The following is a 142,808-nucleotide window of genomic DNA, read 5'->3' on the forward strand; positions in this document are numbered from 1 at the left end:
ATCTCCTCCCCCACAGGGGCACCCACCCTTGTGCTGCCGGCGCGATTGAATGAAAGGAGGCGGACCCACGCGCATGAATGAGTGCCTGAGTGAGGGAGTGCGCGGGCGAGCGGGTGAATGGCGACCGCGCTGCAGACTCCTCACAGGGGAGCGGGCGCGGGCTCCACTTCCCTCTCCCGCCAGCTGGTGGCCTCGGGAAGGTGGCGGCGCCGGCAGCGGCCCGAGCTGGGACGGGCCGGGACGCGGGATGGTGGGGGAAGGGGCGTTCCCCGCGGCCGCGCCTTCCGCGGCTATTGGATTAGTGGCCTTCAGGGATGAGCTCAGCCGGATCGGCTTTCAGCTGCAGCCTCCGGGCCGGCCGGGAAGGCGGGGAGCGGGCGGCGGTGGAGAAGGAGGGGGAGGCGGCGGCGGCTGCAGCATCCAGAGCTAGCCGCGGCGGCCGGCGCGCCCCGCGCACAAAGGCGCCCAGCCCCTGGGGAGGGCGATGAACGCACCGCAGCCCCGGCCCGGGCCCTAGCTCCAGCCACTGCTGCTTGCGCCCAGGAAGCGGAGGAAGACTCTGGGCGCTCCAAGGGCCAGCGGCCGAGGCGCGGCCCGTGAGTCCTGAGCTCGGCACTCGCAGCCCTTTGGGTCCCGCGCAGAGCTCCGGCGCGGCTAGAAAGGTGGCTGCCGCGCGCCCCCGGGATCCGCGCAGGAATGCGCTTCCTCACTCTCACCTGACCTCTGGCACCCGAGCGCCAACTTCCCCAAGAACGCTCCAACTCCAGGCCACCCTGCGGGGTAGAGGGGGCGCTGCTGCGGGGCACCAGCCGTGAGGACGCTCCCCTAGACCCAGGGAGCGAGCCTGCATCTTCAGGGTCGCTGGTGCGCCCCTGAGTGGGCGGCGGCCGCAGACGCCTCTCCCGAGAGCTCAGGACCTGCCAGCGCTGGCGATTCCTCACGGGCAGGCGCTTGCCCTCTCTTTTATGGTGAGTATTCTCCAGCTTCTGATAAGGGGCGTCCCGGGGGCGCGCGGGAGCGGGAAGCCGAGATCTGGCCGTGCGGACCGCGTGCCAGCCGGTACTCGCCAGAGCGGGCGCTCCTGGCGCGGGTCCTGTCCGGGTCCCCGGGAATTCCTCTGTGCCGTCTATAGCAGTCGGAGCTGGTTGGTTTGCGCGAGCCGTGGGGCGTTTGGGGCCGGCCCCTGGAGCCGCAGGTTCGAAGCCCGCTGCTTCTCTGCGTAATGGAGACAGTACAAAAAATCTGCCCCCCCCCCGCCCCATCACCCTCCTTCGATTTGGATCCAAGATCCGTTATTCACAGGCTAGGTGACCTTGGGCAAGTCGCCAAACCTCGGTTGCCTTACCCGTAGGATGGGGATGATAATGGTACCCGTTTTTAGGGGTACTGGTAGGATCTATGGGGTGGTGCTTGTAACGTACATAGATCTGCGCCTGCTATATAGGAAGCAGTCAGTCAAATGTTAGCTAACATTATTATCAGCTGTGTGAGCTCAAGCGTGCCATCAACTTTCCCGAGCTGCAGCAGCTCCCTGGTCTATGTAATAAGGACCATAAGTTCGTGGCGCGGGGAGGGGGATGTTCGTGGGGTATGAGGGGATTCGGAGCTGTGGACTTCAAGCGCCGGGCACGCAGTAGGCGCTGGTGAAGTGGTGGCTGTTGTTATCGTTTATTCTTGACGCTGGATAGTGTGGCTGGTCGCTGGGCTCGAGCGCTGCTCGGGGGCGGGGGCAGTTCCTGGCCTTGCTTGGAGACAAACTTGGCGGTGCTCGGGAAGGGAGGGGTCGTGGTCTCCGCGAGTCACTGACAGGGCGTTGGGGGTTGGGGTCTGAGCAGGAGGGAGGAGGCCAGAGCCTGGAGCGCGGCAAATGTGTACGTCCGGGTAGTGCAGGACGCGCCACGGGCTCCGAGCCAGAAGGGAACGCCAAGCCCAGAAGCTCTCCCTGGCTAGAGAAGCCGAGGGGAGAGGGGGGCGAGTGGCTGCCCCTGCCTCCCGGATGGCCCAGCGTGGGCTATCGCAGACTGGAAGGGAGAGGAGGACACTTCTGAACCGCTGTCACCAGGAGGTGGAGGGCTCTTGGCTCTAAAGTCAGGCTTGAGTTCAAATTCCGCCTCCACCATCCGCCCGCGGTGTGACCTTGGACAAGTACTCTGATCTCTCCCAGCTCAGTTTCCTCCTCCTGGGGGAGGTTGGGGTTGAAAGTCGGAGTTCTCTCCTCTCTAGGAATCTGAGCCCCCATCCTCCCACCCGTGTTCTGCCACCCCCCCCTTCCAAGCTCCCCACCCCTTACCCCCCTGCAATCTGATGAGCTTAAATCAGGAAGACGTTATGCCTGAGTCTCAGGTAACTGCTGTTAAAAGGAAAACTCAGGATCTGCCCACCTTCTTCCCTCCAGTCACTGCACCCTGAACCGAAGGAAGAGGAGATCAGTCAGTGCACTCTAATGTCCCACCTTGGGCCTCTACCCTCCAAACAAATCATGCAGCTTCTGTTTCTGGGGCTAAGAGAATCCCTCCTCATCCCCCAAACCCTACATTTATTTTAAGTGCTGCTGATTAATGGAGTTTGTAGAAAGACAATGTGTCAGTAGCATGATATAAACATGCTTTACCCAATGGCATTGTCCTCTGAGACACATACCCTCTGATTAGTTCCATTTTTTTTTAACTTTCTTTAAAAAAAAAAGTAATAAAAGTCATTTAAGCTAGCTTTGGCAAACAACAAACAAAATTCAACTTGCCAGCGATTTCACTCAAATATCTCTCCGGTTTGTATTTCTATTTTATTTCAAAGACTGATAAATTCAATTATATAAAAATAAGTTCTACAGGGAAATGAAATCACCATAAACAGTCAAAAGACAAACTGGGGAGAGAACTGCCACTCCTATCACAAAAGGCTCATCTCTTTAAGGTGTAAAAGGTTCCTCAAGTCAGCAAGCAAAAACCCTAAAACAAAGGCATAAACAGTTACACACAAAATGAAATGGAAATAACACTTAAGCATATGACAAGATGCTCTGCCTCACTCAATAAGAAAAATGCAAGCTAAAACTATAAGATACAATTTTTCAAATATCATATTAGCGAATAGTATCAACCATTTATGAGAAACATCCTTTAAAAATTTAGATAGATCAATAGGGCCCTATCTTAGAACCTTCTCCAGGGTGCCTTGGATTAAATCTAGGTGCCTCCAGAGCCATCCAGGTCTGATTACTGCCCCTTCCACCTCTTTCTTACCATTTTCCTCTCTCCTTACCCCCTGGCTTTTTTTGGGTTTGCTCCAATACTCCAAGGAGTTTTTCATTTCCTGTCCCCTCCCTCCCCCCCAGACTACTTTCCCCCTGGCTTTTAAGACTGGCTCCTTTTCCTCATTTAGGCCGGCTTGCCCTTGGGGGAGCTTCACTTCTATCCTAGGAAGTGGCCAAGGCCTGGGCCACTGCAGATTCTCACCCCATTGGGAAAACCCAGTATAACTCACCATACAAGACAGGACCTACTTAATTTTCCGAGTTGGGTGGCCTGTTGTCACATAGCCAGGCTCTTAAAAGGTCCCTTCTGTGTTGGTACAGGAATGAAGGGTCTTGGACAGCACCCCACCCCCCAGCTAGAACAGACTACTCCATGTGGAAAAGCAGGGTGTAGGGGGGTAGGAGCTGGAGCAAAGTTACCAGAAGTCTCTGCTTCATAGGCATTTCTTAAAAAATGAGTACATAAATGTGTACACTTAACTTATGTGAACATAATCATACATACTTGGTCAAAAAGATCAACAGTGTAAAATAAATAAAACAGCAACATATTTTTAATAAAACATGGTCCCTAAATAAGTCAACTGGTTTATCTGCTGCTGCTCATCTTAAGAAAGAGGGATCTGTTCTGAGGCTGTAGGAAAACCGTTGTCTGCGCTGAACCCTCCGGGAAGAGGATGGCGAACCCACCTCACATATCATGAATCTTACGGACCTTCAGAAGGACATTCCAGGGCAGGATTAATTGCATGTGATTTTCGCTTCACCGTACTGAATTTAGAACTTAATCCCCATTTAAAATGTGCATTTTAATTATGAAAAAAAAAGTCTCTTGTTAAAAATGCAAACCATACAAGAGTTTTAGAGTACGTATTTGTTCTTCAATCCAACAAGTGCTTTCTAATGCAGCCAGAGGTAGCAGATGCTGGCTGGGTGCTGGTAGGAGGTAAAGCCTAAGTGGGGCTATGGCCTCACCAGCAAGAAATGCAACAGGTGGTGCAGAAGACAGCCATCAGAGTCAACCATAAGAATGAGGGCATCGACAACAAGAAAGGGGAGCGTGCAGGAGGGAGGAGGGCAGCCACAGAGTCTGCCCGGCCTTCTTGGCGGTTGGGCAGGGGTGAATGAGTGTCAGCCAGACAAGGGAAGGTGGGAAGCCTCCCAAGACACCGAGGTATGTGGTGCCAGGGGGAGTCTGACAGGACTGGTTTGTGGTGGGCCATGCTGGCAGACTGGGGGTGGAAGAAATAAGCCACAGCAGGTCTTGAAGACGCTTGTGTGCTAAGGGGTGCAACTTCTCCCTGGAAAAGCCACCTGGAGAGTTGAAAGAGAAGATGGGTAGGCAGTTTGGTCAGATTTACCCCTTGGCAGCATGGAAGGTGGGTTGGGGGACACAGACTAGGGTCAGGGAGCCCCATTAGGAGACCGTTGCAGTAATCCAGGCAAGGGAAGTCGAAGACATTGAATGAGGCAGACTGAGAGATGAGAAGTGGGGTGTGCAGAGAGGAACCTGGTATGCCAGAGAGGGAAGAGGCTGAGTTCTGCCCTGGGTGTATGAATTCTGAGGTGCCAGTGGGTCCCTCAATGTCTGACATCTGGAGAAGGTGGGTATGCCCACAGGGAGAGGCTTAGGGTGGAAAGAGGCCAGCTGGCTTACAAGGTCATTTGAAGGAGCCCTAGTGTGGGATGGCCAGAGGCTTCCAGGTAGATGGGTCTGATGCTGAGGAGAGAATGCAGAGCTGGAGATTCAGTTTGGGGGAACCTGCAAAGGCTGGAAATGTCAGTCATAAGAGAAGATACATAGAGAGAAAGAGAGAGACACAGGAGCAGAAGTAGAAGATGTGACCTAAGGGACACCACACTTATGGGGTGGCAAGGTAGACCCTGGAGCCAGGAGGTGGCAGGAAGTTGCTGTGAGCCCTACATGCACTAGTAGGAGCAGAGGGAGAGGCCCAGAGCTGCTCCAAAGTTACCCACTTGGCTTTTAATTCTGTGAAATGTCATTTGTAGTGAACCTGGAGTTCTGCCTTCTTCAGAAAAAATAGTGAGGCCTAATCCAATTAGTTGGGCGACAGAGACATCTCACCTGTCAGCCACACACTATGAGATATGCAAGTCAGATTTCTGGGGCCGAGTGGCTCCCTCCCCCCTGGCACTGCCTCTCTCCTTTCTCTCTGGATCTCCCTGTCTCCCTGCTTCCTCACCATTCCCTCTTCCTTTCTAGTCTCCTTCCACCATCTCCAATATGACCCCAGAAACCCCTCAGGCTTAACAGAGGGACCTTCAGAGAAATCCCAGCAGGTCCCCTCTATGATATCCCAGATCAAGTCTGAGGCATGAATAGGTTCGCTTTCCTTGTAGGCAGACTGATTGTTTAGACAACCGGTTATATACCAACTGGGCAGAATTCAGCTTGGGAGAGAAATGAGGGCCTGGATGTGAAGATTATTGTGTTTTCTTCATAGGAGTCTTCCCAAGAGGGTCCCATTATGCAGCACCCTCCCCTACCCATCTCCAGCTCTGCTCCAGCCTGAGTCATGCTGGGACTCACAGAGGCCAGCTGTCTTGCAGAACAACCCACATGTGCCTGGGGCAGCCCTCTGGGGCAGCTGCAACTTTGACCAGGCCTGCCAGGAAGGTGTGTCTCTTTCAAACGACCTTGCAGAGCATGCTGGCCTGGTCACTGGCCAGCAAACCTCCTTCATCCCATCCCTTGCTTGCTCTTTTTGCTGGCTGACAGCCTGAGCTTCCGCCGTGGGGGCTCCTGGCTCAGTCAGGCATGGGAGGATTCCCATGGAAACCCCGCAAGAAGGAGAGGCTCAGGGAAGCCTCATTGATTCACGCTCCAGGAAGACAGCCTGGAGACGGTTCCACCTGGAAGTGGACAGATGGCTCTCTTTGTGAGCTCTTGGGAAGGCAGGGCTTGCCCAGCCCGTTGTAGCATGAGCTCCATGCATGTGTATAACGGGAAAAGCTAATGGATGGACGCCTGTGAATAAAACCTGGGGGAGGGGGGTTCTTTAGCTCATTCATCATTGGCAGGTTCATTCTCAATGAGCATCTTTTAATACAACAGCCTCTCTACTTAATATTTGTACCAAGAAATTCTTAAAAACTTGCCAGTCGACCCAGGTCCACGTAGGTATCATTGTTTCTGTACAAGTTGTACAGAGATGAAAACTGAGGAATGAGGACCGCGCTCCCAGTGCCTGCCTCAGTGAGGTGATTTCTAAGGCAGCAGGTTGCTGTTATTTGTTTGCTCATCATACGTAGATGTTCACCCATCACTTTCTCTGAACCATAACCGTACGGAGTCCTGGAGACTCCAGTGAGGAGACTCAACCGTGCTCTTTTTTGTCCCCCGTCTGGGGGGAGGGAGACAGCTAAGAAGATGTCATGGCCCCTTGCAATAAGTCCGTGGTGGAGACGGGTGCAGGACCTCTGGAAGCAGGGGGAGGGAGTGGAGCGCCCCCAGAGGCATGGCTACCTGAGGCGAATGAATTCCCCGGATGTGTTCATGGGGAGGCTGTGCAGGGAGACGGAAAGGACCACAGCAGCAGCATGTCAGGACATGGATGTGGGGCCTACGTGTGCCTGTAGGGAAATTCAGGCAGGTTGGTGAAGAGGCAGGGAAGGCGTGCATGGAGGACGATGGGCCAGGGAAGAACGGTGGAGCCTTTTGGGCAGGTTAGGGTTTGGAGTTTGCACTTGATCCTGAAAGCCATGGAGAGACTGGGAAGGATCTTAATCAGAGAGCATGATTAGATCAGATGTGTGTTTTACAAGTGCTGTATGTAGTATGTAGTTGAAAGCAGTATATGGTCTACTAAAGGAATTCAAGTGGCATCAAACTGCACTGCTTTTTACAGTCCTTGTGATTATTCAGACCTGCCACGGGGTCTGACCCCTTTGTGTGAGCTCTCCCTAAGGGGAAGTGATTGGGTCTTAGACTGTCCTGTAGCCTCAGATCCCAGGGAGCTGTCAGTACTGCTGCTTAAATGAAAGAATGAAATCTACATCCACCCACTATCCTGGCAAGTCTGAAGCCGAAGGCCACGCTGGGCAGAGGGCCTTTCACCCCATTGTTACCAATTCCTGCGGCAGTCAGGCCATGGGGCAAACCCGTCCTGCGTAAGTCCAGCCAGCCAGACCTCTGAGAATGGGCTTTCGGGTCCTGGAGACGCACATTTTGCAAACCGCTGAGGCTCCGTAAGCAGTGCGACATCAACACTTCACGTCTCCTCGTTTCCCTGTCGACTGTGATACCTGCCAGGGTCCTAGGAAGGGCAGGTGGCAATTTGAGTGTTCGTTTTCTTGCTCTGCCATCGTTGAGGTCCTGGGGCGGATCCTTCCAGATAATGTCATTAAGCAGCCCCATCCAAGCAAGGCCTGAGACACTGAGTTTAGTTTGGGGCGGGGGGGGGGGGACCCACACTTACGCATTGCTCAGAATGCCTTCTGCTTGCTGGGCTGAGATCTGATGTTATTGCCGGTACTATCAGGAAGTTAGACTCTCTTGTCTCTCTGGTGTCACTGGCCCAGTGCCACAGGCTGTGGTGGAGACAAAGAGAGAAATGTGACAAGCGCCCACTGCCTCTGGCTGGAGGGAGATGACAGGGATTGAGCCTGACTTGGCCACCACTGTGTCCCTAGCTCTTAGCAGCACAGAGCCTGGCACATGGAAGGCATCTACTAATATCTGTTGAACATGTAAATGAGGACTAGAAGCAGGAAGGGTGCACAGCGGTATCTAACAAAGGGGCAGACTGGATACAGACCAGTGGCAGCCGCTCAGAGGTGGTAACCATGTTATGGCAGAACTAGGTCCCGTGTTGCCACTTCCTGATTCCAGCCCTGGCCCTATTCCTGCCATATCCCTTATAGAAAGCCAAAAATGAAATCTTCCTGAAGCCAGCATCTCCTCTCCACACCTTGACGTGTACTCTGCCCTGTCTTCAAAACACTGCGCCTGTGTCTGTGCATGGGGCACTCGAGGAAGCCCAGGTAAAAACTTCCTGTCATCAGAGGAATGACTCTCAAGGGTGAAACAAGCAGATGAGCAGGACCTGAAAGTCCTGGCTGATTCGGATGGACAGAGGTTTGGGGCAGGCACCTAGAGGCTTGGTGGAACAGGGCAGCTTTCCTGGAGGAGGTGGAGCTCTCAGGCAGGATTGGTGAGGTGAGAAAGGACAGATGGGGGCCCCACCCAGCTGGACAAAGACATGAAGTTTGACCTGTGACGCTCGTTTAGGTGTTGGGACTCTGCATTTTTAACTTCCTGTCTGCCAGCTCTGGCCTTGGCCCTGCTTTCAGCTGGTCATTCTGTTTTTCGATTCTGATCTTGGCTGTTGCCCTGGACAAGGTCCATGGGACTAAAACCAAATTACTTAGCCCCGTTTTTATTCATTTGGTAGTTCAGTCACCAGTCGCAGGAGGCTGTAGGAGCTGGAGCTTCTCCAGGGCGAGTAGTACAGAGGCAGTGAGTCCCAGCTGGGTGCAGGGCACGGAAGGGCAGACTGGAGCCCTCCCTTTAGGCCCGGTCTGGGCTAGAAGCAGGAGACCCACTGAATAAGACTCTTCACTCTCCTGTTGAGCATTTACATTGCTCTCCATCCTTTGCTGCTATGAACCACGGTGCCCTTCGCTTCTATAGCTGAATCCTCGGGCACACCCATGGTTGTTTCGTTAGGATGCAGGTGGAGAAATGGCAATGTTGGAGGACATACACAGTTTAAAGGAGCACCTAACTTTCCCCGGGTGCCTACTGGATGCTCTGCCGTTCCAGACTTTACAGATGTCTGCTCCGATCCTCGCCACGGCAGGCAAGTTTAGCTCATAGTTAGCAGTACTTTTCAGAAGAGTCTCAGCGAGGTGAAGTCCTTGCCCAGGGCCCAATGGACCGGCAGGAATTCAAACCCTACCCTTTCCTTATATAGCGCTGTCACTAGTTGTCCTCAGTGGATGGCCGTTAGTGGACATGAGCACTGCACTCGGCCCCAGCTTGTGGGGAAGCAGCAAAGGGGCTGTCTGTTCTATGTCCACCTTGCCCTACCCCCACTGTTTGCGGCCTTCTGGATCCCTGCCAGCCACTGAGACGGGAGAAGCCTTGAGGTCTCAAAACTGTGGCCAAGAGGGAGAGTACCTTGCCCTCAGTGACCCAGCATGAGTCTCCTCCGGGGCTGCTGCTGGGCTGTTGCTTTCAAACACCTTAACGGTGTCTCTTCCACAGTGACAACAATAAAGTTAGCATGGTTGTGGACATGTCCCTTAGAAATGTCCTGAGTGGGCCATACAGGGCTGATTACAGTTAGTGCCATGAAAAGGCTCTGTTCCAAACAGGGTAGAGGAAGCTGGGAGAGCATAGGCTTGTCCTCCTGTGGCCCTGGGGCCCCTCCAGCCCTGCCGCTTACTGGGAACTTCTCCCTGGGAACCTGTTTCCTTTTTTGAATAAAGGGGCACATGCCTCATAGTTCCTGTGAAGCAGTCGTCATGCCACCTGGCACAGAGTGAGTGCAAATATTTAAGGTTGGTTATGGAGAAAGCAGAGGGGAGTGGACGCAATGGGGACTTTGGGTTCAGGTTACTCAGGGTGGGACCAGTCCTGCCATCGTTTAGATATGTGACTTTGGCAGGGCTGCATCCTTTTGGAGCCTCGTTTGTCTAGTTTCCTGGTCTGGGAGCATAAGGTGACTTGAAGTGAATTTAAAAAGTGGCAGATTCCAACACTCCAGGCCTCCGAGTCAGACACCCGTGGACAGTCTGTACAAGCTTCCCGAGAGGGCCCAAGTGGGGGTGTCGGTTCGAACGATTAAATCTGCACTATGTGCCCTGCACCTCTCACCTGTTATCTTGCGTTTCTCATAACCTGGTTGAGGCTCAAGGGCTGGGTGAAACCCTTTGGGTTAAATACTTCACCCCCTTCCTCCCTTCCTTCCCTGCTCCCCTCCCTCTCCTTCCATATTAATGGTAGCATACAATTCATACTACCTTGTTTGTGTGACCTCATCTATCTGTTAGATCTTCTATATTAGTACATTCTTTTCTCCAGCTGCATAACATTCCAGTATATGGATTTACTATCATTTATAGTCTTACTGACAGTCTTCAATGCAATAAAAGCAGAACTTCTAACAAAAAAAAATTTTATTCTGTCTTTAGTTTTGGTGTCTCCCAATATTTTTCTATTACAAACAAAGCTGCATATCTATATATGTAATATATATAATAATTTGCATAGACATGCTTTACATATTATATAATACACACATAATACATATTACAGGTATACATATATACACATATATATGTCGTTTTGCACATTTGAGAGCCTATCTGAATAACTACTGGAAGTGGACTTGCTAGGTCAAAGGGTATATGCTGAGGTTGCACCATTTTACCTTCAGTTCTGCAGTGTATGAGCCTGTCTGCTTTGCCAAGAAGGTGTTATCCAACTTTTTGATCTTCACTAATCTGATACACCACAATGGCAACTCGAACTCGTTTCTCTTTTAGTATGTATTAGGTTGGTGCAAAAGTAATTGCGGTTTAAAACGCTAAAAATGCAAAAACCACAATTACTTTTGCACCAACCTAATATTTGGTAGATAGAGCATCTTTTCAAAAGAGCTGTTTGTTTTTCATTTTGTGTGAACTGTTGTATCCTGTCACATTTTATATTTGGGTTAGTCTTTTCTTACTCATTGGTAGGAGTTTGTCATATTTATTTATGATGTGTGTCGCACATAGCTCCTCATATGAAAACCACTGTTATAACAGGTCTAACTCTTTTGTGTTTTTTGCTATGCCATTTGGTTATTTCCCGTTTTTATTTCTTATTTTACATATTTGTATCTTCTGCCCTTCTCTTTTAAATGATTAGATTAAATGATTTTTATGTCTTATTTTCTATTTAGTCATTGAAGCCATGCATTTAAAGTGTATTTAGTATTATGTGAAAATGTTAATTATTAAATTTTAGGTGAGATAACCTGAATAAAGGCCCATGATGCCAATTTTTAAAAAGAAAATTCACTAATATTTTTTAGACAAATAAAAATACATCCACATGCTAACAATGCTTATATCTGGTTAATGAGATAGAAGGTGATATTTAGCTTTTGTACATTTTTTCTACGTTCTAAAATTTAGAAATTGACTTAATGTTTTTTAATTAATAGACTTTATTTTTTAGAAGAATTTTAGATTTATGGAAAAACTAAGCAGATAGTACAGAGTTCCATATACTCACGCCCAGTTTCCCCTACATGTTATAACATCTTACATTAGTATGGTACATTTATCCCAATTAAAGAACTAATATTGATTATTGTTGTTAACTAAAGACCATACTTCATTCAGATTTTTTTCATTTTTACCTAATGTCCTTATTCTGTTACAGGATCCCATCCAGGTACCACATTACATTTAGTAGTTATGTCTCCTTAGGCTCCTCTTGGCTGTGACAGTTTCTCAAACTTGTCTTTAATGGCGTCAACAGTTTGGAGGAGCACTGGTTAGGAATTTTGTTGGAATTTGTCCTATGTTTTTCTCATGATTAGACTGGTGTTAAGGGTTCAGAGGCAGAAAACCATAGAGGTAATGTGTTATTTCATTACATCATATTAAGAGTACATTCTATCAGCATGATAAATATAATAGATAATAATATAATAACAATATTATATATAATATAGATTAACTGATTGAATTAATGGTTTATATGTTTTATTGGTTTGGTTTTGTTTTTGTGGTATTTTTTCCCCCAAAGAATCAGCTCTCAGATTTTTTGATTAGTTCTATTATTTTTCTATTTTATGCTCAATTTGTGTATCTTCATTCTTTCTTTATTTGCTAGTATAAGTACAACAGTCATGATATCCTCTGAGCACTACTTTAGTGGGACCACAGGTTTACTATATGGAATGGTTTTTGTTATTCTTATTTTTTAGATATCCTTCAATTTTTATATAGATTTCTTTTGTGATCTAAGTTGTTTAAAAGAGAGTTTTCTAAAAAGGTTCAAGTGGTAGGGTTTTGTGATCCATAATTTTGTGATTGATATCTAGTTTTTCTTCTATGTAGCAGATTATTATTCCTGCTTTTTTGGTGAGTTTTTATTGTGGCCTAATGATATATGGGAATTTTTTTTGGAAACATGAATCAATTAAAATTATCTTATTAATTATGCAATTTTGGTTTTTCTATGTCTTTACCTAATTTGGTCCACTGAAGAATCATGAACTGAAAGAAGTGCATTAAAATCACCTTCCTCTTCCTTATGTTTCTTGTAGCTTTTGCTCTCAGTTTTGGTGCTGTCATTGGGTGTGTTAGCTCTTCAACTGTGGATCATTCTTTATTATTGTAAAGTGTTCTTCTTGATCTCATTTAAAATCCGTTGCCTTGAATTCAACTCTACTTGCCTAATATTAAGGTTATGGGGTCTGTTTAGTTTGAGGTAGCATTTACCTAGTATATATTTGCTCTTTCTTTATTTTATAATTGTCTGATTACTTTGTTTTGGGGATTTCTCTTATGGGAAAAAACTGTTGAAGGTTTTGTCTTGTTCTCCAATCTTAGAATTCTTTCTTTTTAGTAGTGTTCTGTGGCCATTCATTGGCATAGCTAGTATTTTGGTCTTAGTTTCCTATCATATTTTGTGTCTTTGTCTTTTTGTTTCTACTGCTTCTTAAAACAAAATCTTTTCATGCTATGGTCAGTTTTCTTTTGTGTTGTATTCCTTCTGACAATTGGAAGGTTTGTATTTTACTTTTAGTTCTTTGGGAGCCTTTATAACTGTGTAAAATGTATTAATCTTTTTTTTTTTTTTTTTTTTAAATCTATACTAAGTCGCCTCCCTTCTGAAATCAGTGATCGCAAAATTAGTTTACAAATTTGGTCACAATTTTTACCTGCTTTGTGACAGTTTTTTTTGTTTTGTTTTGTTTTTTTAGGTGAGTTTTCTTGGTTTACCATATATATTTTTTTCTGTTCCTTTTCTCTTTTATTTCTCCGCTAGCATCTTTGACTATCTTGTGTGCTGGTCCCTCTTTGAAACAGGCGAAACTTCTCAGATCAGCATTTTGCAGGGGGTGCGTGCAGAGGAGGTGCCAGGAAGTATTTTAGGAGAGCAGATGGCTCCCGGGTTCATGGTAACTTTGTTCACAGGACTGTGGCAGTGATTTCTTTTAGCTTCTACCCAGACAGCAGAGATCCACAGCTATAGGCTTTCCCCAATTCAGGCCCTTCGCTGGCTCTGCTTCACCAACACATTGCTCCCTGTGAAGAAGGCAGGCCTGTGGTTTTCTTCATTAGCCCTGCTTCCTCTTTCCTCCTCTAGCCCCCCGACTCCCGCTCACCTTCCCGTGGAGAGCCCACCCCATCCTGATGGTGGCCTTATGTCCATGTCCGTGCCCCGGGGTGACCTGGGGGTCAGAGGCAGCTCCCACTGCCAGACCACATACCCTATTCCCACTGTTGCTGATTAGGAGTCATTGGTTTTTTCCTTCCGGGAGTGCCAGCTAAGAGAAATCTGCCAACTCTATCCCAGATCTGTAGCCACAGGTGTCTTCTGTAGGTGCTTTCTCACACCCCGTTTGATCTTCACTGCTTTTGGCAGTCCTTTACTGTTTTTGGCAGCCTCTCTTTATAAGTCATGGTTCCAGTTACAAATATGTTCTAGTTTTGCCAGAGATAGAATTTGCATTTGTTTCTCTTTCTCCTTTATTTTGGGTGATTTGGGATATGAAAAGGCATAACTTTATTCTTCTATCTTAGAACTGTCTACTGTGGTGAATTTTTATGTGTTCTGGTATTCCTCCAAATTAAACATTTTCCAGAGCTTTCTAGATGGAGTTGGCATGAGCTAAAGGGTCTTTCCTTTCTATGGGTCTGACCATAGAAAGGAAAGAAAATGGGAGGTGAGAATAAAATAGGAGGGTTAAGAAAGAAATCCACAGTATCCTTGCCTGTGCTGTGTGGCTGCAGGGTTCTTTCCCTCTCCACTCGCGCTTTGGCTGGGCGTGTGCCACTGTTTGGGTGGAAGGTCATGGCCAGGCTGAGCAGAGAATGAAAAACACCTACCTCTAGGTCTGTCTCAGGGGACGTTATTCTGAGCCTAGCAGCACTCAGGCCAGGGTGGGGAGGGCACAGGCCTCTGTTCTGGATGGGCTGCAGGGCTCAGCTCTTCATCTCAACCCACAACCAGGGCCCACCCCAGAATGCTGGGTTCTGGTTGGTGAGTCCCCATCCCTGAAAACTAGGATTCTGCCTCAGAGGAGGTTGTCCATAGTTAATGCTGTTTATATGCCCCAAGAAAGAGCTTGCCCCTCCAAAGGGAAATGGTTCATTTGGGATGCCCAGGCTGAATCTTGGCTCAGTCCCTTATTAGCTGTGGGGCTTTGCTTAACTACTTATCCTCTCTCTGCTTTTTAGTTTCCTCATCTATAAAATGGGAATAATAATGTACATGTCTTATAGGGAGGTCGAAAGGATTAAATGTGCTAATAAATCTAAATCGTTTAGAACAGTGTCTGGCATATGGCAAGTACAAGGTAAGTGCCTGATATTATATTAATTAATCATTATTATTAATATATGCAAAGGGCTCAGCCATGGCATGGGCATAAATGGCTGTTGGTGCTGCTGTTATAACCTGTGCCCTTTGCTTCCTTCCAGGAGCTTGGGCCCTTGCCCCAGCCTGGTAGAGGCTGTGGAGGTGTACCGTCGGAAAGCCTGGTTTCCAGGCCCCTGGCCCATCCCTGGCTGCAGGGAGTGGCAGCTCCCACGAGGTAGCGGTGGCCTGCAGCGGTGGCCCCTCTTGGCAGTGAACCATGGGCCAGAAGCTCTCGGGGAGCCTCAAGTCAGTGGAGGTTCGAGAGCCGGCACTGCGGCCGGCCAAGCGGGAGCTGCGGGGAGAGGAGACCGGGAGGCCAGCGCGGCTGGACCAGCTGCTGGACATGCCGGCGGCGGGGCTGGCTGTGCAGCTGCGGCATGCGTGGAACCCCGAGGACCGCTCACTCAATGTCTTCGTCAAGGATGATGACCGGCTCACGTTCCACCGGCATCCAGTGGCTCAGAGCACTGATGGCATCCGCGGCAAGGTGGGCCACACGCGCGGCCTGCATGCCTGGCAGATCCACTGGCCGGCTCGGCAGCGGGGCACCCATGCCGTAGTGGGTGTGGCCACGGCTCGGGCACCCCTGCACTCAGTGGGCTACACGGCGCTGGTGGGCAGTGACGCTGAGTCGTGGGGCTGGGACCTGGGCCGCAGTCGCCTCTACCACGACGGCAAGAATCGGCCCGGAGTGGCCTACCCGGCCTTCCTGGGGCCCGAGGAGGCCTTTGCACTGCCGGACTCGCTGCTCGTAGTGCTGGATATGGACGAGGGCACGCTCAGCTTCGTCGTGGATGGCCAGTACCTGGGCGTGGCCTTCCGTGGTCTCAAGGGCAAGAAACTGTACCCGGTAGTGAGTGCCGTGTGGGGCCACTGTGAAGTCACCATGCGCTACATCAATGGCCTTGACCGTAAGTGCTGCCAGGTGGGGGTGGCAGTGGGGGGGGAGGGGCAGAGAGTTTCAGAGCCCGCCTGTCCCTACAGGAGTTAAGTTGGGGAAGGCGGTGGGAGGCAGGTGAGGCCCTGCCCTCCATCAGCACTTGGGACTATGTTGCCATGTGTAGTGATTAGAACATTAACTCTGCGACCAGGCTCTTGGGTTTGATTCTTAATTCTCCTCTGCGGGCTTACTGATGACCTTGGGCTGTTTCTCAGTTTCCCAATCTGCAAAAGTGGTACAATGTAGTAATCTTGGCCAGGGTTGTTGTGAGGCTCAAATAAGATAATAATGTATGTGAAGTGCTTACAACAGTGAGTGGTACCTAATAAGGCTTTTAGTGTTGACACTAATTATGACTCTTTTAGTCTATATAAAGTTTATGCCAAATGTTGTGTTGTATGTACCCAGCCTCATGCTCATTGCAAGAAGAGAATGGCAGGTAGAAGTTCCCGGCCCTGTACTTGAATTCGTCTGAGTTACGGATAAATCATAAGTAATGGTAATAGCTATCATGTATTGACGACCTTCTGTACCTTCTGTATGCAAGGGCTGAGCACCCGAATTCTAGCTCTTCTTCGTGAACTGTCAAAGGGGGCAGCTGCTTCTTCCCTCTAGCTGCTAACCACCTCATGGGAATGAGAGCTTGCAAGTTGTAGAATCTTCTGATTTTTCCAAGAGGACCCAGAAATCTAGATTTTCTGAACTATCCCAATTTTAAAGTTCGCTGCTGCTGAAAGTACCACGTGGGCCAACAAAACAACCTTGTAGACAAGTCCACAGGCTACTGGGTTTGACCTCTGACAACTGTAAAGCCTTCTCTCATTTAATACATACAATTGTCCTGGGAGGCAGCTTAAAAGTCATAATAACAAAAAACGGTTATTAGTTTTAGGAAGGAGCGACTCGGGAAGGCAGGGTGTCCTCTGGACAGGTGGCCACCTATCCCAAGATGATGAGTGGGAATTTGTAGACTCACACACACTCCTTGTCCAAACAGATGTCCTGACGAAGCTCACAGAGGCGAGCGCTTAAAGCCAGAATTTCAGTTTATTCATTTAAATGAGAGATGTAATTGCCCGTTTCAGAGATGAGAAAACTGAAGAGCGGAGTAAGGAGAGCCAGAACGGGGCCAACCCAGGTCTGTCAGCCTCCGAAAGCCCACTCTTTACTCATGCATCCTCCTTTACTCGGGGTACCGAGAGTAACACTTCAGAAAAGAAGTCAAGAACAAGATTTTACTCAAGTTAGAGTTACACATACGCAAGTACAAGGTGGCTTGACCGTTTCCAAGGTGGCAGGCCAACAGACAGTGGCTGGTATGTTCAGCTCTCGGGTATAATTAGCGACATTCTTGCTCATATCTCATTTGCATGGTTGTTGGACTTTGATCGCCATTGAATGGCACAATGTTGTTCTGTTTTCTCTGATTATCTGGTTGAATCGAGGCACAGATGAGTGTGTCTTGAGAAGGCTAGTTTAGTCATCCCAGTTCCTCGTAGAGAATGTCTGGATCCCTCATAGACATGGTGAGCAGGCAAACTCCAGTGCTGAGAAAACCAACACTAACACCAGTCTTTTAAAATGGAATTGGAAAATTTGCTTGTCAGAATTGATCACGGGACTGGAAGGGTGGATTTGGTGTACCAAGGCTCTGGAGTCTGACGTGACTTGCAAGTATTTCCAACTTCATCCCCAGTGCTCAGTGGTTTTGTGTCATTGGTGAGTCACTCTAATGCTTTACGACTCATCTGTAAAATGAGACATTATCAGGTCCCTTTCATAGCTGCCATGAGATCGTGTGCAGTGGCACCAATAATATGGCAGCTGGGATTAAAGCCTGACGTTCCTATCCAGAGGGAGCTACCTGAGCCAAGAGTTGGGCCCTCAAGGTGGCCTTCCTCTTGGGTGTTGATTTACACTGGGGGATAATCTGTTGCTTGGTTTTCAGGTGCAAAGCTAAGGTGCTAACAAGGTGGCAGCCAGTGGCTCCCCCACACATGGTAGGATTGGGAGCAGTTAAGCCATGGTGTACTCAATGCATTGCTGGGTGGGGAAGGACAGTTGTGTTTGGGGCATTTTGAGCTCTTGGATCCTTTAGGTGGCTGGAGAAAGTTGGGGAGACTGAAATTTGGAGTGTTCCATCTTCCTCCCGAATGCAAGTGATTTTTCAGGTTGGCTGAAGCTGGAATGCCCATCCAGGAGTCAAGGGGAGACCAGGGTGTCATGTGATGTGTGCCTGTGGCATCTCTCACTTGGCAAGAGGATTGGCTTGCCTGCTATGGCGCTGACCTGTTCTCCACATAGGAGTAATGTTCTCTATCTCTGGCAGGTTGTGACTGCAGAAAAGGAGGGGCTGAGGCTCAGTTTCTCTGGGCTTCCAGAGGCCCATGGTTAGTGGAACAAGCCCTGGCTACAGGGTGGACTGTAGGACAGGCTGCAGTCGAGTCTGACAGGCGTTGGTTGCAAAAGGACTGTGTGATGCCTATCCCTGGTGACCTGGGCTGATATTCACCAGTGGGTCCCTGGGCAGGGTTTGACCCTAGGGAGTCTCTGGGCAGGGAATGTGACCCAAATGGGGTTCTATAACTAAGAAGAATTCTGAGCCAACATTGGTTGTAGAATGATAGCAGGTCCCCAAACTCAGACCCTACTGGGATGTGGGGGATAGCAGTTAGAGATGGGCTGGGGGGCAGAAAGATGGGGCTGCTCTCTAGGGTTGGTTCCCCACAAGATCCTGGGGGCAGAACTCTGCCCAAGGCCCCTCCAGAGACCCCAGCACTCACCAGGAGGCCGTGGACAATGATTACCTCCTCTCTGAACCACACTGTTCTCTTCTGTAAAATGGGTGTGATAAAGCTCGCTGTCACAGAGCAGAAACACAGCACTCGGTGCTCACTGCTTTCATTAACTAAGTACGCTGGGCCAGGTCCTAGGGGTCACCTATGTATTAAAACAAAAGTGGCCTTAATAGAGGCTTCTCTTCTAATGTGAAGGAAGCGAATTAATGGCTGCCATTTTCTCAATTTTTGAATTTTTATGACTGTAAAGGCGAGACTTAGAAAGGGCTAACTGCGTTTAACTCTGATGTATGTGTTTGTGGAGGGCAAGAGCTCCTGGAAGTGCATTTTTCTATTGCAAATGGGTTTCTTCAGCTCTGCTGTGGAGTGAAACCGCTCAGCATCTTGGGTTTACTGCAAAGAGTTGCAGGACACCCAGGGGCTCTGCCACCTGAGTAAGCTGACAAGAGAGGAACTGAGGCCTGACAAGTGGGCAAGCTGTCTCCAGATGACGAGGTCCAGGGCCCAAAAAAATGACAACAGTAGTAACAACACCACTAAAAACTAACATTTGTACCGTGCTTTGTCTGTGCTGGCCTCTATTCTAAGCACTTTACAAATTCTAACTCAACCCTTACAACAACTCTTCGAGCTCCTACCTGTATTGTCATCTTATTTTATGATGAAGACATTGAGGCACAGAGAGCTTGATTAAGTTGGTGAAGGTCACAGAGCTAGTAACTGGCGGAACCAGAATTCGCACTGAGCCAGACTGGTCCAGTGGGCCCCTTGTGGAGATGTTTGCAGAATAAGACAGGAGAAGCTACTCCACCGCCAGGTGCAGTCAAGGGTGGGACCCTTTCCTTCAGCCCTGAGTTTGGGTGAGGCCCAGAGGCTTGCTGTCCCTGTAGTTTTCCTCTTCCCAACCAGCTTCATCTCCAGCCCTCAAAGCTCTTGGCTCAGCACAACGCTCTGCAGGGCGTTTGAAAAGCTAGTTGCATAAAGACAGCCCGAGCCGTGGCTGTGAATTAGGCAGGCTTTGGTTGCTAACAGGGATAATGTCACTGAAAATGTCCCAACTGCTGTGAGGTTCAGCCCCTGGGGTAGGCCAGACCTTTGGAATCTGCTCTGAGTTGGTTTCAGGAATGGCTCCTCAGCTCAGGCTCCCAGCTCCTTCTCTATGCGAGCTGCCAGAAAGGCTGACAGATGGGCTTTGTCTCATGTCTTGGAGTTCTTGGGTGGTGAGTGATGCGAGAGTGACACAGGAAGTTGAGAGGAGCTACAGACCTAGACAGGCAGGCTTAGAGTCCCGAGTAGCTTTCATTTGGGGGTCATAATACTTACACTTTTTAAAGATACCGCCCATGTTCTATGCCCTGAGCCAAGTGTTTTACTCATTTTATTTTATCTTTTTGGTCCATGCAATAAACCTGAGGCAATGTGACTGTCATTATTCTCATTTTATAAATGAGGAAACTGAATCTTGGAAAGGTGAAGAGTTTGCCCACACAACTAACAAATAGCGGAGCTTCCTTATCCCAAGATCATAACCACTCCTGTGCCCTGCCCCCTGCTGCCTGGGCCAGCTCTGCCTCCATTCTGCCCGCGGAGCAGGTGTCGGTGTCCTGGGCTGATTTTCTGGGCGGTGGAGAGTGGGAGCCATAGGATCTTGGGCCTAACTGGCAGAGAGGGCTTGTCCACCTGCATCGAGCTGGGGAAATTGTATTTCCAGACGAGTTCCTAGATGGTTTAATTGATCTGCCAACAAGTATTTATTGGCGCAATGGCTCAGCAGAGGAGACTGGCGGCCAGCCAAGGTTTCTGGTATTGATGAAGGCGAGAGAGAGTTTTCTACCCGCATGACAGCAAGGACACCATCCCCTTGCTGGAACCGTCCTCCCAGACTGTGCCGAACTCACGACCTTCCTGCTCCACTCCTGTGCGTCTCCTGGGTGGCACGATGCTCACAGCCTTGCTGACATCTGGACTCAGCTCCTCATCCCGCCTGACTCAGGTCTAGGCCCGGTCTCCCTTTCACCTCCCTGCCCTATCATTCTGCCCTGACGCCGGTTACCTCCAGCCCTCAGCCCAGGGCTCTGTGCCCTGCACCCTCAGTGCAGTGCTGAGTTCTCCCTCCATTCACCCCCATTTAATCACTTCCCACATGGTCTGCCTTCTTTCCCCAGGTAGTTCCTCAGGGCACAGAGGGTGATCCAAGAGGCATGTGTGGGGAAGTGGACAGAGCAGGGACTTAAAAGTATGGATGCATTTATGTTTCAAAGGTAAACTGCACATGGCAGCAAATTTAAACACTACCAAAGGGTATCCAGTAAGATACCACCACCCCAGAGCTCTCCAGCTCCTCCCCCTGCTGGTAGCCACCATTAGCAGTCGTGGGTCCTTCCAGAATGTTATGACATAGAAGTTTTACACAAGTGTAGCTCTGCATCTCGTTTTCCCCCTTGGTACATCTTGGTGATTGTTTATTATGATTAACATAACATAGAGCTGCCTTATTCTTCTTTTTTTTTTAATTTATTGGGGTGACAATTGTTAGCAAAATTACATAGACTTCAGGTGTACAATTCTGTATTACATCATCTATAAATCCCATTGTGTGTTCACCACCCAGAGTCAGTTCTCCTTCCATCACCATATATTTGATCCCCTTTACCCTCATCTCCCACCCCGCACCCCCCTTACCCTCTGGTAACCACTAAACTATTATCTGTGTCTATGAGTTTTTGTTTCTCATTTGTTTGTCTTGTTCTTTTGTTGTTTTTGGTTTATATACCACATATCAGTGAAATCACATGGTTCTCTGCTTTTTCTGTCTGACTTATTTCACTTAGCATTATACTCTCAATATCCATCCATGTTGTCACAAATGTTCCTATATCATCTTTTCTTACCACCGAATAGTATTCCATTGTGTATATATACCACTTTTTTATCCATTCATCTATCGAAGGACATTTTGGTTGTTTCCATGTCTTGGCCACCATAAACAAAGCTGCAATGAACATTGGAGCACACATGTCTTTATGTATAAATGTTTTCAGATTTTTTGGGGTATATACCCAGGAGAGGGATTGCTGGGTCATATGGTAATTCTATTCGTAATTTTTTGAGGAACCTCCACACTGCCTTCCATAATGGCTGCACCAGTCTGCATTCCCATGCCTCATTCTTTATTAACAGCTGCATGGGTTTCCATGGTATGGCGGTATCATAATTTAATTATTTCAACCCCTGTTTTGGGGACATTTAGGCAGTTTCTGATCTTTGAGAATAAACTTTTAATCTTGATTTGAATTTCATTTCTGTCCTCTTCTCGCTAATTAGCATCCTTGAGCCTCAGTTTTCCCCATCTGTGCAGTGGGAATAATTATATGTACCTTGCAGGGTTGTGTGAGTATTAGAACTGATGGAGAAACGAAGCGTGGTCCAGCATGTGCCTAACGGTAGGTACATGGCGGAATGGAGCCGTTGACATCACTGTACTTATCCTGCATTGCCAATTGGAGCATGTCCAGTGCTGAGCTCATCTTGGGCACCCGATGAATGCTTGTGAATGATTCAGTTTCTAGTTAAAATACAGTAAAATAATCGCATTCATTTCCTATTAAGGAGAATTCAAACACATTGTTTGACTAAGATCTTTTGAGCTATATAATCCAGTCAGTGTCACAGTAGGATGTGTGTCAGCATAGTAAGACCCCTGGGCCCCTTACTTGCACAGAGCGGGTCCAATTAAATGTGTTATTATTGCTGCGGCTGCTACTGCTAAAAGTGGTAGTTCTTTGAGGTGGGGACTGTATCTTAGCCTTCTCCCATAGCACCCCTTGGAACAAAGTACATAGTAGGTGCTCAGTAAATGTGTAGTAATGTACCGGCCTCCCACAACCTGCATAGCTTTTCTTTTCTGCACCACAGCAGGGCCTGCGTCACGCTTGGCTGGAGTGGAGGTCGGGGGGACCTGGCTGTCGGCTGCCGCTGCCTTGACAGCCTGACCGCTGAGTGACTCATTCCCACCTCTTGTTGTGTACCATGCACAGCACATCTGTCCCCACACCTGGGCCGAGCAGAGCCTGCATAATGGGGCCAGCAATTCACTTCAGGATCTTGACATTCAGAAACTGGTCCCTACCCTTTGTTTTCTGAAGAAAGGAAGAGACTTTCGGCTGAAAAGAGGTTTCACTGAGACGCTGTGGCCCTGCTTTGAGAGTTTTTTTTTTTCACAATTAACCCAGTTATGAGTAGGTTCAATCCAGGAAGTCCTGCCTGCAGGAAGGGGGCTTTGAGCCCCAAGCCCAGTCAGGATGAGTACGTGGACAGGACATTGGAAATAATATGCTGACGCCATCATTCTCTTGAGAGCCACTGTGTAGTGTCATGGGAAGAGCCAGGGCTCAGGGGTCGCCCAGCCCTGGACTCAGTCCTGACTAGGCTGCTGGTTAGCTGTGATCCCAAGCAGGTCACCTCATCCCTGAGCCTCAGCTTTCTCATTTGTAATAGCAATAGAAATTTACTTTGCCAGGTTTATGGATAATACATAGGATCTCACTGGGCTGGGGCCTGACCCATACTAGGTTCTGAAAAAGGTAGGTTTTAAAATTGCCAATTATGACTTACAGCTCCCATAGATTGCTAAAATTACTTAGCGTTATTCAATGTAGATGTAATTATTGTTATTAAATCTGGGGCCACATTGTGAAATCTGATGGATGTCACACCAGGGAATACATGGGTTTGGGCAGGTTTCTGACTCTTTGCTCTTTAAGATGCACGACAGAAATGCCATCTGAGGTCCAAAGGTCACGGTGAGTTTGTCACAAATGAGCTGGGACTGTTTAGCCTTCCCTCTGGGCGGTTTTAAAGGTTTCCAGTTAAATGTCTGGTTCAAGTATTTTGTAGCTCCCAGGGGGCTTGAGTTCAGCAAGGATGTCCAAACAGGTGGTGTTCGCACCAGCTGTGCCCACATGTGTATAGTGGGGATGAGCTGCTGCCGTGGTGGGGCCGAGGGGCAGCATCTGCCTCTGAACAGGTGTTGCTGGGCCTGGCTGTGAGCTAGCTGCTGCTGGACCTTTGGAGGAGAGGGAGGAGGGAAGAGGGGCCTGGAAAGAGGGCGCAGGCAGGCGCAAAGCATTGGGGCTGGAGTAGATGCCATCCAGCGGCCAATACAAGACCCCCGTTTCACAGGTGGGAGCTGAATGGGCCAGAATGCTGGGAGGACTTGCCCAAAGTCACCTGCGAATTAAACCCCAGGCCTCTCATCGCCCTTGAAAAATGTACTGCACTAGAAACAAGAGAGAATTCAATGCGGTTTATGAGTCTGCCTTGAAGAAACACGGCACAGGTGGTGGAGGACATTGGAGTTTAGGAGGAGAACGATGGTTGGGTGAAGGGGCTTGAGCAGAATTCAGATAGGTGCTCCCCCAGCCCCACATACATACACATGAAGACCCGCCCTGGCTTCTCAATGCCTCCCACATGCCTGAGACCCGGTCCCTACCCCAGCTCAGGCCATAGAATGATGGGGTTCAGCACACCAGAGACCACAGGGAACTGGTCTCTCCACTTACTGCCTGGATGAGCTGGGCATAAGTTTCTGACTTGTCACACCTGTAAAGTGGGTGTGGTGATGGGCCTTGTCCCCTAGACTTGTTGTCAGCAGTGCTTCTTAAACATGAATGCGCCTTCTCGTCATCTGGAGGCCTTGTTCAACGCAGATTCTGACTTAGTAAGGCAGCGTGGGGCCCCAGATGCTCCATGTCTGACAAGCTCCTGGGTGATGACCATGATGCTGCCCACTGAGGGCTGGGCGTAGGGCGAGGCTTCCACACACCTGGTGTGAGCCCTACCTACTCCCCCCATCCACCTGCTCTGATGCTGCATCCAAGCTAGTCTGCTTCTTCCTCCATCCTTGGCGTGCGGACCCTTTGTTGGAAATGGCCCGCATCCCCCGCCCCAGCAAAGCCCAGTTGCTTGACTCTGCCCACCACCCCTCCTTCCTGGCTGATGCAAGGGCACTGCTGGTGCCTTCTGCATCCCCCCCCTTTCCCATCCAGCCCCACATCCCTCTCGTTCTCGTCTCCCCAACTGCCGCGTGACTCAGTGTATGTGTCCTGGAACTCAAATTCTCACAGTTGCCATCAAGGTCAACACAAGTAAATCCACACTACCATCCATGAATTTCCCACGAGAGCCACTTTGTTTGGGAAGGGATTACCACAAATAGAAACAGCTCTTTGTTAAACAGTCATTGATGGAGCGCTTACAAAAGGCGAGACATGCTCAGTTCAGCACGGCTCGTGCATCCTCTTATTTAAACCTTCAGAGCTCCGTACAAACGCAAGTAAGCGGCCCTTGCACATTAGTTCATTTAATCCCCACGGATGAGGAGCAGGTACTGTCCTCCCACTTCACACTCGAAGAGACTGAGGCTGAGGGAGAGGAGGAGCCCGCTTACAGCACTTGCTTGGAAAGCCGCCTTCTGAAGACTTGAATTCAGGCCCCAGACTCCAGGGCTCACGCCTCTAACCTCCATGCCACACCGGTCACAGGGCGTGTTCTGTGGCTTTGTGGGTGGTCTCGGGCCTTAGCTTTCCCGTGTTTAGCAGGAAGGTCTACCAAAGCTGGCAACAGCAGCTCCCCCTGCCACAGCAGTTAAACACCCTTAAATACAGTACCGCCAAGCTGCATGCCTTCTCACCCCCGCTGATAGAATTGCTGCTGAGCAGAGGCGGTGCAGCTTGGGAAAGCCATGAGCAGATTTGTAGGAGGGGGTTTAAATGACTGAGAGAGCAGTGGCCCACCAGGCAGGCCGCGGTTGTTTGCCTGCGGTCAGGAAGCCAGCTGGTTCTCCCAGACTTGTCCCTGGGTTGAGGCGAGGGGCCGGTTAGTGTGAGTTACGGCCTCGCCCAGACACTGATAAGGCCGCTTTTCTGCGGCCTCCCATAATTCAAGTCAAGGCTGTGTCAATTAATGGCCCTTCTTCATCACATCTTCCAGGACTCGGTGGCTTCTTAATGATTTATTTGCTTGGGATGAAATTAAGCTGAGACAGCGTGAGCTTGGAAAATACTGCCGTGCTGGTTCTCCCCACTTCTTTATCCTTCCTGGCGGCTGTGTCTATAAATAGAGCTGTGAGCCTTGCTTTGTGACCCGACTGCTGGGAGCTCCAATGAGCACAGGCGTTCCCATCACGGGCCCCCAAGACCACACTTGCTGGGGCACCTGCTGCCCCTCATCTCTCCCACCTCCAAGGCCAGTGACCCCACTGGGAAGCAGCGAGGGGCCAGAGCTGCCAGCAAAGATAGCGTCGTCCAGGCTCAGAATCATTCAAGTAGAAGCGTTTGAGCTGATCCATTTGGAGCCACAGCCAATTCCAGATCTTGCCCTGTTTGTTGACGTTCCTCCTTCAAAATGCATTTTGCGAGGATGTCCCAGGGTGACAGCAAGAGGGCTTCTGGTGTTTAGTGTTTAGCTCTCTGCCTGATGTCTGGACCGTGCCAGAAGGGGCATGTTCTTCTCCCTAAGGGTGGCCACCTCTGGAGTGAGGGGCCAGAGTCACAGCCAAGAGCCCACCTGGAGCCTGTCCAGAACCCAGAAGACCCAAGTATCCTCAGGACATGGGGTGAGCCTAAGGTTGCATGAGGACTGGGGTGGATCCAGGAATGGGAGCGCTCGGGTACCCCATTGCCTCCTCAGCTGCTCGTCTCCTCCAGGGGTGCCCGGTGCCCTGCCCAACTGTTCTGACCTCGCCTGTATTTTCTGTTCCCTCATAATTTGGGTGCCCCTTGCTGTGAGCTCACCGTGGCCCTGACCCAACTTCTGCACCCTGACAGCTTCCACCTCACTGTTAGCTGGCACGTTATTGTCCCAGGCCTTGGTTTAAAGTCCTGAGAGTCGCTGATAGGCTCAGTGCTTCTGAGGTGCAGGCGGAGGTCCCCTCTGGCCTCTGATTAGGTGGCTGTGGGTTGGGGGTTGGGTCCTACCTGCTGGTTCCCTTCGCTGTAGGGAGCCCTGAGGCTGGTCACGTAGCACACTTGCCTGGTCATCGGCACCTGTCAGAGAGAGTCCAGAAAACATAGATTTCAGATTTCAGTTGTCTCACCTACTGAACCAGGGGCCTTGGAGTCTGTGTGTGTGTGTGTGTGTGTGTGTGTGTGTGTGTACAAGCTTCCTAGTGGATCATGCCATCAACTAGCACTGGCTGGAAGTTGGCTGTTTGGGATGCCTGGCTGGAAGGCTGCTGGGGTGGTTGCGGGCGCAGGGTTATATAGGAAGGGGGTGCAGGTGGGTGAGCAGTGACGTCCCAGATTCACAGGAACTGATTGTTGGGAAGTGCAGTCCAGGCAGAGCAGGGGTTGGGCTGCCAGTCTCGACTGCATCAGGCCTGGGGGACCTGAGGATTGTCCTTATCAGCTCCAGCACCAAGAGGTTTAGTCCGTGTGGCCTCAGTGTTAGTGTTGGGGTCCGAGTTTGGAAAGGCTACTTTATTCCACTCTTTTCCTCCTGGGGCATCCTAGGGCGCCTCAGGATTAGGTGAGTTGTGAGGAAGTACTGTCCAAACTCAGTTCCTCAGCCAGGGTTCTGGGAGCTGTATGTTGTGTGTGCCCTTTCTGCTCCCCCGAGATGGCGTAGGTATAGTCGGGAGTCCTCTTGGGTCCCTGCATTTCTCCCCGCCGGTGGAAGCTCGGCTGTCCCCTTTGTCCTTGTGTCCTAGCACCTGGCACGTGCTGAGTTCTAGCAAGCATCTGTTGAATGAATGGCTGGATAACTCGGAGTCCACACAGCAGGATGAAAAAGCACAGTGCGTTTGGGTGGAGGGTGAGGCCCCGGGAAAGAGCCCCCTCTTTCCATAGCCTCCGCACAAAACAGAAAGAGTTGACAGGCTTTTGAGGGAAAATTTGGGGAAGGGAATCCTGAGAAGTTTCCAGTTACCTAGGAATAGCTCACCCTGCCCTGCCCACAGCCACCAATTTGCTCTGGGCGTAAAGAAGCCATTGTTCTTTCCTCAGCTACACATGGTCCTGCATTGGCCCTTCTGCCCACTGGCAGGGGAGAGACAGTGACACCAGCCATTTATTCTTTCACTTGGCGTTTGTGAAGGGCCTGCCCTCTGCAAACCCGGGCCAGGAGCCAGGCTGCTGTGGTGAGCAAGCAGGCTCTCTTTCCACTCTCTTTGGAGCCCACAGGCTGCCGGGGAGCCACAGTCATGATAAGAGAGGCTTTTTATCAGTCAGCCAATCACTCAATGGCTATTTTTTTAACATCTTCATGTACCAGGCATTGGGGATACTGTGATGACAATTGAGGGGGAGAGACAGAAACAGAAAAAAATCCCAAATAAATGCTCTGGTAAATCTAGATAGAGTTCAATGTGATTAAGAGAACAAAACTGGAGGATAGGATGGGGGAGGGGTGTCTCCAAGCTGCTGCCTTGGCCCCCTTTCTGGGGAGCGGGCATTTGAGCAAGACCTACATGAGGAGGCGAGGCAGCCATAGAAAGATCTGGAGGAAGAGTGAGTCACTGGGGACCAGCGGCTGAGTCTGTGGCCAAGACGGCGGCCAGCAAGGCTGCGCGTGGCACAGGTGAGGCCCGGGGCAGCAGGGGCTGACATTGCCTTCCATTTCTTGGACTCAGCCCTTCCCTTGGTTTAGGAAAAGTCATAAACAACCTTATTTTAAAGAAGCTATGTTTGACGTTTCTTTTCCACTGGGACATGTCTCCTGGTTTTACAAAATGACTTGTTGTTGGAACTTTGGGGAGGGTGGCCTTTGACAGACATGGCTATTGCCATTTCCATTTTGCAGATAAGTTGATTGAGGCCCAGAAAGTTTGGGAGCCTTGCCCAGGTCACACTGTGAGTGGGAGAGCTGATTTGAACCCCATCTTTTGTTTTTACACCTTGTCACTGCTCCAGAATTCTAGAGGGTGTGTGTGTGTGTGTGTGTGTGTGTGTGTGTGTGTGTGTGTGTGTGTGTGTGTTTAAGCGTAGCGTTCCACAGGTCTACCAAGAACCACCTGGCAGTCCAGCCTAGAGAAGGATCCTCTACAGAGCAGGAGCCCTGTGGGGCCTTGGTGAGTCCCTACCCCGTGCTGTTCTTTTGTGTTTTCAGGCTACTGAATGGGTTGAAAGCAGCATGGTAGCTGGGGACTTGTGGTTCACACTCTCTTGTATCTGGGGGGTGGGCAGGTGACCCAGGGCTTGGAGCCCACCCCACACTGTTAGGAGGTCTGGGCCACTCCCTGTCCACTGTGCTATGACTTCACATTCATGGCTGTACCCTGGGAAGGGGACACCAGAGTGTGTTCTGCTCAGGTGGGCTCTGCCTTCTCTTCTGTCCCCTGGCATGGCGGCACCCCAAGGTTCTGGCAGGCCTATGCTGGCCTGGGCACTTGTCACCTCCAGGCTGGACAAGCCACCCATGAGGGACCTGGTGGGTTGAGGACTTTCGTTTCCTTTTGGCTGGCATGGGCAGCCTTCCTGGGCTTTTCAAGATGTTTTGCCCAAATGGATTGTTCATAGGCGTGAAAGTTGAAAAAACATTCTTCACCTGAATTAGGTTGATTTACCCAGAGTCTGACGTTGGGTGGAAAAGAGGGAAGAGGAGGGATAGGTCCTGGAAAGAGCAATGGACTGGGAGTCAGGAAACCTGGTCCAGCTTGGCCACCAGCTATGTGACCTTGGGTAAGTCACCTCCCCTCTCTGTACCTCTGTTTCTCCATCATAAGAAGGAGGGGATTGGACAAGATGACCTCGAAGAGTCTCCATTATTCACTGGTGTCTAATATCGAAAACCTGTCTGCACATCTGAATTTTTTGGATGAGAACTTTGATGCAGCTGTGCTGTCCAATACAGTAGTCGCTAGCCACGTTGGCTGTTTACATTTAAGTTTAAATTCATTAGAATTAGGTTAATTCATTTCTTCAGTTGCACTGGCCATGCTCAAGTGCTCCATCGCCGCAGAAGCCCAGCTCGAGGGAGGTGGGTGTAGGAAGAAAATCCAGCGCAGATCCCCATTCAAGGAGAGTTGGGCAACATGACCAAGAAGCCTTACAGAATGTCCGAGTTCCTGGGTGGGGAGAGCTGGGAGTGGGGCTGGGGTGGGGGCAATGATAGGAGGTATGCCGGGAATGCTGAGGTGGAGGACCTGGGGACAGCGGGGCAGGAGCCCTGCGTGGGGAGGGGCAGCCACGTGCTTGAGGCGACAGTCCAGAGCATGCTGGTTCAGGCCAGGAGCGACAATATCCTTGCTGGGTCCCTGGCCCTCCCTTGGGTGAGGCCCTGAGCCCATTGAATAAGAAAGAGGGCTGTTACGGAGAAGGAATAAAATCAGACCCTCGAAACCCCTTTATAAATGGTATGACCCAGATCGTGTGTGAGACTGCTTCACCGAACACTGGGTTATTCATTTTGACTGGTCATCGTAGGCTGCCCTCCGTTGTGATTTGAAGGTACAGAGGTTCCCGGCCTTCTCTCCCCCTGGGCAGTCGGCTCTTTGGAGAAGGGGGTGAGGGTGTTCTTCCCGTGTCCACAGCCCTGAATACACAGGTGGCTTTCTGTCTGGGCTGTCGCACCACAGTGGAACAGAGCAGCGTTGGTGGCCGCCTGCGGGGCCAGGCTGGCTCTTTCTCGTTCCTTCTGTTCCTTCTGACCTGGTGGCCTTTCAGCAGTACGTCGACATGCTCCGAGAGCTGTTGGACACTGTCCTTGTCCCTGGTACATGTGTGTGTCTGGCTGGGTCTGGTTGTCATTTTCTGAGCTCATGGCCCATCTCCGGTTCTGACCCCGGCCTCGCCATGTGTAAACAAATCAAGAGCAGAGGTCAAAGGCCAGAGCTGGACTTTGCCAGCATCTCACACCGGTGTGCGCTTGACAGGAAATAGCCTGGTGTCTAGTTTCATGACGCGGGTCCCTCCCCAGGCTGAAATCGCTTTTCATCTGCATTCCTAGGTGACATGTCTGGCTGACCTGCTGGTGATGGATCGCCCACTGCATACCAGCCCTGGTTGGGTTCATTGCTCAGGTCTGGCTCTGGTTTTTCATGAAGTCCCCATTACAAACATGCAGAACCCAGAGAGGGGAGTTTGAATACCTCCAGAGCCATCTTTCCCACCACAAAATTGGTGCACTTCCCAACAAAACTGGTGGTGGAAATAAGTCAGAGTAACCATTTGATGAACATTTCCCTGCCCCAAACTGTTTTATGTAAATATGCTATTCCATTAATTCTTTTTGAGTGGATTGTGTTAATATCCCCATTTCATAGATGAGGACATCGAGGCTGTGAGAGGGCCAGAACTGGAATTTGGACCCTAGTCTGTCTGATTCCCAGGTTCAAAGGCTCCCTCTCAGGATGCCCTGAAGGTCTCCTTTCTTGTCCCTGGTATCTTCCCTCTGATTACGATGAGCTGAAGCAGGGTTTTCAAGCACCTGAAATGCCCCGTGGGGTCTCTGCTTTCCTGACTTAGTGTCAGCGTGATGATCTGCACTTCTCTAGATGTGGGATTAAGGCCAGGTTTTGCTGAGCTGTGTGATCTGGCCCAGCCCCGGAACTGCCCCCCGAGACTCAGGTGCCCTCAATAGACAGTGGGGGCACCTGACATATGCAAAGAGCTAGAGGGGCAGAGTGCCAGGTAAATGGCTTCCCCCGGCTTCTTTGGAGGGCCCATGGGAACCATGCTCTGTTTTCTCAAGTGAGACACTGTTGCCCCCATGCTACCGTCTCCCACCACGTCCAGGAGAAGCCTGGTGCTGCCTCTTTGGTCCCAGGACATGTGCAGCAGAAGACACAAGAAAGGCATCAGCCTTTCTGCGCCCTGTGTTCTCAGCCTCCTGCCAGGAAAGAGGCCATCGCTGGCTCTGCCCCAGGGAGGGGGATCTTAGCTGTGCTCCTTTCTCTAGGCAGACCCAGGGATACGTGCCCTGTGTGTGGCCTGCCTCACCAGGGCCAGCTGCTCAGAGCTTCTGCCACCAGAGCACGGCCCCCCAGTCTTCAGGCCAGCAGCCACATCTCAGCAGGCAAATTTCACCTCCACACTTTTGCCTGTGCTGTGTTCCCTGCCTGATGTCAGCCCACCTCTCCATCTGCCTAAAGCTATCCTTTCTGAAGGCTCAGAGAGATGCCGACTTCATTTCTCAAGTCCTCTACAAAAATCTGTTTGTATTGACAGCTCTGTTCTGAGCTGCTGGAGCACATTTGGGTGGATGGAGGGGGTCTGTGGGGCCTTATAACCCAGAAAAGAGGAAGGCACGGCCACCTTCTTAGTGACCAGTCCCCAAACAGCTTTCTCGGTGGCTCCTTCCTCCTCGTGGGACTCTGGCCCCAGCTTACCTCTCCCTCCTCTGAACTCCAGAAGCCTCTGGAGACCCCGAAGAGAGGAAAGGCTCTGAAGTCATGCAGAAAGCTGAGGTTTGAATCCTAGCCTTGCCATTCAAGGCTGTGGGACTCTCTGGGCTTTCGCTTTGGTGTCATCATCTGTAAAATGCAGCTCATAATGGCAGAGAGAGGTCAGGCAGCCTGTCAATATGAAAAGCTGAGCACATGCCCGAGGCAGGGCTTTACTGAATGGAGCTCACGTGGATCTGGATCCCGTCCTCTCCCAGATAACAACAGCCTGTGATACAGCCCCGGGTAGTTACAGCCCCGGGTAGACAGTGTGAAGACTTCTGGGCTTTTTTAATACTTGCTTTTGCGATGCTTCCCTATTAAAAGCAACCTGAGGCACTCGGAGGTGGAGAGCAGAAGCACAGAGCTTGCTCAACCTCTGAGGGGGCCCCTGCCTCAGGGGGCCTGGCCCTGCCTTCCTTTTCCCCCACACCCCTGCCCTGGCCTCTCTGTGCCCTCCTCTCATGCCGCCTGGACAGCTACACCCGCCTATAAATCAAACCTGTCCCTGGAGACCTCTGACCCAAACCAGATGGCTATACAACACCAGCACAGAGTAAGCTCAGCTTCCAACAATGCTTTACCCCTCTCCTGCCTGACCTGGGGCCTTGGAGCTCCTTTAGGCAGCTGCCCTGTCAATCACTCCCAATTGGTGATCCAGACACTGGCAGCAGCTGGGGGCCATGACCTCTCAGAGAGGCTTAGAGACTATCTTAGAGACATTCCATTAAGCCATATAACGATTTCTTGAGTGTTTGCAGTGTCTGCTTTCTGTGCCATAGGCGGTAACCTGGCCCAATAGCCTGCATTAGTATGCTCTGTGCCACTGTCTACCCCTCCTCCTCCAGGAAGCCTTCCCTGGCTGTAGCAGCTGCTGGAGCTTTTATAGCCTAGAATGTCTGATCCCTCCAAGCACTCACTCATATATTGTTCATTCTTTCCATGGACATTCACTGTGCTTTCTCTGCCCAGGCCCATGGGGAATCTTGGACTGCCCTCGCTATTAGGAGCTTCTTGAGACAGCTATGGATGTATTAGGTTGGTGCAAAAGTAATTGCTGCTTAAAATAATTAAACATAATTGCAAAAACCGCAATTACTATTGCACCAACCTAATAGATAATTACAGGACAGGGTGATTGAGGCTACTCCTGAGCCGGAGACCCAGCGTACCGTGAGAATTCAGAAGGTGGATGCACTGTAACCTTGGAATCCTTCCCAGAGAAGAGCAGTTGAGCTGTCTTAAAGAATGAGTTGGTGTTTGACAAGTAGAGGAGGGAGAGTGTGTTTCAGACAGAGGAACAGCATGTCGCAGGTACAGGCTTAGTGTGTGAAGCAGCTTGGTAGATTCAGGGGCCTGCAAATTGGAGAGCATGCTGGACGTATACATGGGGAGTGAATTGGGGTTAGAGTTGTGTCAGTATGAATTGTCTGATTTTGTGTAGCCAAAAGTCCCTAATAATATAAGCCATAAACAAGAATAAAGGTTCATTTCTCTCTCATTTAAGACAAATCTGGAAGCAGGCAGTCCAACGATATTGTGGGACTTCATGAGGTGATTAGTGCCCCAGGCTCCTTGTGCCTGCAGCTCTACCTTCCCAGTTTGTGACTTCCATTCCCAAACGTACCACATGGTCCAGAGTGGCCGCCAGAGCTCCAGCCTTTGCACTCACATTCCAGGTAGTAGGATGGAAGAAGAGCTAAAGGAGGGAACACTGTTTCCCTCTAATAAGATGTCTCAGAAACACCATACTATGCTTCTGCTTATAGCTCAATGGCCAAAATGTTATTATATACCACTCTTAGCTGCAAAGAAGCTGAGAAATGTAGTTTTAATCAATAGGTGCTGCCTAGAACACTGTTCTACAAAGGATCCTAAGGCCTTACCTTGCTTCTGTGGTAAGAAAACACTGCTCAATTAATGATTCCTTCCTTCATTGTGGGCGTGGAGCCAACAGCATGCATTGCGGTGTTTGTCTTGCTGGTCTACTGCCAGAAGGTCCTCTCCCCAGGGATTCCCAAGGTGTTTGGTGCAGTTCCTGCAAACAGAGCCAGACACATGGCCAGCACTCTCCCAAGCCCCACAACTGAGCAGAATTCTAGGCGAGGTTTCTTGATACTCTGCAGCCTGATTTTGTTTCTGATCTGTGGCCTCCTTACAGTATCCGTGGCCCGTCAGCCCGGAGTCTGCAGAACAGTCTGTGTGGTTACCGCATGGACTAGGAAGAGAAGAGAGAAATACGTCACTACGGTAGCTGCAGCCTCATCCCCCAATGAGAGGCTTTTCTAGAAGGTAATAATGCAGAAAGAATTTGAGGAAACTTCTGAGCCATTTTATTTTCACAGCTGGAAATGCATTGTGTCTTGGTTTAATTTCACACCTGCTGTGGGTCAGAACCCAGGTTTCCTTAGCTGTGAAATAGGGCAAATGCTACCTGCATTGAGGGGTTGTTGGGAGGATCACATGAAATAACAGACGGCAAAGCAGGGAAGAGACACAGAGAGGAGCAGTTAGGAACATGGGCTCTGGCCTCAACCTGCTTGGGTTACAATCCTGGCTCTGCTGCTGATTGCTGCGTGACCTTGCATATGTTACTGAACCTCTCTGTTCCTTATCTGTGAAATGGGGATGATAATAATATACCTACCTCGCACGGCTGTTGCCAGGCTCACACATGTGAGAATACGCATACAGGGCTCAGGACCTGGCGTCTGGTATGTGCATGTGAGAGGTATTGGCTCTGAAGAGCCTGGTCTTCGGGATTAGGCGGCACTGGGCTATGATTCTGGGTAAAGTACCCCCCTGGGCCCTACTTTCCTCATTTGTAAAACAAGAATAATTTGACCTGCCTCACAGAGTAAGGATTAGTGACAGACTCACTGTAAAGTGACCAACAGAACACCATAAATCAGAACTATGGTGTCCCAGCCTGTTATTAGCTCCTTTACCTCATAAGAACACTATGGCTGTATGTTGCTATTTACCTTCCTCCTGGGGAAACTGAGGCATGGGGACTTGTTCAAGGTCACACAGCCGGTGAAAAACAAAGTTGAGATTTGATCTCCGGTGTCAGCTGACCCAGAGCCTGTGGTCCTGCCTGGGGATACTGGTTCTGAAATCGAGCAGATCCTGGGTTTAAGAGGAGAAGGGCTGGGGTGGAGGTGACTCAGAGCTTCAAAGACAGCTGCCCCTGAGGTGACACGCAGCGCAGAGGACCAGGGCTTCTGAGCCCTTGTAGTCAGTTTCGCACACAGGACCCTGACCCTCACTCTGCTGAACACGGAGGATGGGCTGTCGGGGCCTGTCTTGAAGGAGGACTGTTCTCTGGGGCTCGTGTGGCAGCATTGTGGACAGCAATGTGACTGTGGCAGGACAACAGGCTGACAGGGCCGGGACAGGCAGCATAGGGCTCACAGCCACAGGGTGTGACTTCAGCCTGGAGGCTGCCGGAGCCCTGGGAGGGGCTGGAGAAGCATGAGGAAAGCTTTGTTTTCAGAAGACTGATGTTAGCAGAGTGGTGGGAGACACTGGACTTTGTGCAGATGAGATTGGAGAAGAGCGGGAAGCAGGCAGGTCACGCAGGGCGGGAACCCGGGAAGAGGGCCACAGCAGGAGGCAAAAAGTCCAAGGCGTGTTGGAGAAGCCCCCAGGTTTGGGGTCCTAACAGTGCCAGGCAGTATGGCAGCTGCATTATATCCATGAGCTTGTTGGATCCTCACTTATCCTGGAAAGTGGGTGTGATGTACCCATTTTCCAGATGAGGAAGCAGAGGCTCCAGAGGTGGGTCCAAAGCTGAGTTCCAAGCCACAGAACCCTGCACTCCCCGTTTGCCTACCAAGGCTGACCTGGGTGGGGTAGGGGGAAGGGGGAAGAGAATGGTGAGTGTCACCAGCCACTACCTGAGGAGTCGCTGCCTTGTCTATGGAGGAGGTGGGGGTGATGGGACACTTCTGTGCTTCCAACCTGAAAGGATAGACTTTTCTTTAAGAAGCAAAAGTTTGGTTGTGCTCAGTGAACAGGAAAATGGAAGTGACCCCGGAGCAGAGATTTAAAGCCCTGGTGACTGTTTAGGCAGCACCGTGTTTAATAGCTGGGAAGCTGCCGTCAGTGATAAATGCACTCTGCACCATGGGGTGGGAGCCAGCCCAGTGGGGCCTTACTGTTCTCCAAGTTCTAGCTGGAGTGATAACGCCTTCCCAAGTCTGTCTGGGAAATGGACTCAGCTGCCCACCCCCTTCCCCTGGACTGCAGAGGCTGTTAGCACCATTTTCAAGGGAAAGCATTGCCAGTGTTATGTGGGGACACACAACAAGGGCACAAGGTTATCTCTGCTACATGAATCTACACTATGAAACAATAATGCCTGAAAGCTCCTCCAAGCAAGTTACCGAAGGTTTACTTCTGGGTGGCAGGAGCAGAGGCGCATCTCAGGCGTTCTGTCGCTTACTGTCCTTTCCAAATCAACTCACACAAAAGGGTTCGATTGTGAAAAGTCTAAGTGTTCTCCAGTCACCCCCAGTTCATCGCAGATTCCTGGGGTGCCCACTCTGCAGCCCCTGGGCCCACCTGGCTTCAGAGCCACCATGGTGGCAGTCACAGCCCTCTTGTTTCAGCACTGCAGTGGCATCTGTCACTCTGCTCTCTCCCAGGCTGCAGGGGGCCACTCAGCCAGATGCAGGTAAAACCTGGACATACCCTGAGGGGTACCCCTCCACCACTGGGGGCACAGGGCTCAGTGGAGACATACACCTGCTTCCCAGCCTCCAGTGGGACAGTTCTGAGGTGCATTCTACCCAGCTGCTCAGAGGGTCCTGCCCAAATGAGCCCCCGTCAGCCCCAGGAGTGCCGGCTCATCAATGCACCCTTTCTTGTCTTTCTCCCTCCCCCGCTTTATTCTCCCACCCCTCTCTCTCCTTTTTATTTCCTAAGATCACCTCACCCCAAAACTCCCTGCACCCAAAGTCTTGTCTCAGGGGAACCCCAACTAAGAGGCTCACCTCACCAGTTACTTGTAGAGCTCCTCAGACACGTTCTAGGCGTACACACATGCATCTTTATCCATCTCTAAATACGCATTACTAGATTCGTATCTTGTTCCCTTTACGCTGTCTGATTCCATCCACTCAATAAATTTACTGAGTAAAAAAGAATCCACAAATGGGACCACACAACACTTACTGTTCTGCAACTTGCATCCTTCATGGCTGAATGAAACACTGCGGGAGGAATTTCGGGTGTTGGTCAGTGCACCCAGGAGCCCTTGTCGGTGGCCTGCATCCTGCTGATGGGGCACCCACATCCCCTAAGGATGGGACCGACCCCAGCTAGAGGTTACTGGTCCTCAGCAAGGTGTGTGAGAATCTTTGCCCTCATCCTTCAGGCCAGTGTTTACTGACCAGTATTCACTGAGCCCTCTCCACCTCCTCAGGCAGGCCGGACTTGGGCTGGGCTTCATGGCTGCAAAGATGGGCTGACGTGGTCCAGTCCGTATGTCCTACAGGAACAGAAGAATCCAGTAAGGGCCCCAGGTTCCCATGGACCTCAGAAAAGGGACAGAGGGCACCCAGGGGACACAGATATCAGATAAAGGAGGGCTCTGCAGAGGAAGGGCACTCTGCCAAGTGGGTAGAGCCTGAAGGAGCAAGGCAGGCCCTGGGGACAGCTTGAGCATGGACGTGTGAAAGAGGGCATGGGGCGGGCGTGGGGGCCGGAGGACATGAGCAGATGTGATGTTTCCACCCACAGCCTATCATTTTCCTCGGCTGCCAGGAATTCTTCTCTCACAGACTTCCCCGAGCCTGTGTCTGCCAGCAGCCTCGGGGTCAGGAACCAGATGAGATGATGGACACATTTGGACAGAAGCCCTAACCTCATTCTTTGGGGAATTTGTCAAAGCCAGTTATCTTTGAAAAACCAGTTTTCAGGGATTTCACAGAAATCTTTCCAGAGTTTGTGTGTGTTGATAGCTCTGTCACTAACAAGCTGGGTGACCTTGGGAAAGTCATTTTAGAGCCTCCTTTGGAATTGTTCTGTTTGCTTCTTTAAAGCCGCTGGACCAATCGAGGTATATCTACTTGTGGTGGGGTGGGAACATTCATGAACACTAATCTTGGATGATGCTCGTCACCCACCCCTTTTCTCTTACTCCAGCCCCCCTTCCAGACTGCTTATAAATTAAGGGAAATACTAAGCAGAACAGTTTTCACTCATGTTCTCCCTCTCTCTGCCTCTCTCCCTCTCTCTTCTGCCTCCCAGATTTGGAATATACAGACAGTACATTTTACAGTAATTTTTTTAAAATGCATTCATTCTGCACACATTAATTGAGCATCTACTGTGTGCCAAGCACTATTGCATACACTGGGGATCCAATACAGCAGTTCCAAAACAGACAAAAATCCCTGTTCTTCTGAAGCTTATATTTTAGTAGGCGGAGACAGATAATTGGTCATTAAACAAGTAGTAAAATGTTAGCTAGTGATAAATGCTATGGAGAAAAATAAAGTAGGTTAGGGGCTAGAGTGAGGTTGAGGAAGCTAGAATTTGCCATCTTAAATGAGGTGGTTGAGGAAGGCCTTGTTGGGAAAGTGACATCTGAGCAAAGAACTTGAAAGAAGAGAGGGAATGAGCCATGTGGGTATATCTGGGAAGGGCTACCCAGGTGGAAATAGCAGCCAGTGCAAAGGCCCTGTGACACATGTGCCAGAACCAAAGGGTGAAGGGAAGAGGAGCAGGGCGTGAGGCCACGAGGCACTGGGTGTGGGGGAGGCAGATGAAGTATGACGTGTGGCTTTCTCTGAGTGACGTGAGCAGTCACTACAGACTTTTGGAAAGAGGAGGGATATGATTTTAGCAGGATCACTTTAACTGTGGTCTTGGAAATCAGTGGTAGGGGCACCAGGGTAGAAGCAGGGAGCCCCGCAAGGAGCCTATTTCAATACAAGTGAGAGATGCGGTTGGCTTGGATCAGGATGGTGGCAGTAGAGCTGATGAGAAATAGCTGGATGCTAGATACATTCCGGAAGTGTGGCCAACGGGATTTTCTGTAGGGCGTGAAAGAAAGAGAAGAGTTGACATGTTAAGGATGACCTCCCGGTTTTGAGCCCCAGCTACTGGAGGAACGGAGGTGCCATCGACAGAGATGGGCAAGACTGCAGGTGGGGGATGGCAATGGGAACTGGACTTTGGACGTCGGAGGGTTGAGATGGCCACCAGCCGTTCAGGAGGAGGTGCTGTGGAGTGCAGGGCAGAGGTCTAGCGTAGAGCATTTTCATAGTCATGACAGTGCGAAATGCCCTGGGGAAGTGAACGCACTTACTAAAGAGAAGAGGTCCCAGGACCAAGCCCTCAAGCACTGTAATGCTTAGAAACCAAGCCTTGCTTTCTCATTCTGTAAAATGGAGATTAAAACCCCTACGTCCTTCCTACGGGCTGTGGTGAAGATTATGTGAGACAGCACGTGGAAAACCTTAGTAAGAAGCAACAAGAGTAAGATACCGTCAACATGCGTTGTTAGTGATGGTAGAAGTTATTGTCTCAAAAGCACAATGCCTCTTACTTACAAGAGCTTTTCAACTTTTAAATCCACTTTCTAATATTTTTTTGACCATCAAAAGTACCCTGGTCATAAGACAGGACACACTGATTCCCATCTGGCAAGTGAGAAACCTATGGTTCAGAGAAGTTAAAGGGCGTGCGGGCTGTGCACCGGAAGCTAGTGACAGAGCCGGGGCTCTCGTGGACACCCCAGACTCCTGCTTCTCTGGTCTTCCTGCCACAGCCTCTTAATGCTGACAGATGATTTAATTAAGTAGAGCAGGAATGTGGAGCTTTGCTCAGGACGAGCCCTGTGGCAGGCCTCTCTGCAGGTGGTACCAGGGGCCCAGGTTCGTGCTAACTGGTCAGGGACACAGGCAGAAACCTACAGAGATGGTGAGAGGGCAGGGTGCCTTCCTTTCGTCAGAAAACTTCCCTTTTTAAGGGCAGATGAGGACGTAGAGCTCTTTCACACACGAGCTCTGTTCAGCAAAACCTGCGTTCACCACTGCTTTTCTTAGCAGTCATCATACCGTCCCACACAGCAGCAAACAAAGCATGGAAAAAGCCGTCACCTAGAGTTAGCAGCATGGGGATGGGAAGCCCTGGGTTGGTTTCGAGTCAAGCTGAGCTGGGTTCAAATTTCAGCTTCCTTTATCTGTAGCTAAGAGACCTAGTGCAAGTTATTTCACCTCTTTGAGCTTCAGCTTTCTCTTCTGCAAGGTGGAAGGGGAACCCTCGCTTTTCAGCATTGTTTATGGACTAGAAATAAAATATGTAGAGTGAGTGGCACAAACAGAACTTGATAAATAGCAGACGATATCATTATTAGCATGATTAGCAAACTCCAGGGTGAATCACTTTATAGTTCAACCAAAGCGCTTTCTCCTTCACTCACCACTCCTACCATTCTTGACACTTGGCAGATGGTCAGTCTTGAAATATTGATTAGAACTTGCCACATTTAAGGCCTTCCTCATTGATACAACTAGCAGCTCTGTGTGTTCTGTGCACTGGGAGTGAGGCTTAAGGCTGGGACGCAGCCAGATTCTGCCCGAGCAACTCAGGGCAGCCGGGCCCGGCTCAGGAACTGCCCCACAAGCTGACTCTCTGGAGGAGTGGCCAGCATAAGGACTAATCTCCTGCTCGGAGGTTTGCAGCATCTCCAATGGCCTCAAAAGCTTGCTGACTGAATCTGAGGCCTCCAGCCCTCAGGAGCCAGGAACAGGGAGGGCAGGAAGAGAAACTGAGGTTTGGTCAGCTGCCTGGCACTGTCCCAAGGCAGGGAGAGCGCGGAGACAATGCCTTCCTCCTGTTTGCCAGTATACACTCTGTCTTATTCACTCCTTCACCCATGCTCCACTGTAGAGCGGGGCTCCTCTCCCCATTTTAAGAGGTCCAGAGAGGGAAAGCAACTTGCCCAAGATCACACAGCTGTTTCCAGGCCAGTTAGATGCTTGGGTTTGTGATCTTTCTCCTCTGCCTCCTTCCCTTGGCCCTGTTCAGAGAGGGCTTGTGAAGTGCACTGTGGCTACCAGCCTGCAAGCCAGGCTTCAGTGATGAGCTCTGGATGGAGTGTGGTTTTGGGGTTGAGCCTGATTTGCCTGGAGGTGAAAAGTACCAGGGTGCCAACTCGAGGGTTGGAGGAAGAGAAGGCAGAAGGTGGGGCAAATGTTCCCAGTGACTTGGAAACATTTGCAGAGGTCATGCTGGGAGATGAAACTCTTCCTTTTCACAATTGTCTGTGGGGAGAAATCAAGGCTTTTGGGAACTTAAGCCTAAAAATGCCAACTGGACATGATGACAACGATAAAATATCTAGTAATGCCATATATTGTGGTAGGCACTTTTCATATTGTAAATATTCCTGACAAATCTGCCGAGTGGACATTACTTTCTTCTCTAATTTATAGATGAGGTAATTGGGGCTCAGAGAGGTCACTTAACTTGCCCAAGGTCACCCAGCTAATAAGTGCCTGAGCCAGGATCCAAACCCGGTTTGTCTCATTCCAAAAAGCTCGCTTGTTCTGCTATGCTAACTGAGGTATAATTTAATTCATCAGAACATTTGATATTAAGTGACAAAGAAGAGGCCCAGAGGTTAAGCTGGGCTCACGGCCCACTGTGGATTAGTCACAGCTGGGGAAGCTTCCGGATCTCCAGAGCTACCTTACCACCGTGCACTGCTGGAGAAGGGCTGTGTGCCAGCTGCCAGGGCCTGGCTGTGCTGTCCCCTACCCCTCCTCCCGTGTGTGTGTGTGTGTGTGTGTGTGTGTGTGTGTGTGTGTGTAGTGAGCATCTGAACCTCTGCAAGAGGCTCACAAGCGTCCTTGCCAGCTGGGTGTAAAGAGCCATGCACCCACTCTCTCAGCCTCCCAGAGCCTGAGCCGTGCTTTGCTGAACTGTGGCTAACCCTCCCTCCCCCCAATACCACTTACACCTCCTGTGTGACCATATCCTGAGCCTCAGTTTCCTCTTCTGAGAAGTGGGGACCCTCTCCGCCCCCCAGAATGACCAGGCTCTAGTGTGGTGATATCTATATAAAAGTCCTCCAGGTGCCCAGTACACAGCCCACGTTTAACAAATGCCACCTTGGCCTGGTTCCCTTTAGTTAGTGGTAGTGAGGCATGCTCACTCTATTTCTAGAATAATATTTGCAGCAGCCTTGCTTCCAGGGGCCCGCTGGAGCACAGCGGTCATCCTCCATCGACACAGCTCATGTCCATCTCCGTCTTACTCCTCGGTCTCACTGGCAGCCCCCGTTCTTCCCCTGCCACAGCCCTCCACGCTGACCGAGCATTGCCTGCCCTACCTCTGTCCACTAGGAGCCTGGCTGGTTCTGCACTGCTGGTCTGCAGCACTGAGCCAGCTCAGAGAGGGTGCTTGGAAACTCGGTGAACTGCTCTGGCTCCATGTGGATCTGTGCTGGCTCCCATGATGCATCCCTCCCCAGGGGGACCTCGTGGGGTCCTCGTCCCTGTGCTCACCTGGGAGGGAGCTGAGCTGGGCAGCTGTTCCTGCCACACACTTCTGTGCCCTGCGCTCATAGAAGGGCAAGTGGAGCTGGCAAGGTCTCTCAGAGGAGGCAGTTTTTGACTCAGAGTCTGAAGAGAACCCAGGATGGATCTTGTTTTTGCTGCTGGCCTTTCTTGTTTTAACCAACCCCAAAAGTCCTGGAACAAAAGGCTTTGAAGTGGAAACCACTTGATTGCACCTGAGGCGGAAGCAGGTCGCTTGCTAGCGCTGAGACTCTTCTAGCCGTGGCTCCATCACTCTTGGGATCGTAGCAGACAGGCCCTGGCATTGAAAGTTTCCTCTTCCCCTAGGAGCTGGCTGTGCCACCCAACTGCCCCTGGGAGCAGCCATCAATCACTGGAGGTATATACACCCTAGTTCCCTCGGCCCTTGGCTGGGGTCCCCCTGGGTTATGCCTCCGTCGTTCGGTGCATAGCTGGCCGGAGATCACACTCATGCCCCTGTCACTTCCAGCCCTCCTGCCTGAGACTCTCTTGTCCGTGACCCTACACGTTTTCTGGGGCTGCACTTTCCATCTCAGAGAACGTGGGGAATTTAGACGTGCCTCACAGGCCACCTGGGAAGGATTTTAGGAGAAAAGGTGTTGAAGTAAGCCTTGATTATCTAATGGTGTATTCTGGTGTATTCTGCTTCCGAACAGGGTGTAACTAACTCCAGGAATGTGCGCGGCCCCTCTCTGGGGCCTGCTTCGAGGCAGCGCTGGGGAAGGGAGGCCAAAGCGGCCAGGCCGGGGGCCTCGGCACAGACGTGTGCCCGGTGCCAGGTGTGAGCGTGATGCCGCCGCCCCCACAGGCCCCTGGAGAGGACGGCTTCTGCGGAGTCTGTGGAGGGCATGTTCAGGAAGGGATTTCCGGGCTACTCTGAGGCGGAAAATTTGAGACCGTAAGCTCCTCAACAGCTGTGTCCTCTGTATTGTTTGGGCCGCTGCCTGGAGTGCCATGGCTACGGGATGAATACAAATGCATCATGGAAGAGGCTGTCCTGGGGCTCGGAACAGACTTAGTCATTCCTCGCTCCCCCACCTGCTCCCTTCCCACTCCCCTGGGACTTTGCTGGGACTTGATGTTGTCAAAACGCATATAAATCCTAATGTCATCTGGTTCTGTTGTCTACAAGGCCCCAGACTTCAGGAGGAAGGAGGGAATTTCCACCGTTCTCTGTAAGTGAGGGGACTGGCTGGGGAGCGCCGTGCCTGCCCAAACTTCCTGGGAAGCAGGTGGGACCTGGAATGCAGGGATGGCTCGGGGCCCTTTGTGCCCTGTCCCCCCATTTTAAGTACTCGGCCCCAGTGCTTTCTGCGTAAGAGGCTATGCCTCTTCTAAACCCCTCATGTCCTCTGAGATGGAAAATAAAGCCACAGAGAAATGTATAGGATTGGGGACAGGAGGCTAACCAGGGTGGAGTTGTCTTTTGGGAGGGTGAAAGGACCCTCCCTAAATGAAAGGACCCTCCCTAAATGAGGGAGCAGATATGGCATTATTTGGGTCCAAACGGGTGGGCAGCCAGGAGACCCCTGTGAGCAAGTCTGTGCTAAGTCGGGCCTGGATTTGAGAAGCCAGAAGAAGAGCATAGAGGGGATAGAAATAACACCCAAGACAGAAGAACTAAAGGTACCTTCTGCCTCAACCAGAAGCTTCTTAGAAGCTTCCCTGTGGAAGAGGAGTCCAACCTGGGATGTGATGACTAATAGCTAAATAGATTAATCAGACAGCAAGTGATTTTAGTGACCAAAAGAGGTAGAATGGATGATGGACAGTCAGGGCCACTCTAACACAGGTTATATTAGGACCTCACCTCCTTCCGTCTGGGCCTCATACTTCTTTTGATGCTAGTTTCTGTTAGTCTTAGCTAACTGAGCAGCCAACCGACAGAGTCCAGTCTCAGGAAGTTTGTTACGCTCTTTCACGGAATATACTGCCAGACCAGCTCTCCCGGTCCTGCCAGCTGGATTTATTTCCAGGGCCTTAAAGGAGGACTTCATAGGAACTCCATCTTTTTTGCACGATGCCAAATTTCCTAGAGTAGAGGGAACATTTGGGTCTCTAATTCCGTGCTCTGTATTCTCTAACTTTTCTAGCTTGTGCTCCTTACACCTGTGGTAACGTTGTAACAAATGCTGAAATATACAGCATCCTACATTAAATATAATGAAGGTGTAACTGTTAGGTGAGTTGTGTTGAGTTGCACTTGACTTCTTGAGATAATGCCCTTTATTTTCGATAGCTATTTAATTAAAAATGTATTAATATTTATTTTGCAACTTTCAGTCGTTTTTGAATTAATAAATTCACCCCAGGTCTCTAATATTTTTTAAGGTCCTGGAAACATTTGTAGTCCAGAGCCTTGTGCCTGGAATGCCCCAGGGTTGAAATAGATGCGTCATCTTCTCCCCTCTCTGCTGGTCAGCTGCCTCCGTGTCCTAGCCGACCTTCCTGTCTCTGGGTCCCCCATCCTCAACCTGATGTCTTCGGTTCATGGCTTCCAGATTCATCCCCCTGAAACACCATTTCTTTTTGTTCCATCCTTTCTTGATACTCTGTGATAGTGGCTGGAACCAGGCTAGGCCACGTGGCCTGCACAGGAGGCTCTCGGTCACCGGCTGCCAACCCCCCTGTTGCTGAATGTCCCTCTGTCCTAACATAGGCCTTCCCTGGACCCACCATGCTGCTTCCTCCATCTCTCCATTGCCCCTGCTTTATCCACACTGAGAATGGGAAGAGCTTCAATAATTCTGTCCCGGGCTTTTGAACAAGAGAGACCATTTTTCTGAGGCTGCCCACATTTCTTTCCAAAGACACACATTTCCCTCCGTCTTGATCCGTTCTTGGGAATAGCTCTTTAGGGCTCTTTACTTTGACTTTCTGTTTGTCTCCCATGGAAGAGGGGTGGCCTCGGGGATCAGCAGGTAGTTATATTTGGGAGGGAGGACCACATGGAGAGCTGGGAGGTGGCTACTGCCACAGGACAGAAGACCAGGGGGCTGCAGGTTGGGTGGCCATGGGGTAATATTCAATAGTTAAAATCACTTTAAAATTAAATAAATCCATGATTGATAATAATAGTGACCTTCCAATGACTATCCATTATACTTGAGACTCTGTGCTGAGCACGTGACGTGCATTACCTTATTTAATGCTGACAAGAGTCACAGGAAACAAAAACAGGCTCAGAGCAGATGCCACAGATGCTGAAGCCCACACAGGTCCGTCTGGTTCTCAGATCCATGCCCTTTCTTCTCCACCAGACCATCTTCTTATCAAGTACGTAGCAGGTATGTGTCCATTCTTGGAGAAGCGCAGTATTCCTTTGATCCATCTGTTTAAAGCTTCACCAGTACAAAATGGTTTTAATTACTGTGATGCTGTGATAAAAAAATCTGTGTTAATAGCCAGTAGGACTGCTCCCACCTCATCACTCTTTATTTTCAGTATTTTTCTATTTCTTCTTTTGTGTTTGCTTTTCCAGGTAAACTTTAGTTAATTATTTGGGTAAGGTCTCCCAAAATCCTGTTGGCACTTTCGTTGAGATCACACTGCATTTATCGATTATTTCAGGGGATAATTGACATGTTTGATTTATTCAGGACTCCAGTCCAAGCCTCAACTATGTCTTTCCGTTATTCAAGTTTTTTTGTTATATCCGTTAGTATGATTGAAATTTTTACTCTTACACGTCTTACACATCTCTTGTTGTGTTTATCCGTACGTCTTTCATCTTTTCTGTTGTTATTATGGGAGGAATTCTAGCTTCCATTGTGTTTCCTAACCGGTTATATGTCTAGAGGGAAGCTGTTGATTTTTGATTACCACTAATTTTCTGCCTCACTGCATTCTTATTTCTCTGATAGTTTCTCTTTTGATTCTCTTGGGTGTCCTAGGTATACAATCATATCGTCTGCACATCATGACAATTTTGCCTTCTTTCTTTTATCTAATTGTTTGGCCAGTCCTTCCAGAACAGTGATAAGTAGTGGTGCTATTGGTGGGATAACATAATTTTTAATGACTAAATAATATGTCACCATTTGGTTATATCATAATCTAAATAACCATCCTCTATTTTGTTCATTTAGGTTGTTTCCAGTTTGTCCCTTTTATAAATAACATTGCAGTGAATGCCTTTGCTTATTCCTTTGCATTTACATCAGCATGGTAGATTGTTAAGAGTAAAATAACAGGTCAGGGAATATGAACTATAAGTAACACGTATATTTTAAAGCTTCAAACATTGGTTAGTGCCTTGCAGAATCACAGGATTGGGAGACCCTTCCTTAGAGAGGATTTATATTGAGTGAGCTTGGTTCTTAGTCTTGTTGGGAAGGTATTTCATCATGAACTCAAATTTAATTAAGAAAAAGAGACGGGGTATCAGCATGGGCTGGTGCTAAGGCTGAGTTTGGCCTCTTGAGGACCCCTGCTCTGATGTCTAGCATAGCTATGTTTACCTTCTTCTGAGAATCCTCCTCTGTTGGGGACCACTATAAACTACACAACCATCAGACATGTTTCCTGTATTATCTTGACGGGTCTTGCCCAGGCCCGAGAAGCCACACGTCTGTGGCAATGGTTGTTGTCAGCCACCCTGCAGCCATGAGAACTCCTCTGTCCCCCATGGCTCCGCCCCTCTGTGCTGCCTTTTGCACCTAAGTCTCACTCTTTCTTTCATGGTTCTCCGGAGGTGTCTTTGGGGGTCCTGTCAACCAAGCTACATTATAGTCAGCTGCTGGGCTGCGTCTTGTTCTCCCTAGCAGCCCTCGTCTTCCCTTGCGTAAAGTAAACAAGGTATTATGGGTTGGATTGTGTCCCCCGAAAGTTTACATGTTGACATCCTAACCTCTAGCACCTCAGAAAATGACCTTATTTGGAAATAAGATGCAATAAGATGTAAACAGATAAGGTCATTAGAGTGGGCCTTCATTTACTCTTATATTATTGGCGTCCTTATAAAAAGGGGAAATTGGGACTCGGGGACAGGGACACTGGGAGAAAGCCATGTGAAAGCAGAGATCAGGGTGATGTGTCCACAAGGTAAGGACCACCAGAGATTGCCAGCAAACCACCAGAAGTGAGGGGAGGGATTCTCTTCTCACAGCCCTCAGAAGGAACCCACCCTGCTGACACCTTGATCTCAGACTTCCAGCCTCCGGGACTGTGAGACAATACATTTCTGTCGCTTAAGCTACCTAGTCTGTGGCACTTTGAAAGGGCAGCCCTAGCAGACGAATGCCCAGGGTAAAGGCTTATCTGCTCAGCAGTGGCCTCCATGTGCTCCGAATGGCACACTGAGATGGCTTACACAGGTGACGTCAGTGTGAGGTGGGGCCTGAGAGGAGCAGACCCTGTAGAGTAGGCACCTGGGTCTCAGGACTTGGCAGCCCTGGGCGGGGGCCTAGAGTCTAGAGAGAAAAGGTGGGGGTGCTCCTGCTGCCCAGAGAGCTGGCCTCAAAGTGGCTCTCTGGGGGGCGCATGTTGCACAAACCCAACAAGGAGTCCCTCGAAGGGGTCTGAGGCACCCTTTCCAGGGCCCAGTTCAAGTAGCTGCTCCTGTAGTGGTAGAGATCCTTGGGGATCACGCAGGAAATGTAACTTTAAGGAGGCAGAAGACTTGCTTCTCAGGAGATCTTCAACTCTGCAAGTACAGAGGGACAGGTGCAAGTTGTCCTGGGTGAATGGCTTTGGCCCTAAAACATGTCGTCCAAACCTTCCAAGCTGGCTGGCAACGGAGGAGTTCCCTGGGGAGAAAGGCGAGGGACCTTACAGCCCAATTCCTGTCCCCTTGGAGACTGCCACACCCCCAGCAGGCTGATCCCGCATGCTCTAGTGGCCTGGCCTGAGTGGCCTGAGGGCCTGGACTGTAGACACCCAGGCTGAGAGCCTGGGGAAGGCCTGACTGAAGACTCCAGGCCTGGCAGGACCAGAGCCTGGAAACCTTGTTTCCATGGCAGCACTTCATCTTGAGTTTGGGGGACCTCTGCCCAGCACCTCACTCGCAGCTGGAGCAGACTTTGAAGTCCAGCTGCCAGGGGTAAAGCTCCGCCACAGCTACTTCTGTAACCTTGGCCGAGGTACTCAACCTCCCTGAGCCTCCATCTTCTCATCTGTAAAATGGAGATAACTCCCACCAGTCAAAATTCTCCTGAGGATTAAATAATATGATGGATATAAACTGCCCAGCATAGTGCTGTCCCAAAGAAGTGATTGCTGCCCGGAAGCTCTTATTACCTGCATGACATTCCCGAAATGATGGACACCTCGGTTCTTTTCATCTAATGAATATTTTTCCCTTCCCTTAAGTTGAACAACAGCCCAGTAAACATGAGGTGCTTCAAGGATGCATGCCCGTCTTAAATTAATCGTCATCGGTTCTGCACTATTCATTTCCACTCACCAGCTCTCGCTCACCGGAGACTTTTTAGAATTTCCCGGAAGCATTTTAGAGGGATGCTTGTAAATCTCATTGAGCTTTGTTGCAGGTTACTCCCACTCAAGGCCTTTTCCTCTGTGAATGCTTCTCCAGCCGCATGTTTAGTGCCTTCCTGGTTGTGCAATGCGGGGCCTCCTGACTCATATAAATTATCTGAAGTTCTAATGCTTTGTTTGTTCATGCTGTCATTGATTCATTCCTTCCTCATCAAAGCACAGGAAATACTTAGGCAAGAAACGTGTACCCAGGCAGAAAGAGCAAGAAATCAGAGTGATGAGGACTTGGGGTCTGGGGGCAGCTTGACATGGCCAGAGTCGCAGCAGAGGGTATAGTGATTGATTGAGTAAATATTTACTGCCCATGTGCCATGTGCCAGGCCCAGTGTAGGTGCTGAAGGGAAGGCAGTGAATAAGGCAGCCAGTGAACGAGGCAACCAGGACCCCACCCCACGGAATTCATCATTCATCCAGGAGACCTGTTACGACCAGTTACAGAAATTATCCTGTGATTATTATGGTGCTGGCTGGCACTTCGGGGGTGCAGAGGGTGCTGGGAGAGTGCGTGGGATGGGGGGAGGGGAGTCTGGGCTTCTTGGGAGTTAGAGAAGGCAAATTTAGGGACCCTCTAAACTTAGAGTAGGAATTAACTAGCAAGTTGTCTGTTGTGGGGTAGGAGTGGAGGAAACAGTATTCCAGGCAGAAGCAGCAGCACATACAAAGGCCCTGAGGTAAGTCGGGGCCTGGTACAATTTAGGAGCTGAGATAGCAGGTGGCACATATGGAGCATGGCAGGAAACAAAGCTGGGGATGGGGAAGCAGACAAGGTCTCACAAAGGTTAAAGGAAGCCCGCAGAAAGTAAATATAAGAACATGTGAGAATTTTGAGGGAGGGTAATTTTGGCGTGTGGGCAAGATTAGAAGCTCATTAACCTGCCCAAGGCCAGGTGCCAAGTGGCAACTTTGAGATACCTGCTGGTCAAAGTGGTTGTCTGAGGAAAGCATTGCCAGGGAGGAGAACACTGCTTGGCAGGACTCGTCAAGCCTCAGGGCAACCAGGCTACCCCTCCTGTGGGTAAGAGGCCACACCTCTGCCTCCACCTCCAGGAACCTCCTGGGCCTTTTCTTCCCACTGTCCCTGGATCCGGACTAGCTGTGTAGTCACCATGTCCAACCCACTCTTCGTCCAGCCCCTCTGTTCCCAGACCTTACGAGAGTATTTACTGCAGCCCAAACCAGCGGTGGTAAGTTAATGTGTCCTGAGTGGCCATGCCGATTCTATATGCTGCATAAAGTTGTTAGACATCTCTTGTTTCCGAAGAACCAGAGATCAGACACAACAACTGTTTGCAGCAAGGCTTAGAAATCCCCACCCGTCCCCAAGGCGCATCCTCTGGAGACAGCAGTCGCCAGTGACCTGGAGCCGCAGTCCCTCTGAGCCGGTGATGAGGCTGAGCCAGATCCATTTGCAGGCCCCGCAGGCCCTTTCACGACACAATTAATTCTAAAGCAAGAGCTGGTTACAGTGCTCGGGGGTGAGCCACATCTCGGTCACACATTGCCCAAAGCAAGTCATCTGGATCTTATTACAGAGCCGGGCTGGGTCAGGCAGTGTGGGCACTGCAGAGCCAACTCACTCTCACCCCAAGGACACGCCAACATAGGAACAGCACACTGATCGGGCACCCTCAGTGCCACACAGCCCCGGCCCTGAGAATGAATGACAAGACTCACCCAGGGCCTCGAAGGGAACCCAGTTTCTGTTGTGAAGTTCAGAAACGATCTCCTCAGATGCGATTTGCTGTTCACCTACACCCTGCTTGCATTTACCCCACCTTGCTCATCTGCCTCCCAGTCCTTTCTCTGCATAGAGACAGCAAAGGAGAGTGGGGGTGGGTGTAGGGAGGCCGGCACACCCACTCGGACCACTCACCCACACAGAGGGACACAGAACACTGACAGCCAGCAAGAGGTCTCGAGGCACAGCCATTGGGGACCATTCAGCAAAGGGGCACGCAGCCCCACTGCAGGGGCCGGGGAGAACCAAGTCACAGAACCAAAAGTGGCATTTTCTTTTCTAATTCTGAATCTTCAGAAATGGATCCCAGTATATTTAGGGGGGGTTGGTTTAAGATGAGGGCACACTATCATTTCACAGTAGATGCGTCTATCAAATTACTGTGGTCCACCTTAAACTTACTTTGTCAATGATCTAGCAATAAAACTGTAAAAAATTAAATTAAATTTAAAAAGATGAAGGTATAATACGTTTTAGAAAAATTCCTACCCAAAGAGATCAAACTACAAAGATGCTGATACTTAAAAGGATGATTTATCGGAAAAATTCACGGATGTTGAAAAAACTCTTTCCCGAAGTTTCACATAAATGAAGTGTCTGTGAAGTAAATAATCCCAGCATTAACTAATAAAGGCACCCCAAGAAGGGAGTGTGATTAATTATCTAATGAACGGCACAGGCAGTGAATGCTGTCAGCTCGTGGGAAGGTGTGGTCCCTGTGGGAGCAGAATTATGGAAGGCTTGCACCGGGGAGGACCTCGTACAGGGCTGGGAAGGGGTCGGAACAGGCCCGATGGAGAGGACGGGGAGCAGTGTTCCAGGCAGGGGGAATAGCAGAAGCCAGGGCAGGGAGACCGGAAAGCACGTGAGTCTGGCAAGAAGGAAGTTGGTGGGTGGATTCCTTGAGGGGAACCTGCTGGGGCCAGACTGGGACCCACACACACTGCAGACATGTCCTGGGTGGCTGCAGCTGACCAGGCCACAGAAGCTTCTTTGAGGGCCTTCCAGGCATGCCCCCGAGGGTACCCTCTGCAGGGCCAATGGTCGGGGTTGTTTTTGGCAGCTCAGGTTCTGGAAGTGTGTGGGACAAGATGGCCTGCTAGCTCTGAGAGGCTTCCCGGCCTCGTGGCCTGCACACAGCTGGCCGGTGTCAGGCGGGCAGTGGTGTCTGTGGACCTCGCTGCCCAGATGTGGGCAGGGCCGCCCATCACAAATGAGCCTTTGTGGCCCCGGTATACGAAACCAGCCAAATATTTTCCCTGTCACTTTATGAGGTGCTAGCTCTGCCCATTCAAGCTGGGAAAAATAAAGCATCACATAATTTGTTCCGTTAGAGTTGAGGAGGTTTGAAGTTAAGGGAATTCTGTGCCCCTGGGAAGGCCTGTCAGCCCGAGGGGGAGGGGTGTTCCCAGGATCCCACCTCTGGAGGGGATGTGGGCACCATCCAAGCCAGGGCCAGCTTTCACAGATGTAAAGAATGAGGCCCTGAACCCTGGAATGTCAGCCCAGGAGATGGTGTGAAATGAGGAGACCCAGTTCCTTGAGAATCTTCTTTAGTCCCATGCTTTCTGAGCCCCTCGTGCACAGGTGAGGCCAGGGAGCTCACAGAGAAAGGTGAAGGGGAATTCTCCTGCAGAACTTACACGGTAGAGATGATTCTAGAAGGGTTTCGGAGTGCGTGGTGGGGAGAGGATATTGTATACTGAGGTCGAAAAGCATCAGCCTTATGCAGTCAGCAAAGTCACGTCTGCAGTGATTTCTGGCCTTCCAGTGAGTTCCCACGTCCCCTACAAAGCCCCCTTTCTTACTGCCCATGGCCTGTCATTTCAGTGGTAGACCTGCGTCACTTTTGCCTCTAGGAACAAGTGTCATTTATTGAGTACTTGCTATACTATGGCAAGCATTTCACTAGGTAGCACATTCATTTCTTCAGCTGAGATGCATTGAGCACCTACTATACGAGCTAACCTCCTGAGGAGGCAACAGTGAAATTCTCCTTCACGACAGCCCTATAGAGAGTAACAGTTCTGAACTCATTGTCCTGAACTCATTGTTCAGGAAGATAAGTTGAGTTTATAGAGAAATGACTTGCCAAAGACATACAGCTAATACATGGCAGAGCTGCGTTTCAAAGCCAGGCCAGCCTGACTTTTAAAGCCTGGTTTCTCTCCAGTCCCTCATAGGCAGGGTTAGGAGGAAGCAAGTAATTAGAAGAGACAGTGTATGTAACCCCTTTGGTTTACCTTCCAAGTTATATTCAAATTAATCATAGTTTTATATGCTAATTTTTTTTGAGATGAATAAAGGTAACATTTTCTTAAAAGTGAATCCACGATGGCTATACGCAAACCTCAATTCCACACTGCATGCAGTGACTCCCCAGCGCCACCTGGTGACAGAGCTTATGCATAGCAAGTGATAGAGATTTAAGAGAAAAGCGAAGACAGCCACGCAACAGCTGTGGGCCCCTCAAAAAACTCCATGTTAGAAGGGAAAAGCCAGGTGGGGGCTAGTCTGTGCTCTGCCCTAGACTGGCCACATTGGCACTGAGGCAGCCACTTCAGCTCTCTGAATGGCAGATCTTTGCTTGTGCAGTGCCTACATGGACTGGTATTCCTGGAGATCCCTTCTAACCTGGACATTCTCTGACTCTTTGTTGTCACTCTTATGTTGCATTGAACTTCCACACACTAGGGTGTCTCCATCAGGAATTACCTCTGACCGTACTTCAAGAACTCAAATTCAGGGTCTACAGATGGCCTAGCACAGTGCAGGTGGTTTGTTAGTTGTATTCTCTTGTAAGGAATCGGAAATCTGACCCAAACTGCCTAAATTAATAAAGGGAATATATGGGCTTTTATTACTGACTAGTCCTGGGGTAAATCTGGCTTCAGCCTCACCTATATCCAGAATTCAAACACTATTGCCAGGATCTGGTTTCTCTCTCTCCATTTCTCAGCTTTTCTTCCTTTGTGTCTACTTGTACCTGCAGGGTATTTTATAGGATTTTAGATCCCATGCTCTCAACTTACATGAAATGACACAATCTAAGTAACGACTGGATTCAAACTGATCCCTAGATCTCCCATCCTACAAAGCACCAACCTAAGCCCCTCCTACACACACATTCTGGATGGAGACCCCTGGGGTCTTCTTTGTCAGGTCCCAAAATGACTGTGAAGAGCCCTGGAGTTACCCTTTGTCTCCTTGTCCAGCAGGAGCCAGCACGCTTGTACCAGCCTCATCTAACACAAGTCCTAGGATGCGTTCTGATTGGTCCCACGTGGGTAACATACCCACCCCTGAGCCAATCACTGTGTGGCCACTGAATTGGAATGTGCTGATTGGCTTAGCCCCAGTCACAGGCTCCACCCCTGGAGCTGAAATGGGGCAGTCTCAGGAATAAACATGCTTTCCAAGGAAATCCAAAAATGTTCAGAGACCTGGAAAAAGGGAGGTACCGGTATTTCCTTAGGTCTCTGAGTTTACCCACGGGAATGTGTCTTTCGTGTGAATAGCATCCTGTAATTACTCAGACATCCCTCCTCTGTCTCTGACCTTCACTTGGGAAGCCCAGTCTCTAAAGTGGGCTTCTCTCACTGTTCTGGCCTGCTTGGGCTCATGTTTAAAATTCCAGAGAGATTGTCCAAATAGGCAGTGTCTTAGGGATACTGGTCCAAGCCCCTTATGCTGTGGATGGGGACCAGCGCAGGTAAGGGTCTTGCCAAGTTCACACAGCCAGGTAAATTGCAGAGCAGAGACCCTCCACCTGGCAGCTTCTTCCTGTCGGTGCCTCGTTACCGTGGGATTCCTGAGAAGGCAGGCAGGAAAGCAGCGGAAGTGAAGGCCCAGATGACACCTTTGTGGTGAATAATCCACAGAAGCAATTATCCACCGTCAGGCAGAGCAGTGGGACAGGAAGAGGGTGCAGCCCTTCCTAATTATGTTTTGCTCAGGCTAAAGTTAAAAATTAACCTTTCCAGTATATTCAAATGAGGTCAAGGGAGCAGGTGGTGTGAGAGCAGAGACTTGATTTTCAGTGGCTAAACCACAAAGAGGTCATTTGAAATGGATGCTCGGTGTGTGTGGTCCCTCAGGGACGCAAAGCATTGTACTGAGCAGTGCTGTGTGCGAGGGCCTGCGGGACACCCTAGAATCAGCCCTGGGGCCTACCTCAAATTCCTGGCTCACTGGGGCCGCCACACCAAATAATGATCGTTCGGTGAGATAAGCATTAGTGAAGGTCTAGAAGTGCTGTCGGAGTGCCGTGGAGAGAATAACAGGTGTTGGAGGCAGCTGTGGCATCTGGGCTAGTGCTCCTAGAAGGAGGGATATTGGAGTTGAGATTTAAAGATGGAAAAGGCTGAGGAAGGCATTTCAGGGATGGGTACCGCCCGTGCAAAGGCACAGAGGCTTTAAAATGCACGGCCAAGTCCAGGAGTCTGCACGAAAGTTCAAGGAGCACATGAGGCAGAGTCATCAGCGAAGGCCGGTTCCTGGAGGGTGACCCCGCCGGTCTAGTAGGTCATTTATTCATTCATTAGAACCTGGGCCTTTTGAAGTCCAGTATTTTTTTTTAATTTAGATTTCATTTATATTAAATACCTTCATAAGGTTTAATCGAAACATGACAATGATCAGTCTCCTGCCCGTCCCTGATCCCAGCCACCCTCCCCAGCGGCAACGGATGCTGTCAGATCCTTGTGTTTTCTCCTAAGATGTTTTCTGCAAACACAACCAGCAGCAGCATCCGCCTCACGCCCCGACGTGCGCTTTGCTTTCTTTACATCATACGTCTTGGACGTGACTCGGCCCACGGAGGCCTTCTCCAATCTTCTTGACAGTGGTGGGAGTTCAGTCACAGAGCCCCAGCTACCCATCAGGAGCTTGGAGACCTTCACATTCAGCCCCTCCTTTTACCGGGAAAAGACCGGTCGCTCAGAAAAGGCAGGGAGCCCACCTAGGGCTCCCAGCGGTTCAGTGGCTGAGCCAGGACTGATACTCGAGTCTTCTGCCTCTCATACCTGTGCACGGCCGGCCAGCAGGGCCCACTTCTTTTCCTCGCTGGTCCTCATTTTTTAGCCATTTGTTGGGAAAGGAGATGGGTGAGCTGCCATTTTTTTGCAGCCAGTACAGGCTGTTGTTAGCTGATATATCCATCAGCCTCTTGATGTGTGATTCCAGACTTCCACGGGAACCTTTATCCGCGATCCCCCCCGCCCCCTTTCTCTCTCCTTTTCATCCTCCTCAGCTTTCTCCTCTCCACCTTTGCCCTGTGTCCAGCCTTAGCCCCATCCCTATCCCAGCAACTGGTCACTATGACAGTGAGGGCCTTCCATCACAACGTGGCCTTCCAGGTATTTTATTTTGAGACCCGATTAAGCAGAGCAGGCTACAAGCTGGAAGCAGTGCAGGGAAGTGTGTTTTGTGGTCTGTGAAAGAGCCCAGGTGCTATATATAGCTCCCTAATCAGTGTTGCTAAATGGAATCCTAAGGCAAGTTCTGTGGCAACTGAACATTTTCATCTTGAAGAATCTCCTCCTTGAAGCCTCACTCCCTCCGTCTGTTGGGCTGAGAAGGCTCCGCCAGGCAGCCCCTCCAGGGAAATGGTGCCTCCTCTGTGCTCAGCAGCTGCCAACAGGCTGCCTGGCTCTCCTGACCTCTTCCTGACATAGTGAGCCCTTTACAGTCTTGCCTTTGGGGATATTTGGTCCATGCTGTCATGTTGGTCAGGAACCCGGAGCCCTCAGATGGCCATTTGGCTCAGGGCTAGGATGCTGTCCCCAACCTCCCACCACCTCTCCCCAGCCTCTTCATCAAAGCCAGAGTGGGGTGAGGGACACGAATCACTGAACACATAAGTAAACATCCACATTTCTGTGTATGTTCAGAAAATCCTCCATCCTATGCTTCATGGATTCACGAGCAGTGTTACTCGTTCAAACAGAGTAACTTAACTATTATCCGCATTCCTTATAGCTGGGGAATTCTGGCCGAGAATGGGAAAAGGAATTAACTCACATCCATTGCCAGGCACTGTCTTGGGGCTTTACATGTGCCACCTCATTCAGTCTTCTCACGACTTGTTTTATAGAGAAGGAGCCGACATCAGTCAGGATAGGTCCGTTACTTGCTGCAGTAACGGACAAGCCCCAAATCACACTGACTTCAAACAACCGAGGTTCGGTATTGCTCTTGCTGGATGCCTATTGCTCGGTCAGCTGAGGTCTCTGTTCTGCAAGGTTTGTGTCCTCATTTCAGGTCCAGGGCAGAAGGAGCAGCCCCTCATGGTCACTAATGGAAAAGAAGGCAGCAGTGCACATACTGGCTCCCAAAACTTCCAGTTGAAGTGACACGTGGCACTTCTGCTGACATTTCATTGATCAAAGCAAGTCTTACAGCCACACCGAACTTCAAGTGAGTGGGACAGGGTGAGCTGATCCTGTGCCTGGAAGGTGAGAGCTGGAATCTTTGAGAAGGGTCCTAAAGACCGCCACAGAAGCTGAGGGTCCCAGGGGTAGAGTGACGGGCCCAGATCCCACAGCTCCTAAGTAGCAGAGCAGGGATTCAAACATTCCGCTATTTCCCCCAGAAATCTGTTCTCTTTTCCCATGTAACAAAGTGGTTATAGACATGGGCTCTGAAGACAGACTTCTGGCTTGAATCCTATCTCTAGTATGCGCCAGCTATCTTACTCTAGCTAGGCAAGTCACTTAACATCTCAGAGCCTTACTTATCTGTAAAACGAGGATTCTAGTTAGTGCAGGCCTATGTTCTAAAAAGCAAAGCTTGATTCCTAAGTTTGGGGCAAACTCATTTGGCAGCCGCTCTCAACCTGAACTGGTATTTATAGTCGTTCCTTATTTTACTCACTGTGCATATTCATAGGTTTCCCTATAGCAATATTAATGTTTTTGATTGCAGGTGCTGCGCTGTCCCAGATCACTGGGCTGTTATGCAATCCATGGCATATGCAACCTACTTACTAGACTCTGGAACTCTCTGAATTCCAAAACAGTCCAGCCCCAGGTTTTTGGGTAGGGGATCGTGGCTCTAGCACCTCCTCCATGGGGTTATAGTGAGGATTAAGGGAGATGCTCTGTCAAAAATTCTGAGCACAGGGCCCACCACGTGTGGTTATTAAGTGGTTAGTCTAGGTCCCTAGACTAGATTGGACTGGCGAGGCAGGAAAGAGGCATGCGCTTGTGGAGGATTGCTGCAAGAGCTGAATTCAAGCCACAAAAAAAAAAGTGAGAATGCTTCAGTTTGCACATAATTGAAATCAGCAAATCTGTCCGTTTCCAGAATATTCTGTCCTAGTATTCTGTCCTAGTACATAGAGCTTCTTTGGGGCCTCATAGATCCCTGAGTGTGTTTTGGGAACGATTCTCTCTTACAGCAATTAGGATGTTTGTGAGGGTTCTCCAGGAAAGGCAACAGGCTTTGTAAATATAAGGGATTGTTCTCACATATTAAGTTTAAAAGCAAGAAAGTGTGCCCTTGCCAGCCACTGGGCGAGACTCTGTGTCTTACCATTCACTTCTAAGATAGTGGAACTTACAGGGGGCCTCCAAACCCTGTTCCTCCGAAAGCCTCACGGCCCTTTCTCGATGTTGGAACGTGGGACCCCACACTCCACTCTGAGCAGCTTCCCTTCCGTCTGCTAAGTAGGCTGGGATTCTACATAAAATTTCTTTTGGCCCAAGGGTTCTGCTTTGGAAAAACAGACCCACCCTTTCCCCTCACACAAGCCAAGAGCTGCAGCCCAGAGGGTCAGTGTGTGGGGGCATTAGAACCCCTACTCGATCCATCATTTGCACTGTGACCTCGGGCGGGTTATGACCTCTCTGTGACTCACCTTCCTCTTCTGTAAAGGAAGAGATTGATGGTTGCTGTGCGACTTAAATGAGTTAATTTATGAAAAACCTTAGAACAGTGCCGGGTGCCGTGCACACACGGGAAATGCTGGCCGTTATTAATATTATCTCACAATGAATTTGCGGCAGAACCAAGACCTGGGTCTTCTGTCTCTCACTCTAGTCGTCTCATCCAACTAAAGACACGTATCTGAGTGGAAGTATTGGCGAGGCTACGAGAATTTGCTGGTGGGATGTGTAATGATGCAGCCACTGTAGAAAACAGTTTGGCAGTTCCCCAAAAAGTGAAACGTAGCGTCAACAGATGACCCAGCCATTCCCCTCCTAGGTATATACCAATGAGAAACGAAAACAGGCATTCAAACAAATATTTGTATACAAATATTCATAGGCGCTCTATTCACAATAGCCAAAAGGTGGGAACAATCCAAAATGTCTACTGTCCCAGTAGACAGTTTTCCTTATCCAGAGCTTTCCCGTAAACATGGGTCCATCAGTGGATGAATGAATAAACAAAATGTGGTCTGTCAATGCAATGGAATATAGTTTAGCCCCAAAAGGAATGACATCCAATGCGTGTTATATGATGTGAATGAACCTTAAAGGTGGTATTGCTAAGTAAAAGAAGCCAGACACACAAGGTCACATTCTGTATGATTCTGTTGATATGGAATCCCCAGAAAAGACACATTTATAGATAGACAGCAGATTAGTGGTTGCCAGGGCCTGGAGGAAGGAGGACTGGGGGGTAACTACTTAATGGGCACTTTCTTTTGGGGGTGATGAAAACTGTTTGGAACTTGATAAAGGAGATAGTTGCACAACATGGTGATTGTACTAAATAACCCTAAATTATATATTTTAAAACGGTCAATTTTATGTAAACTTCACCGCAATTAAAAAATAAATTCAGTGCAAGAAAGTTGTCACCAGACTTCAGTCAACAAGGCAGTTGTGCTCATGCAGAAAATATCTGACGGGTGAATTCACTCACCCTGAGTGTGGCACTGGGGGTGTCCCCATCAGCCCCCATGACCTCCAGGAGACTGTGCGCTCCTCAAATTGAGGACATCTGACTCATTTCTTACTCCCCAGCACCAAGCCTTGCACACAGCGAATTCTCAAGAAACATGGGATTCCTGGGTGTAACTGACAAAAACAGTGGCAACACGTCGGATCTGTCCTCTGCTCACCGGCTCTGCAGTTTTGTGCCAGCACTTAGCTCTGCGCTTGTTTTCCTCACTGAGAAATAACATGGGATGATGATGCTGTGTCTGGACTTGCTGCGGGCCCAGCAAGACGACGCCTCGATAGGGTGGGTTGGGGCCAGGACAGGTCCAGAGACTTATTTCCCAATTAAAATAAAATAACCTCAGGGCAGTTGCTGCTTACCTGAGGTTACTTTTTTTTAATTGGGAAATAAGTCTTTTTTTCCAGCTTTACTGAGATATAATTGTCATGTAACCTTGTATACGTTTAAGGTGTGCAACCTGTTGATTTGCTACACTTACATATTGCAAAATAATTACCACCTTAGCTAACACCTCCATCCTGTCACATAATTACCATTTCGTTTTTTATGGTGGGAACATTTAAGATCTATTCTCTTAGCTCAACTCGAGAGTATATACTACAGTATTATTAAGTTATTATTATTGTTATCCAAAGTCAAGGGGAATCTCCATTTCAGTTCCTTTAGGAAACTGGTTTTGCCACCATTTGCACTAAGATATTTTTCTGCCTTCTCCTAACTTCCACAAACAAAAAGGTTAATATGTTTTTTTGTCCATAAACCTCTGCTATCTGCGACCCCTTATCTGGGGTAAACTAAGAAATAAGAAGGTGTCTGATTTTATGGAAAAAGAGGTATTGTAGGTATTTTACACCAAATACATCCACGTTCTGGGTGGTGAGGGGTGTCTTGTGAGGAACAGACTCAGGAGCCGATAACCTTGGGAATGACACGACCTCTCTGTCCCTGAGTTTCCTCATCTTTAAAATGGGGGTAAACATGGGACCTGCTCAGCACGGCACCCGGCACAGGACACACTCTGTATTAGCCGTTATTGCTATTGGTGGGTGGTGATGCTTTTATTACTATTACTTTATAGCAGTTTCTACAGCACCCCCTGACTCCCAGGCATTCTTAACTCGACACAGGGGCCCACACAAGGAAAACTGGGTGGGAAGGAAGAGTGGGTAAGTTTGGTGACCAGGTGAGTGAGATCTTCCCAATCTGGATGCTCAGAATCCACGCTGAGAGACCTCGGAGAGAGAAAATGGGGTTTTCATGAAGTTTTGTTTTTCACACGTAGTGACAGATATTATAGTTAGAGTCCTCCGTAGCGTGGAAGAACAGTGAGCAAGTTCCTGGTTCCGACGGAGTTTGTGCCTCTGTGGTTGGATCAGACCTTCTGGCAGTTTATGAGGATGGCCTGCCTCCCAGTGGGGTGGCCAGTACCGACTTCCCATAAAGGTGGTGGGTGAACTTCACTCCTCTATAGAAATGACAGTGTCAGCCCAGGGCTGTCTGGGTGTAGAAAACTTTTGTTTGGCCATACTAAATTTAAAGAACACAAATGTCCCATCCAAATCATGATTCTAGGCCTCTTTTTATTTTTTTTGAAAGATTAGGAAATCTGTAACCCTGGGCCTCCATTCCTGCCTCAACCTGAGGCTGGAGCTGCGTGGTGGCCCCTTCTGTGTGTCCTGTGGGATCCCCAAGCCCACCATTCTCCCCTGACCCACTACTTATTCCTTTCCTTACTTAGGTTGCTTAGGCTCCCTGCCTAACCCCTAGGCACTGCCGTTCACAGCCTCTGGTCTCAAGTCCAAACCTATTCGTGATGACTACAAGTGATTTTCACTCATGCACTCATCAGTAACATTTTTAAAAGTTACGTAAAACAAGAACCATTTGCCTTGAAACTAGAAGTTGAAATAGAGCAGTAGTTTCCCAATCTACTACTTATTGTTCTGTATCGTGGCTCTTTACACACTGAAAAGACGTATATGCAGACCTCCTCATTTACCACTTCTCAGTAGACAGTTTTCCTCATCCAGAGCTTTCCCGTAAACATGGGCTTCCTCTCGAGCCTAACTGGATCTTTTTGACTAAAGCTACTCTGGTGAGAAAACCAGGCAGACTCCATCCAAGAATTCAGTTTACTCATCAGTTTTGCTTAACTTAAGAAAAACAAGCTTCCACCATTCTCCTCTGGGCCTGTTTCTGAGCTCACACTTGGAAAGGTCAAATAAACACAATAAATCCATTAGAAAGCCTTCATATGAAACCCCTGGGGCTCATGCTGTTTAGCAAGAGGCGAAAGTGGTGACGTTTCCCAAGTGGAAGGAAGTGTACCTGACCTTGGCTATTTGCTAGAAAACAGGAGTCAGCTGTGCCAGTCAACCCAGGGCTGCTTCAGCAAGGGGGCTTGATGGCAGCAGTTCTGGTGGTTGGGCTTGGAGGGGAGGAGACTCCCTCACACAATCCACATGGGCTTCCGTCTCCTCTCCAAATTCGTCAGGCCAAATCCTAGACAGGACCAGGTAGACCGGATGACCCACTAGTAACTGTCCCCCACTAGGCAGCATCCTTCATCGGGGCCACCTCACAGCTTACCTGCCAGCCCATAGGGGTCAGGGGAACGGGGGCAGAGGCAGGGGGGCAGGACAGAATCAGTAGGGCTGGGAAAGGTTTCCTTTGCAGCGACTGTCACCCCACCTCCCCAGGAGGGTTTGCAATGGAGAGTGCATTTTAAACTATACTGCCCGAGTTCCCATTTCATTTTCACCAATTAGCTGTGGCTGTGAGTTACTTAACCTCTCTGTGCCTCGGTTTCCTCAGTCTGTCAATAGGCATTCATATTAGTAACTATGTCAGTGGATCGCAGTGAGGAGTGAGTACAGGAAGACATGAAGTGCTTAGAACATCTCATGACATAGGAAGTGCTATCTAAGTCCTTGCTGCGACTGTTTGCACTATTAGCATTATTGTTATTGCCAAAAATCCAGCTAAAGAGCCCCATAAGAACACCAAGGTGCACTGTGAAAATGTATCAACACTCGTGGGTTTCCTCATGCTCCTGCTTCTGATGGAAAGGTTGGAAGGAGCATCCTGAAAAGTAGCACAGGCGGATGGGCAGGGATGGAGCGGGGAATCTCACAGAGCTGGATCTGGACCTCCGCTCCCTGATGCACTGGCTGCTCTGGCCTGCTCAGACCTCTGTGGTTATCGACACAGAGGCGTCCTCCATGGAGTGTCCAGTCCTCAGCTCTATACCAGCTGCCCTGGCTTTCACTTTGCCCTGAAACAATAATAGTTGTCATGTATTGATCTCCCACCTGTGCCAGAGCCCACGCTGGGCACCTGACTCTGCCCCTCGCCTCATCCTCGCTCATTGCTCCTGGGACAGGCGTTGTCCCACTCTGCCGAGGACGCAGCCTGCTGGGTGAGGCCAGAACTCGGCTCTAGGTCTTCTCCTGCCCAGCAGGCGATACCTTCCCCTGTCCCCTTCTCAGGCAACAGTGACTCCATATTATTCATTAACTAGAATTTAACTCTAATTTGTCTTCTAGCCAAGCTCTGTTTGAGCCAGACTGAGGCCAACTCGTAACTTTTCTCATTCACTTTTGCGCTCTTTTCTGTTTTGTTTTTAGCTGAACCTCTGATACACAGCATTGGACCAAACATAACCCTCAGTTGTAATAATACACTCTTACTGTTGGTCCTGTGCACAGCACTTTTCATTCTATTTGCTTATTTGTGTGTTTCCTTCTTTATAATGTAATGCCACCGTGACTCCACCCCCCAACCTGAGGCCCAGAACATGGACAATCTGGTCCCTCCGTGCCCCTCCCTCGTCCATCCCTGCTGACCCCCACCCTCTGCCTCAAGACGAGGACCCCTCTGAATTCTGTGTTTACTTTTTCTTTATAGATTTTGCACATGTAGATGCGTGCCTAAACCATGCCTTGTTGAGTCCTAGTTGTTTTTGAACTTTCTAGTTTGTCTATTCCTGTGCCAGTGCCACACTGTGGTCATTGCTACAGCTTTCGTAAGTCTTGCCATCTGGTAGGCAAGTTCTGCTGCTGCACACCCCTTATTCTTCTTCTTTAGAAGGGGCTGCACCACAAGAAAAGGGGGTCCCATCCCTGAGGGCCCGGATCCTGCCCTAGGGTGGAATGAATAGCAACTGTCTCTGAAGGACCATTCTGCTCGCCTGTCCCATCTCCCCATGTCCCATGTGCTTCCTGCAGTACCTGAAGGGGCCGCCAGGTTGTTCCCATGGCTGCAGTGGCAGAGAAAACTTCAAGGGACGTTGGGAAGATCTGTGGTGCAGGGTGCATGCCAGCTAGAGGCCCCCTCCCCAAGGGTCTCTCCGTGTGACTGGAGGTTGCCCTCGTCCAGGCCAGGGTGTCCAGCCATTGTGCAGCTCCCTGGGCTGGGCTCCAAACTGAAAACAGTCAGATTTTCTGGGAAAGTTTTCAGCTGAGTCAGGAGCACCCTTCCACCAGACTGAGGAACTGGCGCAATGTGTTTCTAATTCTGTCTGGCTGCGGGGACCTTGCTGGAGGGTTCTTTAGCTGCAGTTCCCTCTGTTGAGATGAAGTCTCACTGCAGCTGCCTCCCCTCTCTCAGACCCTGGCCTGCTCGTGCCCACGGACCCAGTGCCCAAGATGCCCAAAGCAGAGCCATAAGGGCGGAGCAGCAAGGACAAAACCCAGTCCCTGCCTGTGGGAGCCCGAAGTCTACAGGGGTAAGAGCAACACCAACAACTGGAAAGAATTCTACAGCCCTTCGGGACAGTCAGGGATTTGTCGCAGGGTGGGGGCAGGGAGAACACATTTCCTGAACCGAAAATTAGACGACGATGTCTGACAACATGACAGAATATTTCCACGTAGGTTGTCCCAAAGCCTGCTGCATCCCCATAATGACGAGAACCACTCCAAGGCCTCTGCTGGGAGGGGCGTGTTGAGGGCAGGGGGAGGCTCCCCAACAGAGGGTGTGAGCTGTGCTGGACAGGGCCGGTGCAGGCAGGGAGCCCCTCAGGAAGCTGCTCTTCATGGTGGAGTCAGGAAGTGACTAGAGGGCTGGTCATGAAGACACAAAGTCAGGATGGAACAGAGATGTTTGCAAGGGAGACATGGAGGGGCTTGGAGGTGGGGCGGGCTTGGACGGTAGCAGGGGGCACGATGAGTGTGTCTGAAGGTCTGGGCTTGGGAGCCTGGGATATGGCCCCCTGGATGGGAATCCCGTCGGAAAAGCACAGCGGTGGGGAGGAACAGGAAGTGGTTGGTGTCCCTGCAGCGTGTCAGGGTGTGGGGAGTAACCCCATGGAGTAGGTCTGCAGACTGGTGTATTAGAATCGCTGGGATCTCGCTCAAATGCTGGTTCTGACGCAGTTGGTCTGGGAGGGGCCCAACGTGCTGCATTTCTGCTGGGCTCCCAGGCCAAGCTGAAGCGGCTGGTCCACAGACCACACTTTGGTAGCTAGCTGACTAGGGTCCCAGACTGGAGCCGGGCTGCAGGTTGGTGTGACAACAGCCTTCAGTTGGGTAATAGTAGTCGTTAAGGACGTACTGAATTGAGATATCTAGAGTCATTTTAGTTTCCCCTCCAAAATCGAAATGTCTCAGGCTTCAGGAATACCAATATTGATCATTCTGGTCAGAATTCCGGGATATGAAAGTGGGAGGGGAGATGTGCCTTTGTAGAAATGTTTTCCTTTGAAGAGTGATGTACACGGTGTCGGGGGGATGCCCAGGGTGTTGCATGGTGTGGTTTCAGCCCCGAACATTCCCGGACACCACACACACTTGGCTAAGGTACCTGGGGTACAGCCTCAGTTCCCGGTGAGGTGAGAACACTGATTTTTTTTTTTTTTAAACAGAGTAGATTTTCTCCAACAATTGTTATGGTTTCTTCAAAGTGTCATCTGAGAAAACTATGAACTTTTCCCAATGTCACACAAGAGAAATTTCTTTGAACGTGTCTTTGAGATATGCCTTTGGAGCCAATAAACATCCTTGTCACCCCACCGTAGAGATAACTCTCATTCATCCTCGAAAAATTCTCTTCGCTGCAGCCTCCTCCAGGAAGCCGTCCTGGGCACCTCCAGGTTGGACTAGATGCCGCTCTTCCTGGCTCTCACAGCTCCCCTGACAATTCCTTGTTTTAAGCACAGACCTCTCTTGCCTCTACCATTTAGTTGGGTCTCCCTGTCCTGCCTGTAGCCCCAGGAGGTTCTGTGTGCCTAGCTCTTTGCTCAAGTCCTGCAAAGCAAGTTTGTAAGCAGAAGTTTGATGTATACATGCATACGTGATGAGCACCAGGTGGACGAGACTCTATCCTCAAAGTCCACAAAAGGATATTAGAATTCTAGTGTCCCCGAAAACCCTCCTTGGGAAGCTTTGAATTAAAACAGAGACATTCTCCGTGCCTTGTTTTCCCCATCTGCAGAATGGGCCAATGAAGACATCTCAGACTTGTAGTTGTACTAGGGTGGAGCTGAGGGTGGAGGGGAGGGGTTCCTCCTCTCCAGTACAGCTGCCTGCACCCCAGCCTGGGCTCTCAGACTCTGGACAGCTGATCGGATCATCTTCCCATTTCCCCACTTTTCCCCCAACCAAAACACATAGAGGTTGCTCCAGGCTGCCTCTGCTTAGAGGTCAAGAAGGCCCAATAGGAGCTGAGGCCACAAATCCCCAGGAAGGCCTGAGTTTCCAACGCCTGCCTGGAACCATTTATTCTTCCTCACAGATGGGAGAGGGCAATAGCTAACACCCATCTTGCTTCGGCAGCAACGTGAGTGGATAGGCAGCTCCAGCCCTGCTGAGACCTTGGCCAGCAGAAGAGAGAGAGTCCCCGGTCAGAAGACACTTGCATGAGGTATTCAGGTCAACAAGACGCCTTGTTCGTTTGACCACGCTCATATGAACCTGTGGCTGAAATGAACCTCCCTTGGTAAAGCTGAGTGCAGCCTCAGAGCAGCCCTGCCCCTGATAATAACGGCAGGATAGAGCCAGCGAGCTCCACTGGGCCTGGCTCAGCACCACCTCCCACAAGAAGCCCGCCTGGCTTGTGCCACAAGCTTGGGAGCCACAGCCCTGGGTCTCCAAGGCTCACCTTACATTTATCTCTCAGGCATCACTGGTCTTGTCATATGCTTTTTCATGTGCATTTTAACCTAATCTGATTGGGTCTAGTCCAAGTCCTTCCCCTGCCAGGATTAGATGGGATTTCTGTTCTGCCAAACGTCAGCTGGTGGAAAGGACCCTGAGCCTTCTTGCCAAGCCACTTGCCACACTAATAGACTCTGAAGCCCTGAGAAGGAAGGCAAGGCCAGCTGGTGGCCGAGACTGGCTGGAGCCCAAGGCCACCAGCTGCTCAGCCACTTTGCACTCCGCTGTGTGGCAGGTTCAGGGAAAGGAGGCCCTGAAATCGGACTGAACAGAGATAAACTGAACTCAAGGTGCTTCTGTTCCATTTCATTTGCCCGTGCCTAACCCTGCAAACCATCACCACCACCCCCAGCCACTCACTGGCCACCCCATCATGCCTGCCTGCCCCCAGGCCCTTTGTCCCTGCAAATAGTGAATTGTTTAGCTGAGTGACAAGGAAGATGAAGAAAAGGAATGCTGACGGGATGAGCAAAAAGAAGGTTCTGAAACCTAGCGGTGAAATATGGTCACAGTGGAGGAGGCACTGGTTGATCCATTGGTCGGAGACTAGGGTACTGGAATGGGCATTTGGGGGTGATGATGACACCCATGGGGTGGCCCAGGGCGTGGGTCACTGGGTGGAGGAGAGTATCCCTGAGGGTGATGCAGTCCAGAACCAAGAGCCTAAGAGATGAGAGGACTGTGCCTGTGGAAGATTCTGTCATGGGGGGCGGGGCAGGGGTGCGGGGAGAGGACCTGGGAGGCCAGGCCAGAGCTCTGACAAACCAGGGGCCAGAGGTCAGTAGACAACAGCAGCAAGCAGAGGGAGAGGACCAAGGCAAGTGGTGCAAGCCACCGAGGAGCTGAATTCTCTCACAAGCAGATGGAGATGCTTTGTATGTGACAGGAGGAATCAAGGACTCCTGCCCACCACCCCCAGGAAGCCCGCCTGGCCTGTGCCACGCTTTTTCTGTGTGTGGAGTAGCCATTCCACAGGGCACAATGGGAGATTTGAGTGGTGGGAAAGCTGAGGGCTAGGGTAAGGAGGCACAGAGCATTGTGGGGTGATGGCACTTCAGAGAAACGAAGGCCACTGCAAGGAAGCTCTTCCAAGCATGAAGATCTAATAGATCTTCTATCATTCATTCTACCTTCCTTCACTTCTGAGTGCTACTTACTCTCCCCTTTTTCTGGAAGCTCGTGCCATCCTATTTCTTGGATTCCTTTTTCATTTTGCTGAAGTACCTCCTTGAGTAACTTTCAGACTGGATGAGTAGAGGCTCTTCGTTCAGAGCCACTGAACACATACGAAAATATAGTTGTTGTCTGCTCTGCAGCAGCGTAGCTCCCTGTTGGCTGGGAGCACCATGGGGTCTTTGGGTGAGACTATTTTGCTGAACACACTTTCCTGTCAGGTACTGGGTCTGGGAGCTGGTGGGCAGCTGTGTCTTCCCCTTCCTGCTATCCACTGTGGCCACGTCTGCGGTGGTGAAGGGCTTCTCAGGCTGCATGCGGCTTCTCCGTTGGACCTCAGCATTGACCAGGAGCCTCCCAAGGCTGCCCACCTCATTCGGAGAGCAGCCCAGGCTTCGGCTGGGTGTTGGCATTACTGTCATTTAAGGGATTCCCCCGATGTTCGCTCCATGCCTGGTCTGCCCTTTACTGCTTGAGCTTGGGGTTTCTCCAGGGCGCCTTCAGTGAGAGCCGTGTTCACCCCTGGCAGATAGGGCTGCCAGCTCACTGCCTGATTTCTCCACCCTCCAATCCCGCATGCTTTCAATCTGCCTGGAGTTTACCCTAATGTCTAGCCTGCCGGCTGCCTTTCTTGCTTTCCAGCACTGTTCTCAGGCCCTTCACACGCACACACATGCATACACATCTGTTCTGTCATTTCAGGGAGACGCTGGGTGGGAGGGGTACAAGCATGTGGTCCCAGGCTGCCCCCTGAGTGCAGCCCCACAGTTCAGGTGGCATTTTCCAGGACTCCCTGTTGTGGGTTGTCCCCTTTGGAGGTTTCCCACATCCCACCCAGCAGCATTGCTAGGGAAGGCCATGCGTTATTTAGGACCATTTTGCTGTGCAGCACTCCTCTGCACGTGAAGTGACTTGATCACTGTCTATTCCAGGGAAACATGCGGGCCCCCCCTGGGCTGTGGGGACCATCTGTGCCGATGACACTTGTTGGCACCGAGGTCATCTGAAGATGCTGCTGTGTCCCAGGTGTCATCACAACCTTTTTTTCTGGGGAAATGTGAAAGCTTGCTAAAACTCCAGATTCCAAATGCTTTCTAGATGGGAGCCGAGGTCTTTGTTGGCCATGACAGAGCCCACAGATATATTTGTCCATCTGTGTCATTAACTAAGAGGATTGACACCAGAGAGCAGAGGACCCAAGTCGCTGGGGAGGAGGCCACACTTGATTTGTGTCCTAAGAGAGGAGGCAGGCTCTTGGCAGTCAGTACAGGGAAGGGTGTTCTAGCTGAAGGCACCGCATGAGGAGATGCCCAGAGGCGTGCAGGCAATTCAATATCTTCGGACATCAAAGCCATAGGCTGTGGAAAAGTGATTAGCACAGTGTCTGACACATAAGTGTGTGTGTGCTTGCCTAAATATGTGTCTTCTCCTTTCTTTTCCTGAAAACAAACAAAATGGTCCCCGGGTCTACGTAAGTTCAGATTTCAGGGCTGTCACTCAGACCTTCCTCCATCTGCTGATCATTGTCTAAAACTGTTGCAGAAGAATTTCACCTCCTGACCTTAAAATGTTGATCTTGTCTCAAAATAGAAATGCGAGGAAGGGGGTAGGGTAGTGACCCATGTCTTAGCATCTCCCCGCTGTAAGCCGAGGAGACTTTGAGCAGCCCAGGGAAGCAGCTTACGCCACCAATCCCTGTGCCAAGATCTCCACTCGTTTCCATCACAGACACAGATCATCATAACCAGAAAGCTAACTCCCCCATTTTACTGACAGCAAAACAGAGTCCTGGGAAGTTCTGTGGCCTACTTGGGGTCATGCAGGTGGTTAGTGATGGAGAATTACGGAAAATTCAGGTCACTGGAGAACTTTGGAAAGGATTGCCTTGTGCTATTTTTAGCGCAGAACCAGACACCCAGCCCTGGCTCCAATAAATCTTCCTCCCTCCAGAGCATAGCGTGGGTGACAATTAGGATGAGGTACTGAGGCATTTTTAGAAGCACAATAAGCAAATTGTTACCATTTTTAAAGGTACTTCTGGGGCTGATGGCTTGAAATAAGAGGCAAGGGGCATGTTGTGTCATGTCATCGTCACAACACGTGATGGAGATGTCCTACCCCACTTCACAGATGAGAAAAGGATGGCTCTGAGAAGGTGAGCCAGCTGTGCCCCACCGGTGGTGGGAGCAGGAGCTGGGTGCCAAGCCAGCCCCTCCCCCCACCCTGACCCCACTGGCTTGTGTTATACCCACACCCACACAGCGGGGAACTGAGGCACTCCTGACTCAGTCCATGACTAATTTTTCTTTTTTAAAATATAAACTTGTTTTCGAACTATAACATGTATGCAGAAAGTGTACAAATCTCAGGTGAGTCAGCTTGATGATTTTTACAAACGGAACACACTGGTATAGCCAGCGTTCAAATCAAGGAACCGACCCGTACTGGCCCTCCCAATCACTGCTCCCCCAATGTCACCACTGCCCGAACTTCATCAAACTGCCTTTGAACTCGATACAGATGAAGTCGCACAAAATGTACTTTCCTTGCATTCAGAATTATGTTTGAGTGATTCATTCATCTGTGTGTTCCATGTAACTGTGGTTTCTTCATTGGCAGATTAGTACTCAGCTCTGTGAAGACACGCGATTTGTTCAGACATCCATCCCGTGTTGGTGGACAGTTGAATTGTTGTTTGCAGTTTGGTGCCTGCATGAGCATTCGTGTACGTGCATTTTGGTGCACGTGGGCACACCCAGGAGTAAAACCGCAGGCCATAGGTTCAGCTTAGGAGGTGCTTCCGGTTTCCCAAGCGGTCGTGCCCGTTTACCTGCCCACCTGCTGCATTAGGAGAGTTCCAGTTGCTCCACAGCTTTACCGGCGCTTGTTATTGTCTCGTTGCCAAGCCATACTGGTTGGCACATCTCAGAGTCACATTATGGTGTTAACTTGCATGCCCCCGATGATTCAGGAAGTTGAGCACAATGTCGTACATTTATTGGCCACTTGGATATTCACTTTTGTGAACAATGATTCCCTTTTAATTTTTTTCTTTGGTTGGAAAATATTTCTGAGAACAGCTTCCATCATGGAAAATTCTGTGTGTTGCTTCCCATCAGGGAGGTCATTTCTAAGCCGGGGCATGTGGCAGTTCTAAGAAGTTCCAAAGCCAAGAGGGGTGAGAAAGAGGAGTCAGAGGGATGGCCCCAGCCAGGGCAGGGTGGGCATCGTCAGAGCTCTGGAAGTTCCATGGGTATGGCAAGGGCTCTCTGTGCGCTGCGAGATGGCCATGCGGTCATCAGAAATTAGGAGAGATGGTTGGTATTTCACACTGAGATCTAAAGACGTGCTCTGAACCCCACTCCCCTTTCTCTCTTCTTTTGGAGTTTGGGCTCCAGATTGAATTCAATGAGTGTAGAGGAATAAAGATAAAAGGTGGTCTTCTAGCAACCCTCAGTTTTTCCTCATTGTCTCCCAAACAGTTTCTGATTAGTTCATTCACTTATTCTTTTCTTTAGAATCCGCAAATAAGTGAGATCATATGGAACTTATCTTTCTCGTTGCTAGATGGGCGGGGGGAGTGGGGGGTGGGGGGGAGGGTGAGGGGATTGGAGGGCAGTCGGTGACCACAGGATGGCCACGGGGTTTGAAAATTAATCTGGGGAACGTAATTTGGTGGTTACCAGAGCGTAAGGGGGTTGGGGGGTGGGGGATGAGGGTGAGGGGGATCAAATGTACGGTGATGGAAGGGGAGCTGACTCTGGGTGGTGAACACACAGTGTGATTTATGGATGATGTGATTCAGAATTGCACAACTGAAATCTATGTAATTCTACTAACAATTGTCACCCCAATAAATTAAAAAAAAAAAAAAAAAAAAAAAAAAAAAAAAGGTGGTCTTTCCTTCTCGTCTTCAGCTCCTAATTAAGCAGGGGACTTACAAGGAGCTGGGCATTGTGACAAGGGTAAGCATCTTGGGCACTGGGGACCTAGTATGTGCCTAGAGCAGTAAGAAAGCTCTTAAGCTTTGACAATGATTCTCAAAGTTCATCTGCTCAAAATTTTCCTGATACAAAATGCAAGCCCATCAGAGAAGGAACTGCTTGTCTATGCTGTTGACAACTCTCCCCGAGCAATTCCCCACCAGGGGCAACCAAACAAACACCCGGATGGGAAGGAGATAGCTAGAAGTGGCATTTATTGAACACCTACTATATGCTGGGCACTGTGCTACGTCCTTTCTAACTCATTTAACTCTCACCACAAGACTCTTGTCAATTAAGGGGGTTTTCATGGGGGTTTACGGGACAGCGGGGAGGTAGGACAGAAATGCTGCCACGTAAGAGCCATTTACTTCAATAGCTTGGAACAGCTGTAGAAGAGATGCCCAACGGAGCAAGTCCATTCATTCATCTATTTAATAGATTATTTCTGGGCCAGCCCCCGTGACAGGCCTAGGATGGGGCTGTGGGTCCTAAGACAGATGAGTCGGGGTCATGTCCTTTAGGAGGTTCACAGTGTCCTTGTAACCAATTCATTGTTAAATGAATGAAACTGAAAATCCTTGCCTAGTTAGTCTGACTGGAGGACGCGGGCGCTTCCCGCCGTGGTGGTACTCGGTGCCATGTGTTCAGCGCACAGTGTGCCCAGGTGTTCCGCCAACACACTGTGAGTGGGGACCAACATTTCCTGAGCTCCCGCTACGTACTGTGCCCCAGAGGATGCACTGTGTGCCTGTCATTTCCTTTCATCCTCTCTGCAAACCTGGGAGTTGTGGCTCTGCTTTACAGATAAAGACATAAAGGCTCAGAGGAACCTTCACCAACTTATAGGTGGCAGAACCTGAGCTCTAAATTGGGAACTCCAAAGTCCTGGAGATCCCCAAACACATGAGGATGGGATTGTAGCTGGTGGGGGTCCACGCTGGGGTGGGTAGGGGTGAGAGCAGAAAAGGCTTCTTGGTTTCAGGGCAGCCAGTTTAGGTGGGTGCATACCTCATGGCAGGAGAGGGGGGCAGTGCTGAGCTGGAAAGTGGTCGGAGCCAGAGTAAGAGCCTGTGTATGGACTGTGAGCCTGGGAGACAGGTGATCCTCTCCTTTCACTTCTCACTTAAAGCAGCCTTCTTTGATTGCCTGATGTTTAAGGGAGGCAGCATACAGCTCCAAGTGCAGACTTTGGGGCTGTTTGGTTCTGGACAAGCCTCTTCATCTGTCTGAGCCTCCATTTCCTTTTCTCTGAAGCAGGCACCATTACATCTAAGTGAGATGAACCTCTCATAGCAAAAGGCCCAGAACAGATGCTCAGAAAATTTCGTTAAGATAGAAGACAGTTTGCAGCTTTCAGTTGCCCGCGTTCAACTCCTGGCTTTGCCACTTGCCACCTGTGTGTCCTTGGGCAAGTGATTTACCCTCTCTGTGTCTCCCTTTCTTCCTCCTTAAAATGGGGATAACAACAATAGTTCCTACCCCAAGAGGTTGTTGTGATGTGAGTTGGGTGCATACATCCCGGGAGTTGATACAAATAAAGAGCTCAGCACAGTGCCTGGCCAGCGTCAGCCTTCAGTAAAGAGTAACGGTAATTACCCTTCATCTCTCACATCGCCTCGCAATTGCTCATTCAATATGGACCATTGGCTTTCTTTCTCCCCAGCATCCAGTGGTCCGGCAGCAAGCATTGGTGCTGTAGGAACTAAACGGAGATCGTGGAAACTTGCAGTGGAGCAGTCAGCTTCCAGCAAGATATCAAAGATGGGAGGACTTGGGTTGGGTGGGGGAGGGCAGGGGGTTTGCAGAGGCATGATTGGGGGAGGGAGTGCAAAGGCAGGATGGGATCAGAGCCTGGGGGAGGATAGGAGGCAGAGAGCTCGGTTGGTCGCAGGGGTGTTGCTGAGCGAGAGATAGGGACTCCGTGAGGAGGTGTCAAGTGTGTGACCATGTGACTGGGGGGTGAGTGATCTGCCTTCTGGGCCTGGAAAAGAGGCGATTCCCCGGGCCGCCCCGGCCTACAGTGAGGGTTTGTATGAGGACCAAACGAGGATACAGAGGTGACCTTGTTTAAAGCCACTAACACTGCAGGCAGATACGCCACCGCATGGTCTCTCAAGTGGAGGAGAGCTGGATACTCTCTTGTGCACGGCTTCCCACGTAGCAGCCAAGTCTTTTATTTTTAATGGCGCTCCTTATTAATTCTGCAGTTCTAGCAAATGGAAACTCCTATAAAACACATTGTTGGCCACCTTCCCACCCCTTGTGATATTATTCCTATCTCAACTCTGTGAGTACTTGCCACTTACAATTTTATTGTATCTTAGCACATTATAGAAAGCTTTTAAAATATCACTTGTTCTGTTACCAAAAAAAAAAAAAAGTGTTGAGGCGCAGCTTTAGGCCTCTAGTATGTTCCTGTAGCCTTGGGGAAACTGGGCCTGTACCAGCTGTCTGAGACGGCATGTGACCACTGTCATCTCATTCCCGATGCAATGACCAGAAGCGTCCCTCTCTCTCCAGATCTCCCATCCTGTCCTGGTTTATGCCTGTGCTCTCTGCCTAGAACACCTTTCTCAACTCACATAAAGTTCCTATTCACCCTTCAAAACCCCATTCACATATCTTCTCTTGAAGCTTTCAAACATCCCTTCCCTGCAGGTACTGCTAGGATCTGTTCCTGTGCATTTAGGAATTATTGCATATATTACCCTCTCATTATTCACCTGTAGAAACTCTCAGCCCTCCCGTTTTTCTCCACTTCCAGGGCTGTCTCTGGTCTTGGCTTAGCCATGTCTGTCTCCCTGTGTTTGATCAGAGGACTTGGAAGAGAATAAGAGTTTAATAAGTGTGTCTGCAACCAACCTAGTTAGACTCAGTCTTAATTCCAGAGGTTCCATGGTTTATGGATTTTAATATGTGAATTTGTCCAGAACTGAGTTTTAGAAGAAAGTGTATCCCTCTGCGGACCATCAAAGAAGGCTACAGGAGAAGTTTGAGGGTTCAGAGTCACTTAAAACAGCCTCTCTGAACCTAACCTGTTTCTAAAATGAAGCCGCATTCAGGTCCCCCTAGGTCAGCCATTCTCATTTTTATCAAGACCAGTAGTGAGAAAGAAGCCTTTTTTACACTGAGACACACTAAGCACCTACATCAGAAACAAAACTTTCTTGGGACAATATATATCCTCACTATGGGCATTGCGCTCCATTTTCTCTTTCTTGTTTTTTAAAATTGCTGGTCACCCACTGCATTGACTTCACGATTCTTTAGTCTAATCAGCTGCATTCCACAGTTTGAAAAACACCGCTCCAAGCCTAGTATAACCCAAGAGAGCTTCTCAGAGGAGGAGCCCTGGGCCCTAAAGTTCAGCTCAGAGGAGCTGGTAGGCCGGCAGCGTGCAGTGGGTGGGTGGGTGGGAGAAAGGTGTGAGGAAGGCATTGGCGAGATTCTAATCCTCTTCCCTCTCTTTGCAGCTGAGCCCCTGCCCCTGATGGACCTGTGCCGGAGATCGATCCGCCTGGCCCTGGGCCGCCAACGCCTGCAGGACATCAGCTCGCTGCCCCTGCCTCAGTCTCTCAAAAACTATCTGCAGTACCAGTGAGCTGGGTTGGGGGTGCTGAAGGGCTGCAGTGGGCACCCTCACTGGCCCAGCCTTTCATTTTACCGTCACACAGAGTACATTCAGGAAGGAGTCTTCCTCCTTACTGCGTTTCCCCAGAACTTTCAGTTTTTTGAAAGGCAAGGACATGTTCCCAACTTTAAAAATGAATGTCTGTTGCCAACAGTATTTGCTGCCTTCAAAGCAGCTCTCCCACATTAGACACCTCCTTGGAAGCTACGAGGAGCCTGGAGTCTGCTCCCAGAAGACGTCCTGCCTGCCCACCAGGACACAGCAGCCACCGGTATTGATCAGAGAGCCTGTTTCTATATTCGAGAGAATGAATAAAACACTGGGGCAGGAGACTTCCTGTTGTGTGCCTGGTGCAGACAGGGCCAGGGAGAACTGGCCAGCTCCAGGAGAAAATTGCCTCTGAATAATGAATGATGACAGCAGCTTGATGCCGTGCCCCTTTGGGCCCCCACCCCTTGCCAGGGCAGTGGGATTGTCACGACACTTTAGGACTCTGTGCCCCTTTAAAAGACGATTCCCCAGGGATGCCCGAGGAGACAAGAACTGGCAAGTGGACAGAGCAGTGTTTAAACACCTTCCAGCTTACCTCTCTGAAAGTCGTTTACTTATCCCTCTAACGTGCCCTTCTTCCCCACCCCTGCCCACCTCCTTCCCCACCCCTGCGCACCGTCTCTGTTTGCCCCAGGCACCTCTATTCAGGGAAGCTGAGTCTGACTAATCACCCCAGGGACAGAGTGTTTCCTTCATTATGATTTTAAGTAGTGTTGCATTTTAAAAGAGGAGTATGGTGAGTGAGGGCAGTACTTAGTCCAGAGGTGCTAATGGGGGGGCGGGGGGGGGGGTCATGTGACACCCAAGTGGATGATGTCCTTGGCCTGGGCAGCCTTCTTGGGGTCTCTAGGCAACTGTCCACTCAGGATGCAGCCTGGTTGCCACAAAGCTTTATTTGAGTGAATTATTTTTTCACTTTACTGGGCGAGTTTGTTTCTGTTTCAAATGTGTGTGTGATATGCTGTTTACTTATCAGCTTGGGACCCCCGAGGGGCAGCCTTGTAACTGGAAGGGTGGATGTGGGAGGCGCCTTCTCCGCCCACTCCGAGCCTGGGCCTGCCATGCTGCTGCTGCCACCACCACCTCTGTTGGGCATCTCTCACGTGTTTCCAATGCTCTCTGCCCAGACTCATTTTTAACTGGAAATTGTCACAGCAGTGGAATCCCAGAGCCCCAGACGGCACTGCCTCCCCCCACTTTAATGTGAATTTGACTGATGAATGAGGAGCGTTTCTAATAAAGTTTGTCGTTCAGTCCTTCAGCTGTTTATGAAATGCTCTTTGGGGAGGGGGCCGAGGGGGCTTCTTCTCTCAACCTGGCTGGTCTGTCCCCAGACCCTCAGAAGGCCGGAATGTGATTCCCTCCCCAGACACTTCTTATTTCTTCTGTCTTCTTGACCCCAGTTGAACCCAAACTCTAGCCGTTTTACAGAGGCCTGCCCTGGAAGAGTGAATGTGACGGGGTCCTGAGCCCATGCCAAGCTGGCGGTGATGGTGAGAAAACAGGTCAAACTGCTGAATGCCAAGGCTGTGATGTCCAAAGAGGGCTCTGCAGGGGACACAGAGACAAGCACGGGAAACCCGATGGGACAACCATTGCAAAGTAGACCCAAAGGTGGGACTTTGGAAGTGCACGTTGCCACCAAGCTCCAGTGCACATTGCTGAAGCATGGTGAGTGTGTGGTTTAGTCAGCCTCGGGGCTGGAAACAGGTCAGGAGTCAGTTCAGACTGGGGTTTGGGTCAGGACTGGCACAACACGCACTCCGCTATACGGGCCACCAACACATACTGTGCCAACCTCTAAGGATCTAGCACTCACACATATATATCCCATCCCCAGGGGAAACGTTTGCAGTGCAGCCTAATGAGATGGAGCTCATGAAGCAGGTGGGGAAGGATAGTGCCTGCAGGGAAGGCTTCCTGGAAGAAGAGGCATTCTCCATACCTGCTTCTTTATGGAAGACCACCTTGGTGAGGACCGACCCAAAGAGCCAGCCATGTTGCACATGCCCCAGAAACTGTTCTTCCATGACTCTGATCTGGGGCTGGAGGCTGGGCTCAGGCTTGTCACTTACATGCTGTGACCCTGGGTAAGTCACTTCCTCCTGTGCACACAGTGGGGGCTGACCAGGTGGCCAATGACTGGGGACCCTTCCTCTCCCTCCTAGTGTCCCAGTTGCAGCACCAGCTCTCCAGCTTGGATGCACCTTCTTGGCTCGGCTTCCATGCCTTGCTGAGGTGATTTCCTTCACCCCAGCAATGCCCTCTCCATCCTCACTTTACTCCCAGGATCAGCTTAGATCAACCTTCCTCCAGGAAGCCCGTCCTCACCACCCACCAACCTCTGCCTGCCCTGAGAGTCAGCTCCTCGCCTCCCAGCCTGAGGAGGGGACCCAGGACCCTGTCCCAAGCACTTGGGATGGAGCCCCTCTCTGCCCTGTGGTCTCATCTGCCCAGCAGGCTATGCGCCTTGGGAAGGTAGGGCCTGGGCCTGCTCCTTTCCACACAGCCCTGGACCAGACACGTGGGCTACACAAAGGCCTGCAAGATGGAGGCAGCTGGGATGCCCATGGAACTTGTAAGGAAAGTGCTGGGGGTCGGGGACAGGGAAGGACATCCTGTTCTAGTCAAGAACCTGGCTTCGAGGCCTACAGGACCTCATGCCATCGCTCCCTCCGCCATTCGGCAGGTAGTGGTTGGCCATTTGTGTGCGCCCAGTACTGCCTGCGAACAGGAAGAAGGAGGCCCTGTGGGAGCTCACGTTCTAAGGGGGAGACAGACACAAAAACTAAGAAAAAGATGATGTCAGAAGGCAAAGATGGGAGGCTATAGAGTGGGGAGTAGAAAGACCCATTGCTGACAGCGATCAAGGAAGGCCTTGGTAGATGCTGAGTTTTAAAAGTGACAGAGGCAAATACATGAAAAACAGTGGGTTGAGGAAACTTCCAGTTGCTCCATCCTCAAAGCAGGAGAACCCCAGTGAGCAGAGCTAAGGTCAGGCGCCACTGTGCTGCCAATCTGTCCCAGCTCCAGTTCAGTTTGCCTGTGTGTGTGTGACATTTCTCCAGGCTTCCTTGTGTGTTAGTACCCTCCCCTCCCTTCTATGCACCACTGAAGGTCTTTCCCTGGTCTCATGATCACTGCCCAGGGCCAGTGCCCATCATGTTCTCGGAGGTTTGGCCTCTCCATGACCCATTTCTGATGGAGGCACTTGCTGAAACATTCTGCTAATGGCTTTTGAATTGTCTACGAGTATGGCATAGGGTGGGTACAGTTCCCCACAGATGTGAGCCCTGCTGAGTTTCCCAGTTCACACTTTACTCTCACTTCTACCTTCTGGATAAAAGTCACTTCTCTTTCCCTTGCTTTTCTCCTCCATGACTTGTGCCGGTATTTAGCTTCTTTGGGGGCCATCTTTCACTAAGAAACAAAGATTGCATCACCTCTCGATGTTACAACCAAAGTGGCAGCAGGTAGCTCGTAACATGGTGATTACTTTGTGCCAGGGCAGTTATGCCCACTCCCCAGGACCTTGTTCCCAGCTGCGGCCTCTCAATAGGAGGCACATTTGTGCCTCAGCAAATGGACAGGAGACCATGTCAGATCCATGACAAAGAGTGAAAATCTCCATTTTTAGTCCAAAACACAAGGAATTGGCCTGTCGTTCCCTCTAGTTCTGGGGGCCTGGGCAGTCCGACTCCAGTCTATAGATGTGTTTTCTTTTGTTCCATATAATGTGTGTGTGTGTGTGTGTGTGTGTGTGTGTGTGTTAATAAAATTGAACCCAACTCAGAAAAATCAAGTAATTTAACAGAAAATCCAGATTTCTGACTTCTCTTAAAAGATAGACATGGGGTAAGACCAGGCCCACATTCCTTTACGGTGACGTTGGTCAAGCTGAGTAGGGACAGCCCCTTGAATAGAAGCCCCTGTCCTGTGATCCAGCCCCAGGTCCACCCCCCATGGCGCAGCATCAGGACCTCTCAGCAACACCCGGATGGGTGTTAACGGCCTGGGTCTAGGTCAAGGCTTCTGAGTTGGCCTCTCTGGACCTTAACTATAACACACACACACACACACACACACACACACACACACACACACAGCCAAGGGAGGATGGGGCTGGGGGGAGTCTGCTAGTCCTGGACTTGACTTGAAAGTGTCTCACAGCCTCAGCCACTGGTGTCCAAAGAGTTCACAGTCACCCAGGATCTCTGCCCAGACACCAGAGATAACGTGTGTGTCTCTGATTAGACGGTCAGCTCCTAGACGACAAGGACGAGAATTCCTGGGTCCTCTTTATAATGAGCTCGATGATACGGAGAGACAAGCCTGGCTGCACAGGGGAATCTCTTCAGAAAACTCAGAAAACGTCCCAGTGCTCAGGCCTTTCCCCAGACCAATTAAATCGGGACCTCTGGGGTGGCGCCCGGGCCGTGGTAGTTTTCAAGTTCCCCACGTGATTCTAATGTGCAGCCGAGGTGGAGCCTGCTGGAGGACGTGCTTAATTAAGTCATCTCCGTGGAGACGCAGTTGCTGTTCTGGAGGATGTTTATACATCTTAGGCCAGAGAAAGCCACCCCAGCCGGCCCAGCATGACCAGAGAAGGGGGGATTCTGAACGGCAAGTGTCACCAATGTGATTAAGTCCAAAGCCAGCGAGTCCTTCCCTTCCCTCTCCCTCCCTTCAGTGATGCTGAGCTGGTTGCTCTCCAGAACTGGGGAGGAAGGACCGGCCACTTCTGACCTGATGGGGCACAATATTTGACTAATTGACTCCAGCCACACACACCCTTCGACCTGTGAGGCCCCTGGTAGGTGGAGAATGTCCCAGAGAGCATTGTCACAATCAATCAATAGAACCTCAATTAATAAGCACAGAGCAGACTGAAAAAAGTTTGGTCTTGAATATACTGTTTTGAATAGAATTTGAAATCGTGAGACCTGACTACAAGAATGGTTTGGTTCCTAGTATTTCCAAACCTTGCTTCCTTAAAGAAGAGGACACGTTTGGCCAATAAAAATGGTGTCCCCCACCCCAGCACTTCTCTGATGGGTTTTGGGAGTAGATAAGCCAGTGACAAGCCAACGCTGGCTTGATGACAGTGTCCTCATCTTCTTTGTCTGCCCAATAAATAGGGCTCTTTTCCTATAAGCAGCCCTGGTGATGATGGAGTGCTCAGCCCAGCCAACGCATGTAAGAGGAGCAGGTAAGTTATTTCCTGTTCTTGCAACCAGCACAGAGGCCTCAGTGACGCTGTCTCTGTGCCTGGGTATTTTTCCAACCGAGGAAGAAAATATGCTAATGATTCGCTGCACAGGGACGGCGTATGAAGGAAAGCATTGCCTTTCAGTCGTCACTTGAAGTCACCGAATGGCTTGAAGTACACTTGAAGTACAAATGGCTCTGTACCAGGATCGTGCCAAACCCAAGGGGTACTTTACTGCTGCTGCCCGAGAGCACCCACACACCGCAGCAGGGAGACGGACGTGCAAACAGGAGAATGCAGAGTCAAGGGCCTTCGGGCGGTACGAGCGATGGGACCCGGAGGAGAGAACCAATGCATGGAGGTGGGAAAGGGCTTACAGTATGAGAGGGAACATTGACAAGTCCCTGCTGATGGACGACACGCTGTATGGGAGAAGAGTGGAACAAGGAAAGACGAGGGCCTTGTGAGCCTTATTCAGGAACATGGGCTTGGTGTGGGTCAGAATCCAGGAGGAAACAGCCAGCATGCTCTAAAGAGAGGCTGAGGACAGTTTAACAAAGGGCCGAAATACAGAGGTGTGAGCAGAATTCAGGAAACCAACAACTGAGGGTGAAGCGCCCTGGGCTAGCAATGGTGGGAAGGGAAAATTGTTACCATTCTTAGGTTTGGAGAGCTAAGAGAAGGGAGCAGTCACTGGAAGAAGGGAAACGACCTGTAGGAGAGCCACCCAACAGGAAATACGGTCTTAAATGGAGGAACACAGCCAGTGCCAAGCACAGCCTGGCAAGGAGGGAGCCAGGGCATAAATATCCTGACCTGTTTCTTGTCCCTCCTCCCGTCTCCTGTCAGCGCTTCCCATTGGCTGAAACCTTTTGGAGCATAGCTGGGTAGAGACTCTGATTGATTGGAGTCATTCTTAGAGGTCCTACAAAGCAGGGCAGAGAAGGAAGGACAGTGGGTCTGTGGGTATCGAGGAGAATATGCAGTAGACTTTATCCCATAGATCTGCAACATGCTTGTTTCAAGCAAACTTGCAAAGATCCAAACTTTAGTGTATACATAGGTAAAAGCCAATTTGTTCCAAATGTGTGTGCTGAGGACTCTTGCAAACCCCACTCCCGTACCTCTCCCACCCGAACATCAGACGAGAAACACCTGAAGCATCTCCAAGGAGCCCTAGGCTCCCATCAAAATTACATTCTCCCCAAAGTATAACCCAACTGCGTAACGAGAAGCAGTAGGGTGAGGGCTTAGAACAAGATTGTTAAAACGCTGTTGCAGGAGCCACAGCAGGTTGGAAGCAGGAATGATGAGGTCCAGTTGGTGGTTTTGTACGGCCTTCCTGGAGAGTCTGTGGAGAAGGGTTTAGCAGGCAGACAAGAGGCCAAGAAACTGAGGGAAATGTTGTTGGTCTCAAGGTGAGAAGGAAGGCCTGGGTGAAGACCTGGGGGGTAGGTGCTCGGGAAGAGAGAGCTGGTGCAAGTAGATCAATGGGTTTCATGACTCAGTGCACGTAGGAGTTAGGCAAGGGAAGGAGAAGACACAAGTGTTTATTGAGGACCTGCTTTGCGTCAGACACGGCAGGTGGTGCTGAGGATGCTACAACGAAGAAAGCAAACAAAACCCTGCACCCTCGTGGAACGTGTGTTCTACTAGGAAAGGTACATAGACAAGTAAACTAAAGTGCACCGGAGGCTGTTAAACAGGGAAGAGATGTGGGGATGTAGAGATGGTGGCGTTCGCTACGTGTTGTGCTCGTAAGCGTTCAACAACCTGCTCTCTGGGGGAAAAAAACAACACCTGATTTGTATTGTGTGCTGTTTTCCATAGTGTAAATGCTCCCACCACGGCCGAGTTCAAGCTTCAACGTGATGTCACTAAATGCAGTGTGGGAGAGATGATCAGCAGCCAGCCCTCACATCGTGTTTTCACCAGGTAGACACAATAAATGTACGTTACTTGAAGGGCAAAGACGATACCAAAGTAGTTCAAAAGTGATGAGTTTTGAGTATTTGTTACTTTCGTTTTTAATGTAACGTGTTTAATTGCGAGTTTATATGACTTAATTTTTAATAGTCAACAACCTGCTTGCAAAATTCCTGAAATTTTAACCATCAGCTGCTGTAAGCTGCTACAAGCCAGCTCTGGGATACCACCAGTTTTCTGGGGTGAGAATTATCCCAGTGAGATTCTGATCTTGTTTGGCCACTCCACATGGTTTGACACATTTCTGATTTGTGGTCTCTTTCCTGAAGTGCCCCTTGAAGAGTGATGAGGTGTAGCTTGTTTAGAGTAGGTGGGAGTGAGAAAACCACACCTGGATGAAAGCCTTCACAGAAATGACCACAGAGCCGGACCCAGGCACAATCAGGAGTTTATTCATCTGGCCGTTCCTGAACACCCACCACGCACACATTTCCTGAGACACTACTCAGAAATAGAGATGCAAAAATCTTAAACAAAATGCAAACCAAATCCAGGGATATATAAGATGGTCCATCATGACCAAAGTCGGTTTATTTCATGAGTGCAAGGTTAGTTTAACAATAAAAATGTGATGCCATTCAACATATTGACCAAAGAAAAGAGAAAAAACATTATCATCTCAACAGATGGAGAAAAGATTTGCTTAAACTCAACACTTGTTTGTAATTTTTTGAAAAAAATGTTCAGAAAACTAGGAAGAGGGGAACTTTTTTTAATCTAGTAAAAGATAACTATAAAACACCTGCTGTTAGTGATAAATTATTGAATGCTTCCCTCTTGCAAAGACAAACAAGAAAGGTTGCCCACACTCACCACTTTTATGCAACATTATATTGGAAATCCTAGGTAGTTCAATAAGACAAGGATAAGAAATTAAAAGGTATAAAAATTGGAAGAGAAGAAATAAACCATCACTATTTGCAGATGACATCACTGTATACATAGAAAAGAATCTATAGAAAACTATGAGAATTAACGAGAGAATTTAGAATGGTAATTTGGATACAAAGCCAAAAACTTGTATGTCTACATATTAGCAATAAACAGAAAATGAAATTTAAAACAATGCCTTTTTATAGTAACAAAAATAGAAAAATCTAATGCAAGATATGCAGGACTTTGCTGAAAACTACAGAACATTGTCAGGAGACAGGAGAGACATATTATACCACGTCAGTTAGAAGAGTCAATATTGTAACGATGTCAGTTCTCCCCCAAATGATCTATAGAGTCAATGCAATAACAATAAACATTTTCCAAGTTTTATTGTGGAAATCGACAAATTGATGTGAAATTCACTTGGAAATATGAAGGACCCGAAACAGCTGTAACAATCTTAAGAAAGAAAAACAAAGTAGGAGGATTTACGTTACCAGATAGTGAGACTTACTATAAATATACAATATTTCCAGTAGTTTGATGTTAGTGTGAAGACCAACAAATAGACCAATGAATAGAATAGAGTCCAGAAGCAGAGCCACACTTAATGTGGCCAACGAATCGTGTTGCTGAAATTCAATGGGGGAAAGTTGGTCCTTTCTATAAGTGGTGCTGGGTCATTTGGATATCCATGTGGAGGAAACACGAATCGTCACCCTCCCTCACGTCACAGACACAAATTTAATTGAAAGTGACTGTAGACCTAAACGTGAAAGGTAAAATAACAACAACAAGCATCCAGAAAAGAACATAGGAAAAATATCTTCATAAGCAAAGCTTCTTAAAGAGTGTGCGCAATGCAGTAACCAAAAAAGAAAAGGATAAATATATTGAACTTCATTAAAATGAAGAACTCTTCTTCAGCAAAAGACACATGAAAAGAGTGAAAAAGCAAGGCACATTCTCGGAGAAGACAGGTGGGAAACACAGACCGACCAAGGATAGCATTGCGACTCCTGTTGGAAACAACCCAAATATCCATCAACAGTAGAAGAGAAAAAGAAAGTATTCGTGCAATGGAATACTAAATAATAATTATAATAGTAATTATATATATATATATATATGTATATTATTATTATTTTTTAAAGAAACAGGCTAAACACAACATGGCTAGAACTCATGACAATGTTGAATGAAAGAAGCTAGACAAACAAGAATACATAATTCCACTTAGGTGAGTCCAAGAACAGGCAAAAGTGATCTAGGACTGTAGAAGTCAGAATAGTGTTACTTTGGAGGGGCTGGAGGGGCCGTGCTATTGATTTTGGGAATAAGCATGAGGGAACTTGCTGGAGTCCTAGAAAAGTTCCACATTTTTATTTAGGTGACAGTTACATGAATACAGCCATATGTAAAAATTCATCCAACTGTATACTTAGGATTTGTGTACTTTGTTTATGTATAGTGTTACCTAAATTCAAAAGGGGGGGAGGGGAGGAGTAGGATCCTCAAATTCCTTTTTGCAAAAAGTTACTTCCTTCTCCCTAGAAATATTTTGGATTCAATGCAGTATTTCCTTTGGCAGCAACAAGTACAGTTGTTGCATCTGAGGAGATGGTTCCACAGCAGAAAAAAAAGAAGACAAAAAAGATTGAGAGATTTGAAGGTTTTGAAGAACAAAGAATCCCAGTGTCTCGTGCAAATATCTCCAGAGAATTGATGTCCTAGAAGCATTCACAGGGACGCAGCATCTGTTCTGTGATTTCCTATCTCAAGTGGCCTCCTTTAGCAGGTGTGGGTGCCCTTACAAGAGCCCGACTGCACACAGGGAATAGGTTCTAGAATTTCACATTTCCATCTGAAAAACACACATTCCTTTCCTGGATAACGGTCATGTTACATAGCAGCCGCTGGGATTTTCACGTAGAGCCTAATAGGATGTCACTGCCACTAGCTACAGAAAAATCAAGAGTTTTTGTTTGTTTGTTTGTTTTGTAAACAGAGAAGATAACCCCTTTCTCCTTCCTTTTCTTAAGAAAAATCTTTTGGCAGGTAAATCTGCTCTCGTTTATCAATGTGTGGGCAGTCCTGTATTCGTCTCAGATCTCTCCAAGATTTTCAGATGAAGTTGCCAGGTCTGGTTTTGAATTATTAGAAATTTAAAACAGAGACTGAAAATAATCCTTTTCTTATAGAAATACAAACAGATATTTCCAGATGAAATGGCAAGATGTCGGAGATGGAGACACAGGGAGTACGTGGGGCTATATAGATGAAACAAGATAGGCAATGAGTTGCAAGTTGGCAAAGCTGAGTAAGAGGAACAGGAGAGTTTATTATACTGTTCATTCGACTCTTATTGTTTAAAATTACCTGTAATAATCATTTTAAAAGAAGGGATTCTCGGGGGTGGCTGGTTAACTCAGTTGGTTATTAGAGTGGTGCTAATAACACCAAGGTTGACAGTTCATTCGCTCCCGGCATGGACCACTGTGAGCTGCGCCCTCCTTAAATAAAATAAATAAATAAATTTATTTATTTATTTATTAAAATTTTTTTTAATTAAAAATTTTTTAAAAAAGAATGGATTCTCTGCAGGTGAAGTGATTTGGAAGAATGAGCACTTACATCTGATCACATGAATTAATAATCAGGGAGTTTCTGACTGTTGAAATCAACTTGCCATTTCTCATCAACCTTTGAAAATGAAAATAAAATTCCCTGATTTGATTTAAAGATCACTAATAATTTTCTGTCATAGATATGTTCCTCACTGACTGGAATCTCAGCTTGGACTTTAATAGCTTGTTATTCTCTCTCTTTTTTTTTTTAAGACTTTATTGGGGAAGGGGAACAGGACTTTATTGGGGAACAGTGTGCACTTCCAGGCCTTGTTTTCCAAGTCAAGTTGTTGTCCTTTCAATCTTAGTGGTGGCGGGTGCCATTCAGCTTCAAGTTGTTGTCCTTTTAGTCTTAATTGTGGAGCGCGCAGCTCAGCTCCAGGTCCAGTTGCCATCGCTGGTTGCAGGGGGCACAGCCCACCATCCCTTGCAGGAATTGAACCGGCAACCTTGAGGTTGAGAGGACGCGCTCCAACCAACTGAGCCATCCAGGAGCTCAGCGACAGCTCAGCTCAAGGTGCTGTGTTCAATCTTAGTTGCAGTGGGGGGAGCCCACCATCCCTTGCGAGACTCTAGGAATTGACCGGCAACCTTGTGATTGGGAGCCCACTGGCCTGTGTGGGAATTGAACCAGCAACCTTGTGATTGGGAGCCCACTGGCCTGTGTGGGAATCGAACCGGCAGCCTTCGGAGTTAGGAGCAAGGAGCTCCAACTGCCTGAGCCACCGGGCTGGCCCTGTTATTCTCATTTTTGATCACTAATGAACATATTTAATTTTTGTGTGCTCTTTTTTTTTTTAATCTGGGTTCTTTCATTCAGCGTAATTATTTTAAGAGGCATCTGTCTTTTTCATGTGCAGCCATAGGTCATTCCTTTTTACTGCTGAGTAGCATTGCATCAGATGGACACACCACAACTTGTTGATCCGTTCATTAGAGATGGACATTTGGGGTGCTTCTGGATTGGGGATTTTACAAATAAAGCTGCTATGAGTTCATGTGTGGGCATATGCTTTCTTTTCTCTTGGATAAATCCCCTGGGTAGAATTCTGGAGCATGTGGTAGGTGTACGTTTAACTTTTTAAGAAACTGCCAAATTGTTTTCCAAAACTGTGGGGTCGTTTTACATTTCCAGTATGTGAGAGTTATGGTTCCTTCACGTCCTTGTCTATATTTGACATGATCAACCTTTATAAGTTTAGGGGTGAAGTGGTGTCTCACTGAGCTGTGTTAGTTGCAGATCCCTAACGACGAATGAAGTTGAGCATCTTTTCGTATGCTTGTTTACCACCCATATATCTTCTTTGCTAAACAATCTATTCGAATATTTTCCCCATTTTTAATTGGCATGTCTTTATTATTAATTTTGAGAGTTCTTTACATAGTCTTGGTGCACATCCTTTATCAGATGTGTTCTTTATTTTCTCCCTCTGTTAGCATGTCTTTTTGTTATCTTAGCAGTGTCCTTTAAGAGCGGAAGTTTCTGACTTCAATAAAGTTCAAATCATCAACGTATTCTTTTATAGACTGTGCTTTGGGTGTCTTTTTTTTTCAAGTCCAACTCTATCATTTTATTTTAATTTATTTTATTTTTTAAAATACTATGTGAAGGGGATATAAAGTACACACAGGGAACACAGTCAACAACATTGCAACAACTATGTATGGTGTCAGATGGGCGCCAGACCTATCGGGCTGATCATTTTGTAAGTTATAAAATATCCAATCACCACGCTGTACACCCAAAACCAACATAATATTGTCCGACAACTGTTATTGAAAATAAAAAACACTATGTGAAAACTTTCCCTCTGATATACTAGTTCAATATGCTTTATAGCAATGCTGTAATGAAACTCCAAAATAATTTTATAGCTAGATTATTTTATAAGTAAAACAGAATATTCTTCCAATATGAAAATATTTTTTTAAGTTTTTTTATCAGCTTTTTTGAGGTATACTTGCCAAATAAAATTATATATATTTAAGGTATACAACATGATATTTTCGTTTTTTTCTCTTTATCTCTTGGTCACCCATTTCTCCCACCTCCCGACTCCCACCTCTGGCAACCACCAATCCATTTTCTGTATCTATGAGCTGTTTTTCGCTTGTTTATTTATTTGTTTATTGTTTTTGGGGGGTGTTTGTTTTTATTTTTTCAATATTATTTATATGAATTTCAGGTGTACAGCATAGTGGTCAGACATCTATACAACCCAGAAAACGATCCCCTGGACTAGTCCAGCTCCCATCCAGCACCACACATAACCATTACCATATTAGTGACTATACTCCCTGTGCTCCACCCCACATCCCCATGACTATTTTGTAACTACCTATTTGCACTTCTTAATCCCTTCAACTTTTTCACTGTGCCCCACAACCCACTCCTGTTTATCACCCAAACAAATCTAGACCAATATGGCTGCTCCAGGAGACAGTGCCTCAGGTGTTGGGTGAGTTGGGTGGGACAGGGTCCCAGTGAGTCAGCAGGGTGGAGCGAGCAGAGCTCACCAGGCCAATCAGATTCGGATTCGGCCTGTGAGGGAGGGCTCAATACAGGAAAGATGGCATCCGTCTGCTGGCTGCACAGAGAAGAACCTCACACAGGGAAATTGGTGACTGTCCTCCAGCTCTTGCTATAAGCCACATACTTCAGTCGGCCCCCCTGTATGTCTCTGACACCCTCCGAGTTACTGTCCTTTCGCTGTAGCCCAAGGTAAGTGCTTGAGAGTGAGAGAGTCTGTGCATGGGCCGTTTAAGAGGATGTCTGGGTTTCCCGCTGCCTTCCATCCCACCTGGATTGTCAGAATCCTTGCTGGTTTTCACAGCCAGATGTTGTGGGAGATCCTCTTCCCAGCACCAGTACTCTGAGCTGGGGAGACTGGTTTGCAGCTGGGGTCCCTCGCTCCTCTGGGGGGAACTCCACTGTCAAGATCTCCATCCCGGTTCTCAAGTACCACACAGAGGTTTGGGGCCACTGTGGGTACAGAGTCCCAGAGAGCAGTTTCCAGGCTCTCCGCCTCATGTGGAAAGGTGCTGGCTCGGGTACTAGATGGCCATCAGCTGTGACTAGTTGGCCATCAGCTGTTACCGGTTAGCCATTAGCCACTGATATAACTTCTGTGACTAAGCTAGCAAGGGCAGATTGCAGTGAGCAAGTGGGATTGGTTGGCAGAGAAGCGGAAGGCAGGCTGTGGAATGTGTGGGTCCTGCTTCCTATGTCTCCAGCCCAGCTGCCACCGAGACTATAATGGTATGAACCCCCCATCCATGGCTCTGTTGGTGTTCCTTTTTGGCCTCACCGTATCCTGCGTTCTTATGCGGGGAGTAGGACCAGAGACCCCGCGTGACAGCCACCCATTTCACGTTCTGCCCCTCCTATCAGTCTCAATGTGGCTTCTTCTTTATATTCTTAGATATAAAACTTCTGTTCAACTAGACTTCAGATGATTCTCCAGGTTGTTTGTTGTATAATTTAGTTGTAATTTTAATGTGTTCACGGAAGAAAGCAGTCACCATGTTTATCTACTCCCCCATTTTGGGTCTCCTCCTGCTTTTGGTGTCTTATTTAGAAAATCTTTACTTTACCCAAGTTCACAAATATTTCCTTCTATGTTTTCTTCTATATGTTTTATAGTTTTAGGCTTTACATTTAGGTCTTTGACCCCCTCTGAGTTAACTTACATGTATTGATCAAAGTCATGGTACTGCTTATATATGTCCAAATGTTCCAGCACCATTGGTTGCAAAGACTATTTTTTCTTCAGCCAATTGCCTTTGCATCTTTGTAAAACCTTAGTTGTCCATATATATGTGGGCTTTTTCTGGGCTCTATTCTGTTCTATTGATCGATTTGTCTATCTTAATGCCAATACTACACTGTCTTGACTACTGTAGCTGCATAGTAAGTCTTGAAATCAGTTAGTATTAGTCCTCCAACTTTGTTCTTTATGAAACTCATTTTTTCTATCCCAGGTCCTGTGTATTTTCTTATAAATTTTAGAACAAGATTGTCAGTTTCCCCCTAAAAGAAAATTTACTTGGATTTCAATAAGGATTGCATTGAATCTGTAGATCAATTTGGGAAAAACGGACACTGGAACTAATAAGTGAGTGTAGAAGTGTTGCAGGATATGAGATCTATATACAAAAATCAATTGTATTTCTATATACTAGCAACCAATGATCCAAACTAGAAATTAAAAATGTATATATATTTATAACAGCATTAACAAATATTAAATACTTAGGGGTGATCTCACAAAAGATCTGCAAGACCTATCCACTGAAACTACTAAGCACTTTTGAGAGAAATTAAGGAAGACCTCAATAAATGGAGAGATCTGATTTTCATGAGTTGGAAGACTCAATATTTTTAAGATGTCAATTCTTTCCAAGTTGATCTACAGAGAATGATGCTGAATGGAAAAAGCCAATTCCAAAGGTTCCACACTGTGACTCCATTTATATCACATTCTTTATATGTATATATATAACATTCTTGAATCCTGACAAAAATTATAGAAATGGAGAACAGATTAATGGTTGCCGTGGTTTAAAGAGACAGCAGGTGGAAGGGAATTAGGTGTCGCTAAAAAGGGTAGCGTTAGGGAACCTTGTGATGATGGAAGCATTTTGTATCTTCACTGTAGCCATGTCAATATTGTGTTTGTGATGTTGTACTATAGGTTTACAAAACAGTACCTTGGGGGGATACTGGGTGAAGTGTACACAGGAACTTGCTGTATTTTTTCTTACCACTGCATACGAAACTAAAATTTTCTCAAAACTAAAGGGTTAATTTTCTAAAAGTGTCCCAATTTAAAGAATAATAATGTATAGTTCACACCTATAGGCCCCTCCGTGATCTGACCTGTGCTTATGTCTTCAACTTCATGTCCTAAAGCTTCCAACTTGCACTTCCAGTGTTCCCCAGCTACGCCTCCCACTCTGCTTTTTCTCACCTCCACAGCTGAGACCTCATTGGCTCCTGAAGGTCTCCTCTCCTCCCTTGTGCTTCTGGTGGGAGCATGGATGTGTTTCAGACTCTGCTTTCGTAAAGACACTTCCATCATCCAAGGGTGAGAATTATTATCTCAGGGCTGGCTCAGACAGGCTAATAAATGTGGAGCCCCTTAGATATTTAATAATATCTGTCCCCTGTATATTAGGTGGATGTATTCTGCGGCTATTTTAAATTTCCCCTTCAGTGAGCAATGGGCCTCAACAGAAGTGGGACCATGGTGCATTTTGTCAAGTGCTGAGTTGCCAGCACCATGTTTTCAATTTATTCCACTGATATCTTCGTCGTAGAATTAGAGTGTGCTCTCTATCGATTGGCTTACCCCCATTGGCCTGCCCTTTCGTATGGCTTTGCTGGCTGTGGTATTTTTGCAAAGCTCAGGAGTGTCCTTCAATCAGGCACAGTTGCCCCAAACTTTTAATTCCCCGAGGACCACACCTGCCTTTGTCAATCATGAATTCCTTCAAGCCTTCTTGAACCTGTCTTCATTTCCAGGCCGTGCTGTCTCTCAAAGTGACAGCCTGTCTTGGGGGAAACAGGATATTCCGCTCTGTGTTTTAAAGATCCCCTGACTGTCTAGAGTTTGTCGTAAGATTCAAGTTCTATTCTACATCTTCTCTCTGAATTCACATACATAGTGAGTCTTTAAGGATGAAGAGGCACTTTTTTGGGTCACTGTCACTTAAAAATTAGTCCCTGCTCTGTGTTCTAGCCTCTAGATGCTATTTGCATTTGCTGCAAAGGAGACTCTCCTTTTTGTGTGCCTGTGCTGGATGTGTAGGATTTAAATATAACTGCTGTCTCTTGGGGTTGTGACCCTACATTTCAGGCTCCCCTTCCATCTAAATTAAAAACTTTATTGACTCCAACCACTGAAATAGGTTTGTATTTGTTCCACAACACTTAACAGCAAGAAACATTGCATTACTTTCCTTTTTCCTAATTCAAGTTCAAGCTCTCAGTCTCCACTGACCAGGGCAGCAAGATGCCCAACATCACTGTTTATTGGGGACGCCCTCTTCTTCCCAGGGTCACCCAAGAACCCAGTGGGGTTTGCACAGTCCTGAAAACTTGGAGAAGCATCTCTGACTTTCAGTCCATCACAGCCACCACTGAGAATGTCATCATCCAGGCTGTGCCTTTAAAATCGGTGGTGTTACCTCTTCTGACCTAGCTTGGGGAGAGTGTTCACTGCTGTTCCCCAATGTCACACGGCTTAGGGCCCAGCCCCTGACATCTATGTGCCATCTCTCAGAGGCCCTGACGTGAAAACGAGGTGTCATTCTCACCTTGTATGATTCACCACCACCTTCTGCCCCCTCCACCCCCAGAAATCACCTCCACACTCCACTCGCACGCCTCAGGGAGAACCAAGCTTAACCCCCTCAGTATGGAAGGACTATCTTCTGGTTCCAGGTATAGCAGTCACCTAGTCTCAGAACTCACCTTTCTCAAGAAGACAATGGCGTCTTCCTACGTGCCCCTGAGACTCTGAAGATTTCTCCAGCTGCAGGAGTGTGCTCAGACCAGAGTGCAGGTTGGAAGTGCCTACAAGCTAATGCCCTGGGAGCAACTTCAACCAGTGACGCACAGCGCTTGGCAGATAAATATATCAGCTCTGGGCCTCTGGCAGGGTGGGGTGGGGGGAACGACAATGCAGATGTATTTCCCACCATCTCCCAGACATCCAAGTCCAGGGAGCCTGGGTGCCTCGAGCAGTAACCAGCTCCTTAACACACCTGCATGGCTTTCCTTTTCCTCCTGTTTCACTTCTCCACTTCCCTACCTGTAACTCCTGGGATCACCTTCCAGATTGTCCCCAAATCCTTGTCTTGGGTTTGCTTCTGGCGACCCAACCTAAGACTGCTGGTAGCTTCTGTTCTGGGCTCTGAATCCCCAAAGCTCTCAATATCTCCAGAGGCAAAGGAGTCCAGACTCAGTCTGCCCTCAGCTGCTACAAGAGAAGAATTACCTTTTTCTCCTCTGAGCGTCTCCTAGTGCAAAGAGGAGATGACAAACAAACTACGCAACCTATTTTCCTGCCATAGAACACTGACTTACCGAACACCTACTGCACATCCAGCCTGATCCACAGCCACTGGGAGGATTAAAGAAAAAAAAAAAATGAGAGGGTGCTAATGACCCAGACCTCAGGAGAAGAAAATCAGCGTGGAATGGAAATGAACAATTGAGGTGCACCTAGTCTGTCTTATGTCTTCTATTCACAGCCTCAGGTATTTATTGGAGAAACGGGGGCTCAGAGGAACGCAGTAACTTGCTCAAGCTGCAGGTCACCTGCTCCATCCAACCTTGGTGTGACCAGACATTTGCCAGTAGAGTCTACTGCCCCAATGTAAGGGCTCTGGGCACCTAAGAGGAGATGATGGCAGTAGCAGGACCCATATTTGACAGAAGCCAGGCAAGGCCTCTCTGCCTTGGCTGAGTTTTTTAAAAAACATGTACCTCAGCCCCACCTAGCCTTTTGAGGGCAGGTTTGGTTCAGGAAAGGTAAAATAAATACTTGTGAAATGCGTAAACAACGGTTTAGGGAATATCTGACTCATTGCCCACCTGAATGACCCCAGGGCCACAGGGTCATACATAGCAGAGGGAATTGGTGAACACCTCTCTGTATTCCAGTCAGCAGGGGTCAAAGTCACTGAGATTGGGGACTTGAAGTCCTCCCAGAGCCACGATTAGTGACTGTCACCTTATTCTAGCTTCCTCGCCTGTATAAAACTTATATAAAAGAGCCGGGCAGGGTTGGAGGTCATTCCAGAGATGAAGTGCAGGCTGTATTTGGTTGCACAGTCGTGATGTATGGAGTACCGGGATAATAGCTGGGATTAATATCGACAGGATTAGGGCGAGACACCGAGTACCTTCTCAAAGACACATTCTGTTTGGAGCTTGGTTTCCCTGGCTTTCCTCCTCTAAAGGCCAAGAGCTTGCTTGCAAACGCTGCGATGTGAACTATGCATTAAAATTTTATACACTAATATATATTTTACTGAACTTTTTAATAACCCAAGGAGAAATGGCTTTAAATAATTCAATATGGTGTTGGCCCTGAGCTGAACTATGCTACAAGTAACCGTGTATAAAATATGACACTAATATTGCATACCTTAATATAATAAATGTTTATCTTGATAATAAGCCATTTGAATTCTAGTAATATGGGAGTTACGGTTGCCATGGAAGGGTCTTGTTAAGGTTTTAAATGAGACGTCAACAGGAACAGCGACCTAAATGCACACATTCACCTACTTGCTGTTTATAAAAGAACCAACTGGACAGTGAATAGCTTATTCATCAATAAAAGTTTTAAATGCTATTTATGAAGCAAGTGAATGACTGGAGGAAGTGTGTTGCCAGTAATGTATGTTCTTTCTCAGAGCCAGCTTGGGGATTTTACAGAAAGTCCAGCATGAGGGTAGAGGTCATCCTCCCCACACAACAAGAAGGCCGTTGTCAGCACAAGGTGCCACTCACACATAGTATGTGCTCAGTAAATTCCTGTTGGATGTACCTTGAAATGGCTGCCTTAGGAAAAAGCATTTAAGAATCTGAGTGGTTTCCAAACCTGGCTGTGTATCAAAACCACCTGGACATTGCATTAAAAAGACAGATTTGTAAGCCCCACCCAGACAGAGAGTCAGAATCTCCAGTATCGCAGCCCAGGAATCCCACCCCAAGTCTATGGTAAATTTACCTTTCACTAAGTTTCTATAAAATTTTTAGGGAGAGGATCATGGAGTTGGAAGAAACCCTGAAGATGACCTAATCCATCCCTTAAAGTCACAAAGCAAGTTTGTGGGAAAGCTAGGACCCAAACCCAGCCTTCTAGCGCCCATGCCAAAGCTCTGAAATTCTTTCCAATAAGCCTTGGCCTCCAAACCGGGCCATGTGTGCATCAGTTGAATTAGTCAGAACTCTTTTGGTTACAAGTGAAAAAATCTAATGCAAACCAGTTTGACCAAACAATTATGCATACATGGCTTCAGGTATAGCTAGATCCAGGAACTTACATGGCCCATTGGAGTTTTGTTTCTTTCCATGTTGCAGTTCTGCTTTCCCTCGGGTTGGTTCCTTCCCAGGCAGCTTTTCTGTATCATGTGGCTCAAAACTTCTAGGCCATGTCCCAGCAGTTGAACCATCCTAGCTGAAATAGGCCTTTGGGACTTGCAGTCTCATACAGCAGCAGCAGCAAAAGTCCTAGGGTGGATGCTCCTTGGTTTCACTTGGGCCACGTGTTCACTCCTGAAGCAAACACTGTGCTGAGAGGAATGTGCCCTGAGTTATAGGTCCACCCGTGGGACCGAGGGCAGAGCCTGGCAGTGGACAGAGAAAGGGGAGGGGCGGCTCCCCAAAGGGAAACTGAGCCACCAGTACCGGAATGGGATGGAAGAAGGGCAGGAGGAATGACAGAATAGCCGTCTCCTCACCAAGACTGTGCCGGCAGATTGCGAAGTCACAGGGATACTCAGACATCTGTCTACAGCTTCCATTTTACTTGTGGAAAGTAATTTAACACACAATGTTACATTAAAACAAGTCCAGAAGTAGAGTGCAAAATTCTCATGATTTTTCAGATGAAACAGGTCGTTTCAAAGAGCCCTCGAGCCTCGAGCAGGCGGTTCAGGCTCACTCGAGACGCCCAGGGACCCCAGGAGGAGCTCAGTGGACAGGCTCACTGGTGGAGTCAGGGAGGCCTGAACCACAGGGTCTCGCCCTGAAATGCTCTGCAGGTTTGAATCATTCAGTATGTGTTCTCATGCTAAATCGTTTATCTCCCCACCCTGGTTACAACTCCGCTGACAGGGCCTGTTCCTCATCCCTCCTATGCTGTGAGGAGCAGATCCTCTTTCGGGTAGAAGGACCTGGATGGCCCCACTCCCACCTCCAGCCGCAGGTACCTTGCCAGACTGGGTCCCACGGGAAGGCAGAAGTGGGAAAAATCGAGGTGCTCTGCGCCTAAACTGGGAAAGCTAGAGCCTGAAACAAGTGTAGTCCGGGCACCCTTACGCAGGTCCTGCAGTACAGCCCCTGGAATTCCCTTCCCTTACTTTGGCTGGAGGACATGGGTGTAAGGCCACCCATTCGTCCCACTGAGTGCCAGACCCTGTTCCTGGACACTGTGGTGACAGGAGAATGACAGTGTAGAAATTAATTAAGTCGGAAGGCTAAAAGAGAACTCTCATACACCTGTCACTCAATGTACACTGACCCCACAGGAAGAGACTTAATTTGCATCTTCCACAGGAAGTGATACTACCTCAGCAAGAGGAAGACAAGACTCCTCCTTGCCCAGGAACAGCTCAGTTAATGGGAGGAGGCCATAACTCAGCCAACGAAAAGTCACTATACTTTGAACTTTCAATTTCCTCCAGTGAGCTCGTGGCTTACAACAGCTCCTCTCAAGTCCATAAAAGAGTGTTCCTCTACTTTGCTTCTCTGGACTTGCGCAAGCAAGGTTCACCCTTAGGCATGTCCATAATTACAGCTCTTTTTTGTTCCTGAATAAATCCATTTGCTGGAGAATATCTGGCGATCTATTTGTTTAAGGTCAACAACAGCGTCTCTGTCCTCACGGTGTTCCCAGGCTGAGCAGAGAGCAGGGCAGGAGCTTAAGCATCAGGATAACCATAGGCGGTTGTGCAGGTTGAGCACTGCACAAAGCCCCCAACTGAGGGGTGAGTGGGATTGAAATCCAGTCAGCTTGCTTATCTGTGAACCCTGGCACAAGGCTCTGTTTGCCCTGAGGAAGAGGCACCAGACCACCCTGTGGCTAGTGGCAGCCTGCGGGTACCGTGTTCTCAAGACCAGAGTCAGATCTGAGGAGGAAGCTGAGAGAACCGGGGTGATCTGAGGTACTAGCTCAAAACCTGGGTTTCCAATCCCAGCAGCGAGAGGAGAAAGCAATTGTGTGTCAGTTAAAAAACTGGAAGCCTTCGTCAGAAGCCAGAAAGAGCTTGGAAGCCAAGAGAAATGATGGAAAGTCAGAGGAAGCTGGTGGGGTGGGGAGAAAGGTCTGGAGCAATCTGTCCAGAAAGGGCAGGTAAACTGCCCATTTCTCCCTGGCCCATGCCTTGGCCTTCCCCTGCCCTGCTCTGTATTGCAGGGACTGCCTTCCCCAGGCCCCATGGCCTTCTGGCTGCTGACGAGTGTTGTGTGCAAACTCCCTCACTGCCATTCCAGCCCTAGCTGTTGCCACTCCCTTCATCTAGATTACTCTTCTCCACCAGACTAACTTCTTCAGAACTCAACCCAGGGGTCACATCCTCTAGGGAAGCATTTTCTCCTTCGCAGAGCAGGTTGCACATCTCTCCTCTGGCCCCCATGGGAAGACTCGTGATTCCCTGTCATAATCAGCTGATATATCAGTTTTCCCCCAGGGCACTGAACTCTCCAAGTGCAGGGTGTCGTCTCCCATCGCGACATCTCCAGCACCTGGGCCTGGACTTGAAGAGGTGGAGTCCGATAACGTCTGTTGGATGCTCACTGTTTGTAAAGGGACATGCATATCTTTTCATTGAAAAATCAAACTCCTTGTGGCAGAAACTATTATTCTCATTTTCATTCCGTAGATGAGGCTAAGTGACTTGCCCAAAGCCACCATCTTAAAAAGTGTTTCTTGGACTTAAGTCCCCCCTCCCTGCTTGCCCTCAGCTCCTAGACAGCTTCTTCTCCTTGAATGTTTTTCTAAGATTTTTTTAGAATAAACACAAACCCTCCCAGGATAGAGAACATAATTACTCAGCTCAGTCTTGAGACCTATGAGTTTTCTAGTCAGATTAGACCCCAGTTCTGCTCTTTGCTATGTGACCTTAGGTCAGTTGTTTGACGTCTTCAAACTTTACTTTCTCATCTGTAAAATGGGTTCAGTAGAGTCCCTGCCTTGTAAAGTTGTGTGAAAGTTAAATATGACAAGACATGCAAAGTCTTAGCACACAGCCTGGCGCAGAGGAAGGATTCTGAAATGTCAGCTAGCAGTAATAGTGTAAGTTGATTTTTCAGATAGTGTATTCTAACTCACTGCTTCTCAAATTTTAATATGCATGTGGATTACTTGGGGTTTTTCTTTAAATGCAGATTCTGACGTGGGAGGTCTGGAATGGAGCCTAGAGTCTGCATTTCCAAAAAGCTGCCGGGTGGTGCCTGTGCATGGTCTGAGAACCACCCTTTGAATAGCAATGCTCTAGGTCAATTAGGAGCCAGACCTTGAGAGCGGGGGTTTGGTGGGGAGTAATGGTGCATGACTTTGGAACCAGAGGCTCTGTCCAAGGTGGAAAGAATCTGGGTGTCTGGTCAGGGCCCCGGGTGGGCAGAAGGGGAGGAGGAGGAGGAGGAGGAGAAGGAGGAGGAGGAGGAGGCAGCACTGCAGAGTGGGGTCTTCAGCTCTTCGCATGGGGGTCGGTGGGGAAGAGGGGAGAGGGCAGGATCAGGCCTCCCTTCCTGCAGCCTGCTGTCTCACCTGCAGATGGACAGTCCTTATCCCACATGCGAATATGTCTAGCTGCCAACTGCTGCCTCCCTTTGTCCTGAGAGAAAAATGCTGGCCTGCAGAATGTCACAGGAATTGGGGCAGCAGGTCCAGCAGGCAAGTAGCCCTGGGTCCTTCTTCACTAGGCAGGAATAACCCTCTCCCCTGTTCTCCACCTGCCCTCCATCCCAGTTAGGGGTGTGCAGGAGGTTTATTGCTTAGTTTCTGTGTGGGATCTGGTCTGATTCCTGCCCTGTTCCCACAGACAGCACACACACCTCACCCAGAGAAGGGCCCTCAATCTGCTTCTGACTAGAGCAGCAGCCTTCCAGCCCTGGGACCCTACCTGGTCACGTCTCTCAGACCTCACTTGATGAGACCAATAGGGGAGAGAAGGCAAGTGTTTAGGGGGAAACTCTGAATCACGACAGATTTCTAAGCAAAGCATGTCTTCAGTAAGTTTTAGATTTCAGGAACCACCATTGAATGGATTGTTGTCAAATAGCCTCCACCTCATCCGCTTTAATCATGAAAAAGCTCTTGCTAGTTTTGAATTTTTAGCACCTACATACAGTTGGATAAAAAGTCAGGGACTTTTGTAAGTTCTTACAAGAGTTCGTAAGGGAAAGCCCCAGCCACCCTCCCTACCGGCTCCCAGGAGGACCACTCTGAATTCTTTCAAATGCTTCTGCTGGTCGTTCTCTACATACTGCAGGACAGTATGATTTTAAGGTGATTGCTAGACTTAATTATTTTAGGCATTATCTGTTAGCTTCCTGATTAACTTGAGTTTAGATCATCCTCGTCTGGACGCCTTTGTAAGTATAAATACTAATATATTTCTACTCCTAGGCCCACCATCTTTCCCCAGTGTCTTTTGACTCTCCCTTGGTGAGATGAAGATACTAATATCTCTCCCTATTCCTCCTTCCCAAGCGTGGTCGACATTACTTCATGATTTCAAGATTTATGTTCCATGCCACAACTAAGTATGGTTTCTGTTCTTTGTGTACAGGCTGAGTCTAAAAATTGAAAATCAGGAAGTAGAGTTTGCGTATTACAAATAGGCAAATATTGAGGGTGACTTTAGTAAGTTACTGTGACATCCTTGCAAGCTTTTTGTTTGTCCTGGAGTTTCTATTTGCCTTTGTTTTCTTTGTCCTATTTGCCTATATCATATCCTCATTTTTATTTCAAAGTTTCGATCATATCAGAAATTCTAACTGGCAGGGAATTATACTAAAAATATTTAGTCACCAACCAACCTAATTAAATTCAATAAATGGGAGTGATTCATAACAGAAAGCAACCAGAATGGACAAAGCACTGGCCGCCGAAGCACAGAGCAGAGTGCTGGAAGCCCCCGCTGTGCCAGGCATTATCTCCTCAGGGTTCAGATCATGGTGTAGCCCAAGGGACCCCCAAGAAGAGCTTGGGCAGTGGAAGAAGAGTGCCTCATGTTAACTGCTGTTTAACAACCAATTCAGCAGGACTTCAACTGGTACATCCTGTCTAAACATCAGGCTTGCCAACACGTCATTTTCCCTTGTGTCCTCCAGCCATCAGCTCCATCCAAACTGGCTGCTTTCTGGACCTGCTCCCAGTAGCCAGACATTCTGGACCACCCCTCCCCTGTTGTGCTCTGGGGGAGTCCCTGTGCCCTAGATCCCATGGCTTCTTTCTTGGTTTACCCTCTTGTTTTTGTAACTATAATACCTAGTTTTACCATTTGATATTCACTTCCAGGGATGATGTGAAACATATTTAACCACCAACTAATTTAAATTTTTAATCACTTGACATCTTGTTAAAAAGTCACACAAATATTCTGATATTTAAAAATCTCGCTTTTATAAAATTAACACCAGTGATACACTTTAGTTGCAGAAATACGGCACTTGCAATTGCTTGAAAGCCAGCAAACAAGAGAGGGGACCTCAGCAATCCATCCACAGTTGGGAACTCCCGTCCTCTCATGATGCCTCTTGTACCAGGAGCAATGCAGGACTATCCAATGTATCAGCTGCACCATTATCAATCTGGATATTAAATATCACAAGATGATTAATTATGTTCTTGCTATTTAGTTAAAGGTTAAATGCAAATAGAAGTTCTGAATGGGTCCTCCTGCATTCCAGTGGATTGTCTTATACAAACCCTAAGATGCCCAGCTCCCGCTGCTTTATTCAACAGTATTTACTGAGTGTCTCTTATGCTGCAGTCTCCTGTTCTCAAGTAGCTCACTGTTTAGAAAGGAATACAGGCAAGAGAACAGACCATTACAACCAGAGTGGTGGGTGATGTGATAGAGGGAAGCATAAATGACTGTGGGAGCACTAAGGGGAGACTTTACCCAGAGGAAAGAATGCCTAAACAAGGTTTAGTTGGATGTACAGATAAGTGAGTGAATGGATGGATAGATGAATGGATGGATAAATAGGTGGGTGGACGGGTGGGTGGGTGGATGGATGGATGGATGGGTGGGTGGGTGGATGGATGGATGGATGGATGGATGGATGGATGGATGGATGGATGGATGGATTGATGCATGGGTGGATGCGTGGATGGATGGATAGGTGGGTAGGTGAATATGTGAGTAGATAAGTTGGTGGATGGGTAGATGGGTGAATTGGTGGATAGGTTAATGAATGGATGTATGGGTAAGACGACATCACAGAAGGCAGTGGGGAATGAGAACATAGTCCAGATCAGGGCAACCACCCTTTCCCTAGACTGTGAACACCTGACGTGTAGGGACAATGTCCGAGTCATTCCTGTGTTTCAGTGCCTAGCACAGGCCTGATACATAATAGGCATTAAAAAATGGTAAGTATGTGAATCAATGAGAATTAATGAACACTACCAGTTCAGAGAGTTCAGCTAAATCTCTTTCCCTTCCTGTGCCTCCGTTTCTCTGTGTAAATCAGATACGAAAACATCTGCCACCAGAATTTATAATGCTATTGGTACTGCAAGGGAGACTGTGCTTGGGGGTCTGTTGTAGAATTCACTATGTGACAGACCTCGGGTAACCGGCATCTTCTACTTCACCCACTTTAGCACATGTGTGCCCTCTCTAAGGCAATTTATGTGCACTGTCTTATGCCTGTTTAACAGATGGAGGCCATTGAGCCTCAGAGAGGCTAAGAAACTTTGAAGTCAGATCAATTGGGATTGAAATCCTGGCCCTGTTGTGTAGACTTGGGCAAATTATTTCATCTCTTGAAACCTCTCCAAGATGCAAAAATGAAGTGAGATAAATCATTGAAGCCCCTGGCACACAGGAGGTAATGGTTGTTCTCTATGCTGCTCAAGCCGGAAGTTACAGAGTGAGATTCTGTCCCTGCTATCAACCATGCTGGTGTCTTAACTTAATTAACAAGAAAGGTTCAAGTTCTGCCTAGGCTATGGTGCTTCAGTATATGTAAGGAAGATTTCCATAACACATTTTGAAACTTGTTAGTTTAAAATAACTAAAATAGTCAGTGAGCAGGTGTGGCCTTCCCCAGTCTGAAGACAATGGGGGTCTCGAGTCATTTGCCGCTATGCCGCGCCTTGTGGTCCTATGTCCCATTTCTTTTCCCCGCCTGCGCCCTGGTGGTGAATATGGGCACCACAGGCTCAGCATCCCCTCAGCATTACTTCCCGCAGAGCCTGGCTCACGGCGCCTCGCGACGCCATCTAGTGACTGTTGTTAAGACTGCAGCACAGGAAGAAAAGAGTATTGCTAAAGAAATGATTGCCAATGCCTCGCCTGGACCTCACTCCCCTGCTCCGTCACTCACTGGCTGTGCGGCCACGATTATGTGATGGGGAGGTGTAGAGTGTGCTGTGGGAATGAGTGGCTGAGGTAGGAGACAGAGGAAGGTCCTGGGACACGTGGCTGTGTAGCGCCCGAGAGGCTAGGATGTTAGATGGCTCAGCCCTGTAGTCCCTGAAGCCTCTGGGCTGGTGACAATTCCTGGGGTGAGGAGGAAGGCAGTGAGAGGGCGGTGCCTGGGAGGGTAGTACAAGTCAGCCCCAAGCAGGGGTAGAAGGTGATGTGGGTATATTTCAGAACCCCCAAAGGAGAGGAGATTTCCCGCCATGTGGCTTGGGAGTGGCCTGCGGCAGAGGCAGAACTGGGTATAAGCAGGAAGGAGGAGTCACCTGTACTGAGGAGCTCTGCAGGGAGCAGTGTCCTGGGGCAGGTGGTGGCGAAGGCCTTTGATAGGGGTTAAAGACAAGGAAGTTTGTTCTCTGTGAAACAAGGGATCCTAAGGGCTCAGTGGGAGGAACTGGATAACCGGCTATTCCACTCCTCACTGCCATGTAACTGCTCTGTCCCTCTTTCAACAGACATAACTAATGGATCATTACACGCTTCCCTGGTGAACCCTGAAGGGACCTTGCAATTCTCAGCACGGTTTTCCCAGGAAGTCACCAATGGATCAGATTAGGAGGGGGCAAACCACAGCCCACAGGCCAAGTCTGCACCACTGCCTGTTTTGGTAAGTAAAGTTTTATTGGAACACAATCATGTCCATTCATTTACTTATGGTCTCTGACCGCTTTCATGCTACAATTTGCATAACTGTGACAGAGATAGTATAGCCCTGAAGGCCTAAAATATTTCCTATCTAGCCTCTTAAGAAAAATGTAGCTCGATTAGAGTCTGTGTGAGACATTAAACACATTTGCTCTCCTTGGATTCAAGTAACACCCTGCTTGGGACTAACTGCAGTCTTTAAATTTTTCCCTATTTTTGTTTTCTTTTTTGATGTTGAAGTAGTGTGACTTGCAGTAAATTGCAAAAAGTGGACTATTTTTAATTGGCAGCAAATGAATTTTTGCACATGAATACATTTATGTAGCCACCACCAGATCATGATAAAGTATATATCAAGCCCTAGAAGTTTCTTCTATGTCCTTTCTCAGTCAACATCCCTACCCTGAGGTCACCTCTACTCCGACCTATATCACCGTTAGTTTTGCCTGTTCTTGAACTTCATATGAATGGAATGACAGAGTATGTACCCTTTTGTGTCTGATTTTTTTTCTTTCATTGTACGGTCTGTGGGATTCCTCCACATTGTGTATGTACCAGTACTTTATTCCTTTTTACTGACATGTAATAGTCCACTGTATGGATATCCAGGCTTTTATCCATTCTCCTGCTGATGGACATTTGGGTTGTGTTCAGTTTGGGGCTATAATGGAAAAGGCTGCGATGAACATTCTTATGTATGTCTTTTACCAGGTATATGCACTCATTTCTCTTGAGTATGTATACCTAGAAATGGGATTTCTGGATCATGGAGTAGGTATTTATCTTCAGTAAACACTGCCAATCAGTTTTCCAAAATTGAACCACTTTAATTTTTTGAACCACTTTAATTGAACCACAAACTGCATTTAAACAGCCTGAAAACCTTAGTTACTGGACTGATGGCTCCTAAAGGTGAACTCATAGGTGTTATGGAGTAAATAAGAGAAATGCCAGAACCAATAGACCTGAAAATCACAGCAAGAACGTAGGTGTGCCCACCTGGTATAAGTGTGGGTCAATTGGATGTCATCAACGCCATATATAATGAACAATGCCTCCCTGGGCCACCAGAAACTGTGGAATCCAGGTAAGGCCTGGGATGGGCTCCTCAGAATGATGTCTTTCAGTGTTTGGCTCACAGTAGCCATACTCACAGGAGACTGATGTACCCCCCTCCCCCAGAAGGGTGCATATTCATAGCAGTAGGGTCCTGATATGGAATCAGGAAGGTTCTCAATGTGTCAATGTGCTGAGAAGGGAAAGCCTTAAGCATTCATCTGCTTAGGAAGCACGGACCCTGAACCAGAGAGTTCTGAAATAGTCTCCCACCCCAGGACTGAGGTCCCTTTCCAATAGCAGGACTACCCAGGATCCCCTCTATCCAAGGTCTCTCTTCTTTTGACAATAATATAGTTTTCTCTCTGAATCCCAGGTTTTCTCTGCTACCCACCCTCTCTCTGCTGCTGGCTTTTTGAGATGGGTTCATGTTTCTGAATTAGCTGTAGTCTCTCTATGCTAATCTGGTCAGCCTAAGAGACTTCCTCCATGGATTTCATTCATCAGATCTTAGCGTTCTGGGGTCTCGCTATAGTACTTTCCATACGAGTTTGCTTTAGGACAGATGGAGTTTCTATCCCCTTTGTGACATGTGAGTCCAGCACACGCAAGTCAAGAGTTTAGCAGATCGGGTTGGACCAGGAGTCAGATTTGGTAAATAAAAAAAGTGGGTAAGATCATTCAGGGTATATAAAGCAGAAAGCTGAGAAGTTAATCTTGAGGAACACATCAAAATTTTAAGGCAGAGAGGGTAGAGAAGCAGGACCTAGAGAGAACCACATACTTTTTGAAAATAAAAACATATTCTTCAATCCTGCCAACATGTAATAATTAGTCAACATGTTTGAATAATTTTTTCAGAAGGTTTGGTGCTATTAGTCTTGGCACCTAGGAGAGCTTCCCTATGAATTGGTCACCAGAAAGATTTTGGACCAAATTCTGAGGTCTCTGATTGTCCACTCTGACCACATCCAACTCAGAGAATGCTTTGAGGGAATCTCTTAGATTCTGCTTCCCCAAGACTGAGAAGCAAAGTTCACCTGGACATCCCCCCAGCAAAACTGAGATGTGTGATTGCATAAATGAGAGCTCAAGAGTAGTGGAGAAGACAGTGCTTTAGGGAAGGTACCCAACTCAGTGCGCAGAACAAAAATTAGAGTATATGAGGATGGAGGCCATGTCTGCCTTGTGTCTAGTTTTCTGTTGCAATATCTGGCTCTGTTTGGTGCTCAACAGATATTTATTGAATGGATAGATGGGTAAATGGATGGATTTTGGATGGATGGATGGATGGATGGATGGATGGATGATGGATGGGCAGTGGATGGATGACTGAGTGGATGGATGAATTGAGTGGGTAAATGGATAGGTAAGGAGATGGATGGAGAGCAGGGTGAGGTTTCAGTCACTTGTCTGGCAATATGGTTAAGTTTTCTTCCCTCCCCTCTCCTGTGGCCCAAACTAGCAGGACCCAGTAAGAAAACATAAAGGGACTTCACTTAATCTCTTGAACTTTGGGGATAATAATACAGATTTCTCTTTCCAAACTAAGGTTGATGTTTATTTAGCAAAAATATTGTACCTGTGGGACTTAAACCTTACCAAAAAATAAGGTTGAGGGATTAATAATAGATGTGACTATAAGACTTATAATATATTTATACAGCCTCTACAAAAACACAATGGAGTACCACTCAAAAACAAACAAAAAAAATCAGCATCTCAATGGCATTTGAAACGTTTTAAGTTAGCAGTAATGGGCCCTATATCATTTATTCACAAGAAATATTTTTAGGATATTCCTTTTCTGAAATTTCAAAAAGGTATTTATAAATGAAAGGGGGAAAAAAGGATTACATCCACTACACATCTACTTGTGTTGCTGCAAATACTGTGTATCTGAGAAGCACTGTTTTTCATCTGCTTTATGCCACGCAAATAGTCAGAGCCTTTCTGACGTTGTGATCAGTGTCCCCAAGTCACAAATGGAGTGACTCACCATTTTTCCTACCTCCATTCTAATGGCTCCTGAGTGTGAAAAAAGGACCCAGAAGTCCAGCCACATAGACCAGCACTTTGAACTAGAGGGATGTAAAGTTGAGAATGGATTCCTGGACCTACCCTATCTACTTCACAAGGTTCCTGGAAGAATCTCTGAAGAAAAATAGATGAGAGGCTCTTTGTCACTTTCCAGGCCTTGTGTAGCTTTGCAATTCATGTTGTGGGTGTCAGATAAGAATCATTCTTTCAGAGACTCTGATGCTCAGGTCAGATCATGTCTGTCGCCTGTTCAGAAGCCTCTGGCACCTCCTCTCACGTGGCGAATATGAGCAGAGGCCTCCCCATGACCTACAGGCCCATCTGTGATCGGACCCCACTAATTCTCTGAATTTATCTCTTACAATAGTCCCTGTATTAACTGGGACTCGACTTGCCCAGCTTGATTCCACCCCAGAACCTTTGGACTTGCTGTTCCCTCTGCCCGGAATACTCTTTCCTTTGATATTCCCACTTCCTCAATTCTCTGCTCAAATGCTTCCTCCTCACAGAGAAACCTTCCTCACGTGCCCTGTCTAAAATACCATCCACCTCCTGCTCTATTCCTTCACCCTAATCTCTTTCTTTTCATGACAATAATTTATTAATTTATTTATTGTCTGTCTCCTCAGCTAGAAGAGAATGTCCACGAAGGCAGGGAATTGTCTTTCTAGTTCACTGGCGTGTCCATGACACTTGGAACACCAGCAGGTCCTTGTATTCGTTACGTATTGCAGTGCAATAAATCATCACAGAGGTAGTGGCTTAGAACAACACACATTTATCATCTCAGAGTTTGTGTGGGTCAAGAGTCTGAGCATGGCTTAGCTGAGTCCTCTGCTTCAGGACTTCTCATAAGGCTGCAATCAAGGGGTTAGCCAGGGCTGGAGTCCCACCTGAAGGTCTAACTGGGGAAGAATTGACTTCCAAGCTCATGGTTGTTGGCAGGATTCAGTTCCTTTCTGGCTGAAAGGAACTGGGGTCTGCCCTCAGTTGCCAAGGGCGGGGGTCTCTCCATTGTGTAGCTCACAACATGGCATCTCGCTTCATCAGAACCAGTGAGGGGGAGAGTTTTCTGACAAGACCGAAGTTACATTTTATGAAATTTAATTGTAGAAGTGTCATCTCATCAGCTTTGCCATATTCTATTGATTAGAAGCAAGTCCAGGTCCTGCCCACACTCAAGAGGAGAGGTACTCGCCAGTGTGAGTACCAGGAAGTGGGGATCATTGGAGGCCATTTTAGAGTCTAGCCACCATATTATTTGCTCAATAAATACTGAATACTATGAAACCCAATTGTCAAAGCGTGACACTGGGGAAGGAGAGCAGAAAGATTCAAGATTCTTGCAATTCATCTCTTGCACTATGTAAAACTTCTGTGAAATTTACTTATTCCCTTCCCAGCTTCCTTCTGATGCTTTGTGACAAGACTGATCTGTTTGCCCACTTGGGCTTTGAGGATTCACTCAACAGAAGTGACTCACACACAACCCAAGCCTTCAAGAACCTACCACCCAAAGATCACCAGTCACAGAGCTTATTCCTTATCCACCAAAATCTCCAGAATTGGTGAGTTGCCTCCTTATTTATTCAGTGTTGGAAGTGGCATTCTTCTTGAATTGGCACTTTGCATTTATGAGGTCTTGCTGCTAGCCAAGTTAATAATGCATCTAATAAAAAGAAAGAAAGAAACACATTGTTTAGTCGGGTAGATCTTATTAATATGATTCAATTTTAAAAGGGCCATTACTTCTGAGTCTTGATGTCTGGGATGCTGTTAAAGAAGAATCTTTTTTTTTTTTTTTTTTAAGAGCCATCATGGCAACAGAGAAATCCCCACAGCGCTGTCTGAATCAATTATAGATTTGTCCATGTAGGGGACTGGAACACATCCAGCTTATTGGGAATTCTTTTCTGTCTCCTTTGGCAAAAGCCCTGGCTTGTTGTCCAGAGTGAGCAGGAGTCCCAAATCTATCACGATTCACTGATGAAGCCATTGCTATTCATTAACTGTGACTTGATCAGCAGACAGTTATTGATCGCCAGGCTTGTGCAAGGCACTCTGGGGGATTCAGAGAGTCATCTGAGGAGCTGACAGGCCCACTGCAGTGACAAGTCACAGCCACTTGAGGCAGCAGGAGCCATGTGGGACTGACCTCCAAGTGGTGCAGACCCTGTTCAGGGACCTGGAACCTCCACAAAAGACGCTGGTGAAGAATCATGAGGTCATGATGTACATACTGGACAGTTCTGTCCTGCGAGAGGGTTCCTGACCTGTGGGAGAGGGCAGCACTGATGAGAGGCCTGAGACAGGGTGGGGGAAATCTGCCCTGGGCCTTAATTTTATAAAGACTAAACCGCCAAATTGCTGGGTCACCTTGGGCACGTCACTTCATCTCTCTAGCCATTACTGTTATCCCTTACATGAAACGGGATTATGGTGTTTTTTTTTCTGCTGAACCTGCAGTGATCACATTGCAGTCTGTTGCTTCTTTGACATATGTCTTCCCAGACAGACCCTGGGAGCTGCTCAGGCAGTGACAATTCATTGTTGTCTTTGAGGTACCCCGCACAGTGGTGGGCATGTCCTGGGCACTCAATAAATGAGTGAATGGGGATTGGAAGCTTCTTGTAACCACTCCATTCGTTGTCCACCCCTCTACACTGCCACCATGCTGGCCTCTCAGTCTTCCAAAGGGACCAGGGTCAATCCCACCTTTGGTTCTCCAGGACACTATGGAGCACCCAGTTGTCCCAGGCCTGCTTCCCATCCCACCCGACATACAAACTCAACTTCTCTGCTTGGGCCATTTGACAACCCAGGGAGGGTTCAAGGCAATGGGATGGGGTGTTGGAGCCAGGAACGATGGACAGGGTTAGAAGGGAGCAGAAGAGAGAGGGGTTACGGATGTTTAGCTCCCTGCTGCCTCTAAGATGTGTGAGAATATGCTGGTGCTCTGGGCATGGAGGGAGCAGCTAGAACTAATACTAGCTAGTTAGATCTAACGCTGCTTTAGTTTCTTGGGTTGAAGGGATCTTTTGGGTGCTCACGAAAGGCAGGTAAGCAGATTTCTGACATCCAGGCTTACATAGACCTGGAAATAGTTTCCACTAGCCAGAGAGGAAAAACTTCATAGCACATGGGGAATTGGTTAAAGTACTCAGAAGGGTATTATTTCAGTAGAAGGGCAAAGCCAGCTATAGACTTCAGGTTGCTCTAGTCCCACATAACAAAGTTTAAAAGTAAAAACTTGCAAAGATAAAAAGATTTCTAAGTAACTTTTATGTCCTAGAAAAAAGTGTTTAAATATTTTTTTGAATACAAGAATAAGAAAAAAATAAAATTTTTTGCTCTCTAAAAATACATTGCTATGAAAATAAAAATGCAAAGCATAGGCTGGGAGAAAATATTTGTGAAACGTATATCTGACAAAGACTTGCATCTAAGATATATGAACAGCACTTACAACTCAATAATAATAATAAGACAAACAACCCTATTACGTTGTTAAAAGATTTGAACAGACACTTCACCAAAGAAGATATACAGATGACAAATAAGCACACAAAAAGATACTTAGTACCATAAAACATTGGTGAAATGCAAATTAAAACCACACTGCAATACCACTACATACCCAACAGAATGGCTAAAACTTAAAATACTGCCCATATCAAGTGTCTGTAAAGATATAGAGCAACAGAAACTCTCATATGCAGCTGGAGAGAATGTAAAATGGTGTAAGCACTCTGGAAAACAGTTGGGAAGTTTCTTAAAAAGTTAAACATATGTCTACCATATGACCCAGCCATGTCATTCCTAGATAGTTACCTAAAAGCAATGAAAGCATGTGCCCACTGGTACAAGTACCAACACTGGTACACAAACGTTCATACCAACTTTATTTGTATAGCCCAAACTGGAAACATCCCAAATGTTCATCAATAGGTGAACTGATAAACTGTGGTGTACTTTTACAATGGAACAATATTCAGCAAGAAAACAAATTATTGATACATGAATCAGCATGGATGAATCTTTAAAATAATTATGCTAAGTAAGTGTAAAAGGCCAGCAAAAAAAAAAAAGCATACATACTGTGTGAGTTCATTTATATAAAATTCTAGAAAATGCAAACTATTCTATAGTGATAGACTTTAGATCATTGGTTTGGACTGAGGGGGTGATGGAGAGAATTGAAGTGGGCAAATTGGAGGAATATTTAAGAAGGATGTAATTAGCAAGACTTGGGAAAGGACTAGACATGAGAGATGAGGAAGAGAGGGGTATCTCCCATGTCTCTAGTTTGAAGAGCAGGAAAAGCAGCAGAAGTGTGTTCCCTAAGATAGGAAACACCAGGTCTGAACATCAGATAAAGTATTCAATTTTAATAGGATGGAGTTTGTGGAGGTTCAGGTGGAATCATTGAGTAAGCAATTGGATGTTCTGATCTGTCTCTCAGAGAGGCCTGGGTTGGAGGCAAAGGAACTCAGAACCCAAGTCAGCTCAGCTAGGGTTCCAAAATATAAGTAACCTGAATACACTGAGAGAAGGGGTGACTCCAACTGGCTTTGGAAGGCAACTTCCAAAAAAATTCTACCTGACTATAAGATAAATGTATTCAGCTCCTCTCTGGACAATACTGAGATTATCTTTTCATTAATGGTTTGATATAGATATAGATACAGACATAGATATATAGAGATATAGAGATATATAGAGATATTAATATATATATTATAGATATATATATAGATATTAACATATATAGATATAGATATATAGAGATATAGAGATATAGAGACATAGATATATATATAGATGTTAATATATACGTTATAGATATGTATAGGTATTAACAGCTATAGATATATAGATATAGATATAGTAGAGAAAACACCATAGCGCAGTGAAAAGGGCCCTGAAGTATTTAGTAAGCCTAGACGCTAGTCCCGGCTCTCTCGTTATGTCACTGTGATTGATTTAGAACAAGTAGATGACCCCTTCTATTCCTTGTTTTCTCTGGCCATAGAATTCTGCATTTACTTTCTTTCAGCATTTTAAAGCTGTTTTCAGACTTCCATCTTTTCTGTACTGGGTCCTAACTGGAAGTCTGGTGTGTTATCTGGGCCCTACCTCTTTCATGAACGTAGAATTCAGGTTTTGTCTCCCAAGTGGCTATGAAACTTCAGAAAGCTCCACCAGTTTCCCAGTCTCCTCTTGTCTCCTTTCTGATTGGCTTCTAATTGTAAAATGAGAGGGATAGACTCTTGGTTCATTCATCCGTTCATCCAATTTTTATAAAGCATGTGCTAGGTACTGGTGTAGATGAAACAGATAGCCCGAATCCTTATTGTCCTTTTATTCTTTCTCAGTGAGATTTGTGTGAGTTCATCTAGTGCTTGTTCGTTTCTTTTTTCCTTAGAAACATCTTTTGGTTGGGCTCAGAGTTTAGAGGACGAAGATGACTATTTAGACCTGTGACTCAGCAAATTACTCCAGTTCTTTGGGATAGTTTTGGGGGGGCTTAAGGTCAGGTTCAGGAGCCATCTCTTATTTTTATTTAACATAGTTATTTTGTGTTCTGTTCTTCCGGATTTGCTTTGTAATTCAATTTCACCTAGATAGATGGTAAAATGAGTTTTCCTTCCCTAGTTGCTCTCAGGAGGGGAAGAGGCTAGTGTAATAAGCTAACTGGGGGTGGGGAGAAGGGATTGCAGCTGGTAGCTGGGAAAAGGAATCATGCATACATAAGTAATAGAGAACAGACCACCCTGGAGCGGGAGGCTTGGATTACAGTATTTTTTTAAAAATGCACGTGTTAGGGAGGAGAGTCCAGCATTTTTTGCAAGAACCCAAGAAATGACCTTTAGCCTTTTGCAAGATATTTATTAGGTTGGTACAAAAGTAATTGCGGTTTAAAAGGTTAAAAAAAAAATTCTAAAATTGCAAAAACTGCAATTACTTTTGCACCAACCTAATATCTCCCTCAGGCCCTGGGGTTGCCAAGAAGGGCGTGGAAGCATGCATGGGATAATTTTATATCTTTATATCTCTTTATATCTTCATTTGATAGTCTCTACTATATTAATCGACATAAATTTATTACAGATAATTTTTATTTTCACCATTATTTTTATGTACTTTGTATTTTTCCAAGTTTCCACAAGGAGTCGGCACTTCTTTTATAATTAGAGAAACAAAATCCATGGTAAATGGAATTTTAAAATAATATTTGTAACCCAGATACTGTGATGGATGCAAAAGAAATGTTTTGTGCAGATGGATAATTCTGTTGTAAGACAGGATTGCCTGGTCCAGAAAGCACCCCACTCCCTCCCCCAGAGGGCTCCCTGGTATTGGTACCTCAGGCTCTGATCCAGACTACTTGTCTGTCCCCATAGTCAAGTCCCTCTAAGGTGGCAACAGAAGCCCATTGTTTCTCTAAATCCATAGCACAAACCAAAGGAGACTGTGCAAATATTTGCTCAACGGGTTGAAATTGAATTGAAGATGGGCACCTGCTCCCTGGCCGCTCTCTGTCTAGGCAAAGATTGCTTGTGTAAAATGACAGCTAATGTTGCCTAGCAGAATATGCATAACTTGGTGAGCCTGGGCCTATTTTTGTAAGATGGGAGAGTTCAGCTTTCAATGATTTTTTGAGAGTGTCCCTGGGGGCCAAGATGTGTATTTGGAAAACACAACGGAGCAGGCTGGGAATAGAATGGGGAGCCCACGGTTGTGAGGCAAAGGCACTGCACTTTTTCCTTTATACTGTTTTACCGTTGGCAATGGGCATGCTTGCTCTTCTATCAGACGAACAATGATGATGGTTACTATTTTGCAGTAACCAATGTGCCAGGAATTATGCTATAGGCTTGGACTACTCAAGACTCTTTTGTTTGCAAGTGACAGAAAAACCAATTCTAATTTGCTTGGGGGCAAGCGGGGGATTTATTGGACATGTAATTGAAAAATTCAGGCCCTGGTTTCAGGAATGACAGACAGCTGCCTATCTCTTGACTCTGCTTTCCTGTAGGTTTGCTACAATCTCTGGCATACCCTCCCCAGGTGCTGGCTAGATGGCCACTGGCTGCTTCAGGTCAATATCCTATGTCCTCAATAACCACAAAGCAAAGAGGTTTGATGGGGATAATGGTCTTGAGATGCTTCCCATATATATTTTCCCTATAGGAACCTTTTCCTGTAGCCCCTTCCTCCTTTATGGCTCAGCCCTGAGGTGTTATTGCCCTAAGGGGCAGGGCAGGGTGGGTACCACGCAGAACACAAAATCCACAGGGAGGAGGAAGGAGACACCTCCTCCAGAATGGTGGGTGGCATAGAAGCCCTCAGGGAATAGCAAATGTGGGGAAAGAGACTGGAGAGAATGAGTCTGGGCAGAGCACATGTGGGTTCCCAGAGGGGCCTGAGGCCACCTCTGGGCCAGGTCTTCACCTAGGGAGGCGTATGGTATAAAGTCGGAAATCCCAGGTATGTTGAGGAGGAAGCTGAAAGCAGCGATGGCCTGTGCCCCACTTTCTGTTTGGAACTCTGTCCCAGAATGCCGCGGGCCAACACAGGAGGGATGCAGCAAAGTGAAGTGCTGGTGTGGCGTATTTTGTGGGTTCCAAATGGTGCCTCTGAGTCACCTACAGTCCCCCTGTGACAGAGAAGGGATCCCAGAGCAGCCACATGTTCCCTGTGGGGCATGAAAACGTAGCTGAGAAAGAGGGAACAACTCAACATTGGGTCACAGTGTCTGGGAGAACAAGACGGACTGGTGACCAAATCCTGCCAATCTGAGTCAGGCCCAAGCCTTGTGGGAATGGTCGGCAAAGAAGCTGTTTTTCTGCTGGATTTATCGCTGGGAAGTTGTGAGCCTGGATCTGCTGAGGTCTCACGTGGGGCCTGAGAGTATAGCTCCCATGGAAGGAAGTGAAACTGAGAGATGGAGACTCCCTGAAGTCTTTAGTCCTAGAATTCAATCCAGGCTTGAAGCACACGTGCCCTGGGCCTTTCATTTACATAAGCCAATCGATTATTTTTTTATTTAAGCAAGTGTGAATTGGGTTGTCATTTACAGCAGAAGGTGCCCTAACTAACCCATGTTGGGAAGAGGGAGGCAGCACCAGCCCAGGCGTAGAGCCTGGAACTAGTGAGAGGACAATCAAGAGGAGCCTGTAGATGGACATGTTTGGTGGGATGGGCTGCATGAGAGCCAGGTAGGAACGTCTGTGGTGATGCTAAAGGTGAGTAAAAGATTTTGTGCTGGGAGATACATGGTTCAGGGACTGGGTGGGGTTGTGTCAGCAGTCAGGGCAGGAAGGAGCTGAGGACAGTGTGGCCTTATGGGAATGAGGTGAGAAGAGAAGGTTAGCAGGGTTTGGAAGCAAATACTGACTGGACATTCAGCCTTCAGGTGAGGAAGGTATCCCAGGTGGCTGGGAGAATGGTGAGACCACAGAGTAGATGGGGTTGGGAGCCGAGAAGACCGAATTTGGTGCAAGACATGCTGAGTTGAGATGGAAAACCAGAGAGTAGGTAGAAATACGGGTAAAATATCTGGATATAGTGGGTAGATAGGGAGCTATCAATACAGGAGTGAAATTATAGGCCAAACGACTAGCTCCTCTAGAAAGTGTGCCTTTAAGTAAATACTGGTGAGTGTCTCTTTTGCTGGAGGCCAGTTGTGCTAGGGCTCGCTGTAGACCTTGAACCGACACCACAGACCTCTCTCACAATCGCAGTTGGTCAGATTATCTCCCACAGAGAAATCATGTAGGAATCACCACCAGCTGGAACCCAACATTTGAAATGACACACAAATGAGCTATCAAATCAAGTGAAACTCTCAGATGCCTCACAGAGTTGTAGAAATCTGTCAAGCGCTTCAGGGACGTGCTCTGAGGAAGCATCGGGGCTGGGGGAGAGGCTGCGCGGACCGCGACCTCCGAAGGGCGCCCGCAGACCATCCTGAGACAGAGCATCAGCGAGGTCTCCAGTTGACACACCGGGCCGGATGTAGTCGGCGCCGGAAGAGAAGCGTGGAGCAGGCTGAAGGCGGCGGGGGGCGGGGGGGGGCGGCGAGGGGAGGTGGCTGGGGCACGGTGGCCAGAATCGTGACATTTTTGAGTCCACACGGTAGTGGGAACCGGGCGGTGGCAGACTCCAAACACGCTCATCCAGCCCAGCACCGGGGCCAGGTATACGGTCCAAAGTCGCCCACACTACGGCCCCGGGCCCGGGCCGGATCTGGGTACTCCTCCTAAGTCAGAGTCCACGCAGTCCATGGTCCCAAGTCTGGCGTTGTGAGACGCGCAGCAGCCCTGCGCGCATGTGGCCGCGGTCACTGTACACGGGGGTGCCCGTGGCCGTAGCTTTTGCCGGCCGGGTTCTCTGCAGATTGGCCCGTCTCTAGGGGCTGTGTTTGGCCTCAAGGACTCAGCGTCCTCTCCGTAACCCCTCAGGCGCCCTTCTCCCCAACCGGACCGCCCCGCCTCGGCGCCTCCGGGGCGGAGCTCAAACGCGCCTGGTGCCCAGCGGGCCGAGCCCCGAGCGCGGCGAGATCAGCAGGGGGCGCTGTGGGCTGTCGCGCTGTCCCGTGGTCCGTGCGCGCGGCCCTCGCGCCGGGCGGAGCAGGCGGCGAGCGCAGAATAGGGCGCGCAGCGGCGGAGCTCGGGCCCGGCCGGGACCATGGGCGGTGAGCACGGTGCGGGCTGGGGCCCAAGTGGTCACCGTTGGGGATGAGCGGCGTGGAGACTCCAAGAGGGCAGGCGTCCCAGGGTCTGGAGTTGGGAGACCGGGGGAGTCCTCTGGACGCCCCGAGGCCGGGGCGACCCGGCAGTGTCTCCTGCGGGAGAGTGATGGCGGGGCTGGGGTCGGCTTCCGAGCACTGGTCGGAACCCCGCAACTAAACGCCCTCCTGCATCCCGCGCCTTCCTCAAACCCCAGGCCCCCGACTCCCTCCCTGCCCCAAGCCACCCACCCCCGCACGCCCGTCCTAGCCCCCGCCGCCTCTCCAAGCCCCAGCACCCTCGAACCCGTGCTGCGATTCCGCCGCCGTCTTCCCAAGCCCTCGCCCTCACCTCCGGGTGGGCGCCTCGCCCACCCCCTCTGCCTCCCGCGCCTCTCCGGCCTCGCCCGCCTCCAGCCCGCGTCCCCGCCCCTCCAACCGGCTCCGGTTCGGCCCCCGCCCTCCTGTAGCGGGATTGCAGCCCGCACTCGAGCTCCCGGAACCCCCCTTCCCAGGCAGTTCCGACCCCTCTCGTCTCCAGGTAAGAAGGCGGCGGCAACTTTTCCGCGGCCTTTCTGGGGGTGGGGCTGGCTCCTCCTGGCAGCTACCTGCGTGGGGCGTCTGCGGGTGTCCCGGGGCCCCGCGGAGGGCCGCTCCGTGGGCAGGCTGACGTGCCTGGAAGCTCAGGCGAGGACTGCGTGGTTCCGCCCGCACGGTGTTGCTTTTGCTCGTGAACTTGAATATGTCGCGATCTTTTGTCACACACATACACGCACAATTGCATCTGCTTAGGGCAGGTTGCTTTCTTTGTGGCTGCAGCGGTCTTTCAAGTTGTACCTGTGGATGGTTAAAGGATTAGTGGTGCAGGCGGATGTGGAGCCATATTTTCCAGCTTGGGCTCGGCGTTCAGCTGTAGAGAAGGGGCTCCGTGGGGAGCGAGGTTGTTACCGCCTGGGTAGCCAGTGTCTTCGTGGGAAGGCTAGGATGCTTCGTCAGCATTCAGAAAGTAAATCGGGACAGGTGTGGAATCAAATCGGCGCGAAGGGGCAAGTGTGAGGTGGATGGCCAAGGGGCCCTCAAGAGGATTTCTCAACTTGGGGACATTTGTTGCTCTTTGCAGAAGGCCCTCGGATGAAACAAACCGAGTGTGGAGCAGACAGTGCTGAGCCCAGCCTTCCAAACGTGACGTGACTGTAGACGGGGCTTGGCAACAACTTCTCCTCAGAGGTGTTGGTGCCCAGTCTGGACATCTGTGGGAAGAGAGTTTAAAGCAGATGGTTTGACAAGCCTCCTGTTCCCTGGAGAGAGGTGGGGATGCCTGGTTACAGCTTGAAAGCCAGGGCGTGAAGCCACCCCCTCCCTTCCCCTGGCTGTCATTAAGTCTTGGATTAAATTAATTGCCTATTGCAGAGAAAGGACATGTAGGGGGTACGTCTCTTTTAGGGATTAGCTCCTGGCCAGCCCGCCCTCACTGATGCGTGGCAGGCTGCCTTGGGGCACCAAGGACAGGAAGGACCACCTGGCCTCTGGAGCGCAGCACCCCGAGCAGTTGTGAAACTGATATCCGTACCTTTTTTCCTTTTGATTGGCTTGAATAGTAATGAGATCAATATTCCTTCACTCTTAAATAGTGAATTAATAAGTAACTGGCACCCAAGTCACACTGGGGCTCAGAAGGCTTTCTCGGCGTGCCCACACAATCCTGCGGGCATCTGCTTAGCGCTCACCACTCTGCTCTGCGGTGAGTTGTTGACCATCAGATGCCCCACTGGCCAGGGGAGGAGGTGGAACTAGCGCTGTGGCCCCAGCACCCAGCCTGGCACCCTGGAAGTGGTAGGTACTCAGTGTTTGTCTAGTAAAAAAAAAGAAAAACATGGATCCCCCTCTTGGCTCCAGTCTGTCTGAGTCTATAACCCATGTTTTTCCATTGTGCTGCCCTATTTTCAAAATGTCCTTAAATTGATCAAATTTTATGTGTATGTGTGTATATATATATACATTTATTCTCATTAGAGACAAACTCATTTCTGTGTGTACTTGGGCAGAGAGCTCAATTTATGGATCAGGCTCTGACAGCTGGGTTCTAACCTCAGTGGGGACTCCAGAATTTCCAGGAAGTAAAGCAGTTGTTCTTATCCCAGCATCGGGGTGAGAGGGTGACAGGCACTCTGGGATTTAAGGCTGTTTGCTGGAGGGCGAGTCCTCCACAGCTTTACCTACAGGGGCCCTGAGCTGCTGCCACAGCCCCCTTAGGCAATCCCTCATCCCTGCCCATGATGGAGGAAACACTCAGGGACACCAGCTGCCACTTGCAGAGGCCACTGGCTACTTCAGATTGCACCATCTTCACTCCATTGGGTGCTGCCCACCCCAAATAACCGCTTTCCAAGCAGAGCTCGAAGCATCCCTTCTTGCACATTTCTGGCAACGTGGTTTGCAGCTCTGCCGGGGGGAGGGAGGCAGGTGTTTTGGGATGGTGTTCCTGGCAGAGGTGGCTGTGACCCACTGGCACATGGAGCAAAGTCCAGTGCTTCTGACTCTGCCAAAGGTCAGCTCTGGAGAATACAGCCAGACGCTGAGGGGGCGGGATCACCCTGTGCCCCCTTTTCTCAGGAATCCGGGAAGAGCTGGAATTCCGATTGTCACTTGGAAGGGGGAACCTGCACTACCCACAGTTTCACGGCTGTCATGGGCTTATCTTTCTTACCCAGACTATCAGGTCTGGCTTTTACCCAGAATTCCTGCAGGTGGTGAAAATCTATTTTCTAGAAGAGGTTTAATTAATGCCTGTGACTTGTGAGTGAGAGAGAAAAAGAGGGAGGGAAGGAGGCTGGGAGGAACTGAGACTGACTGCTCCGGAGGTGGGTAGGCAAAAGACGGGAGAATAGCCAAGGTCCTAAAAATTCAGAGGAGATTTCAACCCTGGAACAAGGTTCTTGGTTGGTGGATTAGGACTTGCGCCCACATTCTGGTGTGGGGGTTACCATCAGGAGTGAAGTCACCACAACAGGAAAAAAGGCCCTGAAATGACCTGAAATAAGGTTTCTAGGCCCACTGTTGTGGCTTCCAGAAAGCTTTGAAAGCCAGCCGAGAGATGAGCTTAGCAAGGTGGGAGAGCACTGAGCCATTTTAAGTTTTTGAATGAGGGTTGTGCCCCTTTGGATATGGTGGCTTGAGCGACATTGGTCTGGAGGTGCCACCTCACACCTGAGATGCTGAAGGAAGGGCGAGTCCAGGGGAGTGGCTAAGGTGGAAGCAGCCAGGAGGGTCTGTGCACCCGCGTTTAGGGGGTGAAGAAGAGGCACCAGCTGCCTTCTGGTGGGGTGGTGGGCTTTTGACAGAAGCAGCCTCCCAGGGCCCTGTCTGGAACCTGCTCGGCAGCCTTGCAGATGGATTAGGGCCTGTGGAAGTCCATAAACCCAGAGGTACTACAAAGCACCCGTTAACCAGGAATGAATTACAGGGTCTGCTCTGAGTCCAAAAGGTAGGAAGGCCGGAGTGGCGTCACTGAGCCACAGACTCCAGCCTGCTAGCCTCCACCCTAGAACCAGCAGGCTGCCCTGAATGCCTGGGCCTGGCTTGGGGAAGACACTGCTTTTTGGAAAGGAACATGTCACTCAGCTTCCTTCCAGAGCATGAAGGAAGTTAATGATTAAAAAGGCACTGAGAAAAGACCTTGGAGGAGCCTTGTGGAGTAGTTCCTGCAGCCAGGAGGCCACCTTCACATATCCTCTTGGCCGGGTCGTCCATGCGTCCCTCTGTCTCTCCCTGTCTTCCTCCCCTGCCCCAGCCCCATCCTTCTGCACTATACACACTGGGAGAGCCTCCTTTGTGCTGGTGCTCTGCGGCAGGGGAAAGTTGGGGCAACTCACACATCTAGTGGTAGCAACTGTAGAACCTCGAACATTCTGTTTGCACTGTCACTTCCCCAACATGCACACATTCACGTTTCTGTATTACTAGGCATACCTTTATTCATTTGCTTACCACTCTCTGTGCCTCTGTGTATAAACCAGCTTCCTTAGAGAGAGAACTATAATCAACAGCATAGAAACCGGAGCTTTACAAAACAGACTGAGTGGAACATTATTGCACCTAGTTTTGACACCGCCTCTCCCTCCTCTTCTCTCACCTCCTGTGTGTGGTTGGAGTCATCATTTATACCAAATTTACAAACAGTTTGAATACTATTCGTCCTCCCCCTCAATTATATGGATACAGGTGTCTTTCCAACCAACAAAACCACAGCTTGCTTTCTCAGACCTACCTCATTCTTGGATGCAACGCCAAACTTCAGGCCTTCAGAGCTTTAGTAATATCACTTTGAGCTTTTTACATGGGAAATAAAATGCTCTTGCTTGCTAATTTTGTCATCTGCTAATATAGGAGAATCTGAAGTTGGAGTAAAACATTGACTGCCTCGCTAACTCTTTATGCTTCTAAAATGAATGAAGCAGCGGGATCAATGTAGAGAAACGTTATTAAAGTTGTAGTAGGAATGTCTGGAAGCTCAGAAATAATAATGGAGGGACACAATCTTACGGGAATTACTAAGCTTTAAACATTGTTACTAAAATGTGGAGAGAGACATAGGAACTTCTATAGTATAGGAAAGTACAGGATTTTGACAAGTATAGATTGATTAATATTAGAAATTTTGATCTGTCATTATGTTGAAATATACTAACTATTATGATCATACATTATGCTTACATAGTACTTTTTATAAATAGGCAACTATATCCCTGATCTCATTCAATCCTTCCAGAGTCTGGGATCTTCTTAGAGATGGAGAAACAGGACCACAGGGGGTTTAAAAGGCTTCCCTTAGAATTCACATATCTTGAACAGAGAATACAATGTAAACCTAGATATTTCTGCTACAGTTGCTTGATAACCAAATGTGGTTACACAGTTATTTGAAAATTATGGGCGGTCTCCAGCTTAGGTATCAATTTTCCTTAACAGTCAAACAAACAGCAACAGTGTGTGCTTAGCACCACCAGAAACCTGGGAGATTCCTCCGGGTTTGGGGATGTCAGAGGTTCTCTGGTGACTTCCTAATACTGGCATACCTGACTTTGGTTTGCGTGCCGCACAGTGTCGTGGTTAAGAGTATAGATTCGGAAGCCAGACTGGCTTTGAATCCTGGATCTACCATTACTAGCTTTGCATCGTTGGGCTAATTACTTAACCTCTCTGTGCCTCAGTTTATTCATTTGTAAAACTGGGCGGATGATAATAATACCTACCCCCCATGTATTGTTGTGAAGCTGAAATGAGATTGTATATGACGATCTTAGAGCAGTGCCTTGCACATACTACGTGCTTTAAAAAGGGTTAGTGGTTATCACTCGTCATTCATTCCCTAAAAATACATTCATGTTTCCAGCAGACTGCACTGAGACGATGAATATAGGCAGGAAAATGGATTAAGACACACATAGTGCCTGTCCTCATAGAACAGAGGACATTCTACTTAAGTTCACAGCAAAGGACATAAATGGTAATTCAGACGTCTCTCCGCTGCCCATCTGGCTCTTGGCCATCTGTCATGGCTGTGACAGACTGGGGTGTGGCCTAGTGTTGGCCATGGGGGGGAAGGGGACTGATGCCCGTTAGCCAGTATACACTGGTATGATGTGGCCTTGCCAGCTATTTAAGACAGGTACTCGTTTGATTGGTCTGTGTCTGACACGTGCTGGTTGTTAATGATGTAACTGTCGCTCGTGGCCGAGGGCTGTTAGTAGGAAGTGTGATAAGAGGCCACACACACACTCAGTATGTACTCACCGTGTTGCCAGCACAGTTCTTGGTCCTGGTCCACAGCGTACTGCCCTAGCCAGTGTTTCCGACTGCCTCTTCAGCAGCCCCAGAAGCCCAAGAGACCACCAGAGACCCAGTTCTCTGGGTGAGGAATGGCATAGCTGCTCCCGAGGGCAGGCAGGGGACCTGAGGCCGAAGGCCAAGCACCGTATTTCCTGTGTCTTCCGGCCGGTCTCTGGGAAACCGTATTGACAGCCTTGGGTTTAATAACTGGTCCTGCAAAGGGCGGTCCTTCGTCCTCAGCCCTTGCCCTCACTGGCTCCCTGTGTCCTCCTGTGTCATGAGGGAGCAGGCAGCCTGCCCATCTCGCCCCTGCCGTCACCCAGCTGGCAGAGGCTTCCAGGAACAGGCCTGAGGACTAGAGAGACCTTCTGCGATTGCTGCCTCGGGAGCCTGAGCACGTCTCTGCCTTGTGAGTGTCATTAGCATACCCTGTGCTCTGCACTGGAGTGCTGTAGACCAATAAGTGGCAGTCAGACTGGAAACCTGACCACCCCAGTGCCTGCTTATTTTTAAACTACTGGAATTTAAAGTCAATGAGACTTTGTCTTTTGTTTTAATACTTGCCCCACACTTGGAAAATAAAGAAATAGCAAATAATGACGTTCATAAAAAAAAAAAAAAAGATAAAAAGAAGAAGAACCAAAACATTTACTTGTATGTAAGCAGAACTGAATTAAAAGAAGGAAAACCTTGGGGCTGCGGATGGCTCAGTTGGTTAGAGTGCGAGCTCTGAACAACAGGGTTGCCGGTTCGATTCCCACATGGGCCAGTGAGCTGCACCCTCCACAACTAGATTGAAGACCACGAGCTGCTGATGAGCTTCTGGAGGGACGGCCGGATGTCTCAGTGGATTAGACGGTGAGCTCTAAACAACAAGGTTGCTGGTTCAATTCCCATATGGGCTGCGCCCCCTGCAACTAAAGATTGAAAATGGCAACTGGACTTGGAACTGAGCTGCGCCCTCCACAACTAGATTGAAGGACAATTACTTGGAGCTGATGGGCCCTGGAGAAACACACTGTTCCCCAGTATTCCCCAATAAAGTAAAATAAAAAAACAAGGAAAACCTTTTCTCCAGTTTCCAAATGGTTCCCCCAGGTACTCTGACTTCTCTGGTCTTGGTTGCCTGTTGATTTCCCAGGTAATCAACTGGGGTCTTTTGTCCCCAGTTTGTCTCCATCACAGTTCCTAATGGAAACACAGACCTGAAAAAAAATCAAAGCTTGGACACTTATGGTCAAAGGTTGTGGCATGGACAGTATATAAATATATATATATATTTGGCTGTCTTCAGGGTGAAAAATTACTGTGTCTTTGAAAAAGAAATTATATTTTAGGTGATGGCTAACGTCAGCAGGCAAGAAGATCTAAGCAAGGCTGCCTCATCGTCAGTTCACATAATTTCCAGCATTTCTAAGTTAATGGCATATGATTTTTTATTTTCTCCTCTTGTGCATCTTGCTGTAATGACTGCTGATTATCTTGAAACAGCTGCATTAATTGATGGTGTTTAACGACTCAGCGTACAGCAAGTAATTGCAGTTGGCTTGGCTGAGCACAGCACATTCTTTCCACTGACTTTTTAGCTTGAGGAGTGTTTGCTCTGCGTGCAGGATGCCAGAAGGGGAGCTGGGAACTCGTTGCCTCTGCCCACATTCCACTGGGACAGCATGTGTCATCACAGCATCCCGTTGCCACTGTATCAGGATTGTCCACCCATGGGCCCCGTTTGACTGGGAGCTCCCAGAGGGCCGGGGCCACACCCAGCTCATCAATAAATCTTCAGCCCTTGGCACAAGGGCTGGCATGAAACAGGCCCTCATAAAAGTTGGGTGAATGAATGAGTGGTTGCAAAGCCGTAAGGATTGTGTTTGGTTTCGAGTAACGGAAAGTTCTACCGGAGCAACGTAAACAAATAATGGTTTATTTTTCTCATGTAACAAGATGTCTGAAGGTAGGTGGTTGCTGGCATTGGTTTCAACGGCTGTTGTATGTCTGGACTGACATTTCTGTTATTTTCTGGCCTTTCCTTCCGGATGGCAAAATGGCTGCTGCAGGAAGGCGATGCAAGCCACATTGGTACCTTTTATCAGGAAAGTAGGCATTTTCTTCAAAACGCCCAGCACATTGCCCCAGACATTTCATAGCCAGAACATTGTCTCGGTTAAAAGGGCCACGTGAGTATTTAGCAGGGCACATTGATACATAGAATAGTTAGGTGGGCTCACCAATGAAAAAAAAGCAAATCAAATATGTTTAATGGCTCACATAGGCCAGACATTTACGTTTTGCTTACACGAAGTTCAAAATGGCTGTTTCTGATCAGTGGAGGGGCTCTCCTCCAAGAGGTGATTCAGGCGCCCAGGCTTTGCAGGCTGCCATGCTTGTTGGCATCAATCAGCACAAGAGGAAGGAGCATGAACGATGGTGCGGGAGGATTTTATGGACCAAACTTGGAGGTGGTGAATGACTTCCCCTGACATCCCATTGGCCAGGGCTCAGTCACATGGTCACACCTCCTGCAAGGGAGGCTGGGAAAGGTGGTCCAGCCCGGTGCCTAAGAGGAAGACAGAAGGGTTTCATGATTAGCTGGCAATCTCTGCCACATTGTCCTTCCCCTCTTCCAAATCAAGATTCTCTTAGGAAGAAGGAATGAACATTGAGGGGCAACTGGGGGTGTCTGTCTTAGAAGATAATACTGTGCTAAGAAGACACCAGTCAAAACTAAAAATAGTCCTTATTCCCAGATCATCTGTCTTCAATCCCTGCTTCTGTTCCCACCTTTGAGAACTGGGCCAGCAGGACCATGGAAGGGCCTCATTAGCCCTGTTTCTTGCCCCAGGGCATGTTCTTAACAGCTTTGTGGGAATGATTTCTAGTTGAACTCCCTGAGCATTCGGCGGATACCCCAGAAGACATGGCCTTCAGCACCCCCAAGTCCAGAGGAGCCTATGAGAGCCCCGAGCCTTCCCTGTGAGCCTGTAAGGGCCCCACTTCCTCCGCCTTCCAAAGTGTGTCTTCCTCTTCAGCGCCGACCCGGGCCACATCCAGAAGGGAGGAGAGGAGAGGACACAGCAAGGAGTGACCTCTGCTTCCCACCTGAATTCACTGAGAAATGTTTTCGCAACCACTTCCTACTATTTGTTTTCAGTACAAGTTAATGAAGGATCCGTTCATTGATGTATTGAGTTTTAGCGTTTCGTTCTTGTTCGGTGTGTGGTAGGTTTCTGTTACAGCATTCTTCTTGGTGCCCTTTTTCCCTCCCTCCTTCCCTCCCTCCCTCCCTTCCCCCACACACCTACTGAGCATCTGTTGCTTACTCAGCTCTGTGTCCACCCCGCCTGGGGGAGGCGGACACGGAGGCTGGCGTGAGCCTCTGATGTGGGTGAGTGTAGTGGGAGGGCGGTGGTTGCCCAGTGCTGGGGACCTCCCCCAGCCTTGGGGTCAGTGAGGGCTTTCAGGGGGAGGTGGCAAAAGTTAACCAGATCAAGGATGGCATCTGGGCTAAGAGAGTGAAATGAGCACAGACCCTGAGTTGGGAGAGGGGACAGGCAGGGTTTCAGGAGGACCTGTGAGTTGTCCAGGGTCCCGGAGTTGGGTCGGGATGGTGCGGCCATTCACTCATTAAACACCGTTAAGAACAAGGCAGATAAGGTCCCAGCCGTGAGGGAGTGCAGGGCGTGGGACTGCAATGGGGGAGGAGGCTGCAGAGGAAGTTGGCCCGAATTTGAGGAAGGCTTGGCTGCTGTCCCAGACGGCTCTGAAGGGTTTGCTGTTGGAGGCCGAGTAGGAAATGTGCCCCTTGGCTTGTGCCATCACCTCTCTTGCCCCGTGCCTCTGTCTCCGATTTCTTGTCTGGTTCTTTGCCCAGGCATGACTCAGCCTATAAAAGTAGAAGCTAGCATTGGAATACTAGCATGTCGGTGGTGAGGAAAGCTGCAACTATTGTTACCGATCACGATATGTGCTAGCACGGTTTTGGATGGAGTAGTTTCTTTGAGCCCCAAGGATGGGCTTCTAAAGTTGGCTAACAATTTATTTTACTCCTTGCAACTCACACCAGTCCTTGTGACCACTCGGCTCAGAGTGTGTCCTCGCTGTGCCGTGACCCACCCTGTGAGCACATTGAATGAACACTGAACGCTGAAATCCACCAAGTGACGGCTTGCCTTGCCATGGGCCGGCCTGCGTGGGGGGGCCTGGTCATCCCCACGAGGCCACGCGGTCCCTCGGGTTTACCTCAGGCAGGAACTAGGTCTGCGCTGCCTGAGCCTGCGGAGAGGACTGGCTCTCACCAGCTGGCACTTTTGCTTTTCCTCTCCCCGAGGAGATGAGGGCTGAGCCTGGGTATTGAAGATGGGCCATGAGCTGCCTTTATTGTGATGAATGGCCCCAAGGGTGGCCTATTTCATTCTCCCTCCCCAGCCCTATTTATTAGGGTGGAATTGGCAGTTGCGTGCGGAGGGCAGGGGGTAGGGAGGAACGTTCCGGCTAGTCTAAGCCCAGTGCTGGTTGGAGGGCCCTTTGTTTCCAGGTAGGGGAATCTCAGGCGTAGACAGAACCTCAGGCCAGTGCTGTGGTGTTTACTGGGTGCCTTCGTGGATAAGGGCTGTAGGGAATGTGCAGAATAATAAAAGGAGGAGGAGGATCCTCACTACCTGTGATATTATAATTTATAATAAGAAACATATTTGTTCCTTGCTCCGATTGCTGGCCTGGAGCTCCTAAAATCCTTGCAGTTTTCTGTGAGGACAGCAATAATGGTGTCTTTTGTTATATTGAGGCGACTTTTGCAAAGCCCCCAGATAACCTAAGGATGGAGGCTGGTTGCTAGGGAACCCCTCCATGTGTTTGAGGGTTGGAACTTGCAGTCCTACACTTAGACCTCCTGGGGGGGGAGAGAGGCTAGAGGTTGAGTTCAGTCACCAGTGGCCAATGACTTAATCAATCAGCCGTACCGAGGTAATGAAACCTCCGTAAAACCCCAGAAGGACAGGAGCTTCCAGGTTGGTGCACATGTGGAGACTGGGGAGAGTGGTGGGCTTGGAGAGAGCAGGAAGGCTATGCGTCCTTTTCCATCTATGTTGCCCTATGCATCTCTTCCATCTGGCTGTTCCCGAGTTATATCCCTTTATAATAAACCAGAAATCGAGTGAGTAAAATATTGCTCTGAGTTCTGTGAGCTGCCCAAAGAGGGGGTCATTGGAAGCTCCAATCTACAGCCAGTTGGTGAGAAGTATAGGGGACAACCTGGATTTGTGATGGACGTCTGAAGTGGTGAGGGGGCAGTCTTGTGGGACTGAGCCCTGACCCTGTAGTGGACAGTGGAGACACTATCTCCAGGTAGACAGGGTCAGCACTGAGTTGAATGGTAAGATACCCAGCTGGTGTCAGAGAATTGCTTGATGATGTGGGGGGCGGAAAACCCCACCACACACACTGGAATTGGGTGCAGAGTCGTTACTACCCTGAGTGCTTTCCAGGCAATATCTCAGCTCATCCCTTCTACCACCCCGTGATGTGAATAATTTCACATTCTACTAGCACGTAAGCTCCATGAAGGTAGGAATTTTGGAATGATTTGGTTACTACTGATCCCCATTTTCTATGACTGTACTTTGCAAAAAGCAGATGCTCGGTAAATATTTCTTGTATGAATAATTGAATACCATTTATAGGTAAGAAAACTGCAGCCAGGAGAGATTAAGTAATTTTCCTGAGGTGCCACAGCTGGAAGGTGGCAGAGTCAAAGGCCTGGATCTCTGTCCCAGGGAAGGCCCACAGCCTGTCTAGCCTGCCATTCTGACCAAATGCAACCTTGGCAAAACCCATCAATTGTGTAATGATGAGCTGCAAGCCCTCCTATTTGAAGGTCCAGAAGGTTGTCTGTGTTCTTGCTGCTGGTACCTGGCTATAACTCAAGGGGAGGATGACTGTGCAGTAGCGTGTCCATCAGCAGCTCCTCAATGATGACTACAAGGCACCTTCATCCTGTCGTCATGTGTGCAGGAACCTTCTGTGCCTCCTCCTCCTTTAGGGAACCTAGTCTGGCCCTAACCATTCTCCATACGGATCACTGATGAGTCACTGCTTAAAGCCTGCTGTCAGTCAACAGTCCAGGGAGGTGTGGGCTTCACACACACACACACACACACACACACCCGCCTCTGGTACCTCTGTACACATAGCGTCTCCTCCTTGAAATGCCTGTTCACATGTGGCACGCCCACTAACATCCTCCCTGCCCTTTTAGTCTTAACACTGTTTCTGCCTCTTCCCTGAGGCTCTCTCTGAGCATCAGAGCACAAAGAGCCCCGCCCCCAGCCCATACAGCCTCGGCTGTCTGTGCAGTGCATTTCCTAACGGCGTTCCGGGAGGCCTGGGTTCTCTTAGTAAACTGCTTTTATTTTTCTTACATTTCAGGTTCCATGTTGCGTTGAGTTTTGAAAAGAGGTCCTCTTTCAAAACTACTGATCTCTTTATAATTTATCATGTACCTGCCTGGTAACATCTTACTTAACTCCATTGTTTAAAAATATTTTAAATAAGGTTTATAGTTTTCTTTTTTCCTGGGTCTGGTTATAAAAGTAATACATGTTTGTTTAAGAAAGTTTAGAAAATGCAAAACAAAAAAAAAAGGTAAATGAGAAAAGAAGTCTTTCAGGACCCCACTACGTGCTTCAAGAGTGGTAAGCCAACCTTACATCTTGTAATTTGTTTTAAAGAAAATTAAGTATGAGGTGCTTGCTCATTGTGGTTTTGATTTGCATTTCCCTGGTGATCCGTCATGTTGAGCCTCTTTCCATGTGCTTGTTGGCCATTTGGATGTCTTCTTTGAAATAATGTTTATTCCGTTCTTCTGCCCATTTTTTAAATCAGAGTGTTTGGTTTTTTGCTATTGAGTGATGTAAGTTCTTTATGTGTTTTGGACATTGACATCTTATCCAATATATGATGATTTGCAAATATTTTTTCCCATTCCATAGGTTGCCTTTTCATTTTGTTGATTATTTCTTTTGCCGGCAGAAGCTTTTTAGTTTGATGTGATCCCACGTGTTTATTTTTGCTTTTGGTCTCAAATCCAAAAAAATCATTGCCAAGACCAATGTCAAGAAGCTTACCCCCTGTGTTTTTTTCTAGGTGTTTTAGGGTTACAGATCTTTCAGTCAAGTCTTGAATCCATTTTGAATTAATTTTTGTGTATGGTGTAAAATAGGGGTGCAGTTTCATTCTTTTGCATATGGCTTTTTAGTTTTCCCAACACCATTTATGGAAGAGACTGTCCTTTCCCCACTGTATATTCCTGGATCCTTTGTTGTGAATTAATTGACTATATACATGTGGGTTTTTTCTGGGCTCTCTATTCTGTTCCATTGATCTAAGTGTCTGTTTTTATGCCAATACCATACTGTTTTGATTCTATAGCTTTGTAATATAGTTTGAAATCAGGAAATGTGATGCCCCCAGCTTTGTTCTTCTTTCTCAAGATTGCTTTGGCTATTCGGGGTCTTTTGTGGTTCCATATAAATTTTAGGGTAGTTTTTTCTATTTCTGTGAAAAACGCCATTGGAATTTTGATAGAATCTGTCAATTGCTTTGGGTACTGTGGACATTTAATCAATATTCTTCCAAATCATGAGCACAGAACATCTTTCCATTTATTGGTCTTTGATTTCTTTCTTCAACGTCTTAAACAGTTTTCAGTGTACAGATCTCTCACCTCTTTAATTGAATTTATTGCTAGGTATTTTTGATGCAGTTGTAAATGGGATTTTTTTCTTAATACATACCTCTGATTGTTGTTAGTGCATAGAAATGCAATTGATTTTTGTGTTGTGATTTCTTATCCTGCAACTTCACTGAATTTGTTTATTTGTTCACAGTTTTTTGGTGGAGTCTTTAGGGTTTTCTACATAAAAGAACGTGTCACCTCCAAATAGATACCATTTTGCTTCCAATCTGATTGGGATGCCTTTTACTTCTTTCTCTTGCCTAATTGCTGTGACGGTTGAGTAACAGTGGTGAGAGTGGCATCCTTGTCTTGTTCTGAAAAGCTTTCAGGTTTTCACCTTTGCGTATGATAAGTACCACTGACTTTGAGGCTTGTGTGTCATTACAGCTTTTACCAAAGCTGAATCAAAGTTTTGGAGGTTATAACTGTTCTTCCCGACTTTATTGGAAGGGAGCTGGAGCTAGACAGAAATTCAGAGTCCTTCCCAAGCTAAATGCTTGTGATTCTATGTGTTCTTAACTCTGTCTTTGTTTCACTTGTCTCTTTATAAGTGAAAGGTGAATTTAAAAATGTTTTACGAGCCTTTTTTGAATTAGAGAATCCTTAGATCGCAGCACATGGAGGCCTGTTAGAGGTCACACATGTCAGCCCCCACAGTAACCCCAGCCAGTGGCTGCCCGCACTTGACCACCTCCTTGGGCAGGAGGGCTGGCTCATTCTATACTGTACGGATGCTGCCTGCCTCCCACTGAACCACCTGACAGTTTTCTAAAAGATGTTTAAGGACATGGAGTTCCTGCCCACGGGCACTGGCAGTGATAACTATCCACAGAGGACCTGCTGGCCCATGCTTTGTCATGACTGAGTCACGGACTGGGCAGCAATGAGCACAGGGTTTTGTCAAAGCTCTGTAGGTGCGTGTGCTCCCAGCCTGCAAAAGGCCTCACGGGGTGAAATGCCTTCCTCTACGGTGTACGAGGGCGCTTCCGGTCGTGTATCCATCCAGAGCAAAACTGTTTCTGTGTAGTATCGTTCACACAGAAGATGCAGCTTTCCGAAAGCGTAAGTGGCCGTGGCCACCTGCACTTTCAGGTGTGCCTGATTCACTGTGATTCTCAGGCCCTTGTGCTTTTTTTCTTGCCTTTAAAAACATGACTTTTGCCACCTGCGTCTTCATTGTACACCACTTGTGTTTGGATTTTTGCAGCCCTGCCTATTAATCCTTGTGTGCTTTCCTTGACATTTTAAGAAACTTTTAATTGACACAGTTTGCTGGCAAAATAAAAAGAATCAGTGATATTTTTTAAGTGGCTTTGTGGTGAGTAAACCATGCCAACTGCAGGTTCTCCATTTTTGTTGTTGAGACAGTGACAGTTGCTCTTGACATTCTAAAACAAGAATACCATTTTCAGATGTAGCTACTTCTAAAACTTAAGAATAAGCAAAGCCACGAAGTGGAATGGAATACAGACTTCTCCCAAAATGTCAGGGGTAGAAAAACCACGGAAGAAAACCTAAAAGTTAAACTCCTGGCTTGATGCACTAGTGATTTCAATCTGGTCTGGTGCTGAGAAATGCTAGCCACCTTGAGCTGGAGACAACCTCAAAAGAGAAAACGACACGAACGTGTGGTTCACAAACAAGAAAAAAATACCCCATTCATTTCAGGGATTTAAAAATACTAAATCTGCAGGTTATCCGCGTCAGCTCCTTTCTGGAGAGAAACGGTAGGTAAATAATTTGTGCCGCATATTTAAACACATGTAAAATAGGAATCCAAGGTCTTGCCAGTAGAGCATGCCCAGTCTGAGGGCTGACGGGCGCTGCTCTGCCATTTGTCAACTGCTGAATTATACGTGCGCAAACCACCGCTGAGGTTTCTTGAACATGTAATTACGACGGTGTGTGCTTTGATTGCTAGATCTGAAAAGTGCTGGTACTGTCGTCAGATGGCTGGGTTTGAGAATAATTTTTTAGAATAATCGTGCGTGTTGTCAAGCCTTCTCAAAGTGGGGGTTGTTGCAGACATCCCCCTGCTCCTGTGCTCCTAAAAGAACTCTGATCTGTGCAGGCCTCCACCCTCACCCTCCCTGCGTGGGTCTCCGCCAGGAGGGGCATCCAGTTGGTTTTACCCGATTGTTGTGGCCCATTTCGGTGCCATTGATTGGTTTGGGCATTGGCCCCGGCACAGCTCTGGCCGTTACACTCAGGGGAAGTCTGCTGGAGGGTTTCTGGAAAGCTGCCGCTGCTGCTAGTAGAAACGTGTACATTGTCCCTTCTGCCTCTGCAGATTGCTAAGTATGACAGTGAGGCCTGGGAGTTTGGCCACAGTGTTAGGATCCTTGAGGGAAGCTGTCCCAGGGATAGGACAACACCGTGATGTCAGAGAGCCCAGAGATGGAAAGATCCTGACTTCCTGATGATGTCTTTGAGTTGCTGAATGAACAACTGATCCTAATACTGTGACTTGTTATGCGAGAATGTTGATGAGACCCTTTGCATTCGCTAGTGTTTTCTGTTACTGGCAGCCAAACCCTGGTCATAGATGCATGCATTATTTAAGATAAAACAAAAAAATAAAACTGCGAAAGAACAAAGGTTCCTACAACCATGTCTCATTTGTATCATATCTAAGAGTGACATACAGCCTCATCAGTGACAAGAGCTTCCTGCTTAATGCAGTTTATCCTGAATGTGTATGTGCTTATTCGTCCCTATCTAAGAGGGGACCCCGAGGAAGAGGACTTTTAGTGCTAGTGGCAAGTTCTAGTTAGAAGACCAGTTTGGCTGCTTTAACAAAAGAGAGCTAGCAATGATTTTAAAAGGTTGTGAGATTGATTTTTTCTCTCTCTCAATATAATTTGAGCTGATAGGCAGTCAAGGAGATGGGTGGCCTCTCCCATGGGGTCATCCAGGGTTGTTTTCTGTCATCCACTAGGGTGTCTCTATGTACATCAAGAAAGCTGGCTCACCACCACTCCAGTGATTCAGAGCATGGGAAAGGGGGGAACAGGAAGGTCAGTGTGGGATTGCACGTATTACTTTCGATCACAACTCATTGGCCAGAACTTAATCATATGACAACTAGTTGCAAGGAAGTCTGGGAAATATTATCTCTAGCCGGGTGGCTATGTATCCAGCTAAAACCTAGAGGGTTCTTTAAGGAAGAAGGGGAAGAATAGACATTGGTGGATAGTTAGAAGCGTCTGCCACATCGTGTGTCCTCTGCAGTGAAGAGGAATAACATGATGAAGAGAGTGCGAGGTGCCACTCTGATTGTGAAGCAAGGGTTTGAGCCACGAGGGCCTGGCTCCCTGAGCAGCCGCAAGCCTTGTGCTGCTTCTGGCCTGGCCTGGCCTGGCCTCTCTTCCGGTCCACCAAGAGACGTGAACCAAGTGGTGTATAAAACCCCATTCAAACTCTGACTTTCCTTGGCATGGTTCCATGGGCGTTCTATTTCTAGAGTAGGGGCAGAGACGGGGGCAGGCAGAGTGAGCGTTTCACATGTGGATGATGGGTATTAATACCGTAAGAGAAGTACTGCTCACTTTTACTGAGCATTTATTAGGAGCCAGATACTGTGTCCCTTACACATGTTAATTCCATTAACCCCTACACAGCCTGTGAGATGGATTCTGTGCTTATTCCCACCTCATAGATGGGGAAACTGGCTCAGTAAGGGTTGGAGAAGGACTCTGGACCTTGCCAACTCACCCCTGAGCCCATGCGCTTCACTGTGTGGTGTGGGAAGGAGCGGGACAGGAGGTGGGATTTGTGGGGTGTGGCCAGATCAGAAGAGCATTGGGTCTGATGCTACCCTTTGTCCAGGGCCAGCTTTGGGACTGATCCGCAGTGTGTGCGCCCCACTGGTTACCCCCTAGCCAGGACGTGACTGTTGCCATTCCTGTCACATGGGGGCATGATATAATGGATTACATCACCCCTCACTACCCCAGGGTAGAAGACAGGCTGTTCTTCAGGAGGTGAGTACCTGCACGAAAGAGGAGCTCTGGGAGTGTCAGCTGTGGGGCAAAGTGCAGAATGTTCAAGGGGAGGCCCACCACACAGCTCTTAGGCGTCCTTTACGGGGTCGCCCCTGCTGAGAAGAGCAGGGAGGCCTCTGGGCCTGCTCCTGTCCTGTATTCCCAAAGGAAGCTGGTGCTGGGGAGAGCTAGAATCCTGGCCTAGAAAATGAGGGTTGGTCCATGAATTGGCCCATCTCTCACGCTGGCACTACTTGGTGGCATGGATCCTGGGATCAACCCCTCTCCCTGCTCCGACCTGGAAGTCCGTGGCTTTGTGCCCAGAGGGGACTCCAAGCAGTGTGTTGTCTGTTCCCCTTGGGGCCAGTGGGTAGGGAGAGCGAGGCCCTTGCTGCTCACCTGCCTGTGGATACCAGGCCAGAGGCAAACCCTCCCCTTGGAGGAGCAGACAGAGACAAGGTGGGAGCTCCCCAGCCCAGCCCAGCCCCTGTGCGGCCTCTGGGCAGCCAGCTTTTGCCGGACACAGCAGACTCACTGCATGTGCAGCTGTTGAGTGGTGCCTGGATTCACCCACCTTCCTTCTCTGGCTCCTCTCACACATAAACGATGCAAACTCACTACTACCCCTAACAGTCAGTACAGTCTTACTTAGTGCTCTTTCTTTGGTTCATTCTGTTTTCCTAAAGTGCAATTACAAATGCTCCAGCTCCAATCTGCTCTTCAAAACTGAGCTCTGGCTGAGCCTCCTCGAGGAAAACTACCCACCCTCTCTGGGCCTGGGTGGGTCTCTTCCCCTCCACCATCCCACTTCCCCCAGTGGTACTGGTTTCATATGGCCTAATGGTCTATTTATATTTACTCATAGCTCCACTGACCAGACCCTGCTCTTGCTTTTTTTTTTTTTTTTAACTTTTAATTTCAAACATACACAAAAGCAGAGAGGGCTGTATAACGCACCTTCAAGGATCCATCACCCAACTTCAACAGTTGTCAACACTTTGCCAATCTTGTTTCATTACTTCCTTCTTACCTCCCCCGCCCCAATATTTTAAAGCAATTCCTAGATCTCGTATCATTTTTTTCCACAAATACTTTCATACGTTTCAGAGTGAGCTTTAAGATGGCAAAAACTGTTCTATATCCTGTGTCCGCAGCACTTTAGATGGTGCCCGACACGTACTGGCTCTTGGAAAACATGTTGTTTTGAATTGACTGACTAGATGAACGAATTGTTTCAACTTTTAGAACTGAGTCTGCAAATTAGATGGAATGTGAATAACTGGAATGTGAATAGTTGCTGGGAGCCCACAGTTTCCTTGGTGCCTGTTCCACTGCCGGGGGTTTCCAGGAGGTTCAGGAATCCGTCATTCATCAGACTTTAGGGTTAGTTTATTTTTAGCCAAGAATCTCTGATTTTGCAATTAAACTCTACTTTGAGGTGACTTTGGACAGGGATGGCTATTAAGATACAGCTTTTACCTTTGCTTGGTTCGTATTTAGTTCACAATTATAGACTTGAAGTTGGTTTTTTGTTTTTTGTGTTGTTTTTTTAAATTATAGTACTGTATTTACTTAGGCCAAAATGATTAGGACCAAAAAATATATATATGTCAAAGTATACAATACATTTGAAGCATTTTCTTTAATGCCATCTTTCTATTCCTAGTAATGGTATTTTAACTACACAAATGAGAGATAATTGAATGCACATTTTTCTTTCAAGTAGTTGTGGTTATGTTTAAAACCTTAAATTTTGTACACATTGAAGGGGACCCTGAGACAAGAGGCACTAGACGTGGCATTTCCAACTCTTACAAGGTAAAAATCAGGCCAGGGCTTGGGCTTTGGAAATCTCTTGTGCTAGATTGGTAGTTTGTAAAAATGCCTTTCAAGTGTTCCTTTTCTCTTTTAATTCAGAAATGGTATTTACTATTAACTAGTAAATTAACTGAAATAGCTAGCTATTATTAACGAGTACTCTTTTCTCAAAATTCTAAAATATTTTCTTTCACTGTTCAAATCTGTTGTAAAGTTGACTTACAGTTGGCTGGGTTTTCTGTTTGTTTTATTGTTTGGTGTTTCATGGGGAATTCAGAGTAACAATTTTATTTCTGGACTTAAGATATTTTTACCATGTGGATTTAGCACAGGGGGCTAAGGCTGTGCCCAGCAGACATCTGGTGGCTGGCCACTATTACATGTTCAGCCTGGAATATAAAACAGTTGTTTCCACTGAAGTATTTATAGGAATTGGATTCGGTGGTGATGCCGTCTTGAGCCTAGAGAGCATCTTTTGCATGAGGGACGATGAGACCTGAGAGATGTTTGAGGATTAGGAGATGTGGGGCCATACCGAAGTAGGTGGCAGTCCCACAGCATCTCATCCCGCTCAGATGGCAGTGCCAGGGGCTGTATTTCCTGGGCTGAAGGAACAGGTTGTGGGCCCAGAGACCTAGCTGTCCTTTTGCATGACTGGGACAAGTCTGATGGAGTGTCTGGAGGAGCTGCAGCAGACCCCAGGCATGTGGGTGCAGACTCTCCCTGGAAGGAATATGCGGGAAGACGGCCAGAAGGGACCCACAGATTGTGTGACTTCTTGAGTGGCTTCATGAACCTCCTCCCTAGGGATGGAAAAAGAGAAAGGGGTCTCTGGAGAATGAGGTTGGAGCTTGGGCCAGAGATGGAGAGAGCCCGTTGGCTGGTAAACTTGTCGTGTCAGGACAGGGCCCAACAGAAGCTGACCCAGATGTTCCAGACTGGAAAACCTGCGGCGAGGTGGGGACACCACAGCTGAGTCAGCCCCGAGGACGGCTGGCCAGGATGGAGCTGCACACGTGGCTGCCTACCCTGACGGTTGGGGCTGGGCCGGCAAGTAGGGAAGTGGCCAGTGGCCAGGATTTGGAAGAGGAACACAGCATGGGGCAGACACAGCCGCTCAGGGGAAAGGGCGAGTCTTTGTGTTTTGATGGGGGTGCGGGGTCCGAACGGTTCCTCCAGAGCCAGAGAGTCCAACCCAGCGTGGATGACTCTGCTGCTGGACGAGAGTTGCTCCCCACGGCCTTCCTGCTCTCATACTCTTAGCCCCCATCTTACTTAGAGATCGGATCGTGGACTCAGGGAAGAGAAGTCAGTCCATTGTCAGGAGGACACACAGACAACAAGTGGCAAAGCAGGGAATTGTCATAGATCTACCGGTCTCCTTTCTACTATGTCAGGGCTCCTCTCAATCTCTTCCACCGAGGAAGTGTCCCCATTGAAGGTATGCCCCAGGGCAGCACCAGGCATCCCAGTCCCCACATTGGACATGCATGTGGGTGCACCTGCACACCTTGGAGTCCTGGCTCCAGCTGCAAACACAAACGTCTTCAAATCCATGTGAACTTTGGGTTGTGTCATTACGATTTAGCCATTCTTTAAAAAATAAGAACACAACATGACCTTCCTCTCCAAGTTTTCTAGGGAAATGGGCTCCAGAAGAAGGCATGTGTTTATTCTGGTGCTCCTCCCCCCTGGCTGCGTACATACTCCCAGGCTGGTCCCTAGCACAAGTGGAAGTAAGGAGACTCTGACCATTATCTGGCATTTGGTGGCTGCCAAAGGAGAGTCAGAAGGGGGAAGGTGCAGAAACTCAGACGGTAGCATGGGGAAAGGATTGAGGCCTGGGTCATCAAATGACAGCATCAGATAGGCAGAGATGTCAGTTGCCTGAAAACAAAAAGCAGTAAGGCAGTCACGTGATCCCAGCCATCTGGTTAACCCAACACATCCTCAGTATTTTAAGTCTAGAACTAAACATAGCCTCCTTTCCAAAAAGCACTCGGCATATTGAAGAATGCAGACAAAATGGGGCTTTGCGTGTGGTGCCTGCAGATAAGGATATGGAGCTCTAGACGCTGGCTTAGAAATTCCTGGGCAAGAAGCAAGACATTTCCTCTTTATTGAATCAGTTCTCTATTACTTGGTATCAGGCTCCCCAAACTTAGTGGTTTGAAACAGCACCCATTATCTTTCCTTGTGATCTGTGGGTGGCCATGTGATCCTTTCCTCTGGGCTAACTCTCCTGGTATCCATGGTCTGGGATGGCCTTGCTCACATGTGTGGGTGATTAGCAGGACGGTTGTTTGGAGAGAGCCTCGACCTTGGCTCCACGTGGTCTCTCCTTCTCCAGCACTTAGCCAGGCATCTTCACATGTTGGTCTCAGTGTTTCAAAAGCAGCAAAGGAGGACAAGCCCCAATGCATAGGGACTTTTTAAGCCTCTGCTTAAGCCTCGCTCACTATGATCCTGTTGGCTCAAGCCAATACCTATTTCAAGCCTAGAGTCCATGTGGGAGGAGACTGTGCAAGGCCATTGATACAGAAAGGCATGGACAAGTGGGAGGCCATCACTTCAACAAATCCACCATGCTATAAGCCTGAGATTTAACTCAGCAAGTAGCAATTGCTTTCACCTAATGCCCACGTGAAAATAACTCTGAACCATCTTGTGGTTCGTCCTTGTATGACAAGGCAGTGTCAGATAAAACCATAGTAAGAGGACTTCCTAGTTCTGATAACCTCGCCTGCCAGTAAGTGCCGTAGAAAATCCCCCAAGTAGCTGGAGACAGGAAGTGGTGGGGGTGCCAGGCCTGGCCCAGCAGCAGCAGAACAGCCCTCACTTCCCACCCCCAAGCACAGAGCAACCAAGAGGCAGGTCTGGTCTCTGAGGTGCTGAAGCAAGAGACACCACTGGCTTCCCAAAACATGGCCAGGTGGTTGCTGGGGCCAGCGAGGTTGTTTCCTAGGCCCAGGGTGAGAGGCTGAAGACGGCACTTGAGCCGGAACTACAGACAGGAACATGGGAACGTTCAGTATTCACATACCGGGAAGAACCAACCAACAGATTAAGAAACTCTTCCTGTTTCCCAGGAGGAGGGAAGCAGCAGCAAAGTGAACTGATAGAAAATGAGTAGATAATAAAGCTCGTAACAACCATCTTCTTTTGAATGTCTGTCTTCTGCTGGGGTTTGTACTTAGCCTTTAATTCTGTGCTCACAACCTCCTGCGGGACTTAGTCCCATTTACAGATGAGGAAACTGAGTCTCAGAGAGGTTAAGTAACTTGGCTCTGTCACCGAGCGCAGTGTGCTGGCCCAGGTCTGACTCCATAGGTCTGCTGACGGGGTCCATGAGAAAGCACCTTGAGGCAGTGAGGCCTGCAGAACCAGCTTAGCAAGAGGACTCTGAAAGACCCCAGAGGCCACCTCCCAGCAGGAACACTTGGCAATGTGTATGTAAAGGCAAAGGAGACCCTCCAAAGATGGCACTAGCCTCAAAAGAAGGTGGTAGAGTAACAGAGGGGTGAGCAAGGCCTGAAGAAAAGCCCCACCACATTAATTGTGGGGGGTACAGGGACACCCAAAATGAAATATTTGCTCTGAACCTCCTTTCCGTTCTGCGATCTAATCTTCACCCACACACCCCACTCATCTGTGAAAGATGGAAAGCATCATCTTATAAGAAAGTCATTGGTAAAGTAGAATAAATCCAATCAGAAATGACTGAGAAGATGAGAAACCAACAGGTTTTCTAACCAGGAGCTGCCAGCCAGCTCCGAGTACCTGAGAAGCTGGCACAGACCAACAGTTAACTTGTTCTGTGTTGATCCACAGGTTGCAACTAGGATCAGTGTGCAGACATGTGGGGGAGGCACTCTAAGTCATAAAAAAGAACTTTAGGGCCGGCCCGGTGGCCCAGGCGGTTGGAGCTCCATGCTCCTAACTCCGGAGGCTGCCGGTTCGATTCCCACATGGGCCAGTGGGCTCTCAGCCACAAGGTTGCCAGTTCAACTCCTCGAATCCCGCAAGGGATGGCGGGCTCCGCCCCCTGCAACTAAGATTGAACACGGCACCTTGAGCTGAGCTGCCTCCCGGATGGCTCGGTTGGAGCGCATCCTCTCAACCACAAGGTTGCCGGTTCGACTCCCGCAAGGGATGATGGGCTGCGCCCGCTGCAACTAGCAACGGCAACTGGACCTGGAGCTGAGCTGCACCCGACACAACTAAGACTGAAAGGACAACTTGACTTGGGAAAAAAAGTCCTGGAAGTACACACTGTTCCTCACTAAAGTCCTGTTCCCCTTCCCCAATAAAATCTTTAAAAAAAAAAAAAAAAGATCTTTAGAGGCACAGAGAGCTTGTTTTGTGTCTTGTCACCCCCACCTGTAACCTTGTGCTCTTGACTTTGGGTTTTCTGCCTGTGTGTTAGGAATGCACAGGCCTGCCTCGTCAATGAGATGATGGCAAGGGCTCCACATGGTGGCGGCTCACGGTGCTCCTGAATGGAAGCCCAGGGAATAGATGGTTTTGAGCAGGTGGGAGTTTCTGGTTCCCGGAGGAGCAGAGGGAAGGCTGGAGGATGCCTGGTAGGAGGCAGCTGAGGGGCTACCATCCTGAGTGCAAGGGTGGCTGAGGGAGACTTACAGCCCTTCCAAGCGGGGTATGTTTTGCAAGCACTGTGTTTGCAGGTGAGTGTTGGCACCTTCCACACCATCCCCTGGTTGCTTGGCCAGGCAGTAAAGCCTGTCTATGTTGGAGGGCAGAGGCTGTAACTTGGATTTGACTTAGGTTGTTTCCCTATGGGGGTGGGGGGAGTTGTTTATGGTTGAACCATCAAATGAGTATCACCAAGGACACCCCCAAGGTTAAGGATACAAGAGAGTGGACAGTGAGGACTCCCAGAGGCCTCAGGCAAGGAACTTGCCAGGCTGGGTTAGGGGCCCAGAGCCACCAGCCTTAACATTCATACTTGGGATGAGAGTTGTCAGCCTCAAGCGTTCACCCTCTTTGTTGCCACACGAGGGAACACCTGCAGCATCTCCGTCAGATGAGCCCACGTTCTGTCTCTTAGATGAGCTCGGCCTCTTTGGGGGTTCAGTGCAGAAGTCCTGGCCATCGCCCCTCGCCAAGCACAGATTCTGCCCATCTGCCTTCTGGTCTGTGTGTGTCCTTTCAAACACCCTCAGGTGGAGGCTCTGGAGGGTTGGAATTTTGGAACGAGGAAACGTTTAGTTGGGGTCCCAAATACTTACACCCTGGGTGGAATCAGCCAGGGTAGTGTGTTGTTTTGGTCAGAAATGCCAGAGAGCTTGTGAGGCTGGTGAGTCCTCCACCCACCACCGGCGAGGAGCAGAGTGTCCCAGGAGGAGGTGCAGATGTCCTGAGACACTAGGCGCTGGCCCTTGGTGAGGGGCAGTGACTAAAAGGACAAAAGCAGTGCTCATTTGAAGGTGTAAGATTGGGGTCTGTTTGTTAACAGAGATGCCGGTGGCCGGATGTGCCGGCTTCATTGGGAGGTACACGTGTATTTCCGTTCATCTTTTAGCAAATGTTCTCTTTTGGTAGAAAGTCTGACATATTCCTTAAAGGAGCGGTTCACAAACTCCCCTGCAGGGCCCTTTGGGGTGGGGATGGGGACCAAGGAGCCCCAGGGCTCTGGTTCCTGCTTCATGCCCTGCAGATGTGCTTTAAAAACAAACAAACAAACAAAAAACAGCTTTATTGAAATGTAATTTACATGCCATCCAATTCACCGAAACTGTGCTATTGAGTAGCTTTTAGTATATTCACAAATTGCTACATCCCTGCCACATCCATAGATGAGCTTTTAGCTGATCGTGTCTGTCGGGGCTCCGAAGGAGATTGTATCTGAAGGAGGAAAAGATTCTGCCTCTAAAATCAGGTTGGAAATGACTGTTTTCACCTTATTATAGTTGAAGAGGCTTTTCTGAAGAGAATGTGGTATTCAAGTTCTATTTCAAACGCCAACGAGAACCAGGAAATAAACTTGGTACCTAAGATCGATGGGGTGAAACCTTTAGCAAATTCACAAAAGGGTCATTTAGGGCCTCATTTAACGTGTTGGTTTTTTTTAGAGTCCTTTTGCACAGTTCTGAGGTGGTTCGAAGAAAATAGAATGGGTGGGTACGGCTGCAGGAAGACCCGTGGATGCAGCTGAAGTAGCTCATTGGTCAGGGTGGAGGGAGGGCTCCACTTAGCAGAGGGAGCTATTTAGCATAGGAAGAAATCCTCTGGCAACCCCGCCACCCCTGAAGGCCTTGCTGTGGGAAGTGGGGCAATGATGGACGTTAGGGTTAATGATCAAAATAAAGAGGACCAGAGTCATCTTAGCAAAATGTTCATCCGAAAAAGTTGCAGATTTAGAAGTTGGGGGTCAGAATGGGGTGAACGTGAGCTGGTCCGCATAAAGAAATTCATTGTCTAGCCCACGGTAAGCTCTCAATAAACTTCCTTTACATTTTTCTTTGGAAAGGTCATGCTGTAAAGTCTCTCCTTCCCTGTTGATATCTGATAAACCACTCACGAACTGGTTTCCTCTCATTAATTTGAAGGGCGTATTCTTGGCAGGCCTCATTTGGCGGCAAAGACATAACCCATAGCGTGCTATTGTTTTCCCCACTAGGATTCACGCTTCCCTGCCAGAGGCGTGGGCTAATTGGTCTATTTTCAGTTGACAAACTTGGTTTTCCACTTTGGAACGCATGTTTATCACCTCTACTTTGTTCACAGGACACGTTCCCGATTTGAGGTGAAACCATGAAGAGGAGATAGAACAAATAATAATGCTTTTCCGCAATCGCTTCTTGCTGCTGCTGGCCCTGGCTGCACTGCTGGCCTTTCTGAGCCTCAGCCTGCAGCTCTGTGAGTATCTGGTGCTGCCTGGTGGTGGGACAGAAGGGGGCGTCACTCTGAAACTGGGCCCTCCAGACAAACGAGGTGGCCCCAAGCCTTTGTTTTTCAAATGAACAATGAGGTTTCCAGTGAGTCTCTTTAGTATTGGTGCTATTGGTGGATGGTTGGAAGTAGGAATCCGAAACCACTGAGCGGTGTTTTGGGTGATTTTCTGGGCCCTGAGGAACAAGAGCAGTCACTGGGCCTTGTGACAGGTTTTTGGCTTCTGCACAGATTCCTAAATTGCCTGGTTCTTCCCGGATTCTTAGGTTCCACGGAGGGACCCCATT

General features: G+C 48.4%; 3 protein-coding genes across 6 annotated transcripts in view; 2 read left to right on the forward strand and 1 right to left on the reverse strand.

The window, feature by feature from the left end:
- Positions 1-832: 832 nt before the first annotated feature.
- On the forward strand, positions 833-76,926 carry SPSB4 (splA/ryanodine receptor domain and SOCS box containing 4). Its single transcript, XM_033131527.1, has 3 exons — positions 833-968; positions 14,927-15,775; positions 75,469-76,926. Exons 2-3 carry the CDS (start codon positions 15,082-15,084, stop codon positions 75,594-75,596), a joined length of 822 nt encoding a protein of 273 aa, XP_032987418.1. The 5' UTR covers positions 833-968; positions 14,927-15,081; the 3' UTR covers positions 75,597-76,926.
- A 39,078-nt stretch (positions 76,927-116,004) lies between these two features.
- Positions 116,005-117,060, reverse strand: LOC117037042 (translation initiation factor IF-2-like). Its single transcript, XM_033132745.1, has 2 exons — positions 116,856-117,060; positions 116,005-116,364 (listed from the first exon to the last, which is right to left on the reverse strand). The coding sequence occupies exons 1-2, from the start codon at positions 117,029-117,031 to the stop codon at positions 116,034-116,036; spliced, it is 507 nt and encodes a 168-aa protein (XP_032988636.1). The 5' UTR covers positions 117,032-117,060; the 3' UTR covers positions 116,005-116,033.
- Positions 116,083-142,808, forward strand: part of PXYLP1 (2-phosphoxylose phosphatase 1) — a 59,516-nt gene continuing 32,790 nt past the window's right edge. The window contains exons 1-2 of one of the 4 annotated variants that reach the window (XM_033132739.1): positions 116,083-116,214; positions 142,357-142,488. In XM_033132739.1, coding sequence (XP_032988630.1) covers positions 142,410-142,488 — 79 coding nt within the window. In that variant the 5' untranslated portion in view covers positions 116,083-116,214; positions 142,357-142,409. Of the gene's footprint in view, positions 116,215-116,639; positions 116,789-117,433; positions 117,556-133,649; positions 133,792-142,356; positions 142,489-142,808 lie in introns of those variants that run through there. The other 3 variants (XM_033132740.1, XM_033132743.1, XM_033132742.1) reach the window with 3 other exon arrangements.

This window comes from Rhinolophus ferrumequinum, chromosome 17 (genome assembly GCF_004115265.2).
Source record: "Rhinolophus ferrumequinum isolate MPI-CBG mRhiFer1 chromosome 17, mRhiFer1_v1.p, whole genome shotgun sequence".
NCBI lineage: Eukaryota > Metazoa > Chordata > Mammalia > Chiroptera > Rhinolophidae > Rhinolophus > Rhinolophus ferrumequinum.

Bases quoted from the DNA above. Each gene is read 5' to 3' on its own strand.
- LOC117037042 (XM_033132745.1), bottom strand. From the start codon at position 117,031: ATGCAATTGTGCGTGTATGTGTGTGACAAAAGATCGCGACATATTCAA. The intron at 116,365-116,855 runs GTAGCTGCCAGG...ACTCTCCCGCAG, and splicing joins CCCGCAGACGCCCCACGCAG to GAGACACTGCCGGGTCGCCC.
- SPSB4 (XM_033131527.1), top strand. From the start codon at position 15,082: ATGGGCCAGAAGCTCTCGGGGAGCCTCAAGTCAGTGGAGGTTCGAGAG. The intron at 15,776-75,468 runs GTAAGTGCTGCC...CTCTCTTTGCAG, and splicing joins CTACATCAATGGCCTTGACC to CTGAGCCCCTGCCCCTGATG.